Source organism: Rana temporaria, chromosome 4 (genome assembly GCF_905171775.1).
Source record: "Rana temporaria chromosome 4, aRanTem1.1, whole genome shotgun sequence".
NCBI lineage: Eukaryota > Metazoa > Chordata > Amphibia > Anura > Ranidae > Rana > Rana temporaria.
In genome coordinates, this window is record NC_053492.1 from 116,871,943 (window position 1) to 116,993,838 (window position 121,896).

Sequence of the window (121,896 nt, forward strand, 5' to 3'; positions counted from 1 at the left end):
GCCGCAGGCTCCGCTGTCGACCATTGCTTCAATAGTAATCTCTTCTTGATCCCACTGCAGGGTAAGAGGAATAAAGACATAACGGTTAGATGTGGTTCCAACTGAATTTAACTTACTAACGTGGGAAAAATTACCTTCAGAATTCCTCTTAAGAAGAGGACAGGTGGAAACGATGTGGTCTGGAGCTGAGCAGTAGAGACAGAGATTGTTGGCTCTGCGGCGTTGTTTCTCTGCTGAAGTCAAGGGTCCTTTAATAGCTCCAAGTTCCATTGGAGAATCTTTGGGAGGTGATTTGGACCTCCTATAGGAAATGACTGGGTAGGTAGTGGCACGTTCAGCTTTTCTCTCACGAAGACGCCGATCTATAGTCACTGAGAGGTGCATAAGATCTTCCAGGGAATTAGGGAGTTCCACACGGGCCAGCTCATCCTTCATGGCCTCCGACAGACCCAACCGGAACTGGTTTCTAAGAGCAATATCGGACCATTGAGTCTCTCTGCTCCAGCATTTGAATTCAGAAATGAAGTCTTCCACAGGCCTCTTCCCCTGTTTAAGATTCCTGATTGAATTCTCAGCTGTTAGCTGTTTGTTGGGGTCTTCATATAACAAAGACATCTCATCAAGAAAAGTGTCAAAATGTTGGCCAGGGCTCTGGCTAGCAGGTTGGCGAAATGTATACAAAAGGTGATTCACAGGGATCAGTCTGGATTTATTCCAACGAGGTCTACCTCACAGAATCTGCGCAGACTCTTCCTGAACTTACAAATCCCCCCAGATAATGTGGGTAACAGGGCGGTTCTATCGTTGGACGCCGCCAAGGCGTTCGACAGCGTAGAATGGCCCTATCTTTGGGAGGTCCTGGCTCGGTTTGGGGTGGGGCCCACATTTTTGAAATGGGTTCAGCTCCTGTATAGCTCCCCGACGGCGAGAATGCGCATCAATGGGGAAGTATCAGAACCCTTTCATCTCGCTAGGGGCACTCGGCAGGGGTGCCCTTTGTCGCCCCTGCTGTTTGCCCTGGCTCTCGAACCATTGGCCATACATATCAGGCACATGCAGGACATAGTGGGGTTTCAGAGAGGGCCTAGGAAAGATGTGGTTTCCCTCTACGCTGATGACACTCTGATATACCTGGGAGACACAGACAACTCTCTACAAAATGTCATGAACCTGATTGCTGGCTTCGGTCAGCTCTCGGGTTTCACTATCAATTGGAACAAATCTGTTCTTATGCCCTTAGATCCCCTGCCGGGTCCATTGCCTGAGTGCGCAAGGGACATCGCTGTGGTGGATGAATTTCGATATTTGGGCATACAGGTCACGCCATTCCCGCTTAACTACCTAGACAAAAACCTGTCACCATTGCTACAGAAACTCCGCCTAAAATGTTCAGCCTGGAGGAAGTTGCCACTATCTGTGACTGGTAGGGTCAACCTCATTAAGATGGTATGGGCGCCTCAGCTCCTATACATCTTTCACAATTCCCCAATCTGGATCACTCATAGATGGTTTACTCGGATAGACTCTCAGTTTAGGGAATTAATTTGGGGGGGTAAATCACCTCGTATTAGTCTACACTCACTGCAGCTCACAAAAGACCAGGGGGGTTTAGCAGTCCCACACTCTAGATTCTATTTTATAGCCTCGCAACTCCAACATCTTGGCAACTGGGGAGTGGTAGATAGCTCTGACCCGATTAGGTCACTGATGGTCCCGGTGGATTCGGCTCTCCCGGCTCTGGTGTATCTGGAGGCTGGTCTTACCCAGTTCCCTGATACTTTTCCCACAATAGGCCTGTTGAACAAACTATGGAAGTATGTGAGAAGTATTTTTAAACTTAAATCAATCTGCCAGTTCACTCCAATCTGGAGAAATAAATACCTGGGGGAACTCTTTATTCTGAAGGGCTTCGGCTCATGGGAAATTCTTGGGATACATTACGTCACCCAGTTGTTCTCTGGTAATATCTTTAAAACTTTTGCTGCCATGAAAGAGGACTTTGGCTTACATAACACTCAATTCTATCAATATCTACAGTTGAGACACGCAGTACAGTGCGAGAGTAGACTCTCCCCGTTAGTTGTGACAGCACACCCGTTGATGAGAGATGTGCTCTCCACGGAGGATAGAAATGGCATGATTTCACGGGTCTATGCAAGGCTACTTCAACATACACATGATGCCAGTAAACTTCCTTGTAGACGTGGGTGGGAGCGTGACTTGGGACCTATAGACGGGGAAACCTGGGAGTTGTGTCTGACATCTGCCCCCTTAGTCTCAGTCTCTGCTTCCCAGAGACTGTCCCACTTATATCTACTACACAGGGTGTACAGGACCCCGGCTAGGCTACACAAGTGGGGCTTTAGAGACACCCCCTTGTGCCCTAAATGCACCGCACAAAATGGAGATCTGCTGCATATGATGTGGAAGTGCCCCAAACTATTTCGGTATTGGAAATTTGTTCTGGATACTATAGCTCAGGTGTTTCAGATACCAGTTCTTACTGACCCAGTGGTCTGCCTCCTTGGTGCCTTGGAACTACCTGACCTGTCACCAAATGGCCATACTGCAGTGCTACGACTGCTTTATCTTGCCCGCAAGGAGATTGCTAAACTATGGATCACCCCTAGGGTACCAACGGGTGCGCAATGGGTGAAACAGGCTAACAGTATTTTAATACGTGAGAAACTAACATATCAACACCGGGGTGCCTTAAAAAAGTTTTACTCTATGTGGCAGCCATGGCTGGATGTACCGGGACTGGGTCCCTTGCAATTGGTGAGAGACAGATTGCTACAGGGATAGAGTATCTTACTTTAGTGAAAGGGAGTGTGATGGTGCTGCGGGTGGGGAGAGAGAGAGGAACATGCTACATCATTTATTGGAGAACCTAAAAAGGCACGGAGAATATGATAGAGGTCCACAGCTTTCTTTCTTTCTTTCTTTCTCTTTTTCTTTCTTTTTCTTTCTTTCTCTTTCTTTTTCTTTCCTCTTCTTCTCTTTTCTTTCCTCCTTCTCTCCTATTTACCCTCCTCCCTTTCCTTCCAACTTTAGTTTATTTCACTTTCTTTTACCTCCTGAGATTGCAGTCGGATGCATCTGCACACAGTCAGATTACGTTTCCCAGGGTGATGCTACATATGACATGCAGTACTGTAAAGTATAACATTTTCTCATGATTGTACTGTTTATGGATATGTTGGATATAGGATTATATCCTGATTCTTCCTTGTAAACTGCAAATAATGTTGATCTGTCTGTGTACAATTATATGATTGTATTCCTATCTGTATACAATAAACTTGCTTTTTGATTCAAAAAAAAAAGAAAAGTGTCAAAAGCTCCTAGGAGATCTCCATGTTCCTCCACATAGGTATCGGCCCATACTCTGGGTTCACCCCTGAGATAAGTAATTAACGAAAGGATTTTAATCCTATCAGAATAATAGGTACGTGGACGCAGTTCAAACATCAAGCGGCATGAACTAATAAATTGTCTGTAATTTTTTCTTTCACCAGAGAAAGGTTCTGGAGCACAGACCTTAGGTTCGGGTCTATCTCTGGCTTGTACAACATTTTGATTACGTAAAGCATCATTCTCCATACGCAACTCATTCATATTAGCTGTAAGATTATCCACCCTTTGGGAAAGTGCAACCACATGATTTGCGAGCTCCGCTGGATCCATTCTTTCTTTTTGGTTCAGATATTATGTTATGACCCTGTGAGAATATTCTGGGTTTAGTAAATATGGTTTTGGATCTCAACTGCGGAGGCTACAGAGGGGTCCCAATACACAGGTGGCGGCAGGCGTCCAACTGCAATATCTGAACACCCTGCCGCCGAACCTGGGGGTTTAAATAGCCCGGGCTCGTGAGAGGAGCCGGGCGCCGTACGCTGGAACGCAGTTCCGCGTTCCAGCGTGAACCGCAGACGTCCGCGCACCGGAAGTGACGCGGACGTCTTATTGAATAGAGCGCAGCTGTTAGGGAAAGATACAGCTGCGCTCGTACTCACTGAATTAACACTGATAGCGTTACAATCTACAACTATTTAAGAGTGTCCTGGCCCTAACCCTCTTTCCCCCAAAAAATAAATAAATAAATAATATATATTATATATATATATATATATATATATGACTGTCAAAAGAAATAAAACCTATTTTATATCCAAGAAGTGTCTGGTCTCCAATGACTGTCACCATCTTAGCTCCCACTATGCCTCACAACCCACCACATATTGAAGGGTGTCAGCTATCTTTGGCCTTGGAGGTTCTCATTAGACCAAAAGAGGTAAAAGACCTTGCTACATGTGTTTATATAATTGACTAATAGGGGTAATGGTACATATATAAGGCGGTTTGCTCATGAAGCCAATAATTAACAATCTAGTACAGTGGGGCTGCACCCACACTCCAAGGACTGACTGCTTATTTATGCCTAAAGGACTGACTGCTTATTTATGTCTAAGTCTAAAGGACTGTGAAAGTAGTGTCACTTAATTGATCCTCCTTCTCCTGCAGGATTGCACTGCTACACATTACTTGCAACCTCTTTGCTCCTGCGTGTCTAAGTTAGACACCCATAGTTAGCTCTTTAGACAGGTTTAAGTTTTGTTCTTGTGTTTAGTTTTGATACCTATTAAAGCGGAGCTCTACCCAAAGCGGAAGTTATGCTTTAAACACTCCTCTCCCCCGAATATGCCACATTTGGCATGTCATTTTTTTGGGGTGGGGGGGGGGGGAGATATCTAGTTTTGACAGTTCTCCTCTCTCTCCTTGCAATGTTCTGGGACATGTCACATGTCCCAGAAGATTGCCTGACCAAAGTGGTGGCACTGGGTAACTCGTGCATGTGCAATGCACACCCGGCTGTGTGCCCACACTTGCAATGTCGGTGCCACTAAGAGACGAGGAAGAGAAGCAAGGGTTCGGGCGGCCGCATCACTGGACCGTGGGACTTTTTGTAGCCGCTGACTTTTAATAAACACAAAAATGAGTGGAACTCTGCTTTAACCCCTTCCATACAGGGCATTTTCACCCCCTTCCTGCCCAGACCAATTTTTAGTTTTCAGCGCTGTTGCACTTTGAATGACAATTGCGTGGTCATGCAACACTGTACCCAAACTAAATATTTATGTTTTCTTTCCCCCCACAAATAGAGCTTTCATTTGGTGGTATTTGATCATCTCTACGGTTTTTATTTTTTGCGCTATAAACATAAGAAGAGCGAATTTTCTTTTAAAAAAAACATTTTATTTTTTTATTTAAATAAATATCAGTTTAAAAAAAAAAAAAAAAAAAATATTTCCTCAGTTTCCTCTACATATTTTTGGTAAAAAAAAAAAAAAAAAAATAGCAATAATCGTATATTGGATTGGTTTGCGCAAAAAAGAGATTTTTAATACAGCTTACCTGTAAAATCTTTTTCTTGGAGTACATCACGGGACACAGAGCGGCATTCATTACTATATGGGTTATATGGAGTACCTTCAGGTGTAGACACTGGCAATCTCAAACAGGAAATGCCCCTCCCTATATAACCCCCTCCCATAGGAGGAGTACCTCAGTTTTGTAGCAAGCAGTATGCCTCCCAAAATGGTCCTCAAAAAAGAGGGGTGGGAGCTCTGTGTCCCGTGATGTACTCCAAGAAAAAGATTTTACAGGTAAGCTGTATTAAAAATCTCTTTTTCTTTATCGTACATCACGGGACACAGAGCGGCATTCATTACTATATGGGATGTCCCAAAGCAATGCTTACAATGAGGGGAGGGAGAACATCTCCAAGACAAAAGGATTTAATTTAGAGATATACTCAAATCATAATAAATCCAACTTAGTTGAGAAAAATAAAATTTTTAAATTTAACTCGAACAAGAGGAGCCCCCGGAATCCGAGGGTCTCAAACTGCAGCCTGCAGCACTGCCTGCCCGAAGGCAGTATCAGTATTCCTTCTTACGTCCAACTTGTAGAATTTTGTAAACGTGTGGACAGAAGACCAGGTTGCCGCCTTGCAAACTTGAGCCATAGAGATCTGGTGGTGTGCTGCCCAGGAGGCGCCCATGGCTCTAGTAGAATGAGCCTTTAATGATACTGGAGGAGGCAACCCTTTCAAGCCGTAGGCCCGAGTGATTAATTGCTTAATCCACCTAGAAATGGTGGACTTTGCAGCTGCCTGCCCCTTCTTGGGCCCATCCGGTAGAATGAACAGCACATCTGTCTTCCGGATCTTCTTTGTAGCTTTAAGATAGGCCTTCATGGCCCTGACAATATCCAAGGTATGCAGCAACCCTTCCTTTCTGGAAGTAGGTTTAGGGAAGAAGGATGGTAATACCAAATCCTGGTTCAAATGAAAACTGGATATGACCTTCGGAAGGAAGGAAGGATGAGGGCGGAGAACGACCCTGTCCTTATGAAAAACAAGATATGGTTCCTTACAGGATAAGGCTGCCAGCTCCGAAACTCTTCTTGCGGAAACTATGGCAACCAAAAATACTAACTTCCTTGTCAGTAGAACCAAAGGAATATCAGCCAACGGCTCAAACGGTTGTTTCTGTAAACTTGACAGAACAAGATTTAAATCCCACGGACAAAGCGGGGATTTAACTGGAGGTCTAATACGTAAGACCCCTTGAAGGAAGGTCTTAACCAGCGAGTGGGTGGCCAGCGGCCGCTGAAACCACACTGACAGAGCAGAAATCTGTCCTTTGATTGTGCTTAATGCCAATCCTTTATCCACTCCTAGCTGGAGAAAACTTAATACTCTATCGATGGTAAATTTGCGAGAAAGCCATCGCTTGGACTCACACCAGCCTACATAGGCCTTCCAGACCCTGTAATAAATCACCCTAGAGACCGGTTTCCTGGCTCTGATTAGGGTAGAGATTACTTTCTGAGACAGACCTCTACCCCTGAGAATCAGGGATTCAGCTTCCAGGCCGTCAAATTTAGATGCCGTAAGGCAGGGTGGAGGATCGGACCTTGCGATAGCAGGTCTGGCCGTAGAGGAAGAGTCCAAGGGTCTCCCACTACCATCCTTAAGATTAGTGAGTACCATGCCCTTCTGGGCCATGCTGGAGCTACCAGGATGACTGGTATGTGCTCCACCCGGATCCTGCGCAGCAGGCGGGGTAGTAACTGGAGCGGGGGAAACGCATAAAGAAGTTTGAACTGATGCCAAGGGCAAACCAACGCATCGGTTCCGCAGGCCATCGGATCCCTTGAGCGGGACATGAACCTGTCTAGTTTCTTGTCGAGTCTCGATGCCATGATATCCACGTCCGGCACTCCCCATCTTTGGCAGAGTGCTTGAAAGACTAGTGGATGCAGAGACCATTCCCCCGGCCATAGAGTCTGGCGGCTTAAGAAGTCCGCCTGAAAGTTGTCCACTCCTGGAATGAATATTGCCGATATGCAGGGCACATGAGCCTCTGCCCATAGAAGAATCAAGCTCACCTCTCTCTGAGCGGCTTGACTCCTGGTTCCCCCTTGGTGATTTATGTATGCCACGGCCGTGGCATTGTCTGATTGAATTCTCACCGGGAACCCCTGCAATTTTGACGTCCAAGCCCTGAGGGCTAGTCGAGCAGCTCTGAGCTCCAAGATGTTGATGGGCAACTGCTTCTCTGGCTTTGCCCAAGTACCTTGGCGAGTGCAACCATCCAAAATTGCTCCCCAGCCCGTCAGGCTGGCGTCTGTGGTCACTATCTTCCAAGCCACTGGGCTGAAAGACCTCCCCTTCAGTAGATTCTGAGGGTCTAACCACCAACACAGACTTTGTCGGACTCTTGATGAGAGCGGCAACGGGATATCCAAGGCCTGTGGCCTTCTGCTCCATGCTGACAGGATGGCTGCCTGTAGGATGCGAGTGTGGCTCTGGGCGTATGGTACCGCCTCGAATGTGGCCACCATCTTGCCTAGTAACCTCATACATAGGCGAATAGTCGGTTCTTTCTTGCTTAGAACCAGTAGGATTAATTCCTTGATGGCTTTTACCTTCCTTAGAGGTAGGAACACTCCTTGTTGTTCTGTGTCTAATCTCATGCCGAGATATTCCAACTGCTTTGTGGGCTGGAAAGCTGACTTTTCTCGATTTAGGACCCAGCCGAACCTCTCGAGGTATTGGACCGTGAGGGCCACTGCTCGCTCCAAGCCGGGAGACGAGTGATCTATGACTAGGAGGTCGTCCAGGTATGCTAGGATCGTGACCCCTTGGATCCTTAGTTTGGCTAGGATTGGAGATAGGACCTTCGTGAACACCCGGGGGGCCGTAGCCAACCCGAAGGGAAGCGCCACGAATTGGAAGTGACGCGAAGCCACCATGAAGCGTAGATATCTTTGATGTGGCTGATAAATTGGAACATGAAGGTAGGCATCCTTTATGTCTATGGACGCCATGAAGTCGTCCTTCTGGAGTGTGGCAGCTGCTGACCGCACGGATTCCATCCGAAATGAGCGGATCTTTAGATATGCATTTACCATCTTTAGGTCCAAAATTGGCCTGACATCTCCATTGGATTTTGGGATGATGAATAGGTTGGAGTAGAAACCCAGCCCCTGTTCCAGGACTGGTACCTCTACTATTACTTCCTGGGAAAGTAGATGATCTAATGCCGATCTTAATGCGGCTCCCTTTTCCGGATCGTTTGGAATCCTCGACTTCTGGAAATGAGGAGGAGGAAACCTTAGGAAATCTAATTTGTAGCCTGTGGCCACGGAAGACCGTACCCACTCGTCGGGAATGCTGGCTTCCCAAATCTCTGAAAAGAGTCGCAGCCTTCCCCCCACCTTCGTGGGTGGGGGCGCCCCTTCATAAGGTTGGCTTGGGGGCTGGTTTTGCTGGTTTGCGAAACCACTGCCTTTTGCCTCTAACAGCCTGTCCTTGTGATCTGCTGTTGAAGCCGAAGTTTGCTTTTGCAGGAGGCCGTCGATACTGCTTGGCATTAGAGGGCCCCTGCCCAGGGGAATACTGTCGTTTAAACGCAGGTCCCTGAACCTTCTTCTTAGTTGGCAAGAGAGTACTCTTGCCGTTTGAAATGGTCTGAATGTATTTATCTAGGTCTTCTCCGAAGAGTCGTCCTCCATGGAAGGGGAACCCTACCAGGAGCTTCTTGCATGGGGGCTCAGCCTCCCAGCTTTTTAACCATAAGAGTCTTCTCATATGGATAAGGGATAACGATAAACGTGACGCTTGCTGGATAGAATCCTTGATTGCGTCTACCGTAAAACATATGGCCTTAGGGACATCCGAAAATTTTTCTGCCTGCTGGGCCGGAATAAGTTTAAGCATCTGCTTAAATTGATCCGATAATGCTTGAGCGACCCCAATCGCAGCCACAGCTGGCTGTACTACTGCCCCTGCAGTAGTGAAGGAGTTCTTAAGTAGTGCTTCCAAGCGCTTATCAACTGGATCCTTGAACACCTGTATGTTTTCTACAGGGCATGTTAACGATCTGTTAACACATGAGATGGCTGCGTCCACTGCAGGAGTAGCCCATCTTTTGGAAAATTTTTCTTCCATAGGATATAGGACAGAGAACCTTTTAGGTGGTAAGAAGATCTTATCTGGCTTGTTCCAATCTTGGAACAAAATTCCCTCTAATAGAGGATGGATCGGAAACACAGCATTGCTTTGAGGCGCCCTCAGTGAGCCCAAAGCTGAAACCGTCGATACCTGGAGATCTGGTACTGGCAAGTTGAATGCCCTATGGACCAAGTCCGACAATCCTTGAATCCACCAGCTCTCCCTCAGGGAGACTGCCCCAGACTCCTCTGTATCCGGGTCTTCGATCCCTGAACCTACTTGGTCCTTGTCCAAGAGGTCGTCCAATTCCCCTGAGGAAAGGACCTCCTCTTCTGAGGGTCCGCGCTCGGGCGACGGAGATCTATTCCGCTTACTGCCCCGCATAGCTGCGGCTATCATTTTTCCCATGCTTTTCTGCATCTCTTTTAAAGAGGTGAGTAATACCTCCTCCGTGACCATCTTAGGGTTGGACTGACCCGCGTCAGCTCCAGCCCCAGATCCCGATGGCCCCAAGGCTCCCTGTAGGGAAAACAGCGGCATACCATGGTACAATACCGAGGTACACCTGCTACCTATTGGTATTTGGAACTATAAAAGTTAATTGTCCAAACACCTGTTTGGGGGATAAAAAAATGCTTCCTCTCCCCTAGATGACTTTTTTTTTTTTTTTCGTTTTTGTTTCAAATCCAGGAAAGAAAAAACATTCTGTCCCCCTGAGTAGTATTGCAAAGAAAAACTATGAGATGGAAAAGAAACAGCCTATTTCTAGGCTTGAAAAAAACAGTCCTCTGAAGACTGCAATATCCTTTCTGGCCACTGTGTGTCCTCGGCGCCCCGTGCTGCCGCTCTGGTCTTTCTCCTCAGTTCCAAAGTATTGAATGGAACAAACAAGGAAGGGCCGCCCCTTCCTTTAAGCCACTGACCCGCCCTTCCCCCCCAGCCATCTCAAACAGGAAATGCCCCTCCCGACAGGGGGAGGGGGGGGGATTTTGGGAGGAAGGGACCTCTCTGTTCCAGCAAACTGCAGCCTGCAGCCTGGAACCATGAGGAGGTCAGCGTTTTGCCTGCTTGCAGGCTCTGAGGAGGAAGACTGAATGGAGCATCGCCTGGAGGCCTGCAGGTAAGCAAAGCTCTCTGACACACACATATATTTTTATATAACACAGGCCCCACTCAATGCTTTTCCAACACTACAAGGGAGGTCACATCTTATGGGGAATAATACATAGAGAGCCATCCTATCTTTATGATATGTGACTAGTTTGCCAGATGCAGTGCATAACTTTAGGCATGTCCCCTGTGACCCCCCAGAAAAAAACCTGCTAAGAACCAAGTTCCGCAAGTTTTCCCCTCACTTACCTGCTCCATGCCGCAGGACTTTGCCAAGCAAGAGGCCCAATCTTCCCCCATCTCCGTGGGGATGTCTAGACCTTCAGGCCCTGGGTTCCTATGAAGGATCCACTGTCCTGGGCCCATATAGCACCCTGGCAACAGAAAACTTTAGGTACGCAAAGGTTTCTAAGTTCTGGGCCCAGGGTCCAGCTCTCTAAAAAGAAAAGCATTATGGGCTATACCCCAAGGGTTTGGGGTCCGGTTACTGACCACTTTAGCGCTGAGGCTTTTTTGGACAGAACCGGTAGCTCACCTAATCCCAAGGATGCGGAGGCAAGCTAAACCATGACTAACACCTAAGACACTGGCGTAAAAACTGAGGTACTCCTCCTATGGGAGGGGGTTATATAGGGAGGGGCATTTCCTGTTTGAGATTGCCAGTGTCTACACCTGAAGGTACTCCATATAACCCATATAGTAATGAATGCCGCTCTGTGTCCCGTGATGTACGATAAAGAAAGTTATATAGCTAGATTCACATACCTGGCCGCAATTTTAAGGCGGCGTAGCTTAAGGCATTTAAGCTACGCCGCCGTAAGTTAGCGAGGCAAGTACATGATTCACAATGTACTTGCTTGCTAAGTTACGGCGGCGTAGCCTAAAGCGGGCGGGCGTAAAGGCGCCTAATTCAAATTTAGCTAAGGGGGCGTGTTTTATGCTAATGGGGCTTGACCTGACGTTTTTTATGTTTTTTTTAACTGCGCATGCGCCGTGCGCCTACATTTCCCAGTGTGCATTGCGGCTACGTCCGCCGCACGGGCCTATTGATTTCGACGTGGATGTAAGCGACGTAAATCCCTATTCACGGACGACTTACGCAAACGATCGGGACCCCCCCCCCCCCGTACATGCGGTGGTTCCTGTGGCTTCAGGAGCGATCCGGGATGAGGGCGCGGCAATTCGTTTCTAGCCGCCCCCTCGCGATCGCTCCCTGGAGCTGAAGAACGGGGAGAGACGTATGTAAACACGGCTTCCCCGTGCTTCACTGTGGCGGCTGCATCGATCGAGTGATCCCTTTTATAGGGAGACTCGATCGATGACGTCAGACCTACAGCCACACCCCCCTACAGTTGTAAACACACACACACTAGGTGAACCCTAACTCCTACAGCGCCCCCTGTGGTTAACTACCAAACTGCAACTGTCATTTTCACAATAAACAATGCAATTTAAATGCATTTTTTGCTGTGAAAATGACAATGGTCCCAAAAATGTGTCAAAATTGTCCGAAGTGTCTGCCATAATGTCGCAGTCACGAAAAAAAAAAAATCGCTGATCGCCGCCATTAGTAGTAAAAAAAAATAATAATAATAATAAAACTATCCCCTATTTTGCAAACGCTATAAAACCAATCGATAAACGCTTATTGCGATTTTTTTTTTACCAAAAATAGGTAGAAGAATACGTATCGGCCTAAACTGAGGGAAAAAAAAATGTTATAAATGTTTTTGGGGGATATTTATTATAGCAAAAATTGTCGCTTTATTTTTGTTTGTAGCGCAAAAAATAAAAACCGCAGAGGTGATCAAATACCACCAAAAGAAAGCTCTATTTGTGAGGAAAAGAGGACGCCAATTTTGTTTGGGAGCCACGTCGCACGACCGCGCAATTGTCTGTTAAAGCGACGCATTGCCGAATCGCAAAACCTGGCCTGGGCATTTAGCTGCAAAATGGTCCGGGGCTTAAGTGGTTAAAGGAGAGTTCAGAGTCCAGGACTACACCTAGAACCTTGGCATGCAGGGATGAGCTTATAGTTGTGCCATCGATTTTGACAGAGAGATCAGGGAAAGGGACACATGGGGGAGGAAGAATTATAAGTTTGGTTTTGGATAGATTGAGTTTGAGGAAGTGGTGTGACATCCAGACTGATATATCTGATAGTAAATTAGTGATACATGAGAAGACAGAGAGCGTGAGCTGAGGGGGTAGAGAAATATATTTGGGTGTCATCAGCATAGAGGTGGTCTTGGAGCCATGGGAGGCTATCAGCTGACCCAGGGAGGAGGTGTAGATTGAAAATAGGAGAGGTCCAAGAATAGAACCTTGGGGGACCCCAACAGAGAAAGGAAGAGGAGGAAGTAGAGTTGTAAGAAATGCTTAAGGTGCGGTTGGATAAGTAGGAAGAGAACCAGCGAAGAGTAGAGATTGAAGATGTGGGGTAGAGAGTGTAGAATAGAGCCAGAGGGTGAACGTAGCATTTGCGAGGGAACAGGATCCAGAGGGCAGGTGGTAAGGCAGAGATCAGCAAGTAGTTTAGCAACCTCGCCTATAGTGGTGGGGTCGAAAGAGGGAAGTAATGATTGTACCTGTGGTTATGAAGTGTGAAGTGTGGAGGGTGGAGGGTATCTGAACAGTAGAGATCTCCTCGCAAATTGTATCAATCTTCTGTTTGAACCGATTGGCGATCTCCTGGGCAGTGAGCGAAATGGTGGGTGGAGGACAAAGTAGAGAGTTGAAGGTAGAGAAAAGTTGACGAGGATGGGATGATAAGTGTCATGGATATGCAATAAAGTCTGGCAGCTTACCTGTGCTGTTCAACCGTGTTGTTAGCTTAAGTTCCTGTCTGTAGTGTGCTACGATTACCTTCCTGTGTACTGTTTTTGGCTCGTCCCTGACTTCTCCTGTTTGCCTGTGACCCTGACCTTTTGCCTGTCCCTTGGTTACCCTTGTCTGCCTGTTGCCCCGACCTCGGCTTACCCATCACTATCGATTGTCCTGCTTGCTGTTTCCCCTCTCTCCCTGCGGAGCGTAACCTAGGGGATCCCAGGGGTCGCGACCTGGATCCAGCTGCGGCGAAGGCCATCCTCACCACTAGAGGCTCTGGTGAACACAAAGCTGGGTCTTAGACTCCGCGCCCTGGGAAATCTTGGGTTCACACTTCCTCTCTGATAGCAGCAGTCGGCTATAGGGTTCACTACCCTGTGGTGCATCCCTGACCCCAAGGGGGTGCACTTTTCACCTGGCCACAGGTGACCTGACAAGTTGCTAATGAGAGTGATAAAATACGTCTGCTTGGCAGTGAGGAGGCTGGCATTGTATTTTTGGAGGGCAAATTTACACTGGTTGAAATCTGAGACTCAGTCTTACGCCACAGGCGCTCGTGAGCACGACTATGTTTTTTCAGACTTTTTTGTATCAAGTTTATTGGGGTTAGGCCTGTTTTTTTGGGAATATTTTTTACCAAAAAAATAAATAAAAGCTAAGGTTCAATGCATTTTGGGGTTAAAAAAAGGACCATTTACAGAAGAAAATGCTCTCATAGTGCGTTTTTGTACATGTGTTTAGGAATGTTTTGTTCCTGCCATAAAACGTCTTTTAAAAACATAAACCAGCATTTTCTGCCTCTAAATGCGGAGCTTTAAAAAAATAGTTACCAAGCTTACATGGCTTCTTCAAAGTGGAGTTTCCATCCCAATTTTTTTTTTCATTATTGTGCTCATTAGACCTAAAACAAAAACAAACAAAAAAAAAAAAAAACTCACCTGGAAATGCCTGTTGCTATGCGGTCTGCCTTTGGAATCACCTAGGATTCTGACCTCATCTCCCTCAGCACGCTAATGCTCCTGGGAAATGTGTGTCATTTCCCAGGATGCAGTGCGCTACCCCATTATAACTTCCCATCCAAGACTTCCAGGAAGTAAGTGCTTGTGGGCTTCACAATGCCCACAAGCAAAATTACAACGGTGTGGATCTTTTTTGAATAACTATGCAGAGCGGCGGATTGTAAAATAGTAAGTGACCAGATTTATATTATAAAAACGCATGATGAAGGGACATACATTTAAATGCTAATTGTGGTTGGAACCCCGCTTTAATTTCAAGTGTGAAAATTGCTTTTAGACAGGACTAAGAAAATTTGTAGGTATGCTTGATTATTTATTTTTGAGTAGGAATTACCAAGTTCTTACCTGTCCAGTTTTAACCTGCACAGTCTAGTTTCCAGGTTATTACTTGGGCTACAAGAAAAAGAAAGATACATGAGAATAAAGAAGCAAAAAGTATACTGTTGCCTAGCTGATCAGACATAAGTCTTCTGTGCAGCAGTATGTCACAGTGAAACTCAGCATTTTATTAGTTGTCCATTTCTTTACAAGGAGGCATATCTCTCAATGTAGGTTCTATTAAAAAAATAATAATAATTCCCCCCTGCAAGCTAATGTAATAATGTGCTAGTATCACATATTAGCACATTATGAAATACCATAAAACGAAGCCCTCCAGCTGTGCACTGTCACAATGGACTGCATGCTGTTTAAATGGAGTGTGGAGAGTAGATCTCAAATATGTCTAAATAAAGGTGATTTTATTGGATGTGCGGCCGATTTGATTCTTCTCTTCTACTGACAAGAATTAAAAGATACTTGGAGAGTTCAGTTATTTCATCAAGCTCTATATGACAAATTCATTTACAAAGGTCAAAATATTAACTGTGTAGGATGCTTAAAACTGGGTGAAGAACAGCCAAACTATGCTACTAAGGTGAGGTTGTGGAAGACAGTTTCATGTCTCAGGTCATACACCATGGCAATACTGAGCACAGCAACACAAGGTGGTTACACCGCATCAACAAGGTCTCTCCCAGGCAAAGATTTTAAAGCAGACTGGGATTTCAAGATGTGGTGTTTAAGGAGTTGTAAAGGAAAAATATTTTTTTGCTGAAATGACTGTTTACAGGGTATAGAGACATAATAGTTAACCGATTCCTTTTAAAATGATTAAAAATAGATAAAAATCAATCATATAATGTACCTACAGTTTCAATTTCATTTTTGCATGTTTCCTGCTTCTCTGCTGCACAGAGCCAATACAGGGCAGTGATGGTTTGGAAAACGAAACTGATTGGTGTTAAGGGGTTTTAGACACACAGTAATCACACCTCCTTGATTAGTGACCACAGAGAGAAAGCTCTCATGACTTTTTTCATCAGGAAACAGACAACCAGGAAGTGTTCAGAACAGAGAAGGATTAGAGCAAAAACGAACAATGAGGACATGAAACCAGGACTGCAGTAAGGTAAAGGAAGCCATTTAGCTAAAAAAATCCTTTAGTGACCCTTTAAGCTCTTTTATAGAAGCACAAAGAAACGGGCAATGTGGAGGACCACAGACGCAATGGTCGGGTGGTATAAAGAGGTCTTTAATTCTACACATTGCTCTGAGTAGACTGAGGAGGTCTGTAAAGTACAGTGCTCTGGACGGTGGTCTGAGGAGGCTTGTAATGCTACACAGTGCTCTAAGCAGTTTGAGGAAACCTGTAATGCACAGTGCTCTGGTCCTCTGGGTGGTCGGGACTCAGGAGGCCTGTAATGCACAGTGCTCTGGATGGTCGTCTGAGGAGGCCTGTACTGCTACAAAGTGCCAAGCATGAAACACCACTAAGCACATTATGGTCGCTACCTTGCTTACTGGGAGGGGAAGCACCCACGGGCTCTACAGGCAGAGCTCCAAGGAAAACAGAAGTTCCCTCCCTCACATTTTCATTCATTGACGAAAATAGAATTGACAGATTTTGTCACTGGAAATATACGGTTGATGAAAATTATGACAAAAATGTTTTTGTCTACAAAATTAACACTGGTGGTTGGCCAAGGAAGGCCACATTATGCTTACTTCCCTTCGACATCAAACGATTGAATCAGAATTAATGGTGTTCTCAATGCTGAAAAAAACAGGCAGAAACTTATCTATCATGCCATGCAATCAGGGACAGGCTTGGATTTACACCTCAGGAGCCTATAGGCAGAGAATTCTGAGCCCCCACCCCCGCCTTTTTTTTCTTGATAAATTACCGCAAATAGATACCAAACATGTTAAACCTTCAACTTGTGTGTTCCCGTGAAATGGGGACATACAATAGTACCCTATATTTTCTATAGGTGATGCTTCAAAGGCCCCCTACAGGCCATTAGTTTAGTGTTACGGTGGAGGTTTTGGGCTAGAATTATTGCTCTCACTCTGGAGCGCGCAATGATATGTAACAGGTGTATCGCAATCAACAGTTTATTGTGTAGGTGGCCCCGACACATGCATTTACGTTCCTATGTGCGTACCAGGTCCAGGCTCCATCAGGGGTGCCCGGGCAGCTTTGTAGTTATTTCTGCCAATATAAAAAAAAAAAAAAAATTCTAAACCATACCCTGCTCAACTTGCTTATCAGAGGGTAATTCAAATCCCCCCCATCAGATCAACAGAGGGGCCCAGGAGGTGGCAGCAGAGGTGGGTTTTCTTTTCCTTATTCGGGGCACAGGCAAATAAGCCCATGCGCTGCCCATGTCAAAGCTCAGGCCGCAGCCACCCGCAGTGATTGTGAACTTTCCACAAGTCGCCGGTCACTGTGCCGGGAGCACACAAGGCACATACTCTCGGCACAGCACTGTTGGTGCTATTGCACGCAAATATGCGGCTGCTCGGCACCTTAGCTCGCCTGCTGAGAGGCCGCATATTTGCAATATTATCAGCCTGTTTCTATTCAAACGGCTGACGCTGTCTGACATTTGGCCGTGTGTACTAGGCTTAAGGCTGGCTCTCTGGGTAGAGTTAGCCACTTTACTAGATGCATTAACGAGGCGTCTACTACAGAAGGTGTATTGCAGGGGTGTTCAAACTTTTTTCAAAGAGGGCCAGATTTGATTTAGTGAACATGCGTAAGGGCCGACCATATTGCCTGACATTCTTTGAACCATTACAATTTGGTCTAAGTGTGTTCGTTCGAGCACTAATACACTGCCCAACACAAATTATCTTGCCTTTGTGGCTGTGTGTGGTTAAGAAATGAGCGTGGGCGTGTTATTTGGATATACCGTATTTATCAGTGTATAACATACATCTTCACTTTAGGAGGGAAATTTCAGGGGAAAAAAATGTAAATAACAAACTGTGAGCAAAATAAGGGTCATTGCCCATCAATGCAGCCTAATCAGTGCCCATCTGCAGCCTCTCCATTGCCATAAATGCAGCCTCTCCATTGCCATAAATGCAGCCTCTCCATTGCCATAAATGCAGCCTGATCGATGTCCATCTGCAGCCTCGGAGAGAGGGGGGGGGGGGCGGGATGAGCACCAACAGATTACATACAGGAGAATCTCATGTTTACACAGCAGCCTCTTTAATACAATTTCTCCCGCCTCCTATGATAGACAGAGGAGTCGTCCAATGGCAGCCAAGGAGACAGGACTTCCTATTACAGATGTCACTGAGTAAACAGGAGATTCTCCTATATGTAATTTGACAGCACTTGTTCCCACTCTCCCTGTCCCCTCCGAGGCAGCGCTGATAAATACAGTATATATCCAAATTACCAGGGGGGCCACATTCAACTGGAACGGGGGCCGCAATTGGCCCCCGGGCAAGACTTTGGACATGCCTGGTGTATTGGGATGTTTAGTCTAATCCTCCTTGAGCACATACCACTTGGCTGGGTGGTTTTGTATGGAGAGATGTCTTCAAACTCCATTCTTTCTATATAAACTCGCATCACTTCCATAAAGGAGAACAAAACTGTAATCTGGGGAAGAAGGTGTATCCCTTTAAGGAGGACAGACAGTGTCTGGAGGACTAAAGCCTAGTACACACGGGAAAAATGTCAGGTGGCATCGGCCAGTTCAATAGAAACCGTCCGACATTTGGCCTGTGTGTACTGGAGCTGGTTCAACCAAAAAAAATCTGCCAATCATCTCCCGATCAGCGCTCTCAGCCAATGGCGGCGGCTGGCTTCCCGGTCCCCTGCTAAGCAACCAGCTATATACAGTGGTAATATAAAAAACACAAAACACATCAAAAATCGCATCACAAACGCACCACTTGTGTTTCTGGTGCAACTCCATTGAAACCCATTAGCCGAAAATTGTGTGAAAAAAGTCCCCGACCCTTTACAAAAAAACACAGTGGCCACAAAAGGCATAGATGTGAACTAGTACCGTAGTGCATTTCTGCAAACTGCAAAACGCACTAAAAAACGCATAGGTGTGAACGTAGGGTTAGTCTGCGAACAGAACACACATCTGCATTGCATTAAAATGCATTGTGCTACGGTGGTTTATATGCACCTAAAATGTATATGCACTATTGTTGTAACGCATCACACCACAATGCACAGTAGTGCATTACTGCACGTTGTGGTGTTTGCAACACATGTCCATTGACATGGTGTGTTGAGGCGCTATTAACCACTTAAGGACCCATTCACGCCGATATACGTCGGCAGAATGGCACGGCTGGGCACATCCACGTACATGTACGTGGCTCTTTAAGCCCAGCCGTGGGGTCGCGGGCGCATGCACGCGACCCGGTCTGAAGCTCCGTGGCCGCGGGACTCACGGACCCGATCACCGCTGGGGTCCCGCGATCGGTCCCCGGAGCTGAAGAACGGGGAGAGCTGTGTGTAAACACAGCTTCCCCGTTCTTCACTGTGGCGCTGTCATCGATCGTGTGTTCCCTTTTATAGGGAACCACAATCGATGACGTCACACCTACAGCCACACCCCCCTACAGTTAGAAACACAAATGAGGTCACACATAACCCCTTCAGCGCCCCCTTGTGGTTAACTCCCAAACTGCAACTGTCATTTTCACAGTAAACAATGCATTTTAAATGCATTTTTTGCTGTGAAAATGACAATGGTCCCAAAAATGTGTCAAAATTGTCCAAAGTGTCCGCCATAATGTCGCAGTCATGAAAAAAATTGCTGATCGCCGCCATTAGTAGTAAAAAATATAAAAAAAAATATTAAAATGCAATAAAACTATCCTCTTTTTTGTAAACGCTATAAATTTTGCGCAAACCAATCAATAAACGCTTATTGCGATTTTTTTTACCAAAAATAGGTAGAAGAATACGTATCGGCCTAAACTGAGGGAAAAAAATAATGTTTTATATATTTTTGGGGGATATTTATTATAGAAAAAAGAAAAAAAATTGCATTTTTTTCAAAATTGTCGCTGTTTATAACCCAAAAACTAAAAACCGCAGAGGTGATCAAATACCACCAAAAGAAAGCTCTATTGTGGGACGCCAATTTTGTTTGGGAGCCACATCACGCAATTGTCAGTTAAAGCGACGCAGTGCCGAATCGCAAAAACTGGCCGGGTCCTTTAGCTGCCTAAAGGTCCGGGTCTTAAGTGGTTAAACACATGGTATAATCCTCTTGCCGATCATACTGGAATTGACCATGTGATAAAAAGTTTGCTGCAATGACTTCTGTATGGTCACAGTAAACAAGACACAGTGCCTTGAAAAAGTATTCATACCCCTTGAAATGTTCCACATTTTGTCATGTTACAGCCAAAAACAAATATTTTATTGGGATTTTATGTGATAGACCAACACTAAGTAGCACATAATTGTGAAGTGAAAGGAAAATGATAAATGTTTTTCAAAATTATTTACAAATAAATATCTGAAAAGTGTGGCGTGCATTTGTATTCAGACCCCTTTCCCCATAACTAATATCTAGTGGAACCAATTGCCTTCAGAAGTCACCTAATTAGTAAATATAGTCCACCTGTGTGTATTTCAATCTCAGCGTAAATACAGCTGTTATGTGAAGCCCTCAGAGGTTTGTTAGAGACCCTTAGGCCCCTTTCACATTGAGGAGTTTTTCAGGCGGTACAGCGCTAAAAATAGCGCTGCTATCGCGCCTGAAAAACTCCTTCACTGCAGACTCAATGTGAAAGCCCGAGGGCTTTCACACTGAGGCGATGCGCTGGCGGGAGACAAAAAAATCTCCTGTCAGCAGCATCTTTGGAGCGGTGAGAGGAGCGGCATGTATACCGCTCCTTCCCATTGAAAACAATGGGAAACCGCAGCAATACCGCCCGCAATGCGCCTCTATAGAGGCGCATTGCGGGCGGTATTAACTCTTTATCGGCCGCTAGCGGGGGTTAATACCGCACCGCTAGCGGCTGATACCCGCGGCAATTCCAGCGGTATAGCGCCGCTATTTTTAGCGGCGTTATATCGCCACCGCAGCTCCCGCCCCAGTCTGAAAGGGGCCTTAGTGAAAAAACAGCATCATGAAGGCCAAAGAACACACCAAACAGGTCAGGGATAAAGTTGTGGAGAAGTTTAAAGCCGCTTAGGTTATAAAAAAATATCCCAAGCTTTGAACATCTCACAGAGCACTGTTCAATCCATCATCTGAAAATGGAAAGAGTATAGCACAACTGCAAACCTACCAAGACATGGCTGTCCACCTAAAGTGATAGCCAGGGCAAGGAGAGCATTAATCAGAGAAGCAGACAAGAGGCCCATGATAACTCTGGAGGAGCTGCAGAGTTCCACAGCTCAGTGGGAGAATCTGTCCACAGGACAACTATTAGGCTTCATTTCCACTGACGTTTTTACAGCTTAAAAACACCTGTCCATGTTATTCTATGGCATCATGCCCACATAGGCATTTTTGAGCTGCAAATGGCATAGGCGTTTTTGAGCTGTAAAAAAAACGCAGGACCAGGGCGTTCTGAAGCTCCAGAGTAGAGCTGTAAAAACGCCAGACGTTAAAAAATGCTCAAAAACGCTACCGTTGCGTTTTTGAGCTCCAGCTCAATAAATAAATAAATAAATAAATAAATAAATAAATAAATAAATAAATAAATAAAAACAGGCGTTTTTAAGCTGTAAAAAAGGCTAAAGAAAGTGGCTGTAAAAACGTCCATGGAAATGAAGCCTTAGTCATGCACTTCACCAATCTGGCCTTTATGGAAGAGTGGCAAGAAAAAAAGCCATTGTTGAAAGAAAGCCATAAGAAGTCCCGTTTGCTGTTTGAGAGAAGCCATGTGGGGGACACAGAAAACTTATAAAAAGGTGCTCTGGTCAGATGAGACCAAAATTGTATTATTTGGCCTAAAAGCAAAACGCTATTGCCGCGTATACATGATCAGACATTCCGACAACAAAACCCTGGATTTCTTTCCCGAAGGATGTTGGCTCAAACTTGTCTTGCATACACACGGTCACACAAATGTTGTTGGAAATTCCGAACGTCAAGAACGCAGTGACGTACAAGATTTACGATAAGCCGAGAAAAATTAGGTTTAATAGCCAGTGCGGCTCTTCTACTTGATTCCGAGCATGCATGGAATTTTGTGCGTCCGGAATTGCATACACACGATCAGAATTTCCGACAACAAGTTTTGTTGGTCGGAAAGTTTAAGAACCAGCTCTCAAATCTTTGTTGTCGGAAATTCCGACAGCAAATGTCCGAGGGAGCCTACACACGGTCGGAATTTGAACATTTGTTGTCGGAAATTCCAAGCGTGTGTGCGCGCCATAAGTGTGGCAGAAAACTAACACTGCACATCAACCAGAACACACCATCCCCACCATAAAACATGGTGGTGGCAGCATCATGTTGTGGGGGTGATTTTCTTCAGCAGGGACAGAAAAGCTGGTCAGAGTTGATGGGAAGATGGGTGGAGCCAAATACAAGGCAATCTTAGAAGAAAACCTGTAAGGCCTCATTCACACTATGGGCCCGTTCGGGTCCGTCTATCACGGACCTGAACGGCCGCTCCATGCATCGCTATGGAGCGTCGGATGTCAGCGGAGACATGTCCGCTGACATCCAATCCGCTAAAAACAGACGTATGGGGGCCACATCCCCATCCGTCCATGCGGATCGGATAAGATCGGATGAAAACGGACATGCTGTCCGTTTTCATCAGATCGCTCCATAGGACACAGCGGTGCCCGACAAGCCCCTCCCCGCTCAGTGAGCAGAGAGGAGCTTGTCATCCGTCGGCTCAGCGGAGATCTGCGGACAGATCTCCCGCTGAGCTGACGGGAGAATTGCATACAGACGATCGGAATTTCCAACAAGATCTTTTCCCGTCGGAAAATTTGAGAACCAGCTCTCAAATTTTTGCTCTCGGAAATTCTTACAGAAAAACGTTCGATGGGGCCTACACACGGTCTGAATTTCCAACCAAAGGCTCACATCAAACTTTTGTCGCAAATTTCAATTTATGCGGCATTTGAGACTGCAAAAGATTTGAGACTGGGTGGAGGTTCACCTTCCAGCAGGACAACAACCCTTAACATACAGCCAGAGCTATTAAGGAATGGCCCAGTCAAAGTCCAGACCTAAGTCCAATTAAAAATCTGTGGCAAGACTTGAAAATTGCTGTTCACAGACGCTCGCCATCCAATCTGACAGATCTTGAGCTATTTTGCAATGAAGAATGGGCAAAAATGTCACTCTCTAGATGTGCAAAGCTGGTAGAGACATCCCCAAAAAGACTAATTGCAAAGTATTGACTCAGGGGGGCTGAATACAAATGCACACCACACTTTTCACATTTTTCATTTTCCTTACACTTCACAATTATGTGCCACTTTTTATTGGCCAGTGCCCCTGACCCCATTTTCCCTACAAATTTGTAAAATATTATAAGTGTTCATAACTACAAACAGTGGCGGCCTGTCCATAGGGGGTGCACAGGCACAGCCCCCTCATCCATGTGTCCGGCCCCCTGATCTACATGTCAGGGCGCCGGACGCATGGATCCCAGAGGCTCCAATAGGCTTCAAAAATAGGTGGGTCTGGGGTACTGCACCCAAAGCCCACCCAGTTGTGTGACAATAGCAAATGAATATTCGCTATTGTCGCACTGATTCTGCCTCCTGGCCAATAAGGTAACAGGTCCTGAGACCCGGTTCCTGATTGGCCAAATGGAGAAGCTACCCTATTGGCCGAGGGAGGAGACGCATGGCGAGGACCATAGGCGTGAGCAAGGGGGGTGCCAGGTGTGCCTGAGCACACCCTTATCCTAGGGTTGGCAACCCATCAATGGCGATCTCCCCAGTGATCATGGGCAGGTGACAGGTAAACTGCAATCCTTCCTTGCTGACTCCCAGAACCTGGACAGAAGGTGGAATTTAGTGGAACCAATCTGTATTTTCCTCCTGCAGCAGCTGAAAATAGGCTTCTCCTACTCTCCCTTTCGCAGACATTCAGCTGCCACAAGAGGAAAATACCAATACCATACAAATATATGCCCCCCCCCGTCACATCCCGTCCCAGTTCTTTCTGCTGCCTGGGTCCCCCTGTGAGCTCCCTTGTTCCCCCCTCCTCTCATTGCTTCAGGATGGAGAGCTGGGAAGAGGCTGGTAAATGTACTGGCACTTTAAGGCTGGCCCCACCCAGCAGTGATGACAAGGGTCAAGGGGCATAGTAGCCATCTTAGAGAGACCACATGTAGGAAGCAGAGAGATATGTAATGTCCTGAGATGCATGTTGCAGTGTACAGCTGTACTGAATAAACATTCATTGTTCCAGCCCAGAGTCTTGTGTCCCTCACAACACAGAGGATATAACAGTGGCGACGAGGATGGGATTTACAAAGTGTCTATCAGTCTGAGAGAGAGACAAAGACATTGTGGATTGTCACCTGGATAAAAGCAATCACAGATCCCAGCAGGAAAATGTCATTAATCGGGACATTAAGTGAGTTTGATGGAGAACAGACATCCTGGAGTTCCTGGGTTGAGAGACTGGAACAGTATTTCAGTGCAAATGACATCCCAGACAACAGGCAAGTAGCAGTGTTTCTGACAGTGGTTGGGGCCAAGACATATGACACTCTGAGGGATCTGCTTTCCCCTGTAAAACCAGCAGCTAAGACATTCGCAGAGCTGCTGACACTGCTAGAGGATCACTTCCAGCCTAAACCATTAGAAATTGCAGAAAGATTTCGCTTCTATCAGAGGCAGCAGCAGACAGGTGAAGAGATTAAAGTTTATGTGCTCGCCCTTCGCAGACTAGCCTCTACCTGCTCTTTTGGGGACCACCTACCTACTGCACTGAGAGATAAGTTTGTCATGGGACTGAATTGTGAGTCAACACAAAAGAGACTGTTAACAGAGAAAGACCTTACCCTTACAAAGGCAATTGAGATAGCTTCAGTGATGGAAATGGCTGTGAAAGATACAGAGGAATTGAACCCCCAGAGCAGAAGGGAAGAGGTGAAGCAGGAAGTTTTCAGAACAGCAGTCAAGCCAACTGCTGCAAACTGGAAATACAGACCCCCACCAAGCCGGGAGTCAGCTTGCTATCGTTGTGGCAATACAGACCATGATCACAAAGTCTGCCGGTTTAAGGATCAGACCTGTCATAATTGCGGTAGGACCGGCCATCTGAAACGAGTTTGCCTTAGCAAGAAGGTGCGAGATAAACAACCTCTGAACCCCAAGACTAAGACATATATGGTGGGAAGATATACATCATCATCTGAGTCAGAGGATGAGGAAGTGCTCCACAGGTTAGACATACATCATATGCATTCAGCACCCTCCGCAATGACTGTAGATGTAACCATTGAGGGAAAGAAACTCAGGATGGATGTAGACACAGGAGCAGCAGTTTCAGTTATCACCCAGAAACAATGGAGACAACTTCAGACCCGAAAAACTGTCCGCCCAACACCAATCATACTGCAGACATACTCAAAGCAGATACTCCACCCACTGGGTTACGCAAAAGTAAAGGTATTGTACAAGGGTCAGACAAAGAGACTGCCATTATATATCCTAGAAAATGGGGGACCCCCTCTCTTCGGGAGAGACTGGATTGCTCACTTTGGTATGCCAGACATCGCCATAAGTCCCTGTAACACCGTTACCATTCCATTAGGAGATAATGAGGGATGGGTGGTGTCCCTGAAGCAGCGGTTCCCAAATATTTTTGATGACCAGTTGGGAAAAATAAAGCATGACTGTGTGAGACTCAAGCTGAAACCCAACGCTCAGCCTAAGTTCTTCAAAGCTCGGACAGTACCTTTCACACTCCGAGCAGGTGTGGAAGCAGAACTAAGTCGGCTGGAGGAACAAGGTGTCATCTCAAAGGTAGAGCACAGTGAGTGGGCATCACCAGTTGTACCGGTAAAGAAATCGAATGGGGACTTGCGCATTTGTGGCGATTTCCGCATGGCACTGAACTCTCAACTGGAAATAGACCAGTATCCCCTACCCAGAGTAGAGGACATTTTTGCCTCTCTTGCAGGAGGTCAAAAGTTCACCAAGCTTGATCTCAAACAAGCATATTTACAATTTGAGGTCCATCCTTCTTCCCGCAAGTTTCTGACCATCAACACCCACAAGGGACTGTATCAATATAATCGGATGGTGTTTGGGGTAGCCTCTGCCCCAGCCATTTGGCAACGAAAAATGGATGAGATTTTGGCGGACATTCCTTTCACTCAGTGCCTGCTAGATGACATGCTCATTACAGGACGGACCGACCAGGAACACAAGCAGAATGTGGAGCTTGTGTTGGCGAGACTCCAAGAACAGGGTCTGAAAGTGAACTTAGCAAAATGCCAATTCATGGTGCCTAAATTGGAGTTTTGTGGCCACCTTGTGGATGCAGAAGGTATACACACCACGGAAGCCAAGGTTGATGCTTTAGTCAAAGCTCCAGCCCCAACCAACGTCCAGCAGCTGCGATCATACCTTGGCTTGCTGAACTATTACCACAAATTCCTGCCAGATCTGGCACACACCTTGTTTCCGTTGAACAAGCTTTTGGAGAAACACTCCAGATGGGACTGGTCGGCTGCATGCCAACGTGCTTTTGAAGTTTCTAAGCGGAAGCTGTTGGCGTCACGCATGCTCGTGCACTATGACCTCCAGAAGCCTCTCACCTTGGCTTGTGATGCCTCACCCTATGGTCTGGGGCGGTACTATCTCACATCTTACCAGATGGGTCAGAAAAACCAGTGGCATTTGCCTCCAGGTCTTTGACAAAAGCAGAAAGCAATTACTCACACTAGGGTTGTCCCGATACCGATACCAGTATCGGTATCGGGACCGATACCGAGTATTTGCGCTAGTACTCGTACTCGTGCAAATACTCCCGATACCAAAATAGAATACTTTTTTTTTTTTTTTTTTTGTGACATCGAGCGGTGCATAGAGGCAGGGCCGGATTAACCGTGGGGCTGATGGAGCTGCAGCTCCAGGCCCCCATCATAATATAGGCCCAAACTTAATTCTCTCACCAGGGCCCGGCGGCCGGCCGACGACCGCTATATAAAAAATCCACACGTCCAGGCAGCTGCAGTGCCATTGGATGGCACTGATAGGTGGCACTGGCATTGATTGAATGGCACTCAAATGGATGGCACTGATAGGTGGCACTGGCATTGATTGGGTGGCACTGATGAGATGCACTAATAAGCTGCCTCCCTGCACTGATGCACTAATGGGCACTGATCTGCACTGATAGGTGGCACTGGCTAGTTGCACTTTTGGGCACTGGCACCGATGAGCTGCACTGATAGGTGGGGCACTGGCAGTGATCACTCCTTCAATGAGATGTAGTTTTCCAGTACCGTATGCTAAAAAACAGCCCCACACCATGATGTACCAGTTCTTCATAATTCTAAAGAAAATATCCTTAGTCTGTATTGTGGTTTGAAAACGGTCACATGACATTTAAAAAAAGTATCGGTATTCGGTATCGGCGACTACTTGAAAAAAAGTATCGGTACTTGTACTCGGTCCTAAAAAAGTGGTATCGGGACAACCCTAACTCACACATTGACAAAGAGGCTCTTGCGCTGATATGGGCAATTAAGAAGTTTCATCTTTACCTGTATGGTAGGGAATTCACCATACTGACGGACCATAAACCACTCCTTCAGATCTTTAGCCCTGACAAAGGCATCTCCCAGACTACTGCGGCCCGCCTCCAACGCTATGCCCTATTCTTGGGGGCATACAGCTACAAAATTCAGTATCGTGGTCATGATGCCAATGCTAATGCGGACGCTATGTCCCGACTGACAGGGAGGTCCATGGACTCTTCTCCACCGGTCAAGAGTTGTCGTTACACCAGCCTGTCCTTCTTGTCTTCTGGGGAGATAGCAGCCCATACAAACAAGGATACCTTTCTGAAAACAATACTCTCCTGGGTACGGTCCGGTTGGCCTGCAACTGTCACACAGGAGTATGAACCTTATTTCCATAGGCGTATGGAATTAACTGTGGCTGGCAACTGTGTTTTATGGGGAGACCGAGTGATCATTCCACAGACCCTCCGGAGACACATTCTTGACTTGCTACATACTGGTCATCCCGGGAGCACACGTATGAAACAAAAGGCCAGAGGCTATGTGTGGTGGCCAAACCTAGACTCAGATATCACAACATATGTGAATGCTTGTGCTGGATGTGCACAAACGGCAAGAGACCCTCCTCGAGGGTGCGTCCAGCCCTGGACTTGGCCCACGGTTCCTTGGTTTCGCCTACACTTGGACTTTGCAGGCCCGATCAGAGGACACACCTTCTTGATCATAGTGGACGCCCATTCAAAGTGGCCTGAGGTCATTCCTGTTACTCAGCCAACGACTAAGGCAACGGTTTCCATACTGTTACATCTCGCTGCTACGTTTGGATACCCCAGAGAAATTGTCACAGACAACGGTGCACAATTCACCAGTCAGGAGTTTCAGCGTTTCCTGACTGCCCACAACATCAAGCACAAGTTGACCGCACCTTACCACCCGGCTACAAATGGTCAAGCAGAGCGGTTTGTGCAGACTTTCAAACGCTATTTCAAAGCTACAGTGGCTGCAAGTAAACAACAGTCCCTGTCACCCCAGCAGCTGGACTCCTTCCTTTCTGCTTACAGAAACACACCACATGCAACCACTGGGAAAACTCCAGCAGAACTCCTTCTGGGGCGGCAGCCATGGACTGTTTTGGATATGCTCCGCCCTCAAACAGTCCAGGAACATGTACTGCAGTCCCAAGACAAGATGGTCAAACACAATGAGCTCCCCCGATTCACAGCCCAACAAAAGGTATGGGCCCGATCTTATGGGGCTTCCAACACCCGTTGGCTTCCTGCTGTCATTGCAGAGACCTTGGGACCCAAGATGTACAAGGTCCGCCTGGAAGATGGTTCCATTTGCAGACGTCATGCGGACCAACTGCATCCTCGTTCTCAACTGCCCGAATCCCTGATGCCAGCTGAACCACCAGTGTCTCAAGGATCTGCTCCCAGTGAATCAGGATGCACAGAGACTGATGATTGCGGGGACTCTGAACTTTTGAACTCAGCTCCAACAGAGCCCTCCAGCTCTGGTCCGGAGGTCTGTTTACCCTCTGAGCTGGGGGATCCCTTCTTGGCCCTGCCGGTACCCATTCCGGCCAGCCCTGTTTCCTCCGGTCCCGAATCGCTGGATGCCCGGCCTCAACGACACTGTCGCCCTCCTGACCGGTTTCAGTTGCAAGAGCGGTTACGAGACTTTCGACGGGGCCGACGGAAGTGATCAGATGACATATTAACCCCGCAACGGTTCCTGGAAGCTTGAAGTCCCATAATTCTCCTGTGTTTGGAGGACTGTTATTGGACAGTTATCAGTTAATGTTTTGTGCCTGCTATTGTTTTGTTGTGTTTTTTTTTTTTTTTTTTTTTTTTTTTTTTTTTTTTTAGGGATGGATGGAAGGTGTTATACCTGAAGGGTTCCACATGTACTGGCACTTTAAGGCTGGCCCCACCCAGCAGTGATGACAAGGGTCAAGGGGCATAGTAGCCATCTTAGAGAGACCACATGTAGGAAGCAGAGAGATATGTAATGTCCTGAGATGCATGTTGCAGTGTACAGCTGTACTGAATAAACATTCATTGTTCCAGCCCAGAGTCTTGTGTCCCTCACAACACAGAGGATATAACAGTAAATATCTCACACACGCATGTGTGTTGGAGCTTTGAGGTGCACGCCCTAATGCAATAGGCCGCGCACACCTATGGCGAGGACACCGCCATTGTGCCGAGGAGGAGACGCAGGGGAAGCCGCCCGGAGGGAAGCACTGCCCGGGGTAAGTGTTGCGGGTGACCGACTGATTTCAATGTTTGCCACCCACCCAAAAAAAAAAAAGATAGAATATATATATATATATATATATACCCCCACCGGCCATCACTGACTACAAGCATATAAAATCCATATTGGCCATAGGGGTATAAACAATCACAGGTAAGATGTTCAATCCGAATAGCTTACATACACTGTGTCAGTCGTGTTTGAAACAATGTGCATACATAATAACAGCACAGGGTAATATATGCAAGTCAAGTAGGCTCTGCGCATAATCATTAGTATTGCAGAAACACCAAATACTGAACTCTCTTTAATTCTCATCTAGAGAGGGTACAGTAACCTCCCAAGCCGCAGAACACAGAGGAGAATGGATAGCGCAAACAAAACATTTCCCAGCACATTACCAGCTAGCAGGCAATAAAAAAAATAAAAATGACACAGTCTGACAATTTGTGTTAACCACTTGCGTTTGAGCAGTTCTACCGTGATGATGCGTGTAGGCATTAATTATCCTGGTACTGTTTTTTTGGAGCTGGCGGTCAGCTCTTTTGCAAAAGCAATCCCAGCGGCTAGCTAGCCGTTGGATTTTTTTGCAAGCAGCGGGAGGGGATGCCCCCCCCCCCCCTCCAGTTGCTGTACTGGGATCTCTCGTCTTACTAGGAGTCCTGATCGAGTCAGATTTTCCAGATCTTGTGTGATCAAGTGCTTTTAACTGCAGAGGAGGGATTTGGGGTCCCCAGATCTCTCCATAAAGAGTACCTGTCACATGCCTATTGCTGTCACAAGTTTAAAGCCACAGTGTAAAATATATATATATATATATATATAAAAAAAATTAAGTGCCCCCACCTCCCCGTGCTTACGCACAAAACGGTGAACACATGCACCAGTCCTGCATGCATGAAAACAGCAACCGTCCTACATAAGTGAGGTATGACTGTAAACACCAGTCAGGTCCCGGCCAATGGATGATCATTGACAATGTCTGAACGGCAAGGAGGAAACTCCATCAATGTAAGCAATACAGAGCTCTGTCCTGACAGTAGGTATGTGCTGGTTGTTGTTTCCCAAAGCAGGGAATAAAAACTGGCACATGACTAATGCCGCTTACACACGACCATTTTTCATGACGGGAAAAATTCAATTTTTTAAATTGGTCATTAAAAACGTTTTTTCCATGACATGAAAAACGGTCGTGTGTGTACGCGGCATTAGTAAAAGCAGCTCACAGTACACACAAATAGGGATGAGCCGAACATACCCGGGTTCGGTTCGCATCAGAACGTTCGAACAGACCGCGGGTTCGCGCGAACATTTAGAACCCCATTGAAGTCTATGGGACTCGAACGTTCGAATTCAAAAACGATCATTTTAAAGACCAATATTCAATTTAATGTTGGTAAACGTCTTTCAGAACCCGGGTCTTGCCCCAGGGAACATGTATCAATCGAAAAAAATATTTTAAAAACGGACGTTTTTGCGGAGCAGCGATTTTAATGATGTTTAAAGTGAAAAAAAAAAAATGAAAAATTCCTTCAAATATCACACCTGCTGTGTGTCTCTAGTAGTGGCACATGTTTAGAAATGTCCCTGCACAACATTAAATTATTATAAGAACTAAGTAATTTAATACTGGTTGCGCACGTGCTGTGTGGGAACAATATCTCGATTATTTTAGGGGTGGTGGGGGGGTGGCATTATCTTTTTGGGAAAGCAAAATTGTAGAAAAAAGGGCACCCCTCAAACATACTGTAATTGTAGCGCAACAAAGAGCCACGTGCAAAGTATTGCATCAAAAATTGTTATTAGGCGCCCTTGTTACACAGGGGCATAAAAATGTGTCCGTAGGCGCAACATAACACTGCAACCCCTCCCAATATCTGTAATTGGAGCGCAACAAGGAGCCACGTGCAAAGTATTGCATCAAAAATTGTTATTAGGCGCCCTTGTTACACAGGGGCATAAAAATGTGTCCGTAGGCGCAACATAACACTGCAACCCCTCCCAATATCTGTAATTGGAGCGCAACAAGGAGCCACGTGCAAAGTATTGCATCAAAAATTGTTATTAGGTGCCCCTGTTACACAGGGGCATAAAAATGTGTCCATAGGCGCAACATAACACTGCAACCCCTCCCAATATCTGTAATTGGAGCGCAACAAGGAGCCACGTGCAAAGTATTGCATCAAAAATTGTTATTAGGTGCCCCTGTTACACAGGGGCATAAAAATGTGTCCATAGGCGCAACATAACACTGCAACCCCTCCCAATATCTGTAATTGGAGCGCAACAAGGAGCCACGTGCAAAGTATTGCATCAAAAATTGTTATTAGGTGCCCCTGTTACACAGGGGCACAAAAATTAGGCCTTAGGCCACGTGCAAAGTATTGCATCAAAAATTGTTATTAGGTGCCCCTGTTACACAGGGGCACAAAAATTAGGCCTTAGGCCACGTGCAAAGTATTGCATCAAAAATTGTTATTAGACGCCCCTGTTACACAGGGGCACAAAAATTAGGCCTTAGGCCACGTGCAAAGTATTGCATCAAAAATTGTTATTAGACGCCCCTGTTACACAGGGGCACAAAAATTAGGCCTTAGGCCACGTGCAAAGTATTGCATCAAAAATTGTTATTAGACGCCCCTGTTACACAGGGGCACAAAAATTAGGCCTTAGGCCACGTGCAAAGTATTGCATCAAAAATTGTTATTAGACGCCCCTGTTACACAGGGGCACAAAAATTAGGCCTTAGGCCACGTGCAAAGTATTGCATCAAAAATTGTTATTAGACGCCCCTGTTACACAGGGGCACAAAAATTAGGCCTTAGGCCACGTGCAAAGTATTGCATCAAAAATTGTTATTAGACGCCCCTGTTACACAGGGGCACAAAAATTAGGCCTTAGGCCACGTGCAAAGTATTGCATCAAAAATTGTTATTAGGCGCCCCTGTTAAACAGGGGCAGAAAAATTAGGCCTTAGGCACTGGTGGCGGAGCACAGAAAAACAAAATTTCTTACTAGCTAACAGCATGAAAAGTGAGGAGGAGAAGGATATTCCATCAGCAGCACAACAGGACAGTCACTCAGCATCAGCAGTCTCAAAGGGATCTGATATTTCAACACAAAATTCTTATTCAGTAACATCAGCATCAGGTGCTTGGTAGCCGGTGTTGATCCAAGCCTGATTCATTTTGATGAAGGTCAGTCGATCAACAGAGTCGGTGGAGAGGCGTACCCTGTGATCGGTCACAAAGCCTCCAGCAGCACTGAATGTACGTTCTGAAAGAACACTGGATGCAGGGCAAGCCAGTAGCTCAATTGCGTACTGTGCAAGCTCTGGCCAGTGATCCATCCTCAAGACCCAGTAAGCCAGAGGATTTTCCGTGGGGAAGGTGTCCAAGTCGGATCTTGCCGCTAGGTATTCCCGGACCATGTAAACCAGACGCTGGCGATGGTTGCTGGAACCGGTCAGACCTTGGGGCTGCGGATTAAAAAATTGTCTGAACGCATCGGTCAGACGGCCACCTTCTCCACCGCTCCTTCTCTGACTCACCGAAGCCTCAGCAAGACGTTGTCCAGGGCCAGGTTTTGGTAATCCCCCCGGTTCTGGGAACGCATTGCACAGACCCTTCTGCAAGGCCTCCCGCAGTAGTTTCATCTTCTGCTCCCTCTGCGATGGCAACATAAGATCCGTTACCTTACTCTTGTAACGTGGATCAAGGAGAGTTGCCAGCCAGTAATGATCCCTCTCCTTGATAGCACGTACACGAGGATCCTTACGCAGGCTTTGCAGAATCAGGGAGGCCATGCAGCGTAGGTTTGCAGAGGCATTCGGGGCACAGTCCTCTGGGTCACTGAGGACGACAGGATCCTCAGCCACCTCATCCCAGCCACGTAAAAGTCCACGTGTTCCTTGGGACTGTAAATGATCCCTTGAAGACTGCTGCTGTTGATGCTGAGTGCTAGGCTCCACCTCCATGCTGCTGATACAATCCTCCTCCTCCTCCTCTTCCTCATCCTCCTCTTCCTGTGTTCCAGGTGGGCAAGCAGGAACAGTGTCTGGATAAAGGGGGCCTTGAGAGGTAAGGAAGTCCTCCTCTTCCTCCCTCTGTTCTGCCTCAAGGGCCCTGTCCATTATTCCACGTAGGGTGTGCTCCAACATGTGAATAAGCGGGACAGTCTCACTGATGCATGCACTGTCACTGCTCACCATCCTCGTGGCCTCCTCAAATGGTGACAGGACAGTGCATGCATCCCTGATCAAGGCCCACTGGCGTGGTGAAAAAAACCCAAGCTCCCCTGAGCCAGTTCTGCTGCCATATTGGCACAGGTACTCATTGATGGCCCTCTGCTGCGTGTGCAGCCGCTGCAGCATGGCCAACGTAGAGTTCCATCTGGTGGGCATGTCACAGATTAGGCGGTTCTTGGGCAGGTTGTATTCCCTCTGGAGGTCTGTCAGCCGAGCAGTGGCATTATATGACCTCCGGAAATGCACACAGACTTTCCTGGCCTGCCTCAGGACATCCTGTAAGCCAGGGTACCTGCCCAAGAACCGCTGCACCACCAAATTGAGAACATGCGCAAAACAGGGCACATGGGTGAGTTTTCCACGTCGCAGGGCAGAGAGGAGGTTGGTGCCATTATCGCTGACCACCATTCCAGGCTTCAGCTGGCGTGGCGTCAACCACCTCTGAGCCTGCCCCTGCAGAGCTGAAAGAACCTCTTCCCCAGTGTGGCTCCTGTCTCCCAAGCACACCAGCTCTAGGACCGCATGGCATCTCTTGGCCTGCATTCCTGCGTAGCCCGTCGTACGCCTACGGAGCACGGCTGGTTCTGAGCCAACATCACCACAGGAAGAGGCCACAGAGGAAAAAGAAGAGGAGGGGGTGGAGGAGAGAGGTGTGTCACAAGCAGTTGTAGTGTTTTGGAGGCGTGGTGGTGGAACAACCTCCAAAACTACTGTGCCTTGACCTGCGCCCTTCCCAGCTGCCAGCAGAGTCACCCAATGGGCCGTAAAAGACAGGTAACGTCCCTGTCCATGCCTGCTGGACCATGAGTCAGCGGTAAGATGCACCTTACCACTGACCGCCCTGTCCAGCGAGGTATGGACATTGCCTTCCACATGCCGGTAGAGAGCCGGAATCGCCTTCCGTGAAAAAAAGTGGCGTTTGGGTACTTGCCACTGAGGTACTGCACATTCCACAAACTCACGGAAGGGGGCAGAATCTACCAACTGAAAAGGTAGCAGTTGAAGTGCTAGCAATTTTGCTAAGCTAGCATTCAACCGCTGGGCATGTGGATGGCTGGGAGCGTACTTCTTTCGGCGCTGCAGCAGCTGGGGCAGGGAAATTTGTCTGGTAATATCAGTAGATTGGCCGGATGTACTACCACTACTACGTTGTGACACACCTATTTCTACACCTTCGGTGCAGGCTGCAGAGAGGACTAGGGGTCTAGTGGGGTTTGAGGTCACAGAAGGGCAAGGGGAGGACCGCTTTGGTCTTTGGTGTGGGTCTTTCTGGTATGCCTGCCAACGAGCTGCATGGCAGGTCGACATATGTCTGGACAAGCATGTGGTGCCCAAGCGGGTGATGTTTTGGCCACGCGAGATACGCTTGAGACATATGTTGCAAACAGCAAAGGTAGCATCTGATGGACAGGTTTCAAAAAAGGCCCACACCAAAGAACTTTTGCTGTACCGTTGAGACACAGCAGCGCCACGTAATGCAGTTGGTGTACTGCCCTTAAGCTGACCCCTGGAGGGCTTCCTGCCTCTTTGAAGATGTGCCTGTGCCTCGTCCTCTTCCTCCTCCTCCTCTCTCCTACCAGGCACCCAGGTAGAGTCAATGACCTCATCATCCCCTCCCTCCTCATCATCATCACTGGCGACAACCTGGCAGTATGCTCCAGCTGGGGGAACATCACTCCCAGATTGTTGTCCCTCTCGGCCACCCCCTCTCCCTGGGCTCACATCAATGCCTTCCTCTATCAGTGTTCCGTCATCGGAGTCTTCAAAACGCTGTGCATCTTCAGCTAGCATGTACCCAACACTGTGTTGAAACAGTTCGGGGGACTCCTCAGGAGGACACGGTGGGACTAGGGAAGGATTGTGTGATCCCATTGTGCAGAGGGTAGAGGACGCCTTGGCAGCTGCTTTGCCAGACAAACTATAATCAGTCTGTGTGAGAGAGGATGAGGAGGATGAGGACGGCTTGGTCATCCACTCAACTAATTTCTCAGCATGTTGAGGCTCAACACGGCCAGCTCCCGAAAAGAAGGACGAGCGGCCACGGCCACGTGCTGAAGAGAAAACACCACATCCATCACCAGCGTTACCTCTAGATGCAGAGCCTGCTTGCCCTCGTGACTCTCTGCCTCTCTTTGTCCTTCCAGCCATAGTTATGCGTTCAGGTGTTATGTAACAAAATAGTCGCTGTCACACCAACTGCGTTCAGATGGTATTAAACAGCAACCACACAGTAAGAGCGACTTGGCTCAAGTGTAAAGTAACAAAGTAGTCGCTGTCACACCGACTGCGTTCAGATGGTATTAAACAGCAATCACACAGTAAGAGCGACTTGGCTCAAGTGTAAAGTAACAAAATAGCCGCAGTGACACCAACTGCCTTTAGTTGCTATTAAACAGCACGCACGCAGTAATAGCGACTGCGGTCAAATGCGATTTAACAGCACGCACGCAGTGACACCAACTGCCTTTAGTTGCTATTAAACAGCACGCACGCAGTAATAGCGACTGCGGTCAAATGCGATTTAACAGCACGCACGCAGTGACACCAACTGCCTTTAGTTGCTATTTAACAGCACGCACGCAGTAATAGCGACTGCGGTCAAATGCGATTTAACAGCACGCAGTGACACCAACTGCCTTTAGTTGCTATTAAACAGCACGCACGCAGTAATAGCGACTGCGGTCAAATGCGATTTAACAGCACGCACGCAGTGACACCAACTGCCTTTAGTTGCTATTAAACAGCACGCACGCAGTAATAGCGACTGCGGTCAAATGCGATTTAACAGCACGCACGCAGTGACACCAACTGCCTTTAGTTGCTATTAAACAGCACGCACGCAGTAATAGCGACTGCGGTCAAATGCGATTTAACAGCACGCACGCAGTGACACCAACTGCCTTTAGTTGCTATTAAACAGCACGCACGCAGTAATAGCGACTGCGGTCAAATGCGATTTAACAGCACGCACGCAGTGACATCAACTGCCTTTAGTTGCTATTAAACAGCACGCACGCAGTAATAGCGACTGCGGTCAAATGCGATTTAACAGCACGCACGCAGTGACACCAACTGCCTTTAGTTGCTATTAAACAGCACGCACGCAGTAATAGCGACTGCGGTCAAATGCGATTTAACAGCACGCACGCAGTGACACCAACTGCCTTTAGTTGCTATTAAACAGCACGCACGCAGTAATAGCGACTGCGGTCAAATGCGATTTAACAGCACGCACGCAGTGACACCAACTGCCTTTAGTTGCTATTAAACAGCACGCACGCAGTAATAGCGACTTCGGTCAAATGCGATTTAACAGCACGCACGCAGTGACACCAACTGCCTTTAGTTGCTATTAAACAGCACGCACGCAGTAATAGCGACTGCGGTCAAATGCGATTTAACAGCACGCACGCAGTGACACCAACTGCCTTTAGTTGCTATTAAACAGCACGCACGCAGTAATAGCGACTGCGGTCAAATGCGATTTAACAGCACGCACGCAGTGACACCAACTGCCTTTAGTTGCTATTAAACAGCACGCACGCAGTAATAGCGACTGCGGTCAAATGCGATTTAACAGCACGCACGCAGTGACACCAACTGCCTTTAGTTGCTATTAAACAGCACGCACGCAGTAATAGCGACTGCGGTCAAATGCGATTTAACAGCACGCACGCAGTGACACCAACTGCCTTTAGTTGCTATTAAACAGCACGCACGCAGTAATAGCGACTGCGGTCAAATGCGATTTAACAGCACGCACGCAGTGACACCAACTGCCTTTAGTTGCTATTAAACAGCACGCACGCAGTAATAGCGACTGCGGTCAAATGCGATTTAACAGCACGCACGCAGTGACACCAACTGCCTTTAGTTGCTATTAAACAGCACGCACGCAGTAATAGCGACTGCGGTCAAATGCGATTTAACAGCACGCACGCAGTGACACCAACTGCCTTTAGTTGCTATTAAACAGCACGCACGCAGTAATAGCGACTGCGGTCAAATGCGATTTAACAGCACGCACGCAGTGACACCAACTGCCTTTAGTTGCTATTAAACAGCACGCACGCAGTAATAGCGACTGCGGTCAAATGCGATTTAACAGCACGCACGCAGTGACACCAACTGCCTTTAGTTGCTATTAAACAGCACGCACGCAGTAATAGCGACTGCGGTCAAATGCGATTTAACAGCACGCACGCAGTGACACCAACTGCCTTTAGTTGCTATTAAACAGCACGCACGCAGTAATAGCGACTGCGGTCAAATGCGATTTAACAGCACGCACGCAGTGACACCAACTGCCTTTAGTTGCTATTAAACAGCACGCACGCAGTAATAGCGACTGCGGTCAAATGCGATTTAACAGCACGCACGCAGTGACACCAACTGCCTTTAGTTGCTATTAAACAGCACGCACGCAGTAATAGCGACTGCGGTCAAATGCGATTTAACAGCACGCACGCAGTGACACCAACTGCCTTTAGTTGCTATTAAACAGCATGCACGCAGTAATAGCGACTGCGGTCAAATGCGATTTAACAGCACGCACGCAGTGACACCAACTGCCTTTAGTTGCTATTAAACAGCACGCACGCAGTAATAGCGACTGCGGTCAAATGCGATTTAACAGCACGCACGCAGTGACACCAACTGCCTTTAGTTGCTATTAAACAGCACGCACGCAGTAATAGCGACTGCGGTCAAATGCGATTTAACAGCACGCACGCAGTGACACCAACTGCCTTTAGTTGCTATTAAACAGCACGCACGCAGTAATAGCGACTGCGGTCAAATGCGATTTAACAGCACGCACGCAGTGACACCAACTGCCTTTAGTTGCTATTAAACAGCACGCACGCAGTAATAGCGACTGCGGTCAAATGCGATTTAACAGCACGCACGCAGTGACACCAACTGCCTTTAGTTGCTATTAAACAGCACGCACGCAGTAATAGCGACTGCGTTTCTGTGCAATTCAATAGCCCAGTTGCATTAACAGCGACTGCGCTTCTGTGCAAATAAATTGCACACGTGCAGTAACAGGTAATGCGTCTGTGTGTGCAATTAACTAGCACACGTTAAATAACACAGAATAATTATATTTAAAGTAAATCCCTAATGCAGGCAATACAACACGTTAGAGCGCTGCATGTAGAACAATCTCCTGCCTGATAGATAAACTAGCTGAGCTGTACAGTTTATAAATATATTGACAACGCCTAAGGATGTGAATATATTCTCTACAAACTGTACTTTTAACTATACTGACTACACTTCCTACTCTATCTATCTATCTATCTGGTTAAGACACTGTGTCTCTATCTCTCTATCTCTCTCTGTCTGACTGACTGATCTTCTCTAGAACCGCCAACACACTACACTAGGCAGCCGTGCAGGCTGCCTTTTATAGTGGGGGGCGTGTACTAATCCCCCTGAGCCATAATTGGCCAAAGCTACCCTGGCTTTGGCCAATTATGGCTCTTCGTTTTTTGAGCGCTGTGATTGGCCAAGCATGCGGGACATACAGCATGCTTGGCCAATCATCAGCGCTCAACGCCCCAGTGAATTATGGGACGTTTTGCGTCACTCGAATTTGGCGCGAACGACCCGTTTTGTTCGAGTTTCGACGAACGATCGAACGACCGATGTTCGAGTCGAACATACGTTCGAATCGAACGCGGAGCTCATCCCTACACACAAATACTGGTTAGGCATACATTTAACCCTTTGATCACCCTAGATGTCTAACCCTTTCCCGGCCAGTGTCATTAGTACAGTGAGTCAGGGACAGTGTATATTTTTAGCACTGACCAGTGTATTTGTGTCACTGGTTTCCACAAAGTCTCAGTTAGTGTCAGATTTACTGCCATACTATTGCAGTCCCCCTATAAGTCACTGATCACTGTGTATAAGAACAATGAAATAAAAATTCCTGTATATATTCCACAGTTTGTAGATGTTATGGGGCAGATCCACATACACTACGCCGCCGCAACTTATCTTTTTTATTTTAAATCCACACAGAATCCGCGCCGTAAGTTACGGCAGCGTAGTGTATCTCTCGCGGCGTAAGGGCGCGGAATTCAAATGGCTGTGATGGGGGCGTGTTTTATGTTAATACATCATGACCCGACGTAAACAACGTTTTTTTTTAACTGCGCATGCGCCGTCCCTGGGGGTATCCCAGTGCGCATGCTCGAAATTAAACCGGAACCAGCCAATGCTCACGACGGTGACGTCATTCTACGCAAATTCCTATTCGCGAACGACTTACGTAAACGACGCAAAAAATTCAAAATTGTACGCAGGAAGGACGCCCATACTTAACATTGAGTACGCCTCATAATAGCAGCTTTAACTATACGCCGGAAAAAGCCGAACGGAAACGATGGAAAAAAATGCGCCGGCCGGACGTACGTTCGTGGATCGCCGTAAATAGCTAATTTGCATACTCAAAGCGGATTTCAACGGAAACGCCACCTAGCGGCCGCCGAAAAATTGCATCTAAGATCCGACGGCGTACGCCTCTCGGATCTAGCCGAGATGCCGTTGTATCTTGTTTTGAGGATTCAAAACAAAGATACGATGCAGGAATTTTGAAATTACGCCGGCGTATCAATAGATAAGCCGGCGTAATTTCTTTGTGCATCTGCCCCTATATCTTTAACGCAAACCCATCAATATATGCCTATTGTGATTTTTTTTTTAAACAAAAATATGTAGCAAAATATATATTGGCCTAAATTTATGAAGAAATTAGATTTTAAAAAAATTTTGTTATTGGATATGTTTTATAGCAGAATGTAAAAAAAAATTCTAAAAAAAAATATCGTCTTTTTTTCAATTATAGCGCAGAAATATAAAAACCCAGTAGTGACTAAAATACTACCAAAAGAAAGCTCCATTTGTGGGGGAAAAAATATATAACATTTCATTTGTGGACAGCATTGCATGACCGCACAATTGTCAGTTAAAGTAACGCACTGCCAAAAAGCAAAAAAAATGGCCTGGTCATGAAAGGGGGTAAAATCTTCTGGATCTCAAGTGATTAATTAACCACTTGCTGACCGCAATACGTATATATACATTGTAGTTTGCAAGTGGTTTACCGGGGTAATGGCTGAAGCTATCAGCCATAACCCAGGTATTTCAGTTGCCTGAAGCCAAACACCTATAGCTCAAAAAAGTTCTGGAGCTTTTTTTGTACCTTGAATCGGGCAGATTTGTGCATTTTTGAAGGGTTTTTGTTCCATAGAAATGTTTGAGACAAGCATTTTACTGCTCAAATACAATAATTAAATGATAATAAATATTAAAATACATAAATAATAAAATAAATAAATAATAAAATAAATAAAAAAACATAACCCTTAGAGCCCATTCACACCTAGGCAGACAAATTTGCGGCGTTTTGTCGCCGCAAATCGCGGTACAAATAGCGGCGTTTTGTACCGCGATTTGTGGCAAAAAAACGCCGGTATTGTCCGCCTAGATGTGCCCCAAGATCAGGGCCGGATTAACAATGGGGCTGATGGAGCTGCAGCTCCAGGCCCCTTTCTCAAGATAGGCCCATTTGCCCAAAAAAAAAAAAAAAAAAAAATTTTTTTTTTTTTTTTTTTTAAGATTTTTTTTTTCTAAGATCGAATTTGGGGGGTTGTAGCTCGATGACTAGAGGTCACAGAAACCCCACATTTGGGGACATTTGGGGGTAGGCATGGGAAGAGCTACCCCACAACTGGTTAAAATATGGGACGGCTATCATTTATGGTTCCGGAGATACGGGCCTGCTTGCACAGCCTGTCAGAAGCTACATTCAGAGCGGCCAATATAAATACAAGCTGACACACTACAGCAGACTGATAGGATCACAGTGCTTATAATAATTATTTGTATATTACTCATGGTGATTAACCCCTTGCCACCCAGGCCAATTCTGACACTTCTCTACTACATGTAAAAATCATCATTTGTTTTTTGCTAGAAAATTACTCTATGGTGGTCTTTGCACTTTTTATGTTGCACGGTATAGAGCTGCACGATTCTGGCTAAAATGAGAATTGCAATTTTTTTGCTTAGAAGATAGATCACAATTCTCTCACGATTCTTGCGGCGTAACATCATCTTTCACGTTAAAAAAAAAAAAAAATGGGCTAACTTCACTGTTTTGTTTTTATGGTTTTTATTATTCATTATTCAAGTGGGAAAATGCAGTGTGACATAACATATTTCAGCAATAGCCATTGTATTCCCGAGAGTCTCTGCTAAAATATATATAATGTTTGGCAGTTCCAAGTAATTTTCTAGCAAATAATATTGCTTTCTAACTTAAGAAACAAGTGTTGGACTTTAAGTGGTTAAATTTAGTTACAATGTTAGTTACAATGTTTTATTTTGTTTACAAACTTCGCAGACTGCCCAGATTTGTTCTTTACACACAGAAGTGTATCCCTTTGATCTAAGAAGGAAGTGTCAGTTACAATGTTTCCTGTTAAAAACTTGGCAGACTGCCCGGATATTTTCTTTTGACAGCTGAAAGTCTCTCCACTTGTTATATGAAAGAATCAGCAAACTCTGCATTGAAGATCGTCAGGGGGGTTGAATCGAGATCACGATTTTTTTAACGATTAATTGTGCAGTTCTAGCACGGTATTTGCGCAGCAATTTTTCAAACATGTTTTTTTGGAAAAAAATGTTTCATTCATTAAAAAAACAGTTAGTTAAGTTAGCACAATTTTTTTTTGGTATCCTAAGCGATGCTTTACATTTTTTTAGGTTACAATGATCGTGGCGTAACCTGTGTGTATCTGGCTCTGATACTACCAGTGCCTACCCAGCCACTGACTAGTATCTCTCCCCAGCCTGTCCCCACACACCCTCTCACCTGCTGACCTGTGGATGGGGGAATCACTCCTGCAGTGTTATTGTGTTCTGCCAGTGCGTACAATGATCAGTGTTGCTAACTTTAGCTGGCAGCACTGATTGTTTTAAGAAAAAAAAACAGGCTGGTTGTACTCAAGTTGATTAATAGATTGACTTGTGTAAAACCAGCTAGCCCATACATAGATTGACTATGGCTGGTCTCTGCATAATTGGCGTAATTTCAATCCATGTATGACCCGCTTAACCACTACTCAGTCCCTAAATATCCTTCCACTCCTGTACATAGTGCTCACTGTCATACTCTCCACACTCCTCTCCTGTACATAGTGCCCACTGTCATACTCTCCACACTTCTCTCCTATACATAGTACCCACTGTCATACCCTACACACTCCTCTCCTGTACATAGTGCCCACTGTCATACCCTCCACACTCCTCTCCTATACATAGCGCCCACTGTCATACCCTTCACACTCCTCTCCTGTACATAGTGCCTGCTGTCATACACTTCTCTCCTGTACTTAGTGCCCACTGTCGCACCCTCCACACTCCTCTCCTGTACATACTGCTCACTGTCATACCCTCCACACTCCTCTCCTATACATAGTGCCCACTGTCATACCCTCCACACTCCTCTCCTATACATAGTGTTCACTGTCATACCCTCCACACTCCTCTCCTATACATAGAGCCCACTATCATACCGTCTACATTCCTCTCCTGTACATACTGCCCACTGTCATACCCTCCACACTCCTCTCCTGTACATACTGCCCCATCATACCCTCCACACTTCTCTCTGGTACGTACTACCATCTGTCATACCCCCTCACTCTTCCTGTACATACTGCCCATTGTCATACCCTTCACACTCCTCTCCTGTACATAGTGCTTTTTTCCGTACCCTTTGTACTCCTCTCCTGTACATAGTGCCCACTGTTAGACCCTCCACATTCCTCTCCCTCACCTGCACATACTTCCCACTTATATACCGTCCATACTCCTCCCCTATGTCACTTACCCACAAAAACAGTTCTTTAAAATTATACTGAATATCCTCAATGTTACCAGCTCTAGAATGGACACACTTTTCTTAGTTCAACTAAAGGAAATCTCAGTTCTCATATTTGTTCTGCCCCATTATTAGTACTCCTTTAATTTTGTGATTACTACTATGATGTATAGAGGAACATCGGGGATCTCAGCTACTCTAAATATAGCACTTATATAAAAAAGTGGCCTTGAAAATATTTTTTTAATGTTGGCAACTGTGCACTTAGGCACTGCCCAAGGGCCACCGTCCACCGGGTCAGTAGGGGGCCCCATGAGAGGCTCCTGGGATCCTGTGATAATAAAGCGGTAGTAAACTTTCCTGACATTACTACTTTTTAGAGGCCCTGGGGTAGGTTATGCCACAACGTACAAGTATGCACAGCATATTAGCACATTAGTGTACACTTCAATTTTCAGACTGAGCCTTCCAGTGCTGCGATGAATCAGGCGGGGCCTGGACACTTCCATCTTCACCCGGTCTTCCTTCTGGGTTCTGTGCCTTTGGTCACTTGCCTTGGCTGGGCTGCGTTCATGTCATTCCCACGCATTTATTTATTATTTATTACACCCCATTCACACCTCCGCGACAAAACGCCCGACGCCGGCCGCTCGTGCCGCTGGAGGGGAGAATTCCCATTGCTGTCTATGAGATGGTTCACATCTCATAGACGCCGTACACCTGCGGCATGAAAAAAAGTCCCGGACCCTTTTTTTCAGGCGGCATTGGCGTTCGGCCATACAAAGCAATAGGAAGGATTTGTAAAAAAAAAGTTACACTATTCGCGGCAAAATACGCCGCGTACGCGGCGTTACTTGTCGCGGAGGTGTGAATGCAGCCTAAAAGGCCCCACCAAAATCCTCAGCACCAGGCCCATGATGTTCTTAATCTGGCCCTGCCCAAGATTACCCCCTCTATGGAGATGGTTCCCATCTCCTAGCCGAACGCCCAAAGCCGCCTGAAAAAAAGGTCCGGGACCTTTTTCAGGCGGCAGGCGTCCGGCGTGGAGATGTGAACCATCTCCGTAGTGGGAAATGTGTTTTCATCCCTCTGGCAGCAGCGGCGTCACACTACAGGCGACAAAACGCCTAGGTGTGAATGGGGGCTTAGAGCCCATTTACACTGGGGCGACTCGGCAAGGCATCCTGAAGACGACTTCAGAGGCGACTTGCAAAATGACTTCTGTATAGAAGTCAATGCAAGTCACCCCAAAGTCGTACAAGAACCTTTTTGTAAGTCGGAGAGACTTGCGTCGCTCCTATTAGAATGGTTCTATTGAATAGAACGGGACGCGACTTGTCAGGCGCTTGAGTCGCCCCAGTGTGAACCGGCTTTTATATTAACCCCTAACCTAACTAAATAAATACATTTTAAGAGGTAAAACAATAAATAAATTATCCACTTGCCTACTGGGCACCTTTGCCCCCTTTCTGTCCAGGACAATTTTCAGCGCTGTCACACTTTGAGGATGGGTTCACACCGCAGCACGCTCGGGCTCAGAGCAGGAGTCTGGTGCGTCTCCATTCACCATTTCAGCCCGAATTATGGGCTGAATTCAAACCTGAAACAGACCAAAAGACGCACAGGACTCCTTTGCAATTCGCACCGCAGCGGAGATCTGTGAACCGGCTCCAAAAAGAGACGGTCACAATCTCCTGCTATGCGAATTGAATGCAGGGAAAGCTACATCCAATTCGCACTAGTGTGAACCCAGACTGAATGACAATTGCGCAGTCATGCAACACTGTACCCATATTAAATACACACAAATAGAGCTTTCTTTTGGTGGTATTTAATCACCACGGGGGTTTTCCTCCCCTTCTAAACATATGGAATAATGCCAAAAGTTAAGAAAAATAAAGAAAAAAAACAAAAACATTTTTCTTAAGTTTCTGTTATACAATTTTCAAAACAAGTAATCTTCTCCTTTACTCATGTGCGCTCAGGCACCGATAGGCTACACCGATGAGGCTGCAACAATATGCTGCACTGATACGCTACACCGATGAGGTTGCACTAAAGCCCCGTACACACAGTCGGACTTTTTGACAACAAACTTCAAAATGAGCAAGTTTTCAAAAAAATCCTACCGTGTGTACGCTCCATCGGACAAACTTTTTCGGTTTTCATCGGACAAAAGTTCGCTCTGCAAACGGACAAACTTTTCGGCAACAAAAGTCCTACCGTGTGTACAGAAGTCCATCCATCGGACTTTTGTGCGAAGTACAAACATGTATGCTCAGAACCGATGTTAAAATCAACCAACAATAGAACAAGTTGACCAAAGGGTGGCGGTAAAGAGCAAAAAAGACACGTGATTTTGGGAAAGTTTGATGAAAAAGTCCTGCCGTGTGTATGGATACCAAGTTCATGGCCAACGCCCTTCAAACAAAAATCCACGGAAAAGTTTGTTTGAAGTCCGACCGTGTGTATGAGGCTTACTTTGCTGCACTGATAGGCTACAATGATGAGGCTGCACTAACAGACTACACTGATAAGCATATTAGTGCAACCTCATCGGTGTAGCCTATCAATGCAGCATATTAGTGCAGCTTCATCAGTGTAGCCTATCAGTTAAGCCTCATCGGTGTAGCCTATCAGTTAAGCATATTAGTGCAAATTCATCGGTGTAGCCTAACTGATAGGCTACACCGATGAGGCTGCACTAATAGGCTACACCGATGAGGCTGCACTAATATGCTGATCAGTGCCCTAATTATCAGTGTAGATGGCCCCTTTCACACTCACCGGCTCTGTCCTCTCCTCGCGCTGTCACAGGAATGTCAACAAAGGTGTGCGCAGCCTGTTGCATTAGGACGTGCACCTGAAAGCTTAAAAACACGGTACCGATCTCTCACTGTTCTCATTCAGAAAGGGAAGGGGCAGGTACATGACATTACCCCTTCCCCCACTCATCCTGAAATATCATCTATGTGTGCCCACTGCAGTAGCCAATGGGAGAGGAGGGAAGCCAGCCATGCTGTGGGAGGGGGCACCGAGCAGCAGGGGGAATCTGTACTGCAGGGAGTGATTAGGGTGTGCCTGGGCACACGCCTATGAATGTCGATAACCCGCAAGTGTGTTTACATTGTGATCACCTGTGAGTGGACACAGCTGATCACATGGTAAAGAGCCGCTGTGATTGGCTCTTTACCCTGATCTGTAAACAGCTGTGTCCAAAGGACACTGGGTGCATGCCGCAGCGGGCGCAGTTCTGGAAAGAAGTCAATAGACGCCCTCCTAAAAACGGACAACCGTGCTATAGCAGGGATTTGGCTTTAGCCAGACGGGAAGGTGTTAACCCTTAACCTTTCACCCCTTTAAAATTTAATGTGTATCAAAGCGGATGAAAAAAAAAAAAAAAAACATTACAAAAATGATGAAACAGATGATATTTTCTCTATTGGCTAATTTAAAAAACGCCAAAGCTCAAAAACACTTTAAAAATGCTCAAAAATGCAAAAAACCGCTCAAAAACCGCGCCGCTGTGGTGTGAACGCAGCCATGGACCCCAGAGTGTAGTGACGCCCTGTGATATAAAATACATCAGGTCTGCATTTTATTACAGCTCACTTCACTACAGCTCTGTTGTTTCCTGTGTGTCCTCCTAGGAATGAATGGTGTTCCAGTCAGTGCAGTATACACGGTCATTAATATGAACAGGCACTTAGGGCCCCTCACAGCTGAAGGGGGTGCGGTAGTAAAAGCGCATTTCCTGTCCACCAAGAATCCCCAAATAATAACCATCCCCCCACACATAGATACATATAGAGGACACGGAGCAGCCCCTCCTCTTACACATTCTTCCTGTCCTCCAGCTGTATCGCCGAACTCACGCCCCTCAGTACAGGCGGAGCAATCGCAGATAAGGGAGACAGTTAGAAGCTCGCTGATTGGCTGTACCATTCATATCAGTAGTAGACGGAGAATGACTTTGGATATCGCGTTTCTAATTGGTCGGGCTGTCTGCCTCTCTGACGCTGATTGGCCGCCGTAGGGCAGGGCTTCTCTGTGAAGTGAGTTTTGCTCGAAGTTGTGCAGATCACCGGAAACCAAGAGGAGCGGACACCGGGAGGAGATCGGTCAGTGTTGTGTTCTTATCTTGTGTCTGTGTACTGAGCGATGGATGTGATGTTAGGGCTGTGCCTAGGGAATCCACAAGTTTAATGAGCTGGCGAGGTTTGCTGGGACTTGTGGTTGCCCCAGCTACATAACGGATAAAAGTCGCTGTATTCGTCCTGTTTATGTTTTGGGGAAATTTTGAATGACTATTTATAAATAAATAGAGGTATGAAAACCTCTAAATCCCTGTTTTTCATTATGTTTGGCATCCTGGCTCACTGTATACAGTTTTCTTAACCCATTGATGTCCATGTAATGTATGTGTGATGGTAGAAGGGTGGGCTTCGATGCCCACAGACTGCGCATATGCGTTGCTGGGTGGGTGATGAGTGCACGCTCTGCGCGCAGCGTCCGATCATGTAACCGTCAATCTCAGTGGTCAAATGATTGCCGATTATTCTCTAGCCCCGCCCCAGCGGTCAGAACATTTTAAAGGAATGCTGATGTAGGTGGGAAGGGGTTAAGCAAAGTTTCTTAGCTGGAGATCAGGAGCGGTTGGTCCATAAGGGGTGCCGCCCCCCCTAAGTTTGCATGCGGGGCGCCGGACTAATGACTTTTTTAATTTATTTCTTCCCAAAGCCAAGTTTTTTTTGAGCCCGAGGCTCCTATTGGCTGGAAAAAGGTTGGGCTCGGGGCGCAGAACACTAAGCCCCGAACCCACCCACTTATGATTTTAGCGGAAAAAATATTCGCCATTGTCTTCCGGTTTCTCCTAGCGGCCAATCAGAATAGGAGGCGGATTGGGCTGGCCTGGGAGGAGAAGCCGCGACCGTAGATGGGTGAGTGCAGACCTTGTTTTTCGTAGTAGCGTTGTCTTTCTGCCTGTGCGTGCCATTATCCTGACTGTGATGGTGGCTGACAACACTGCCGATAAGCGATAGTGATGGGCTCGGGCGTGTTCAGATCAGACCCACCAGGGAGCCGTCACTGAACACCACCAATCGTAGGCGGTGAGGCATTTATCGACCGGTAGCTGCACATACACACACTGCCTATGATTGGCGGTATGCAGTGCCAGCTTCCAGGCGGGTTCGGTTCAAACGCGCCTAAGCCCATTCCTAATTTTTGAGTAGAGATGTGATGGGTTGTGTTGAGATTCTAGTCTGAAGCAGAACCCATGTGAGCAGGCCTGCCAGGAAACGGTCACCCAGACTGGACTATTCATACGTGGTCGAAGCATTTTCCACCCCACAGGCATACGTATAGATGCAGGGTGGAGAATGCCATGGCCACAGATGATAATGCCTTACAGGTGACAACTTTCTGGCAAGCTCACCCACATGGGTTTGGACTAGGATCTAAACACGCCCAAACTCATCCGGAAGGCTGCATTCACACCTACGCATTCTGAGAACATACGAAAATTGCGTCAAACATGAATTACACTTACGGTGCCATTAATTGTTAATGGCACCCCAAACGCAAAACTCAAAATGTTCTGGAACTTATTTTGGTGCGCATGTAGGACAGCCTATTCAAATGAATGGGCTGCGCTATGCTGTGCTGTTTGGGCAGTGGATTAGCGTTGTCGGCCTGCAAAATGAAGTGCGATTACTGGCAGGATCTCCAGGTAAGGAAGTCTGCACATGATGCCAAAAATACAAATCCATTTTTGGTTAATGCACACTTTAAGAGTCAAAAGAACCTTTTTTATTTTAGCTTAATAAGCGCACAGTCCACCGTGGCTTTCAGAGACTGTTGTGTGCATGCTAAGCCTAATTATAAAATCAGCTCAGCAGATTAATGGCAGCTATGTAAGACCCCTTTCACGCTGGGGGCGCGTTGGCGCTAAAGTGCCACTCGCTTAAGTGGCACTTTTCGAATCCTAGCGGGGCGCTTTAACCCCAAAGAAGGGGTTAAAAGTGCCCATGTTGCAACGCTTCTAAATCGCTTTTCAGGCGCTTTGGAAGCGCTGCCTATTCATTTCAATGGGCAGGGCATTTTGAGAGCGCTAAATACAGCGCTCCCAAACTGCCCCAAAGATGCTGCTTGCAGGACTTTTCCTAAGGTCAGGCAAGTGCACCGCCCCAGTGTAGAAAGTCACACTGAAACAAATAGGAGGTGGTTTTCAGGCGCTATTTGGAGCGCTAAAACGTCTGAAAACCGCCTCAGTGTGAAAGGGGTTTAATGCATGTAGCTTCCCAGAGGGGATTGTATTAGAGATGCAGTGTCATGTCCTCAAGCTATAGTAGAACTGATAGTTTCAGCATGCCCTGACATCCAGAGAGATGGTGCATTTCCCCCACCGCATAGTTATCACACTGTGTTCATGCTGTCAGTTAAAACTTCACACCCCAAAAGCCGCTCGCAAAATGCAGTGCGTTTGCCTATAACGTATGAGATAGTTATGAACACCCATTTGACCAGTTTTCACTATAGAAAAAAAAAGCTGCCCGCACCTTTTTCTTGCGTCTGTGGTGTGATTTGAGCCATTCAAAATGGGCTTAAATCGCACCACACAGAATCGCATTTGATTTGTGCAGGAATGCAGTGTGAACCGAGGCTCAGTCCTAGCTCAAATGCAACTCCGGTCTGTTTTTATTTGCGGTTTTGTTTGGCTTGGTTGCAGCCTTGATAAAGTAGGCACAATGAATTCCCTGCCATCTTGGTCAAAAATATCCTTTTAGTATTGGATATTTGGGGAAGGACATAAACAAGAAACTAGAGGAAGTCTTTTAAAAGTAAAGCCCCTTTCACACGGGGTGGATCAGTAATGATTTGCCCCGTGAACCTCCGCTTGCTCAGCGGGGATTGCTCCGTTGATTCCCCGCTGAGCCGGCGGATGACAGGGCGGTCACTGCGCAGGGACCGCCCTGTCTTTTCTCCACTTTCCCCAATGGGGGATCGGATGAACACGAACCGTCTGTCCGTGTTCACCCGATCTGCCAGACGGATGGAAAAGTAGGTTTTTCCTCCGTCACACTTTGGCGGGTCGGATGTCAGCGGGCATGTCACCGCTGACATCCCCGGCTCCATAGAGGAGCACGGAGCGCCCGTTCAGGTCCGCATAAAAAACTGGCAGGCGGATCTGAAAGAGCCTGTGTGAAAGAGCCCTAAGGCAGCCAATACATGAGTCACTTTTTTTTTTGTTTTATCCAACCAGCGGGTTGAGCAGAAGAAACCCAGAATCCTCCTGCTGAGCTTCTCTGCCGGCAGAATACACTGATGAGCGCTGTCGGCTATCGCCTGCAGTGCTCATAGAGCAGGGAAGACCCAACAAGGTGTACAGAAGTCAGTCGGCTGATAGACTTCTGTGCAAGCCGGTGCCCTTGCATGGATCAAAATTCGTCCAGTTCTTGCTAACCCAGGTGAATTTTGATCATGTATGACCAGTTTACGTAAAAACGTCTTCCTTAGGGGCCCGTTGACACCAGTCCCAGCACATGAACAAGGCAAATTGCCTTCTGTTCAGTTCATGGCTCTCCATTATGGTGGTGTGCACTGAAAAAAGGAGGACATGCAGTACTTTTTTTCACTGCGGCATTGCAATACGCTGCAGTAAATAAACACAAATGGAATGTCAGTTGGTGACATTCCAATAAAGTTGAAAAGAAAATAACCAGTGCAATGTGCTGTAATGATCTCATCGGGACTGTATACTTCACACCAGCAGCCACGTTCTAATGTGAGCCCCCCCCCCCCCCCCCCCTAATTGTCATTGGAAAGGGGGTTTCCATACTAAGATTTTTTCCTCATTTCCTGCCAGTGACAATTTTAGGAATTCCCTTCACTTTCTGTGTCGGTGACACTGGCCTATCAGGACAAATAGAGATGGCGAGGTCTAACCCTTGCCTACCATATTAAAAGCAAACACCTTGGGCTTCAGATATACTTTAACACTGGCTATACACGGTATAATCGCCTATAAGCTCGCTATGCAATCTGATTGTACAATTTCCTCTTGGATCTACCATCAAATATGTATTGCTTGGGCCTCTTTTTTTGATTTGAACCCATTGTCAAGGTGTGTTCTTATATTCCTAACGGAGATTAAAATGGTTGTAAAGGCTCAAGTGTTTGTTTGTTTTTTACCTTTGTGCTTTTTATGCACGAAGGTAAAAAGCATTTTGCGTGCAGCCCCCCCTAAAACTTACCTGAGCCCCATCTGGATCCAGCGATGTGCACGAGAGCAGTGCTTTTCTGGGTCTCTTCCTCCTCGTTGGCTGAGGCTCTGCCCCCTCTCTCTTCTCATTGGCTCACTGGCTGTGATTAGCCAATAGAGAGAGAGTCCCTGGAGAGCCGATGATCTTGTGCACGTCGCTGGATCAAGGGGGGCGCTCAGTTACGGTAAGTTATGGGGGTGGGGTGCTGCTGCACACAGGTTTGAAGGTAAAAAGCCTTTAGAACCACTTTTAAGGCTGGGTTCACACTGATGCGGCCACAGGTCACAGCAGGGGGTCTGGTGCGTCCCTGTTCACTGATTTCAGGTGAGATCAGGTCTGAATTTTGATTGAATTCGCACTTGATTCGGAGCCAAAGACGCACAGGGCTCTTTTCCAATGCAGACTGCGGCCACCCTAGACACGTGGGAACTTGCTCCATTGACAGCCGGTTACACTCTGCTGTCATGTGAATTGGATGCGGTGAAACCCACATCCCAATTCGCATCAATGTGAACCCAGCCTTAAGGAGGAATGTCTGGCTAATATACTAATCCATTCACTTCAGTCATTTGAGGCACCCGATCAAGTATGCAAATCATGGCGCTGTGAACAAGGCTCCTGCTGAAACGTGTTGGCCCTCACCGTTTTGTACATGGTCTTATTGGAATAAACATTATCAAGGCTTTTTCTCCAGAAGTGCCAGCTCCTTTATGCTTTGATTTCAAGCATGCAAATCAGTTCTGACTTCTCTAGAGTCTTTGTTCCAGATCAGTCACTTGGAACGTATTGAAACACTTTTACATCGAAGGCCCCTTTTACACTGATGCGCTTTTAATGCACTTTTCCAGAGCGACAAGAGCATGTGAAAACTATTCCCCATTAAATCCTATGCGACTATATTTGTAAAAGTGCTGAATGTTTGGTGCAGTTTTTCATAAGCGCACCCAAAAAGTCATCTTCCATTGTAAGTAAATGGGAACACATCAAAAGTGCATCAGTGTCAAAAGGGTCCATAAAAGCAGGTGGCTAGCACTTCAACCATTGCAGTCTACATATTTTTCTATGAGACGTATACATCTGAGCATAGCCTATTGCTATGTCTGAGGATATTTCCAATAGGGTAGTTCTGTGTCCTAACAGTTTAAAAAGTTAGAAGATATTGGGTATGAGTTGTATTGTATGTCGGAAGGCACGCTGGGCCCTCTGGTTCACCATGTTCTTACGAAAGCTGGCAATAGATGGATTAAAATTCATCCAGTTCAGCAAGGACTGGTTGATTTTCAATCCTCGTGTAGACATCCACGTTTCGACAGAAGTCGATCATTAGCTTGACATATATCGAATGGAAATAGGGAAATACTGTATTTATCGGCGTGTAACACACACTTTTTTCCCCCTGAAAATACAGGGCGATACCTGGCTGCCTCGGAGGGGAAGGAGGGGGTGAGCGCCGCTGAATTACACAGAGCTGGGTTCCCCTGTGTACTCGGCGCTCGCAGTTGCACACGTTTAGCCTCCTGGCCCAGCTCCAAGGATAGACGTTTCATGTCCTGGGATTGGACCAGTGTTTTATCTATCATAGGAGCCAGGTCAGGAGGTGGGACTGTGTGTGACTGCGAGCGCTCGGTACACAGGAGATCTTGGCTCTGTGTAATCTGTCACTGGCGAGGCTGCATTGATGGGCACTGATCAGGATGTAATGGTAAGGCTGCAGCTGGTCACTGATCAAGCTGCATTAATGGGCAATGGTGAGGCTGCATTGATGGGCACTGACTCTTATTTTGCTTCAAAGTTCTTTATTTAAAATTCTATTTTTTTTCCCCCTGAAACTTTTTTTTTTTAAATTAGGGTGCATGTTGTACGCCAATAAATATGGTAACTCCAGTACTTGGGGCCCATAATCATTAAAGCGGAGTTCCACCAAAAAATGGTATTTCCGCTTAATCCACTCCTTGCCCCCTTGCATGCCACATTTGGCATGTATTTTTTTTTTTTTTGGGGGGGTGGGGGCTTCAGGAGGAGTGGGACTTCCTGTCCCACTTCCTCCTTCAGCGGAGGGGCTGGTAAGGCGAATAGCTTAATCGCCTTATTGCTAGGGTTGCCACCTCATCCCTTTAAAAAGGAACACATCTGAATTACACAGGTTCTGAGGCTAATTTAATGCAGATAAGGCACCAAGTGAGTTTAATTACCTCCTTAATCAGCCACAGAACCTGTGTAATTCATATGTGTTCCTTTTTAAAGGGATGAGGTGGCAACCCTACTTATTGCAGCCCCTCCCTGTAGGCAAGCGCCTGTCCAATCGGACGGTGCATGCGCAGTGGGTGCCCGGCTGTGAAGCCGAAAGCTGTCACTGCCGGGTGCCCACACTAGGAATGAAGACGCCAGCCGGCGAGGGGGGGCGAGGAGCGGAGCCCCGGCTGGCGCGTCACTGGAACCATGGAGCATTTAAGTGTCTTTTTATTAAAAGCCAGCAGCTACACTTTTTGTAGCTGCTGACTTTTAATAAACTTAAAGTGGAGGTTCACCCAAAAAATCTATTTTTAACATTAGATTGGGCCTAATTACGGGAAGCAGAATCAGGTATTTTGATTAAAATCAATGCAGTACTTACCTTTTTAGAGATAGATGTTCTCCGCCGCTTCCGGGTATGGGCTGCGGGACTGGGCATTCCTATTTGATTGACAGCCTTCCGACCGTCGCATACAGCGCATCACCAGTTTCCGAAAGTAGCCGAACGTCGGTGCGCAGGCGCCGTATAGCGCCGCACCGACGTTCGGCAACTCGTGACGCGCTGTATGCGACCGTCGGAAGGCTGTCAATCAAATAGGAACACCCAGTCCTGCAGCCCATACCCGGAAGCGGCGGGAGAACATATATCTCTAAAACGGTAAGTACTGCATTGATTTTAATCAAAACACCCGATTCTGCTTTCCGTAATTAGGCCCAATCTAATGTTACATTTTTTTCGGGTGAACTCCCGCTTTAAAAACAGGCTGGAACACCTCTTTAAGGACCCATTCACACCAGATTCAACATCACAAATCTGCAGTGTTTGTTTTTTATTTTTTCTTCTGAGCAGTTATTGGCATGGAGGACAGGTCATCAAAGAAACCAAACTTGTTTTTTGTTTCCAGTCATGTTTATGCACATTGGCGCAAAAGTACAGCTTACTACACATTTCTTTGCTGCAATGCAGTGCAATAGTGTGAACTGTGCTCATTAGCTAACATTTGGTGTGAATAGGCCCCTAAACGAGCAAGAAAAAAAGTGACTGACTGCAAATGGCATCTTTGTTCCCTTGTGACTTGTGTGAGGGAGGGATACGACGAGTTCAGGGTGGTGTCCCTCCCTTTCCACATACCAGTCATTGAGGAATGACAGTCTAAGTTATACACTGAATTTTTTCCCACTCTCCTCATACAACAGAATGGCTTTTTGCACTGAAGTAAAGTAATATGTTTTAATCTTGTCATTAGTAACAGTTAAATATGTTTTAATTTTTTTTATTGTGTGTATACAGACTTGAGCTCCCCACATATACAATCTCCTCAGATCTACTAACAAATGTGTAGTACAAGGCCTTATCTGATTGTATAAATGATGTAGGTCTTCCTATAGCAGAGATTGTATGGCGAGATTGTAATTTGTATGTTGATCCTTGCGTGTAGTTTGTGTCAGGTGTTGTTGCTTTAATCTTATAGGGGTATTAAACCCCAAACCATTAAATGTCCTTGTGATACATTTGCCTATATGTCTCAGTGTACTGCTCCCTGCTAAGCCATGTCTGTAGAGGTAGAAAGGAATTTCATGTGTGATTCATTCCTCTGACAGGTTATTGACGTGCTAATGTCCCCTCACTATTCTAAAGGTTAATTGATCTATTGTGTTGTGTGAAGAAGATCTGTGTTTACCCTTAAAAGATGTGTATTGTATCATCAGGCTAAATGATTAGAGAAGTAGTATGTTAATTATTCTGATTGCTTCAGTGTATTAATTAACGCCACTGATGTCTTTATCTAAAGAAACGTGTCTGCATGGTCGGCTCCGACTTGTCTCCTATAATCTGTATGGGAAACCCCACTGTGTGAGGGGGGCGTTCCTAACAGGCTGTAACCACATATAAGCTGAGTTTTTGTGTCAATAAAGTGTCTTGGTTCCAGCATCCAGTCTTGACTCATGTGTGGGGAATCCTGTGATGTTCTTGTATGGAGAGGAGGGAATGCTTGACGGGGATATCATACCGATACCGTCACAATTGGTTGGTAGCAGCGGGATCTTCCCTTCTATTCCCCTTCACACCCGGATTCCAAGCAGACACTGGAAGAACTACTGGAAGTTCGTGGAAGGATTGCTAGCAACAAAACCAAGCGGGTCATCATAGCAGAATTAATGGAGCTAGACCAGGAGAACGGGATTGCAGCAACGCCAGCAGTACAAGAGATGGAGACACCAGTGATTCAGGAGGAGTCACCAACCAACAAGCTAATGAGAGAGAAGCTAGCGTGGTTCGGCCCGAACCCAACGCCGGATGTGGTTCTGAAAGTGATGGACCTGTTAGCGGAGGAGGCCAAACAAATAAGAGACGCAGAGCTACAGGAGGCTAAAGAAATAAGGGACGCAGAGCTACAGAAGGATAAACAAATAAGGGACGCAGAGCTACAGTTAAAACTGGCAGCAGTCCAACAAGCAGCCGCACCTTCTACGAACAGTGAGTACAGCACAGCAGACGCAAGGAAGATTCCGTTTAGCGCTTTTAAAGCTTTTGATGAAAAGGACTGTGAGATTGATAACTACCTGGCGGATTTTGAGCGACAATGTAACCTGCACCGAATAGCTAGAAGAGAGTGGGTTGCAATATTGTCAGGCAAACTGTCAGGCAAAGCTTCTGATGCTTTCCGGACCGTGCCAGATCAGGATATCCATAGCTACGCCAGGGTTAAAGAAGCGCTCCTGGCTCGTTATGCAGTAACCCCAGAGTCCCACCGACAGAAGTTCAGGGACTCACGCAAAACCACGAAAGACTCTTACGCAGAATGGGCATGCCAGCTGTCCCTGTCGGCCTCTAACTGGGTTAACAGCAGCCAGGCCACCACCGCAGAGGACATTTTGCAACTAATGCTCCTGGAGCAATTTTACAATCACATCCAGACGGACGTCAAGGACTGGGTGAGAGATCGCAGGCCCATGACTCTACCAGAGGCCGCGAAGTTGGCGGATGAATATGCGGATACTCGCAAGACAAACCAGGTCACACCACGGGTACAACCTCCACAATCAACGGCGCCCTCACACCCACCAGCCGCTAGATACCAACCGCCTAACAGACCGATGACATCTAGCCCTCGCTACCCACGCCAGGAGGACAACGAACAACGCTGCTTCCGGTGCAAACAGTTGGGTCACTTCAAGCAGAATTGCCCCATGAACGACAACACCAGGTCAAATTGGTCTCAACCGGGGTACCGCCCACCAGCAGCAGCCCATTGTGTAGACTCGGCTTGGGATCCCCAGGAGCTGGGTCAGGAAGAACCATTGGGCACCCCTTACGAAGCCCTCATGGTACAATCTGTTATTACGGACAACAGGGAACACCATTGTCAGCTGGTCATGGGCGACCGCCATGAGCCGGAGGGGCCTTGGAGGGAGCTGGGCAGAAAGAGGCACCGCCAGCTACCCTCCAAGAAGAAGAGGTCCTGGAAGTCATATAACCAGCGGACCTGGGAGGAGAAGAAGCGACTGGAGGAGATGGAATCGCAGCGGGCGCCCCAGATGCGGGCCGAGATGTTCGCCAAGGGCCCACCGGTGGCCCCTTACACCACCACCCAGTTCCTGATGATGAAGGACCACGTGGAGAGCCTGCAGGACATGAGCAAGCAGGATCTGATCCGTGAGTACATAGAGCTGGAGGAGTGCATAAGCCGCATGGAGGAGGAGAACAACCACCTGAGGTCACAGCGGGCTGACCCCCCCAGGCTCCATGAACTGGAGATGGAGCTGGAGAAGCTCAAAGAGGAGAACCGGCGGCTGCGGAGGGAGCAGGGGGTGGCTGACCTTATGGGGCTCTGAGTCCCCTCTCCCCCCCCCCCCCCCGGACTCTGAGCACCAGTGCTACAGCATTTCAACAAATATAACTTTTTCTTTTTATGAATCTCCTGTGATTGTCACTTCAGAGCCATAACCTGCCCCCTCCCATAGCGGGACACCTAGATGGCGGCGCACAGACCCATTCGCTGTCTTCACACTGACTTCTGGTGACTTTGCAGATCGCACAAAGACTTGGGGACTGACCGGCGTGTGATCTGACGACCCGGTGACATACCTGAGTCTGAAGCAGTTGCCAAGGGAGGTCAGTCACGCCAAACGGAGTTAACCTCGGACTAAAAGCTCTAAACCCGTCAACCCTACTGGACCAGGAAAGGTCCAACCGGATTTGCCGGAGCAGGGAGCAAAAGGGGGGCCATTGTGATACATTTGCCTATATGTCTCAGTGTACTGCTCCCTGCTAAGCCATGTCTGTAGAGGTAGAAAGGAATTTCATGTGTGATTCATTCCTCTGACAGGTTATTGACGTGCTAATGTCCCCTCACTATTCTAAAGGTTAATTGATCTATTGTGTTGTGTGAAGAAGATCTGTGTTTACCCTTAAAAGATGTGTATTGTATCATCAGGCTAAATGATTAGAGAAGTAGTATGTTAATTATTCTGATTGCTTCAGTGTATTAATTAACGCCACTGATGTCTTTATCTAAAGAAACGTGTCTGCATGGTCGGCTCCGACTTGTCTCCTATAATCTGTATGGGAAACCCCACTGTGTGAGGGGGGCGTTCCTAACAGGCTGTAACCACATATAAGCTGAGTTTTTGTGTCAATAAAGTGTCTTGGTTCCAGCATCCAGTCTTGACTCATGTGTGGGGAATCCTGTGATGTTCTTGTATGGAGAGGAGGGAATGCTTGACGGGGATATCATACCGATACCGTCACAGTCCTATATTGCAGCTTACTAATGATTAAATGTGGTGGCTGCATTCGCTGTTTGCCTTGAAAAAGTATTCATACCCCTTGGAATTTTCCACATTTTGGAATTTTGCAACCAAAAATGTAAATGTATATTATTGGGATTTTATGCGAGAGATCAACACAAAGTGCCACATAATTTTGAACTGGAAGGAAAATTATAAATGGTTTTTCAATTTTTTTACCAATAAAAATCTGAAAAGTGTGGTGTGTATTTGTCTTCAATACTTTGTAGAACCACCTTTCGCTGCAGCGGGACAGCGGCGCTGCCCATTGATTTCACACTGGAGTGAATGGAGCAGCTGTTTTTAGGGCGATTTGCAGGCTCTATTTTTAAACGATCTAGCGCCTGCAAAACGTGTGGAAGGGGTCTTATTGCTGCAAGTCTTTTTGGGGATGTCTCTACCAGCTTTGCGTATCTAGAGTGACATTTTGCCCATTCTTCTTTGCAAAATAGCTCAAGCTCTGTCAGATTGGATGGAGAGCGTCTGTACAGCAATTTTAAAATCTTGTCACGGATTCTCAAGTGGATTTGGGTCTGGACTTTGACTGGGCCATTCTAACACATGAATATGCTTTGATCTAAACCATTCCATTGTAGCTCTGGCTGTATGTTTGGGGTCATTGTCCTGCTGGAAGGTGAACCTCCGCCCCAGTCTCAAGTCTTTTGCAGACTAACAGGTTTTCTTCTAAGATTTCTCTGTATTTTTCTCCATCCATCTTCCTGTCAACTCTGACCTGCTACCCTGTCCTGACTGAAGAAAAGAATCCCCACATGATGCTGCCACCACCATGTTTCACAGTGGGAATGGTGTGTTCAGGGTGATGTGCAGTGTTTTTTCCGCTACACATGGTTTTTTATTTTTATTTTAATTTTTTTCAAAAATGTCTTTCTTCTTGCCACTCTTGCATAAAGGCCAGATTTGTGGAGTGCACGACTGATGGTTGTCCTGTAGACAGATTCTCCCACCTGAGCTGGGGATCTGCAGCTCCTCTAGAGTCACCATGGGCCTTTTGGCTGCTTCTCTGATTAATGCCCTCCTTGCCCGGACTGTCAATTTTAGGTGAATGGCCATGTTTTGGTAGGCTTGCAGTTGTGCCATATTCTTTCCATTTTTGGATGATTGATTGAACAGTGCTCTGTGAGATGTTAAAGATTTTTTCAGATGTTTGTAAAACATTTTGAAAACCATTTATCATTTTCATTTAACTTCACAAATATGTGACACTTTGTGTTGGTCTATCACATAAATTCCCAATAAAATACATTTGTTTTTGGTTGTAACATGACAAAACATTTTTTCCTGAGCCTTCGATCCTCCGGAAAACAGCATTTCCCCATGTCCTGCGGTGGACTGTTGTCCTCGCATTCAAAACTGGTCTATGGGCGTGATTTTGTTGGGGAACAGTCCACCACACAAGACCACAGGCGTTTTGAGGGCAGGGACTGGTCTTGCGCTTGAAGGATATGGTAAAAAAATCTCTGCTCACCTCTAGGCAAAAATGAGCAGTTGACACACCACAGCCCCACTGCATGGGGGGTGGGAGAAATCTTTAAGATGGCTTCAGATTGTTAAAGGGGTTATTAACCTTCCTGGGTTTTATTTTCACCTTAATGCATCCTATGCATTAAGGTGAAAAAACACCTTACTGTGTCCAGCTCCCCTGTTTTTACTTACCTGAGCCCTGAATTTCTGTGGGTGCGATCCCGCGTCACTTTCCCCATTGGCTCCCGCTGCTGTCAATCAAATTCTATAATGTGGCCGCTGGGGGGTGGGGCCGAGTCATGGACGCCGAGAGTATAACACGTTTGCGCGCCTGCAAGGTAACCTCCTCGGGAGAAAGCTTTCCAGAGGGGTTTATCCATTGCGGGGAGGAGCCGCGAGAGCCACCATGGGACGCCAGAAGAGGAGGATCGGGACCACTCTGTGCGAAACGAACTGCACAGTGGAGGCAAGTGTGACATGTTTGTTAATAAAACAAAAAACAAAAAACGGAACCTTAAAGCGGTGGTTCACCCTCCATAACAACTTTTTAGCATAAAATTCGGCATAGTAGCGCGAGCTACAGTATGCCTGTCTTTATTTTTTAATCCCCGTACTCACTGTGCACTCGTAGATACAAGATTACGACTCCCTGCGGGGAATGGGCGTTCCTATGGAGAGGGAAGGTGATTGACGGCCGGCTCTGGCACATCACGCTCCCCGAAGACAGCCGGAACAGGTCTCGGCTCTTTACGGCGCCTGCGCACAGACTATGCGCAGGCGCCGTGAAGCGCAAAGTCCTATTTCGGCTATTTCCGGAGAAGCGTGACGTCCCAGAGCCGGCCGTCAATCACCTTCTCTCTCCATAGAAACGCCCATTCCCCGCTGGGAGTTGTAATCTTGTATCTACGAGTGCACAGTGAGTACAGGGATAAAAAAAAGAAAGACAGGCATACTGTAGCTCGCGCTACTATGCCTCATTTTATGCTAGAGGGAAAAAAAATTTTTTTATTTTTTTTTTTTATTAATGGGGTGAACCCCCGCTTTAATATCACTTTAAGGGTGTGCTGAATCTTTTCCAATCTACATGTGTTTGATGGTATTTTGGAGTGTTTACAACATTACTTTATGGTTTACCAGGGCAGAAGTTGCAAATAGTTTCCACAGATGACTTTTTATTGTAGTGATTAGCAGTGTGTTTTTTTTTTTTCCTGAATGTAACTATGGTTGGCATTAATTTCATGCAGATGACAAGGGGCAGGGTAGATCCACCTAATGTTTCCAGCAGATGGGACATGCCAATGCTTTTATGTGTCACATCTCAGCCATGACTGTAACATACCACAGCATCCATTTCACCATCTGCTATAGTTGTCTTTGTCAAATTCTTATTGCTCTGTGGGGCTGAGTCATGAAATACCCTTTCATTGTGGGGATAACCAGACTGATTTGGCAATGGGGAATGTTGAGGTTTAAGCCTAGGCTAAGCCCTGGTTCACACTGATGCTACTTTGAAATCGTGCTACTTTACTTGAAGTAGCGCGATTTCAAAGTAGCAAGGTCAGCGCGATTTCAGGTGCTACTTGATAGACATTTGTGTGGCTTCATACAGAGATGTCTATAGAAAATCGCACCTGAAATCGGCAAAAGTAGTGCAGGAACTACTTTTGAAAATCGGTGCGGCGCCGCAAAATCGGTGTCGCACCGATTGGAACAGTGCCATTGCCGCCAATAGGCTGCGACTTGTCATGCGATTTGATCTCTCATGGATCCGGCCAGGATATCATTTATTTTTTATAATAAAGGGTGCACATAGCCCCCCTTGATATGAAAATGTCTGTGCCAAAATGTACTGGAATAGTAAGGTAATATACAGTGCCTTAAAAAAGCATGCATACCCCTTGAAATATTCCAAATTTTGTCATGTTGCAACCAAAAACTTAAATGTTTTTTATTGAGATTTTTATGTGATAGACCAACACAAAGTGGCACATAATTGTGAAGTGGAAGGGAGAAAAGTGATGTGTGCATTTGTATTCAGCCCCTTTCACACTGTGGCGGGAGGTGCGGTAGCGGTATAGCGCCGCTAAAAATAGTGGCGCTATACCGTCGGAATTGCTGCGGGATTCGGCCGCTAGCGGTGCGGTATTAACCCCCGCTAGCGGCCGATAAAGGGTTAATACCGCCCGCAATGCGCCTCTGCAGAGGCGCATTGCGGGCAGTATTACCGCGGTTTCCCATTGTTTTAAATGGGAAGGAGCGGTATTCATACCGCTCCAAAGATGCTGCTTGCAGGAGATTTTTTTTTCTCTCCTGCCAGCGCATCGCCTCAGTGTGAAAGCCCTCAGGCTTTCACATTGTGAAGGCTTTCGGGCTTTCACATTGTAAAAGGCTGGGCAGGGTGTTTTTCAGGCGGTATTTAGGCGCTATTTTTAGCGCTGTACCGCCTGAAAAACTCCTCAGTGTGAAAGGGGCCTTACTCCGATACCCATAACTAAAATCACACTGCTGCGAATTCAAAATCGCGGTAAAATGCGCGATTTTACCGCGATTTCGGCCGCAATTTAATGTAAATCGCGGCCCAAAATCGCAAAAAGTAGTACAGGAACTACTTTTTGAAATCGCAGATGCGGCGTCGCACTGATTAGGACAGTTCCATTGCCGACAATTGCCGCCGATTTGAGATGCGATTTGACATGTCAAATCGCTTCTCAAATCGTTCCAAATCGTACCCAGTGTGAACCAGGGCGGAAGCAATTGCCTTCAGAAGTCACCTAATTAGTAAATGGAGTCCACCTGTATGTGATTTTTAATTTCAGTATAAATACAGCTGTTTTTTGTGAAGTCCTCAGAGGTTTGTTAGAAAACCTTTTGGTGAACAAACAACAAATTAAGGCCAAGGAACACACCAGACAGGTCAGGGATAAAGTTGTGGAAAAGTTTAAAGCAGGGTTAGGATATAAAAATAAAAAATATCCCAAGCTTTGAACATCTTTCAGAGAACTGTTCAATTCATCATCAGAAAAAGGAAAGAATATGGCACAACTGCAAACCTACCAAGACATGGCCGTCCACCTAAAGTGACAGGCTGGACAAGGAGAGCATTAATCAGAGAAGCAGCCAAAAGGCCCATGGTAACTCTGGAGGAGCTGCAGAGATCCACAGCTCAGGTGGGAGAATCTGTCCACAGGACAACTATTAGTTGTGCACTCCACAAATCTGGCCTTTTATATAAGAGTGGCAAGAAGAAAGCCATTGTTGAAAGAAAGCCATAAGAAGTCCCGTTTGCAGTTTGTGAGAAGCCATGTGGGGACACAGCAAACATGTGGAAGAAGGTGCTCTGGTCAGATGAGACCAAACTTGAACTTTTTGGCCTAAAATCAAAACGCTACATGTGGTGGAAAACTAACACTGAACATTACCCTGAAAACACCATCCCCACTGTGAAACATGGTGGTGGCAGCATCATGTTGTGGGGATGCTTTTCTTCAGCAGGGACCGGGAAGCTGGTCAGAGTTGATGGGAAGATGGAGCCAAATACTGGGCAATCTTAGAAGAAAACCTGTTGGAATGTACGAAAGACATGAGACTGTGGCGGAGGTTTACCTACCAGCAGGACAATGACCCTAAACATACAGCCAGAGCTACAATGGAATGGTTTAGATCGAAGCATATTCATGTGTTAGAATGGCTCAGTCAAAGTCCAGACCTAAATCCAATTTAGAATCTGTGGCAAGACTTGAAAATTGTTGTTCAGAAGCTCTCAATCCAATCTGACAGATCTTGAGCTATTTTGCAAAGAAGAATGGGCAAAAAATGTTACTCTCTAGATGTGCAAAGCTGGTAGAGACGTACCTAAAAAAAAAAAAAAAAAAAAAACTTGCAGCTGTGATTGCAGTTTTTTTTTTTTTTTTTTTTTTTTTTTTTTTTTGTGTTTATATATAATATATGTGAGAGAGAGCCATGTTTATAATTTTTTTTCCACTTCACAATTATGTGCCACTTTGTGTTGGTCCATCACATAAAATCCCAATAAAATACCTTTTATGTTTTTGGCTGTAACATGACAAAATGTGGAAAATTTCAAGGGGTATGAATACTTTTTCAAGGCACTGTACACCTTTTACCTGTTAAGAATAAACGTCTGGGTACAGGAGGAGTGAGTAATGAATCTCAATTTACAGTCTGGGGAGTGCTGTGAGCAGGCAGGTATGTTTTACTGCTGAAGACATTGCATATCTCTTCTGAAATAAAATGCATGTTTGCTCACAATGTGTCATAGCAGAGTTTAAAATTTGCAGGCTTTTCTTCACGCAGTGATTCTACAAGTAATGCACTTCCTGTTGTAGGATAAGAACACTCGCTGGACTGATCTGTGGAGGAGAAACTTTCTGACCCCTGGACAAGACTACAGAACACCTCCCTTTCTTATTCTACCTAAAATAGGTGGTGTGTCCTATAGTTTTACATAGGTGAACTGGGCAGGGCACACAAAAGCTCACTGGGATTTTGGTAGGGTGTGTGTGTGTATATATATATATATATATGTGTGTGTGTGTGTGTGTGTGTGTGTGTGTGTATGTATATATATATATATATGTATATATATATATATATATATATATATATATATATATATATATATATATATATATATAATTTTTTTTTTGCACTTATCGGGCAGATATTAGACAACACTTCTAATTTAATAGACCAAGTGTGGGGTCCCTTGTTGTAGTTTACATACACTGACTACTGCAAGACATTGCTTTTAAAAATAATAAGATGGAATTGGTCTTTAAGCACTGGTTAACGCTGACAGCAGGAATAAAATCGTGTGATTTAAGCTGAATTTGCACAATTTCATTCCCGCATGTCAGCCCCAAATTCGATTTCAGAGACATCTGTGCGGCACAGATGTCAATGGAAATCGCACCCCTTAGTCACCAAAAGTAGTACAGAAACTACTTTTGGGAAACAATGCGGCGTCGCACTGATTCAGACGGTGCAATTGCCACCGATTTGACATGTCAAATCGCTCCAACGTGAATCAGGGCTTAAGATGCTATTGGCTTATTTTTTATGAGGCATTTTCCAGTTTACACAGTGAAAGCTCTTGCTTGGCCATTACTAAGCATTGTTTACGTGTCTGTAAGAATATTGTGTTGTCACAGATATAAAAGCATGCATCTATGACTGCGCTCCACCATTTTACTGAAAGTACTCAGTATTAAACATGTGCAACCAATCGTATGTTTTAAAGCCATCTGTAACAATGGCAGGACGGCGCCCACATCAGAAGGTCCGGAGAAGGATGTGTATATTTTGGTGACAGTTGCAGCATTTTGAGAACAGGAGGTATGTGTCAGTGTTGGTGAGGTTTGTGATACAGGAAACAGCCATTAGTCTGTCTGTGAGCGATCCCACACTCCTCGCACAGCTTCCTTCCTGTGTAGCTCTGTCTGATCACATTTCAGGGGGCCTCACTTCTACATCCAGATCCCACAATCCCAGCACGGATCTGCCAGCATCCTCACACCATCATGTATGTATGTTGTCTCTCTTTCTGGGGAGCTCTCGTTGTTGTTTCAGCTACAAATGTTCTCTGCTTATGTCTCTGCTTCTTGTGTTTTCCTGTCTTCTGCGAAATGTATGTAATTCAATAGGTGACGCAATATATTCCACCATTCGGCGGCATGTGAAATGTAAGCATGCTGTTTACAGTTTGGGTGGTTTCCAGGCCAGTTGAGCTACTTTTGATTCTGACACACGTTTCTACTTTTTGGTGACAACAAATCTACTTTCAATAGTGGAGTAACGCCAGTAGGACTGTAAAGCTGGGTACACGCTATGAGAAACGCGGAAGAACAATTCCGTGCGAGGCACAATTGTTCAATTTTTGCATAGTGTGTACACAACTTTTGACATCCGATTCGGACGTTCTAAATAAAAATTTTCAAAAGGGACAAACTCGCAAATTTTTTTGGACTTGAGGGATGGCAATTGGGAAATTGAGCAATTAAGTCAGGAAAGTTATCCACTTCAATACGGCTTTCTTTTGGTGTATGTGTTTATATATATATATATATATATATATATAAACATTTTTGTAAAAAAGCAATTTTTTTCCTTCACTGATGAGTGCTGATAGGTGGCATTAATGGGCACTGAAGGGCACAGATTGGCATCACTGGTGGCCACTGGCAGGCATCGCTGTTGGGGCTGCACTGATTATCAGTGCAGATCCTCCCTGTTGGGAAAGCTGCTTATCTGCTTTCCTCTCTTCACACGCTGTCAGAGTGCGATAACCGACACTTCCTTTTTACACTGTGATTGGACACAGTTGATCACATGGTAAAGAGCCTACGTCATAGCCTCTTAACCAAGATTGGAGATGTGGCATGTCTGAGGGACACACTGCACCACCGATCGCCGCTCTGGGTACTTCCAGGCGCCCGCACGAGTGGCCTGTTTTAAGGGACGTCATATGACGTCCATTAAGAATAATGAACCCCCCCCACCTGGCTGTCATTCTGCTATAGGCTGGGTGGGAAGTGGGTTAAAGTTCGGGTTTAGAAAAAAAAAAACACCCATACTCACCTGGGTGGAAGCAGCATTGATCCGATGCTGCATCTGTCCCCCGCCAGGTCTGCACTGAGAACTGAGCAATCGTACACCATTGATCGCTCAGCTCTCCCCTCCACTCTGAGTAGAGAGTAATTACTGTCAATCTCCAGCTCTATGATCTCCTCTCCAGCTCTCACTGGAGTGCCGGTGTAGTGTCAGATTCCGCTCCCCATCACAGATTGCTCCGGAAGTGACGTTTCCCCGCCGCCATCTTGCTACACCCCACACCGTTGCACAGTAATGATAGTGTGAAGGGGGCAAGCGGACATCTTGTTACACCATAGGAGTTTTAGATTTCAGTTATTTTCAACACAACGGAGCTTTTAATGCTTAAATACAGTGTTTGTAAATCCAACGGACTGTTTACATGTTAAATGTGAAAATCGGAGGTGTTGTGTCACAATAGCAACCATGTAAGGTCAGCATGTTTGCTGCTGCTTTAAAAATTTAACATGTAAACAGTCCGTTGGATTTCCAAACACTGTATTTAAAGGGGGTGGTTCCCCCTAAAACACATTTCTAACAATAGATTCGTAAGACCCGTTACACTGCGGGTAGGCTGGCTTTTTTTTTTTTTTTTTTTTTTTTTTTTTTTTTGTACATACCGAGATCTCGGCGTTTCGTCCCTTGTCGGTGGGCGTTCCTATTTGATTGACGTTCCTCGGACGGGCGCATACGTGACGTCACGACTTTCCGAAAGAAGCCGAACGTCGCTGCGCAGGTGCCGTATAGAGCCGACTCTATACGGCGCCTGCGCAATGACGTTCGGCTTCTGTCGGAAAGTCGTGACGTCACGTATGCGCCCGTCCGAGGAACGTCAATCAAATAGGAACGCCCACCGCCAAGGGACGAGACGCCGAGATCCCGGTATGTACGAAAAAAAAAAAAAAAAGCCAGCCTACCCGCAGTGTAACGGGTCTTACGAATCTATTGTTAGAAATGTGTTTTAGGGGGAACCACCGCTTTAAGCATATAAGCTCCGTTTTGTGTTGAAAATAACTGTGAAATCTAAAACTCCGGTGGGTGTAACAAGATGTCCGCTTGACCCCTTCTCACTCTATCATTACTGTGCAATGGTGTGGGGTGTAGCAAGATGGAGGCGACGGAACGTCACATCTGGAGCAATCTGTGACGGGGAGCCGAATGTGACAAGAGGGGCTGGCTGGCTCAGTCTCCCAGCAGCTCCAGGCCTCGGGGTGTATTCTGGCTGTAATGTTGGCATCGAGTTAAGTGCCTAGACCAGCTCTCTTATTAATCAAAGAAAATTCACAGATCCATGCTTTTTTTTTATTTTTATTTTTTTATTAATCGACTAATTTTGATTAATTATAACGCATATAAATTTTTCAGATCACCACCATATATAGTCCCCACTGTAATAGGATCAGCAGACATCTCCCCCACTGTATAGGAATATTAGTGCTTGCTTAGTCTTACCAGAGAAGCTGGCCGAACACGAGCAGTTGAGGCCAGGTGATGGATGACGTCAGCGCACCTCTCTAGGCGGCCCCAGGGTGGACCAAGATGGCCACCGCTCCGGGAGCTAGGCAGAAGCCGCGGCCTTTCCTATGGCGAGGCAACAGCGGAGCTTCGCGGATCATGTGGTGTGCCGATTTGCATATGGTGACCCGTTCTGATCACGGATCATTTACAATCCGTTGTACCGATCAAAAAAATGAACGATTAATTGAGGAATTGATCTTGAATTTCCACAGCCCTAAATATAATACCCACTGCCTGTTTGTCTGGTAAAAAGCCTAGGCTTATGTCCCTCTGCCTCTCTCCCTCTCTCCCAGGAAGGGAAAGGGGGGGGGGATGGGTTGAGTCATAAGAGTACCAATGAGAGTAAACGATGATTGCACCACACATGTAAGGAACCGGCATTAACGTCAGAACATTTATTCTAGTGCCTTAGCTCATGTTTTTAACTCTAAACTGATAACTTGAAAAGGATGTTAAAGCGTCGCCTGTGGGCAATGTTAAGGTACCGTAGTTTGTCAATTTTAAATCTTGACATGTTTGGTCTGTATTTACTGGGCACAACATCTTTTATAGTTGCCCAAAAATGGGTAATATATTGTGTTGTGTGCACTTAAATTATTTTGTGTATTTGTTCCTGAAAATTTGCATTTGATAAATGGCTGCACAATTACTGTGTGCCAAAATTTAAATGGCCGCCATTTTGTTCTCTAGGGCCTTTGCCTTAATAAAATGTATGTTTGAGGGTGCTAATAAAATGCTGATTATTTGTTTAACATGTATGTGAAAAATGTTGACAATGTCCTTGGTAGGTTAAGTTTGTATCCTTCGTTTTCCATTCAATAGATTCCTACTATTTTAACACACCAATAATGGGTATTGTTGACTGCAGGTCAAAACAAGCATATACTGTATTTATTGGCATATAACACTCACTTTTTTTACCCTTAAAATGGAGGGTAAACTGTGCCTGTGTGTTATACGCAGGGGGCCGTGGAAAGTTTTTCCCTGAAAATTCCCTCTTAAAGGGAGCGTGTTATACGCCGATAAATATGGTAATTATTAACTGTAAAGGTAATAGTATGAGGAGGCACAATTTCAGCATCTTAAAGTTACTATAGTCCATCTAATAAAGCAGAAGGCCATGCAGATATTCCCCAGACCAATAGAAGCCAGGTAAGCAGTCATCAGTTTATAGTACGTAACCCCGACTACAATATATACCAAGATTAATATAAAAATGGCGCAGGAAAAAGGAGTAGGAGATGAGAATGGAAGAGAAAGTTTGAGCACCTTTTGTGCTCTTAGAAATATTAAAATAATTCTCCTGTCTGCAAAGGCTTTTATTTTTTGTTTTTGTGACCGCTTTATAAACCAAATGGACACTTGCAAAGATTTTTTTTTTTTTTTTTTTTTTTTATTAAGGTACCGTATTTTCCGGCGTATAAGACCACTTTCTAACCCCTTAAAATCTTCTTAAAAGTCGGGGGTCGTCTTATACACCGGTAACCTAACATCTTACCTTACCAGAATCGCGGCCGTACGATTTTTCAAAAGCCGCGCCTCCGACGTCTTCTGTTCCGTGATAGGCGGAATCTGATTGTGGCTTTACTTGCCAAGCATTTGGTCCATCGAGTCCTGAGATACCCTGCACAACTAGCCTCTCTGCCCTGCTTACTTCACCTTTAGGTTAGGCAATGTTTTTTCATCATCCATCAGATACAATAGCTGGATACACACTATACTATTTTCTGTAGATTTTTTTTTTTTTTTTGTTATTCAATTTTTCCCCTTTTATATTTACCAACCGTATAATATGAGGTCAAACCTTAAGGCTTCATTTCCACTGACATTTTTACAGCCACTTTTCTGAGCGTTTTTTACAGCTTAAAAACGCCTGTCCATGTTATTCTATGGCATCATGCCCACATAGGCGTTTTTGAGCTGCAAATGGCATAGGCGTTTTTGAGCTGTAAAAAAAACGCAGGACCAGGGCGTTCTGAAGCTCCAGAGTAGAGCTGTAAAAACGCCAGATGTTAAACGCTCAAAAATGCGCAAAAACGCTCAAACGCTACCGCGGCATTTTTAAAGCTGCAGCTCACAAAAACATTTTTTTTTTTTTTTTTTTTACAAAATACACATGGACAGGCGTTTTTAAGCTGTAAAAAAGGCTAACAGTGGCTGTAAAAACGCCAGTGGAAATGAAGCCTTAGGGTTTTTATTTTTATGCAATCAGGCAGGCACTTGCGCTACATGGTTTTGGTAAATCTAAAGGAAATCGGACAACAAAAGTTGTATAGTGTGTATGAGGTCTTTGTCATTTTACTAAACCGCACTGGAAAAATTGCTGTTATAATCTGCTAACTACAGGGGCATCATGTCTATTTTTCACTATGTTCGGTGGTATCAAATTCTTCAAATGTCCTTGATGGCAGTCATCTTTGTCATTTTTATTATGTTAATTGTTCTTTTTTTTTTTTGTCTTGCAGCTTTCTTGCCATAACTGAAAATGTCCAAGGTAAGAATAGTGGTGATTTACAGTATGTGATCCGACGTATAAATATATGGGCCTTATCTCATTGTCGATTCTGCCTCTGGTGACAGCTCACTTGGCAAGCTTATGTAATTGCAGTTACTAGCCAAAATGCTGCAGAATCTTTGGTTAGTAGAGGCAGCAGCCAGGCATTCTAAGCAATTGAAATATTGCCCCAATGCATCAAATGGCCCGTAGCTGGGAGAAAAAGACTGGGATTAGGTTATAAAGATTCGTAGTTGACAATTATGTATAAGAAGTGTGGCCAAACCTTTTTTTTGGTCATACTTCTCTTTTGGGTCACATGAGTACACTTACTTTTGCTTACCTGTGATCTAGTGGTCTGAAGCCTGCTGTAAGCTGCCATGGCAGAGCCGCTCTAGGGGGAGCCCAAAACCTCTGAAGCACACAACCCTGTTAGAACCTTCAGGTGCAGGCTCTGCAACGAATTAGGAGAAAGAAGACCATTGAAGTCCTCTTTATTACATCTTGAATAGCAAATAAAATCACTTCATGTTAGGCAAAGACAGGGGATATGCAGCTGACGCGTTTCACACCATATATTGGTGCTTGGTCATAGCTAAAATATCATGGTCTGACTTTTTTTTTATAAATAAAAAAAAAAAAATTATATATATATATATATATATATATATATATATATATATATATATATATATATATATATATATATATATATATATATATATATATATATAATTATAATGTCTGTCTCGCCCTACACAATCAGACCTTGAAAAGGAAAAGCACCTGGAGGAGGGAGACAATGAGAAGTGTCAGTGTATATAAATTTATCTATCACATGTAATGCACACATGTGACTTCTCATTGCCATCTCAAAAAATCTCTCCTTCAAAGTGCTTCCAAAATGACCTTGTGCAAATGATACAAAATCGCAACATATCCTAGGTGATAAACAAAAAATCACCGATTTGCTGTACATGTTCTGAAAATAATTAATGTATAAAACATCACTAAATACAGATATGGACCAAGCCTGATTGTGTAGGCCAGGTCCTTTCAATACATTTTTACACTGATTGGCCATGTAATTTCATTGTGTGTGTGTGTGTGTGTGTGTGTATATATATATATATATATATATATATATATATAATACACATACAATGATATTTTAGCTATGACTAAACACCAATATATGGTGTGAAACGCGTCAACTGCTTATGCCTTTGCCTAACATGAAGTGATTGTATTGGATTTTATTTGCTATTCAAGATGTAATATAGTTCCCCTTAATGGTGTGCGGCCATCCAGGATTGTTGTTTTTCTCCTAGAGCCACTCTAGGCTCGGCAAGGATCCTGACTATATTGTCAGGACCCACCTAACTGCCTAATGGACAGCTGGCTCTGGCACTCGGCTAAAAGTCAAAGCCTGCTGCGCCCGTCCCCTCTCCAGCCCAGCACCCCAATGAGCAATGGAGGAGCAGATCAGAGAGCGGTGACCCGACAGTCGTCTGTTTCTGCCCAGGGCTGACCGATCGGCAGTCATGTGATTGCTTATTTCTCAGGCTTCGAGCCAGTGGGGAACAGCTGCAGCATCAGATCGAGGTTAGTATGGATGTTTTATGCAAACCTTTCTCCTTTTTTTTTTTTTTAAATCAGAAAAATGGTTTATTGTGCCAATACAATAAAATACAACAAACAGATCCACGTATTGCAAGTCTGAAAATAATAGGATTACACATACACAATCCATATAATGCCTTGGAGGCACCAAAATTGTACACAAGACATATATAATGACATGAACAAAGTTTAAACCGTGCTGAGCAGGCAGAGACAACCCCACCCTCCAACACCATCACTCATGAGGCCAACGGGCCTCAACTAAAACCTTGCATCCCACAGTCTGCCCACAAATTCAACACCCAGTCCCTCCATTGATCGAAGTACAGGGCTTAAAATCCAGTTATTACGTAGTACACAAATACAACAAAGCTCACATTAACCTCTAGATTGGAGATGTTTCTCACATCTGCAAAAGTCGAGACATAATTAGTCTCGGGGGTGCTAATCCCGGGGTCTCCATCCAGGGCTGCCAAATGGAATTAAATTTCCGAACTGCTTTTCTATGCTGATAGGTATAGTGCTCTCTTATAAGTATAAAATTAACTTGCTCAATCCATTGTTTCTTGGTCGGGGCATGTGGGGACAACCAAAATCTAGCTATGAGTTTTCTCGCTATGTACAGAAGCCTGATAACTGCAATATTGACTGGGTGAGGGTAAACCTCTTCATCCACTGCACCTAATACACATATTAGGGGGTCCAGCGGAACCCCAACTTGAAATGTGGAAGAGATAATCTCCGTGACATTACCCCAAAACCGGTGCAGCTTGGGACAACGCCACATCAGATGGATAAGTGAACCCTCCCCCCCACAGTTTCTAGGACACAAAGAAGAATCCCTTCTTCCCCATCGGAATAATTGAATCGGCGTGCGATATGCCCTATGGAGCAGGAATAGGTGAGAAAGCCTGTGAGACTGTGAGACTGATGTATGAGGTCCTGCTTGTAAACATATGTCCCATGTTTCCCCATCAATATCACCCAGGTCCTCCACCCATCCTTTCTCCTTTTTTAAAGTGCGTTTTCCATAACCGAAATTGTATTTATACACATCCTTCGAAATCCCTGGGGGCTGTGGTGATGCCTTCTTATGACATGGCATGGGAGACTTGTGACGTGCACAAAACGGCTGCCACACACACAGCTATTTGTGTGCCCAGTACGCATGTCCATTTCAGGAGGGGGGGATACATTCGTTCTCCATTACCCCACTGTATGTAGGAACGTAGATTCCCTTGCTTGCTTCTGAGATAAACTGATGTATAGTGTGAAAAGAGCATGACTGCAACTAAGTTGCACTGCTCATTCCAAACAAACAGAAGTGAGAGGGAAAATAAGATTCTCGGGAGCTCCATGGAGGATGCTGAAAGACACGGTAAGAAAAATAAACAATTTGATGAAAAATATATCGCCATTGAATGGTGAATGTGTATTGATTATATTTGGACAGTAAGGATATTATTCAGTGTCTCTTTAAGCTGGGTAAAATGGATTCTAACAGTAGGAGACCTTTCCCATTGAAGAATAGATGTGACCAAAGTCTGAATGCACTGGTGAATGTTGCATGCATTTTATAAATATGCTCAATGATTCCATCCACTGATTCCTGTGTCACTTACTACTATGTCCTGTAGTAATATAGGGGCCCATGAATGAAACCACAGAGCACAGCAGGGGACCAGGTATCTGATACACCAAGAAGTGTGTCGGATCCTGAACATTCTACATGTAGGGGACACTGTTTTTTCTTAAGTCATTTTAAGTCTAGTGGACGGTTTAAACTAAAGGATAAGCTCCCCAGTCAGCGACGGTCTGGGAAGCTCACCTAGGCCGCCGCCGGGTGTACCAAGATGGCCGCCGCTCCGGAGCTTTTCCTATGGACTCAATCCGCGGATCGAGTGGTGTGCCGATTCGCGGACATTGACACGTTCGGATCACGGATCAATGACGATCCATTGCACCCCTAATTTTCAACATAAACTGAATTTTTGAACGTTTGTATTGCTTACATATATACAAGCTTTTTAACCAGCAGTATAGATTTCTGTGTGAGAGAAGCCCTGTGTCATTGTTCATTTGCAGATCTTTGTGTGTAGAACTCATGAATTTCTCAGGTGTAGTTCTATAGCAGCTAAAGCCCTACCTCCCAATCTCAGCTGCAGCAGCACAGTAGGTACTTTGTAGAGCTTGCAGTAGTTTTATCTTCTCCATTGTATTCTGACCTTTTCAGGTTACTCCTGGAAACACAATGCCCCTGTTGTATAGTGAAAACCTCCCTGCACCTGTGTTCAGCTCAGTAGTATTAAAACATTGGAGAATATTTACTGTCTGGATAGATCAAAGTCTACTTGCAGAATGTAATGGGGTTCATATATTCCCATCAAAACCTTTTTTATTACTGTATGTATTTCTAGATTTTATCAGCTCTGCAAGAACAAAAATGTATCTTTATTTTATTTATTTTTTCATCCCACCAGCAGGCTCAGTTCACAAACCCAGAGACTCCAGGGTATGTTGGATTTGCAAATCTCCCGAATCAAGTTCATCGTAAGTCTGTAAGGAAGGGATTTGAGTTTACACTGATGGTTGTAGGTAAGTGTTCTACAGAATTTTGCAAGCCTAATGCCATTTAAAAATAAATAAATAAATAAAAAGATGGGTAAAGCAATTTTTCCCGGCAAGCCCCTAGGTCTGTTTCACATGGGCTTCAGCTTGTATAAGAGCAGTGTAAACGGCAAGCTTTCACAAAGCATTAAAGGGTTTGTAACCCTTCTAAAAACTGTCAGTGCCAGCCTCTTCCTTTTTTTTTTTTTTTTTTTTTTTTTTGTAAATATTTGTGTAAATGGAAGCCTCTAAATACCGTTTTTCAGATGTCTACAGGCCGGTCACGTGACTCCAAACTGCTATTTTACTCCGATGTACGGGCTAGAGCCTGTGAGGTTATGTGACCGCTCTGCTGGCTGCTTGGCCCTTTCCGCTGTATCCCTTGGATGGGGGAGCAGGTGTGGGCGGGAGTCATGTGACCGGCCTGAAGGGCTCTAAAAAATGATATTTAGAGGCTTTATTTTTCATAAATATTTACAGTGTTATGGCTACATAAATGCTGGACTGTCAGTGACAGCGTAGGCGGCTCACATACAGGGACTGACTGTCGGGGAGGGGGGAGAGGAGGACAGAGGAGAGACAGGAGAGCTGCCGATGACGAAGGCATGTAAACTGGCCACGGTGTCAGAGCTTAACAGCCATGATAAACCCTGGTCTGTTAAAAAGGTGGAGGGTATAGCCAGGCAGGATCAGCCAGGTATTTCAGGTGAAACAGGGGGCCAAATTACACAGCGCATGCACTGTGCTATATAACATGCTTTGAAGGAACAGGATCCACATTTAAATATTTTTATTTATTCTTGGGGTTGCAAATGCTTTAACAGAGCTTTTAGCAAATCTTTGTTGAAGCTTCTAAAGTACCATTCAGCTCCAGTTTGTAAATGTTTAACACGGATCCTAATGGGAATGTTGATTACCACTCTAAGCAACGCTTTCCGCAAGCTTCAAGAAGGACTGTAGCCTGCTAGCAGCTTGTTTAACCACTTACCAGGCACTTTCGCCCCTTCCTGCCCAGGCCAATTTTTAGCTTTCAGCGCTGTTGCACTTTGAATGACAATTGCGTGGTCATGCAAGGGCTTTCTTTTGGTGGTATTTGATCACTGCTGTAGAGCAACAAAAGATCGAAAATTTAGAAAACAAATAAGTGTTTCTTTTGTTTGTTATAAAATTTTGTAAATACGTTTTCTCCTTCACTGATAGGCAGCACTGATTGGTACTTATGGGTGACACTGATAGGTGACATGGATGGGCACTGATAGGTGGCACTGCTGGGCATCTCTGAGACATCTGGCAGACATTCGTAGTGGGCACTGACTGGCACCATTTCTGGGCACTGTGTGACATCCATGGGGGACATACCTGGTCATCCCATGTGTGCTGGTGGTTCTGGCAGAATCCTTGGTGGTCCAATGTAAGCATCTGCAGGGAGGCTGCGCTGATAAACATCCCCTCCCCCCGTCAGTGCTGCCTTTCGGCTCTCCTCTACTCGCGTCAGTCGATAAACTTCCTTTTTACACTGATCAGTCGTGATTGGATATAGCTGATCATGTGGTAATTTTTTTTAGTATTTTGGATAGAGTAGAGAAGGGGTACAACCCCGATCAGGTTTTTACTGCTGTGCCAGGCCTCCGCTGGAATGATTTGCCCTAATTTTCTTTTCTAGTTTTTAGTAGGTTAGGGAAAGTCCCTATTGTAAATTTTCTCTCGCTTAGTTTCCTGAATTGATTGAAAGCACAATAGGAAGTGAAGAGAAATCCCGAACTCTGAATAGCAGTACAAGGGTTCTAACCTGTGTAATGCTGTAAATCATGTAGTTCTCTTTTTGCTGCAGTATATGAATGGTTGTTGTCTCCAAAGACAAAATCTGTACAATTGATGGTGTTGCACAATTTTAGGGTGAATTGTGATGTGTACAGTAAGAATGAGAGCTTTGTTCTAAATTGAGAAGTTATACTCCCATAAACCTATGTGCAAATGTTTTATTTATTTCTTTTCTCATCTCCATATTTGTATTTTATTTTTTGACATGGTTTATGACCCATTTTAGATGTGCTGCAATTTATCTTCATTGGAGAAATATCCCTTCAAGACTGATTGTGAAAGGGATAAACGTGAATAAAAACTCTCAAGCAGGGACACGGGAATGGATAAAATAATATTTATTAAGAGTGGTGAAGTGTTGAACTCCTCATTACATTCTTTTGCGTTAACGGACTAGGAATTGGGAAAGAAATCTCTTCCAATGAGATCGATGGTACGGCTGAGTTTTAGACAGATCTAAAAGTGTCTGCGAAAAAGCAACACAAGAAGCCAAGCAGTTCATCTACTGACGAGAATCATGCTGATGGAAGTAAAAATCTGTGTGCCAGAGAGATGCGCTCATCATTGTGCTGCTTCTCTTTTCACTGTCCAGTAACAAGCTGTTGACCGATCCTGGAGGACCTGGGCTCAGAGAAAGCAGGTTGAATAATACTGGCCATCAGACTGAAGACATCTAGTTGCAGAAAAATAACTAGATGTCCCCTGTGAATTTGTTTGACTGTAGTGGTACTCTATATGTAGCTTACCTTTTTAAACGTACCAAATCATTAAAACCTTAAGTTATTTAAAAAGTTAAACAAAAAATCAGATTTTTAGATACGCCAGAAGTTCATTCATGATTTCATAAGGTTCCTAATAACTCTGCATTTATTATAAGCAGACAAGAGTATCCTATAGGTATATACAGGTATTTTATGGAAATAGACCCTTCTAAATGATGATTTCTCATAGATGGATTTGAATGGCTTAAGATGTCGGCAACTGACTGCGACTAATCTCAGTTTTGTAACGATATGAAGCCTGCAAAACACATGGATCATGGGGCATGCAAAATGTCTTGGTTAATTGTCACTATCTTGAGGCCCATTAAATAAGTGGTCTTGTTATCTGCAAAGATGGTCAGTTATAGTCGCTGCCAGCAATTCTCACATGTCCACCAATGAACTGCCTTTCATACCAGATTTTTGGAACTTATTTTTATGTATAATTGGTATTCTGTAAGCAACACTTTTTGCGATCATTAAATATGACACACATTTTAAAGTTGGCACGTTTTTTGTTTTCAGCGCAAAGACAACCATGGTAAAACTGGCATGGATAGGTAGATTGCTGTATATAGTTAACCCTTGCCTCCATCTTTCCCTATCCCCAATAAACCACAATACTTGGCTGAATGATTTTAGGAGTTCATTCTGTAATATGTCATGGTGTTTTTCTTCAGGTGAATCTGGTCTTGGGAAATCGACGCTTATTAACAGCCTCTTCTTAACTGACTTGTATCCTGAGCGTGTGGTGCCCGGTGCAGCAGGTGATTGAACTGTATTTTATTTCAGATATATGCAAAGCAACATTAATGGTCATATGTGGCAATGTGTCTGCAATTCAGAATAGTTTAAAGTGGATTGTAAAGGCTTGTTTTTCTTTTTGTTATACATTTTATAATACTTTATACTTTTCAGCTCTGTGCAGTTGGGTTTGCACAGGGCAGCGCCGATCCTCCTCTTCTCGGGTCCCACTTTGTTGCTCCTGGCCCCTCCCTCCTGTTAAGTGCCCCCACAGCAAGCAGCTTTGCGACGTGGGGAGCCGAGCTTCAGCTCCATGTGTCCATTCAGACACAGAGCTGCCGTTCGGTCCCGCCCCTCTCTCTCCTGATTGGCTAACTGACTTTGACAGCCACGGGAGCCAATGCCGCTGCTGCTGTGTCTCAGCCAATCAGGATGGACAGTCCCGGACGGCCGAGGGACTCGTGGACAGAGATGGACCTCGGGTAAGTATTGGTGGGTGCTGGGGAGGCTGCTGCATAGAAGATTTTTATCTTGATGCATAGAATGCATTTAGATTAAAAAAATTCTACCTTTTTACAACTCCTTTTTAAAATTATTTTCTAATTTGAGAGAAATGTATGAATCTATTTCACCCTATATGTAAAGTAAAGGGCTTGGATACATGTGAAATCTTTATACCTGGCCATGTGTAAAGAAATGGAATCAAACCCATTCTTTAGGCGCACTGCATGCATCAAACCATTAAGTGACTCTAATCCTCTCCCCTCCACGGCACCATAGCACAGCAAGGTATCGCTGGAATGTTTTGAGTCCATTTGGCTCTGCACCGTCCTGCTTATTTTTTCCCAACTTGGTGTTCCTCTATTAGCTGGTTGGTGTTCTTGCGAATTAAGCATTTGTCAACAAGAGGTTGCCAAGAGCGGCAAAACCAGTGGTTCACAAAATGTAGGAATCTTGTGTGTACTGCCACTGGTTAGAGCATAATAACGTTATGCATCAGAGAGAAGTGCATGGAGCCCATAGACGTAAACACAATATTGGTTAGAAAACTGTATTCCCTCTGCTACCTAATGGTTCTGTATATATGACTATAGGCTCATCCTATTGACAGTTTTTAGTTAACAGAATGTCAACAATAGTGCATTCTGGTGATCGTTTTCTGGACCCCTGTGTGTAGACTTGATGAATTTCTTTGTGGGCTGGTTGCCTAAAATAGGATTTGCATTAGAGACTTAAAACACATAAAAGGGGAACAGAGATTTTGGTGGCAGCCTTAATAAATACAGCAGGATAGATCTAGCAATATAAAAGTGACTTGTGGTGGTTGTAGCCTTCAGATATTCCAGTCCACGTTGTAGACTGAAACACTTGGTGGCAGTAGCCTCCAGACATTCCAGTCGAAGTTGTAGATTGCAACACTTGGACATTGCAAAAGTCCAGATGGGGGGGAACATTGCATAAAGCCTGGGATATTCTCTAAGATCACTAGTGGTAGTTGCTTTTTACTAAAACTATGTCTTTATAACAAATGTGTAATGCCTGTGGAGTAAACTTGTAATCTTAAACAATTACCATCTGGTTTTAACCCAGAGGAAAAGTATTTTTCCTTTCAGGCATCCTCTGACTTTTCAGTATCCCCATACTGTCTAAATGTTAAAAGAGAAGTATGGGAATTTTGCGTTTTTTTTTTTTTTTTAGAATCCCACTTCCCTAGGTGGATGCAGCATTGGCTGCCTGTCCAGGCATGTGGGCGGATCCCGACCATATGGTTGCGATCTTTCCCGAGCCTGGGACCGGCTCGGTGACGTCAGCAGAAGACCACTGTCTTCTGAAAACGATTTACAGGAGTGCAGAACAAACTGTGATCCACCAGAGAAGTACTTCTCCATTAAAATGCTCATCTAGAACTAAACAACCATTTTTAGTTGTTCCTCATAATAATTAAACCGTGTCCTTCCTTTTTTTTTTTTTTTTTTTTTTTTATGCTTTCAACACAAAACAGATTAATTGTTCTGTCAGAATTCCCTAAATAAACTTGGAAAGTAATGAACAACTTTACTGGTTGACGAAAACCCACAAAATCAAAAATCCTATACAATGTTTACAGATGATGTCACTGTACTTCATTTCATTATCTAAAGCAGAGCCGATCTAGCTGTCAATTGGTCACAATTATAAGTGATCTGCTGCTATAGAGCTGAATGTGGACCTGGTTCAGGTTTTTCCTAATCTAATCTAAGCTAATCTAGACCTCGCCTATAAAAAAAACTAAATTCATTTAAAAAAAAAAATACCTTTCCACATGAATGTTCATGTTCAAGCAATGACTTTGAATACTGTAGATGACATGCATTTACTGTGTAAGTGTCAAATATAATGCTATCCTTTTACTGTGCGGATGAATGTCATGCTTGTTTGTGTGCAGAATTCAATCTGTTTCTTTGTATATCTGCTGTTTATCTGTAATTTTAAGTACAAATTATGTTGTGTGGCCCATTGTAACTATAGGAAATGCACTTGTGGCCCTCTGTATTGTAAGTTGACGACCACTGCTGAGTAAGGGCCATGCTATTCTTGCCCCCGCCATTCTATCATCATTGACACTTGAAGCACAGGAAGGAACTTGCTCATGGCCTTGAGTTGTACCCAATTAAAAAATGCTGGGAAGGAGTGTGGTAGCCACACAGGTTCCCCCCCCCCCCCCCCCCCCCTTCCTTTTTTTTTAATTTTTTAAACAGATCAGTGGTTGTTGCAACTATGGGCTGAGTTAATTTTGGTCACAAAAATTCGTTTTTTTTTTTTTTTAAAGACATTGTAGCTTATACTAAGTGATTAGTTGCCTGCGAATATTGGTTGATGTAGCTCTTTATTTGACTTGCCAAGATGCGTTCTAAATCACATTATGCTGGGATTTCAGACTATGCAGATTTCTTGTTCTATGTTTGCTTGAAGCCTGACTGTCATCCATGCTCACATGCTCTCATCTCTGTGTGATAGATAAGATTGAACGTACAGTGGAGATTGAAGCGTCCACTGTGGAGATAGAGGAGAGAGGGGTAAAGCTTCGTCTTACAGTGGTTGACACTCCAGGCTATGGTGATGCTATGAATTGTGAAGACTGGTAAGTACAGGTTCCATGCTTCTTTAACCACTTGCCTACTGTGCACATACACCCCCTTCCTGCCCAGACACAATTTTAGCTTCCGGCACTGCGTCGCTTTAACTGACAATTGCGCGGTAACAGGGTATTACGCCCACCGTCATTTGACGGCGTGCGGATATAAGGTGGTTAAAGCACATGTTGAAGCAATGTTAGAATGGAAACAAAACACCACTGGGGGAGGGGGGGGGGGTAATTTTTTAATTTGTGGTGGGGTGAGATTTTTCAACATTTTATTATTAGTCACGTCACATAAACCAGCTTTTATTTCTTACCCCATCTTCGTTAGACAGCAGCCTTGGGCAATAGCTATAATCAAATGGTGAGGTGCAAATGCTGTAATGTTCAGGGAACATTGCAGTCATGTTTTATATTTGGAAAGTCATTGGTACCTTTTATCTGTATATAATATTTTGTAGACTGATTTCATTAGGTTTCTTGCACTGCTTGCTGAGCGGATCACATTCTTTCCTTGTTCTCACAGTTCTGCTCTGTACAGACGTCTTTTTCTGCTGAAAAGTCTACCTTTTAGCAGAAATGTATTTATTCAAATGTCACTTCATAATGAATTTATAAATATATATGTATTGTAGAGAAAATTAGCACATGTAGACATGATCTAGGATTTTATTGTGGAGAATAACTGTTAGGTGTTGCTTAGTATCGGACATATTTCATTGTTCACCTAGGAATACAATTCAAAGTAGAGCTGTAACCAAGCTGAGAACATTTTAATATGACATGTTCTTAAAGGAGAAGTATGGCCATTGGCCAAAGCTTTTTTGGCCATACTTCTCCTGTAGCTCACAGGCGTCTACTTAGTTCTGCACTCCTTTGACCCAGATTCACCTAACAGGGGGCTAAAGTCTTCTGTCGACTGATATCGGAGGCAATCTGGGCTCTGCAGGGACCCCGACAAAGTTGAGGTCAGCCCAGATGTCTGACCGGCAGCTAGCTCAGCCCCTCAGTGTGCCGGTGCTCCAGTGAGTGCTGGAGGGGCAGAGCAGACTCGAGAATTGGCAATGGAAATGCTTTCAGACCCGGCAGCAGACGAGAGCACTAACTACACTCTGCACTGACTACAGAAGATACAATAATGCTGTTATCTTGCACAGTGCGCCTGTATCTTTAGCAGGATGACGCAAGACTTAAATGGACCACCGTAGCTTGGCTCGGCTGCTATGCTACCAAAGTCGGTATACTTGTAGGAGGAGTTACACAGGCAGAATCAACTTTTTGGCCCCCCGATACTTACCTGAGCCTTATCTCGATGCAGCGATGTGCACGAGTGCCTAGGCCAGTGATGGTGACCCTTGGTACCCCAGATGTTTTGGAACTACATTTTCCATGATGTAAAAACGAGGGGTGCTGGGGCGCTTACTAATAACACCAAAATAAATAATAATCTAGCATAAACCTATAAACGTGATTAATAAGCATAAGACAGTAAAATATATACTGTAAATAAGTGCATAAAATATGTGAACCAAATATTGTGAACAAAAAAGTCTCTGTGAAAAATAGCAATCGGGGCTAAACTCCAAAAAACATGCAGCCCAAAGAAGGTAAATGTCCACAATTTTTTCCAAAAACAAGTCACGAAGTGCTCCACTCCAGGTGCCCTGTTTCCCCCAGCCTCTCACCTCCAGTTGGCCTACAACAAAGCCTTAATTACGTATATCATTGGCAGCAGTACATGTATCACCATACAAAGGTCTCTTTAACTGCCCCAGCAGTCACGTCTATGCGGCGTCTGAGAACCTCTCCCCCTTTTATCAATGGCTCCCCACAGGGTACCGACTCCTCTCCGCCCACTTTCCCTGCGTGATTTGAGGACGCAGGGAAAGTGGGCGGAGAGGTGTCGGTACCCTGTGGGGAGCCATTGATAAAAGGGGGAGAGGTTCTCAGACGCCGCATAGACGTGACTGCTGGGGAGTGTGTGAGCACTATTTTTATTGTGGCTGCTGCTAGTGATCATTAATTTTAGTTATTTCACGCATCAGTTCCCCCCATTTTTTTTTTAGCTATGGCTGCTGCATGATATGTTATTTATTTAGGTTTTAGTTTAGACCTCCTAGCTTAATCTGTGGCCAGTGTGGTTTGCGCATTAGTTCCCCCCCATTATTCATTTCCCATGATGGTCATGCACTCTGCAGTGTAGCTGAGCATCATGGGAAATGTAGTTCCAAAACATCTGGGGTGCCAAGGTTTGCCATCATTGGCCTAGGCTGTCCTGGACTCTCCCTCCTGATTGGCTGGGACACAGCAGTGGCACAATTGGCTTCCGCTACTGTCCATCAAAGTCAGTTAGCCAATGAGGAGAGAGGGGCAGGGCCAAACTGTGGCTCCATGTCTGAATGGAAAAACGGATCTAAACTCGGCTCGGGTGCCCCCAAAAACAGGCTACTTACTGTGGGGAAGAACATTGCAGGGATATAGTACCAAGCAACATGGGTACACTTGAAAAATATATCAATATTGCTAAAGTTTATTGCAAAAATCAATACAAAAAAGCAGACACCTCCATGACCACCATCTAAAAAGACACCCTTGTCTAATCTATTGAAGCATTCAGACACCATCCCCATGTACTCCACGCTTGCACATCACATTGGCAAACGGAAGGTATTAATGAAAAAGAAAAGGGGCAAGGGATGCACCGTCTATTGGAGATTCATGGATTTAGTAAATGATGTGGCTAAATGTGAACATTGTCAATGAAAACCAGTTCAGCAGCCGTAGGTCAGAGTCAAGATGATGGATGCAAATGGCATATGTGAAAAGTAACTGTATATACCACATTAGCCAATTGGATGAAAGAGTCGCCATACAAGCAGCAAGTGGAGGAGATCAGACACCAAGCTGGTGTTGGCTGACTGTAATCCGGCAGTGGATCAGTCAACAGACACCCTGTGCAGCCACCACTAGGGTGCAATTACCTGCAGATGTATATCGATCCTGTGGTGTAGAGGGTATAGTGCAAGAGCCTGCAGGTAGACATCAAGGCCGTAATATACAGTGTGTAGTACAATGGCCTGCAGGTAAATATCACACCCGCACCATCATGGAATAACAACAGCTGCAAACAGAGTATATTTACATGTCTGTGTCCAAGTCTTGGCTGATGGGCTCCATAAAGCGAGATGTCAGCTAATGGTGTCACCAGTCTCAACTTCTAACGGCTCCCGTTTGCACCTGTCAGCTCCCTTCGTAGTTATAATGTGGCTCCCCGCAGATCTCTTGTTCCAATCCAGGAATGTATGAGGGTGGTTATGCTGGGCTGGCCGCCCGGGACTAGGGGTCGCTGCTCGTTGCAGTCAGGCAAATGGTACCACGCTGCGATGGAGAAACGTGGAAGTATAGACCGGTGTCCGATGCACAGGGGCATGATGTCAACACGTTTCACTGGGTCTTTCCAGCTTCGTCCGGACTCCCAAGATATATATATCATTTTTTTTTTTTTTTTGTGTGCCTATGTTGCTTGGTGCTTTATCCCTGTGGTGCTTTTGAGCTATGTTTTTATTAGTTTAGTTCCATTGTCATAGGCTAATTTTTGCCACAGAGCCCCATTTGTTTACCTACAGTGAGTAGATGAGTACCTATGGTACTATCCTGTACCCATATAATAATTCCCAGTTATGTTATTTCTTACTGTGGGGGCACTTGACAGATGGGAGGGGCTGAAGTAGAGGATCCATACTGTTCTGTGCAAAAACACAGCACAGAACAGGTAAGTATATAACATGTTTATTATTTAAAAGGGGGGGGGGGTGAAAGACTTTAGTATCACTTTAAAGAAGTAGTGCAATGCTTTTTATTTTTTACTAACACTTTAATGCCTTGTATACACAACCTTCAGCCAGTGATGCAGATGCATCTTCTTCCGGATAGGGCTGCAACATTGTCGGAGGAAGTTGCTTTGAGAAATTGTACTTGGTTCTGGAGCTCATGAACTATGAGGCCTCCAGAGTCAGACTGTCAATAATATTAACCCTGTTTTGTCTGGTGTTCCTGGACTGCATGCATACGAAGGATGGAGCTTCTGAACACGACTTATAAACGTGTGGGAGACTTCCCACATAAATAGCATGCAGAGGAAAGGGGAAGTGGTTAACTGGGATGCTGTCGTAGGTCAATGACCTACATTATTTAAACATTGAAAAAGATTTAGGGAACTAATTTTGGTTCCTCCACTTTTTTTTTTCTTGCTGAGAATCTTTCTGTTCTATAAAGCCGTGATGATGTTGGTAATGTCGTTTATTGGTCCTTGAAAGCATCTGTCTGCAGCTGTTCATCTCTTTTGACTTGATAAGATTGTAAAATTCCAACTTTGATATTCACTTTTACAGATTAACGAAGGCTGCATGTTTCTTTCAATGTGTACAGCTGGCTCTGCACTTTATTTTTACCTAAATATGTGCCAAAACATGAGCTAGCAGAACAGCAAGAGTGTCAGCAGGTATATTGGTTAATATTGTCCCATACCAATATTAAACCAAACCATATCCAATTTCAAGTCCATAACCTATAGAGCTTTACAAACCGACTACTGGGGGATTTTTGTCATTGGAGCAATTTTTGAAAGTATACATCCACATTAAAGAAGTTGTAAAGGCAGACTTCTGTGGGCAACAGCCTCCCCAGCACCCCATAATACTTACCTGAGCCCCCTCTCTTTCCAGTGATGCCCTCGGCCATCTGAGACTTTCCCTTCTGATTGGCTTAGACATAGCCATTGGCTCCCATGGCTGTCAGGAGCGAGAGGGGGGTGGGGCCGAACAGCAGCTTCATGTCTGAATGGACGCACAGAGCTGCAGCTCAGCTTTGGTGCCCCCATAGCAAGCTGTGGGGGCACTCGACAGGAGGGACCTGGGAAAGGGGAGGCTCTGGTCTGCTCTCTGTGAAACCACTACACACAGGAGGTAGGTATAACATGTTTTGTTTATTAAAAAAAAAAAAAAAAAAACGCTTTACAATCCACTTCAGATTTTAAAGTGTAGTTCCACTTTTTATAAAAAGTATGCAACTCGTAATGAAATGCTAGAACGGTACAGACAGGGTTTACTATGATTAAAATTAAGCCTCCAGCCCCCTCTTAACCACTTTTAGACTGGTCTATAGCCAAAAGACTGCTACAGTGTGGTTGTCCAGTTCTGGGAAGGCGCCTACTGACGTCCTCCCAGTATCCCGCCCCTCAGGGCATGCTCTGTGATTGCTGTGTCCGACGGATACAGCTGATCGGATTGAGGTGAAGGACCAATTGCAACGGACCTTTACCATACGATCCACTGTCTCCAATTGCAGCTCATCACATGTAAACACATACTGTTTATTGGCATTTCCTTTTCTCAGCTGATAACCGGCTATTCTGTAAGTAGTAGAGAAATTGAATGGACAGCCGCACTCCAAAAAAACTTTGGTTGTCTTTATTGTAAGACGAATAAAAAAAATGGCACTACAAAACACAGCAAAAAGATGGGGATAGCAGCCTACGCGTTTCACATCAGTTGGTGATTAATCATGGCTAGCTATAGCCATGGTTCGGCACGAACTGATAACCATCAAAGGTTTTTTGGAGTGCGGCTGTCCATTCAATTTCTCTACTACTTGCTTTGCACATTTCCGGCACTCTTGGTCTTCTGAGAAGACATTGATTGCTAAGCATACCCACCTGGAGCGGTAACTCCCTTTCCCCAACCAGCTATTTCATTTGGGTACAATAATGCATGGCCGTGCAATTGTCATTCAAAGTGTGACAGCACTGAAAGCTGAAAATTAGCCTGGGCAGGAAGGGGGTGACAGTGCCCAGTAGGCAAGTGGTTAACCTTTCATAATGGGGGGGAAAATATCAATTTAGGATTTATTTTTAGAAAAGGACAGGTTAATTTATAAGAAACAAATTTAAATAAGATTTTTTTTTTTTTTAATGGAATCCTGTAACAATTTATTATAAATAAAGTAATTATCCCAGTTTGGTGGTAATACACTTAAAGATAAATTCCAGGTATGGCTATTTTATACAGATTTACATTGGACCAGCCTGGACCAATGTAACTATGCATATACCATACCTAGCCGTTTCCCCCTGTAAGCAGGAAATCACTGAAATGGGTTCTTCTTTAGCTTCCGGGTCCCCTGCCTAGTGGCTGCCCTGCCGCTTACTGAACACAAGAGTTCCCCTGATCAACATGGGTACCTTTCTCTAGGGAAGTGACATTAGGATCTCTACTTCGTTCATTCCGAAAAACTTTTAGCATTTGTTGAGAAAATACAAAGCACTCTCTGAATGGCGCCCGTGCCAAGCAGGTGTTCTTCTGTGTTCAGTAAGGAACAGGACAGCGGCTCTGCATAGGTCCCAGAAGCTAGTGGGGATCGCTGTAGTAGAGGTGCCCAATACAGTGTTTACCAGCTTTCAGGGGGATCGGCTCAGTATGGTATATGCATAGTTACATTTTTCCAAGGTACAGTGTAAAATTATTCATACCTGGAATTCATCTGAAAGTGGAGTTCCACCCGTTTTTATTTTTTATTTCCATTAAAAATCCTGAACTACAGCGAACGCATTCGCGGACTTCAACACTGACTTATACGACAAACCGGAAATACCACATAATCACCCCCCAACCCAACCTAGTGGACAGAATGACACAATATCTGGAGCGGGCGGGAATTCCCCGTTTGCCGGAGTCGGACCTATTTGCACTTAATGCCCCCATCACCGGAGAGGAACTTACAATTACAATAAAGGACCTTCCTACCCACAAATCCCCCAGACCGGACGGACTGCCTTATGAATACTATAAAACCTTTCTCCCCCTGCTGCTTCCATATATGACCAAACTCTATAATGCTTTTCTTCACCAGACCCCCAGACAAAGACCCTTCTTCATGCGCCAGCTATAGGCCCATAGCTCTATTAAACACAGACCCGAAAATTTTTAACCAAACTCCTCTCGATACGCCTGAATGCGATACTTCCCTCTCTGATCCATAAAGACCAGGTGGGCTTTGTCCCCCTCCAAAGCGATCAGATATTCGGGGTATCTCCGTTAGGGGTAAAGAATTTAAGATATCCCTATTTGCGGATGACATCATCCTTACCCTGACCCAACCCAGAATCTCATTGCCCAACCTGCACGCCGAACTCGATAAATACAGCGCACTCTCGGGCTATAAAACGAACACTTCAAAATCCATGGCCCTCCCGCTTAATGTCTCGGAGAATGAACTGCTCCACTTACGGTCGGAGTTCCCATACAATTGGAAGCGTAAGAGCCTGAAATATCTAGGGGTGAACCTCACATCCGTCCTTTGACTCCCTATACCAATCCAACTTCCCTCCCCTTTACAAATCCATTAGGGAACTACTACAAAAGTGGAAGACCCACCAAATCTCACTCTTAGGGCGCATTGCATCCGTAAAAATGGTCATCCTCCCTAAACTCTTATATGTATTCCAGACCCTACCTATCCCCATTCCCTATAGTCATCTACGTAAACTCCAGGCCGATCTACTGCGATATGTATGGAACTATGGGCGACACAGGGTTTCACGCTCGGTCATGATGGCGGCCCGCACGGACGGGGCCCTGTCGTTTCCTGACCTGGTCAGGTATTACCAGGCAGCCCAATTGCGAGTAATAGTCTCCTGGTTCCCCCAGAGGTCATACAACAGGTGGTCAGAGATGGGGTGTATGGGTGCTAACCAGATTTTCTCTAACAGTCTCCTCTGGAACGCAAATGTGAAATTAGAGCCCGGTCGACTGTTGGGGTCTATGTCCCATCTCCGACGGCTATGGCAAAAGCTTTCCTGTGAACACAAGCTAAAATCGGAATACACCCTGATGACCTCGTTCCTGTGCAACCCCGAAGTGCCGGCTAGTCTTACCCACCAAATGTCGTGGCCCTGGGCCTCGCGGAGCCTGTTTCATTTCGTACACCTGGTGGACCCCAGGTCCCGCTCGCTGCTCCCGCAGCTCCAATCCCAACATGACCTCCCTAGGCAAGTGTTTTACAGCTACCTGCAGATTTGCCACTATGCTCAAGCTATAGCCCCGCAGCTATAATTCTCTGCGCCTTCCCCATTTGAACGCATTATACTCGAAGGCCGCTCACGTAGAGGACTGATCTCCGACATATACCAGACCCTGAACGAGCACTCCATGCAGGTCCAGGGTAAATATCCCTATATGCTCCGTTGGGAGAAGGAGCTGGGAGGGGAGATCCCGGAGGGGGAGGGGAGATCCCGGAGGAGGCGTGGAGAGCAGTCTGGAGTCGGGCGGCTAAGGCCGCGTACACACGATCGGTCAAAACCGATCGTGTGTGGGCCCCATCGGTCAGTTAACCTTCGGTCAAAAAAATTAGAACTTGCTTTAAAACCAAACAGATGGATGCCTAACCGATAGGTCAAAACCGATCGTTGGTATGCAAAAGCATTGGTTAAAAACCCGCGCATGCTCAGAATCAAGTCGACGCATGCTTGGAAGCATTGAACTTCGTTTTTTTCAGCACATCATTGTGTTTTACTTCACTGCGTTCTGACACGATCGGTTATTTAACCTATGGTGTGTAGGCACATCAGACCATCAGTCAGCTTCATCGGTTAACCAATGACAACAGTGCTTCGGACTGTTCTCATCGGATGGACTGATCGTGTGTACGCGGCCTAAGAGTTCCATGTGTACCCTCTATAAGGAAAATTCCTACAAGATTCTCTCCTTTTGGTACCTGACTCCGGACGTACTCCATAAAGTCTATCCCTCCACTTCTGATCGCTGCTGGGGTTGCCAGCGAGCCAGAGGCACGCTCTTCCACATTTATTGGATGTGCCCCTTAATAGTCCCGTTCTGGACCTCAACGCAATAACTATTGACCCGACTCTTCGAGACACCCATACCCTGGAACCCAAAATTCTTCCTCTTAGGTCTCTCCCAGCCGAAGCTAGCTAAACCCTACAAAAAATTGCTTAGGCATGTTCTCACAGCGGTAAGGTGCTTGATAGCTCTCCGCTGGAAGAAGACTGCCCCCCCATTACAGGAAGCCCTTTATGCCAGGGGTAAAGACGTAGATAAAATGACGGCCAGACTGCGAGACAGGCTAGACGACCACAACAGTGTCTGGGAGCGGTGGCGTTCTCGGGAGGATCCGTTCTGAACCGGTGGTCGAAACTAAGTTGTATTTCTTCCCCTTACCTTATTGCTCATTTGGTCTTCCCCTTTCCCTTCTCTCTCTGTTCTCTTCTCCTTTCCCCCCTCTCTCTCATTCTCTTCCCCTCCCACTTTTGCGTGTGTATTCAAAGTGTGTTATGGAAAGTTAAATGAGGCATCAGTCTCAAGGTACTGTACGCTACATATCCTACTAGAGACGCTGTTACTACTGTTAGTCTATGTGATGCCATAGTTCACAGAAGGACCCTCCCTTCAGGGTTCTAACATTTGCTTGCTAGATGATGCTTTTTTACTTCTGCCAATGTCTGCTTGCCATATTTGTACCAATGTTCTGCTGTTTTATTTTTCTAAAGAACAATAAAAAAAACTATATATATATTCGCCTAAAAGGCCAATTCACAAAGCGCCGTGCGAGTCGCGCAGTAGGAAATGGGAAGCGAAGCCGTAAGGCTTCACTACCTGTTTCCCTTAGTAAGGATGGAGGCGCCAGGTCTGAGCGATCGCCGCCGGGGGACCGTCATCGCGGGCGACTAGGACAGGTAAGTGTCATTAAACGTCAGCAGCTACACTGTTATTTGCTGCTGACGTAAAAAATAAATAAAAAATCGCGGGTGGAATCCCGCTTTTAGATCTAGTGGTGGACTATTCCTCAGCATCCTCATGGCCAATGCAGGGCCCAGGAATTTAGACCCCAGGAGTATAGGGGAGAAGAGGCTGCAGGGACTGGTCTAGCAGCAGAGGAGCATACAGGCACTAAGGATCAGGTAAGTCAAATTACTTTTCAAAGTCCTCTAGATGGAATCAAATGGTTAACCCTTGCAACTAATTGGGACACAACAATAAAAACCTGTTGGAGACCTAGCTTTTTTGATATACGAAGAGAGGAAATGGATAGCCGCACTCCAATAACCAAAAAGGTTGTCTTTTTTTTATTCAAACGAACAGCAAATACATCACTTCACAAGGTCACAGCAAAGGAACAGGGGAACAGCCGATGCGTTTCGCACTGAGCTAGTGCTTAATCAGAGCCATGATTAAGCACTAGCTCAGTGCGAAATGCGTCGGCTGTTCCCCTGTTCCTTTGCTGTGACCTTGTGAAGTGATGTATTTGCTGTTCGTTTGAATAAAAAGACAACTTTATTGGAGTGCGGCTATCCATTTCCTCTCTTCGTATTTCATACATGGTCAATGCATTGCCAGCACCCACGGTATCCTGAGTCAGTCTACTCTACATAGCGACCCACCTGGAGCGGTGATCCTCTTTTTTTTTTTCTTTATTAGCTTTTTTGATACATTTCACAGCACATGACAGCCCCAAACAGTGTTCTCTGGGAACAAAGCTGTTGGGTTATCACTGGTGCCTTGTACTGTCTGTGCACAGTTCCCATTGCCTTCTGCGGTGCCCTGAACAAGAGTACAGTTTGTGCTGACTACTATTCTGAAAGGAGTAATGTGCCTTCTATGAGAAGAATAAGGATATCAGACAGCAGATATTGTGTATATAACCACTTAAGGACCAGCCCATGTACATATACGTCCACAATATGGCACGTACAGGCACATGGGCGTATGGGTACGTCCTCGCCTATTAGCGGGTGGGGGGTCCGATCGGGACCCCCCCCGCTACATGCGGCGGTCGGGTCCGCTCGGGGAGCGATCCGGGACCACGGCGCGGCTATTTGTTTATAGCCGCTCCGTCGCGATCGCTCCCCGGAGCTGAAGAACGAGGAGAGCCGTGTGTAAACACGGCTTCCCCGTCCTTCACTATGGCGGCGCATCGATCGCGTCATTCCCTTTATAGGGAAGACACGATCGATGACGTCATTCCTACAGCCACACCCCCAAACAGTTGTAAACACATACTAGGTGCACCCTAACTCCTACAGCGCCACCTGTGGTTAACTCCCAAACTGCAACTGTCATTTTCACAATAAAGAATGCAATTTAAATGCATTTTTTGCTGTGAAAATGACAATGGTCCCAAAAATGTGTCAAAATTGTCCGAAGTGTCCGCCATAATGTCGCAGTCACGAAAAAAATTGCTGATCGCCGCCATTAGTAGTAAAAAAAAAATAAAAAATAAAAATGCAATAAAACTATCCCCTATTTTGTAAACACTATAAATTTTGCGCAAACCAATCGATAAACGCTTATTGCGATTTTTTTTACTAAAAATAGGTAGAAGAATACGTATCGGCCTAAACTGAGGAAAAAAAATGTTTTTATATATGTTTTTGGGGGATATTTATTACAGCAAAAAGTAAAAAATATTGCTTTTTTTTCAAAATTGTCGCTCTATTTTTGTTTATAGCGCAAAAACTAAAAACCGCAGATGTGATCAAATACCACCAAAAGAAAGCTCTATTTGTGGGGAAAAAAGGACGCCAATTTTGTTTGGGAGCCACGTCGCACGACCGCGCAATTGTCTGTTAAAGCGACGCAGTCCCGAACTGTAAAAACACCTTGGGTCTTTAGGCTGCATATTGGTCCGGGGCTTAAGTGGATAAACAAAGCCTTTTCTCAATGTAGCTTTATATCATTTTGCATTTTTTTTCAGTTTCAGGCCCATTATTTTCTATGTGGATGACCAGTTTGAACGATATCTTCATGACGAAAGCGGTTTAAATCGGCGGCACATTGTGGATAATCGCGTCCACTGCTGCTTTTACTTCATCTCCCCCTTTGGCCACGGGTATGTAAAGGTCATATTTATTCATCTCTATTGTCGGGTCACCTTTATACAAATGAGTAGCTGTTGACGTCTCTGTTCAATTAGCAAAGTCTGTAAACACAAATCCATATGTCAATATGTGTATACATGATGTAAACAGGCACGCATAGAATTGATTGTGTTTAAACTGCAAATTCTCCTATACATATTTATTATAATATAGTTTCATCTGTCTTCAGCTTGAAGCCCCTTGATGTGGAGTTCATGAAGGCTTTGCACAACAGAGTGAACATTGTTCCTGTTATTGCCAAAGCAGATACATTGACTCTAAAGGAGCGGGAGAGGCTGAAGAGAAGGGTAAGGACTGCAAATTTACAGTTTGTGGGAATTAAAATGCAGTTTGCTTTTTGTGAAACAATTCTTAGTGACGTTCGCAAATTTGCATGTAATGGCATCCATACCGGCAAAGAAAAGCGACTCTGGACACTGTCAGCTCTGCATAGAAAATTTCTCTACCACCTAAAGGATAAGTTAATTTTTTGGGGGGCAAGTTTGTGGCCTTCCCCCTCCCAAGGCCACCTGCCCGTAACCCTGGGAATTTCCTTCTCCCCAGGAGGCTTATCAGAATCTGTAAGCCCACTTTACCAATAAGCAGAACCCTCCATTCCGGAAAAAAAATAAAGGGGGGGGGGGGGATGTCAAAAAGACAAACCAGTAGAATCTCTCCCCCCTATCTTTCTTTCCCCTGCTTTACCTTCCCCTTCTCTCTACTCTTCGTCCTTTTCTATGAGCTCAACGCCCTTTCCTATCTCCCCCCCCCCTTTTTCTTTCTCACGTTTACATATGGTTGGTAATTGAGAAATGTTTGCCGGCCTGTTGAGGGCTGTCGACTCGCATGGCTCTAAAGCCCACGGGACGGACCCCATGTTTCCGTGGGGAGCTGGTGTGCCCGTCTGGGCGTGTGTCATCACGCTTTGGTGGCCCTGGTGCGTGTTGGGGTACGGGGCGGCTAGATGGAGGCTGTTGGGGGGGGGGGGCCCCCGTCGCGGGCCAAGCTTCCTCCTTCTTTTGGAGGCAGGCCCTTCCCTCCCTCCCTCCTTTTTGTGTTTTTTCGCTGTTTTGTTTCTTTTCGTGGTGTTTCTTGTTATGTGTGTCCTTGCTCGACATGATCACTATTCAATAATCATTCTATGACCCTGCGCGGTCAATAGTCCTGTGCCTTATGTTTTGTCTGACATGTCTTGTCATTGGTTGTTGAACAATAAATACTGATTATACAAAAAGACAAACCAGTGAAGTAAATAAAAAATAAAATATATATATATATATATATATATATATATATATATATATATATATATATATATATATATATATATATATATATATATATATACACACACACACACAGTATTTGACAAGTCCTTTAATTAAAAAAAAATTATGTAGCTCCACTGTCAATCCAGTTGTCTAGCAATGCAGAGCTGCGTCATTTATGATGAACAATGCCCGCTAACCGCTGTCACATCTGATCTATCGCTTCACTGGCACCAAATGTCATCGCTTGTTCCCTGCTGTTAAAGTAAAACAAGGGAGAGGGGTCTCCCGGGTGACATCATTTACCAAAAAGAGATGTCTATATTCAATCAATGATCTGTATTGATTTAGACTTTCTAGTCCTAAGAGGAGGCCTACACCCCTTCATTAGTTCAGTTAAATCGCTCTTCTCTCCTAATAAGTAGTTTGCCTTTGTTGGATCCATACTGCTCTGCTATACAATGTAGCACAGCCTGATTGACTTAAAGAAGAATTATCCCTTTTTTCTGTCTCCTAAGATGTCCTGTAACTCTAGCTGCATTGTTGAACATAGTGCCCCCACTTGGCGCATGAATGTCCGACACCTCAGCTAGCAAGGAGATGGCTGCTTTTTTTGGCCTCTGCATTCTTTGGGTAAGTGTTGTGAGCCAGAGACGGGTACTAGCTGTGGTGTTGGGCAGCCATGTGTCAAAGGGGGGTGTTGGGGTTAACTCTGTCCAACGTCGCAGGTAGTGTTGCAGGGAACCATAGAGGAATGTTCGAAGTACAATATATTCTCCATTAACAGGCTTTCCCATTCTCTGTCTAAATGCTCCTTTGGTGGCCATTACAGGAGGCCAGCACAAAGACTCCCTGAGGTTCTATTTAAAATGCATACAAGTACATTTAAATCAATACATGACTGGATAAAATGGAAGTCTTTAATCTGCCATGACTTGCATGTTACCACTGTTTCATTACTTGCATCAATTATTTCCTTTTATGTTGTGCCATCTAGTGTCAATTTACAAGTATTACAATTAAAATTTTCATGTGTATTTATAATGGTAACAATACTATTATTCTTGTTGTTCTTATGTCATGTTCTACATATTTTTTAGTTTAATCAGTAAAAATGGTTATGCTTTAATACCATTTCAAGCTCAAAGACTTTGAACACATTAGCAACTATTTGTATGTCTGAATTAATGTCTCCACCCCTTCACTTCCTTACCTCCATAAGTACACAATTGTGAGTAGCAATTAGTTTACTTGACCGTTGCTGTTGAATGCTAGTGATGCGATGTTGCATTCTATGTAACCAGCAATGTTGCCATACCTCTCCTGTATTTGTAGATTCTGGATGAGATTGAGGAACGTGGAATTAAGATTTATCACCTTCCAGATGCAGAGTCTGATGAAGATGAAGACTTCAAGGAGCAGACAAGGCTTTTAAAGGTGTATAGCAACTTTCTTGGCTTCTGTATTCATAGACACGCACTACTAGTTGGAGTAATATAAGGCTTAGGTCAGCAAATGCTTAAAAACCCAACCCCCTTTATTTTTTTTCTGTAAGAGTAAGTAATAGTCGGAGCTTCTGTCAAGATTTCATTGCAGTCTGCCTTTTCATATACCCTGACCTTCTATCCTGGTATAAGCAGGAAAGGAATGAGAATGCAAGTGTTGCTAGGGCAGGAATTATTAAAAAAAAGATCAATTTTTTTTTTTTTTATAGAAAGAAGTTTTTTTTTTTCCTGTTCTGTAAGATAAATGTACTATTTTCCTGTCCACATAAAATAGGGATCCCAGTGTTTCCTGCTGCACAGGTAGTGAGGCACAAAAGCAGTAAAAACTAGAGCGGTTCTAGCCTTTCTCTGTTTAATACTAAAAATAAAGTTCTGATTAGGGTTTTGGTTTAAGTTTGACACTTTGCAAATGTAAAAATCCAGTTAAGAAGCTTCTCATTTATTTTCTCCCTCCTTACTTTTGAGTTTTTTTATTGGTTCTGACTTCTGTTTTATAATCAGTCAGTCAAACAGTATGTTTCTCAAACTTTAGCTGATCATATATCACGGTCACATGCATTGCATTAATAACGTAGCCCTTGTAGTGGGGTAATGTAGAATTTTTAACTAGTAACTTTAGTCCGAAAATGTAATTCCTGTGAGATCACTTTGACCTCTTTCACACTGGGGCGGAGGATTAGTTGGTGGTAAAGCACCTAGTTTTAGCTGCGCTTTTCGGCCGATAGCAGGGCGCTTTTAACCCCTGCTAGCAGGCGAAGAAAGGGTTAAAACCACCCGTGTTGCGTCGTTTTACAGGCACTTCCGAAGCGCTGCCTATTCATTCCAATGGGCAGGGGCAGTGTATATAGCACTCCTTCACTTCTCCAAAGATGCTGCTTGCAGGACTTGAACTCGGGCTTTCACACTGGGGGGGCATGAGAGGTGCTATTTTTAGCCCCAAAACACCTGAAAATTACCTCAGTGAGAAAGGTCTTTAGCCGGGTTAGGAAAACATTGAAATATAAGTGCCTATGCTGTTTAAAATCCAGTAATACACGGTCTCTTGCCCTGCACATGCTCAGTTGCTCTCTATTTTACAGCACTGTACTGAAAATTTAGAGACCGATCTGCTGACGGCCTAAAGATTTTAAGGCTGATCAGGGGCTCTGGGCTTCAGCAAAATGGCAGCCTCCAGCAAGAAGAATAGCCAACAGCTGGAGGCTGTTATGGATAAAGTTCAGCATGGAATCTTTCAGCTGTACCTGCTGGCTTTGCCTCTTGAACTACCAGACCGTTTCTCCTTCCTAAGCCATGCTCACTAGTCTGACAGTAAATTCAAAATAATTTAAACGGTTTCTCAATTCATCAGGTTTATGCTTAATGATTTAAATCATGATTGTTGCTGGTAACTGTCACGCGTAATACAATTCAGTTTCCCCGTGAAAAAAATAAGGTCAGCCGCTATAAATGCTGTAATGCTGACTTGTTTACTATTGGGGCATTTACCTGTTAAGAGTTCCGACAATGTTGGCACCCCAGCTGATTTTCAGACTGGCTTTCGGGTGCTGCTGCCACCATTCATGCTAAGGGAAACCGGCAGTGAAGACTATCAACTTCACAGCCGGTTCCCTACTGCGCTTGCGTGAATCCCCCCCCCCCCCCCCCCCCCCCCCCCCCCCCCCCCCCCCCCCGAAAGGTGCCAAATGTGGAAGGAGGAGGCAGTTAAGCAGAGGTTCCAGTTTTGAGTGGAGCTCTGCTTTAAACCTGTTTTTTTTTTTTTTTTTTTTTCTTTCACCATGGTGTTCAGCTGTCAGGAGTAATGAAGAAGCTCTGTTGTCGCAACTTGGATACACTGAATACTTTCCCCACTGCCACGAGACAGTCTTATCACTTTAGAAGTAGTGAACTGTGTGACATACACAGTCAGTTGTGTATATTTCATTTATCTCCTCCCTTAGCTTATGGTGAATGATGTTAGTTGATGCTTGATAGTGGAAGTTTTATTTACCAATATATAACAGATCCAAAGTAGCAGCCATCAGGAGCATTGTTAAAGAGCTACCCTATTTTAGGCCTCTCAAATGCTGTTGTGATCTAGGACTCTTGGTAATGACGTTGTACTTTGTTTTATTCTTTGTAGGCCAGTATTCCCTTCTCTGTTGTTGGCTCTAACCAACTTATTGAGGCAAAAGGTAAAAAGGTCAGAGGTCGCCTGTATCCATGGGGTGTGGTGGAAGTGGAAAACCCAGAACACAATGACTTCCTTAAACTAAGGACAATGCTAATGTAAGTGTAACTGAGTCATTTTCGCACTTGCTGTGTTCTGTTTGAGTGTATAAATATTGGCCAAGTCTACTTTCACACTTGGACTGCCCAAGCATTATCGGTAAAGCGCTGCTAGGTTTAGTGCTGCTTTACTGGCTTTGTACGGGTGGGAGCGGAGTGCTTTTAACCCCAAAGGATTTAAAAGCGCTGCTGCCAAATCGCTTTGCAGGCGCTTCAGCAGCACTGCCCATTGATTTCAGTGGGCAGGGCGGTGGGGCTACGGTGTATATATCTGTCCCACCGCCCCAAAGATGCTGCTTGTGGGACTTTGCAGACTGTCCCGCAAGGCTAAATGAAAAATATAGTTAAAAATCCAATTTTTGCTGGACTGTAGTGAAACCCTACTGCTGACTTCTTCTAATATCGTTTGAAGACTTAAAGAAGTTCTCCAGCTTTACGTCCCCAAAATGGATACATTGTGCATGTAAATGAATCACAACTATATTGTCAGTTTGTGTGTAACTTTCCTACTTTTAGCTGTATACAGCATGTTTCTGTGTCTGTGATGTCACATCTCCTCCTGGCTGAATTTCAACTTTCTCTGACTTCCTGTTCCTTCATTTTCTAGTCCTGATACTACATGCCCCATGATCCTTTGAGCCTCTGTAGCTTCAGGGCTATGATAGTTGCTTGTACTAATTCTAGGAGTTGATGTGGGTGGGTTCTAGGATAACTGGGTGTTTCTGGGCCTTAATGTGGGTGGCAGCATGACGAGGAATGATGGCCTACTGCAAGACAACACAAGGGCTATGGGAGATAATTATGAAGGGTTTTCTTTGATATGTAAATGAATCGCTTCACAAAGAGCAGGGCCTTGGGAATTGGTTCTGAGGGGTGAGACTTTCCCTGTTCACACTGGTCGGCATATTTAACTGGGCGGGACTGAATTCTAATTGTGATCCATTCAATCCTGCCCAACAGCAGCACAGCTAGCTTTTTAGAACAGGCTGTATGAAGGGGTTTCCTTCTTGAATAATGCTGAGATTTGTGAGGTGCGACTTGGGAAGGTTGAACTCTTCCTGTAGGTGTGACTAGGTGGGGTTGAATGCAAAATAGGATGTTTTTAATCCCATCCACCATCAGGTGTGAAGGAAGTTTCATCATTTGCAGAGCCTGAAAGACTACAAAGAGGAGTGTTACAGGCTCTGGCTCAGGGGTAGGCAACCTTAAAGAGGTGGAGTTCTACCTCCAATAGGGGAGAAGGTAACTGGGCAGTGTCACTTCCTCACACCAGTTTTAAACCTGTAATTGCTGTACTACAGTGTCTCAAACATGTGCATTGCACAGCAATCATGGGTTTAAATCAAGTGGTAAAGAGGCAACATTCCTCCTCCACCACCTGTCAAATGCACTCAGATCGCTTTTTAGAGGCGCAGCAGCAGCACTTGTAAATGAGCCCTTGGTTGCATTCGGCAGCAGCACTCTTAGGGCTCATTCACACGTAAAAACCCTGCTGTTGAGTTGCAGTTTTACTGCCCCAGTCCCTACCCCCTTTAGCTGCTGAGGCAGTAGCCAAAGGTGTACACATGCTGCAGCATGAATTTACCCACTTGTTGACTTTGATGCATGCTACCGCCTGCCAATCACGACCCATTCAAGTAAATGGGGCCACTCCGCATGCGTCTGGAGCCAGCACTACAGAGGAGGCATCGGCTTATGCGGCTCTTGCTCTCTACTACAGCTGCAACTTTACAAGTAGTCCTTCTGCATTGCACTCTGTTTTGATACTTTGGGGTGGCAGGTCAGCAAGCTCAGACTGCAATCTACCAGTCACTTGTTTGTGATCTACTGGTTGTTGACCCCCGCTCTAGCTGCTGCAGGAAGTGGCTGTGGAAGGGACAGAGTCTATCAGCAGGATATACAGAGTGTCACATTATACAAAGCCACAACTAAACCCTGGAATATCAGGGGATCTGCAGACAACCGAGCAACATGGTACAGAGGTATGATCTATCCTGGGATTGATCATTCCATTCTGTCCTAGTGAAAAGGAGTTAAGCTTGATCTACCAAGTCTTCACCACAGAAGATTGTCTCTTTGTTCACCCCTTTAAAGTTGTAACAAAGCCTTCGCTCTGTTGCATCTGCGAATACAGAAGAGTAATTTTTTGGTGGTACCTATTAGTTTGCCAGTAGGATTTTAGGTTATATGGAAAATTAAAATACTTCAAGGACATGTACATTTCACAAGGTGTTACTTTAGCAGCATCAAACTCGGGGACCCTAGAGCGCAAACAATTAATACAAACCACTTAGCCACTGTGTTTCCTCTTACAGTTGACCTATGATTTGTCCAGACATGCTTAGGCACTTGCTGTTATGGGGTGACAAGGCTTTGCGTTTGTTTCCCAATTGTTATGCTTATTGTTGCTCTGCACATGCGCTTTCACTAAAGCCTGTAAGCAACTAGGCCTACATAGTTTTACACAGGCATGTTCCCAGTGCCGATTCTGACCTCCCTGGGGCCCTAAGCACAAAATAAAATGACATGTCACATTAAAGTTGAGGGTGTTCTGCTGTTGGAAATGACATCTTACATTAAAGTGAGAAGCAAGGGTGCTGACTTCTTACCTCTTCTCCCATGCAGCCAGTGAGTTGAGAAGCGTGGTGAGGGACCCGAAAATTACTTCTCACCAGGCGGGTCCTCTAGTAATTTGGGGGGCCCTCCACAGCTTTGCGGGGCCCTAAGCGGCTTGCATAGTGAGCCTATAGGGCGGATTGGCCCTGCATGTTCCACTGTTTTCATCAGCAGAAAGTCCTCCTTGAGAAATGTCATACAGCTGATGCCTGAGCATATGTGCTTGTAAACAGAAAGTGGCTGCAAAGAGGCAGAATGAGTTCAGCACTCCGATGCAAAAAATGATTAAAAGTGTTTAAATATGTCAATTGTTGATGGTACACAGCGCTTTAGTAAACTAGATGTCATCCAGTTAGAGTTTACAACTATTTTTAATATTGACCTTTCCTTCTGCATATCTGTAATAGGATGACTGAAAAACTTTTTTAAACGCCATTTGGTATAATAGGTACTTTTCTTTATCGTACATCACGGGACACAGAGCAGCATAGCCATTACATATGGGTTATATAGTGTACCTTCAGGTGATGGACACTGGCACTCTCCGACAGGAAGTTCCCTCCCTATATAACCCCCACCCATAGTGGGAGTACCTCAGTTTTTTCGCCAGTGTCTTAGGTGTTGGTGCACGTTGAAGGTTGTGCCTGCAGTTTGTCCTTGGGACCAGGGCCAGCCGACCGGATCCGTCCAAGGTGCTTCATAGCCAAAGTGGACGGTACCCGGGCCCCAATTCGTGGATGGGGTTTTGCCTATAATGCCTCTCCTTGGAGGGCTGGACTCTGGGTTCCAGGACTGGGTTTTTTAACCTATGAATACCTGCTGCCAGTAGTGCTGTATAGGTCCAGGTGTGTGGTGTTCCTGACTTGGACCCCGGTCCCTGAAGGTCTATGACCATACCCACGGTGAAGGGGGAAGATTGGGCCTCTTGCATGAGCAATACCCTGCGGCGTGGAAAGGTAAGCGGGGGGCCTACGGAACTTGGTTTGTCAGTGGGCTCCCCACAGGGGACTCTGGGGAAAAGCCTTTTTTATGCCTCTGTGCATGGGCTAAAAGAGAAACCACAAAGTCTGCATGACTGGATGGCTCAAACACCCAGGTATACTGTTCCTCTGGCTGGGCTAATAGACTGCTGCTGCTGCTACAAGGTGTTTTGCTCCATGAAATGTAAAAGGGAGCATGTCAGGTTTAAATTACTTACTTCCTGATGTCTGTGTGTCTCCAGCAGCTCCCGGGCTCCTCTCCCCACATGGATTCTGCTTCCTGCTTCCTGAAAGCGGCGTCGGGAGCGCGCGCGCGCACACTGTTATAGGCACCGACGCTGCGTGGAGGGGCGGGGGACGCCCAGGGAGTTCCCTCCCCTCTGTACATCAGAGGGAAAAACTCTATTTAGCCTGTCAGTTTGCTGAAGGCTGTGAAGGGACACGGAGCAGCGATGCTGAGCTGAGCAGGATAGGTTTGCCTATGTTATGCTGACACAGTGACACCTAGTGGCCGTTTTTTTGTACACACCTTGCTAAAGAGCTGTTTAAGCTCATATTTTCTCTGAAAAGCCGGTGTACTAAGTAGCAGTCAGAGTACTTAGTATTTGGTACTCTCTTAGCCCAGCATTAAGGGAAGCAATATTAGGACAGGCCAAGCAGGCCCTAAAGGACCTCCCGGCTCAACAGGCTCAGGACTTAGCCGATCTACCTAGAGCCTTATGTTTCGCGGTAGACGCTATCAAGGATTCAATCCAACAGGCGTCCCGCCTATCCCTGTATTTGGTCCACATGAGAAGATTACTTTGGTTAAAGAACTGGTCTGCAGAAACCCCCTGCAAAAAACTCCTTACAGGATTCTCCTTTCAAGGAGAGAGATTGTTTGGAGAAGATCTTGACAAATATATTCAAAAGATCTCTAGTGGTAAGAGCACCCTTTTACCGGTTAAGAAAAGGTTCCGAGGTCCCTCTTTTAAGCGCCCAACCTCTCCAGTTCCAGGGCCCTCATTCTCTAGGCAGTATCGACGGCCTCCTGGACGCGCAGCTGCAAACAGGCCCCAGGGGCAAGCTGCAGGGAACAAGAGACCGTGGAACCGTAAGCCGGTTAAGGCTGCCCCTAAGGCAGCCTTGTGAAGGGGCGCCCCCACTCTCTCGAGTGGGGGGAAGACTCCGGTTGTTCTCGGAGTTGTGGGGGGCCCAAGTTACCGACCAATGGGTTCTGTCCTCAGTAACTCAGGGGTACAAGCTGGAGTTTCGGGAGTTCCCCCCTCCTCACTTTCAAATGTCAAGACTTCCAGGCGACCCTCAGAGACAGGCATCGCTTCTGTCCGCCCTAGAGCGACTCCTATCTCAAGGAGTGATTATGGAAGTACCAGCAGGGGAGCAAGGACAAGGGTTTTACTCAAACCTCTTGGTTGTCCCGAAGCCAAACGGCGACGTCAGGCCTATTCTGGACCTAAAGTTATTAAACCGCTTTTTAAGAGTCCGGTCTTTTCGAATGGAGTCCATTCGTTCGGTGGTGGCCGCCCTCCAAGGAAAGGAGTTCTTGGCCTCCATCGATATAAAGGACGCATACCTGCACGTTCCGATTTTCCCAGGCCATTACAGGTATCTGCGTTTTGCCCTAAACTATCGGCATTATCAGTTCGTGGCTCTTCCGTTCGGACTAGCCACGGCCCCTCGGGTTTTTACGAAGATCCTGGCCCCCGTATTAGCCATCCTAAGGGAACAGGGCATTCTGATCATGGCCTACCTAGACGATCTTCTGGTAGTCGACCACTCAGCGGCCGGTCTAAATCGGGCAGTGTTGCTAGCAGTAAACTGCCTAGAGTCCCTGGGTTGGGTTCTAAACCGGGACAAATCGGCTTTACAGCCCACAAGAAGGTTGGAGTATCTAGGTCTGATTTTAGATACAAGACAACAACGGATCTTCCTGCCCCAGTCCAGAGTGGACTCGATAAGGGAGTTAATCCACATAGTCCTAAGCAGCACAAGGCCATCTATACGCCTCTGCATGCGCCTGTTGGGAAAGCTAGTGGCCACCTTCGAGGCAGTGCCCTATGCCCAGATCCATTCTCGGAGGCTACAGAGAGCAATTCTCGCGGCCTGGGACAAAAGACTCCAGGCCTTGGATCTTCCCATTTCCCTTCCCTATGCGGTAAGGCAGAGCCTGTGTTGGTGGCTAGTCACAAAAAATCTTCTGAAAGGAAGATCGTTCAATCCCCCCTCATGGAGGATAGTAACCACGGACGCCAGCCTATCAGGTTGGGGTGCAGTCCTAGACGATTTAACCCTACAGGGGAAATGGTCAAGGGCAGAATCAGCCCTACCCATAAATGTCTTAGAGATCCGAGCAGCTCGGTTGGCTCTTTTGGGCTGGACGGAGGTTCTGCAGGGCTCCCCAGTAAGGGTACAATCCGACAATGCCACTGCCGTAGCTTATATAAACCACCAGGGTGGCACCAGGAGTCAGGCAGCCCAAAGGGAGGTAGATCGGATCTTTTCATGGGCAGAAGCCCATGTCCCCTGCATCTCAGCTATCTTTATCCCCGGGGTGGACAATTGGCAAGCGGACTTCCTCAGCCGCCAACAGATGTCCCCAGGGGAGTGGTCCCTCCATCCCGAAGTGTTCCAGGTCATTTGCCGGAAGTGGGGTACTCCGGAGGTGGACATTATGGCGTCCAGATTCAATGCCAAAGTAGCAAACTTTGTCTCTCGAACGAGGGATCCATTGGCCTGCGGGACAGATGCCTTGGTGTGTCCTTGGCATCAGTTTGCGCTAATCTATGCCTTCCCTCCAATACGGATGCTACCCCGTCTTCTTCACAGAATTCAAAGGGAACGCAAGCCAGCGATTCTAGTGGCCCCAGCGTGGCCCCGAAGACCTTGGTACTCCTTGATAAAAAGGATGACCGTAGAGGAGCCTTGGGTCCTCCCTCTACGTCCGGACCTCCTCTCACAAGGGCCATTCTACCACCCTGCCTTACAGGCCCTAAATTTAACGGCCTGGCGGCTGAGTCCCTGATTCTCAGAAACAGAGGCCTTTCAGGGCAGGTCGTTTCTACCCTTATAAACGCAAGAAAACCAGTTTCCAGGTTAATATACTATAGGGTGTGGAAGGCCTATATTACCTGGTGTGAAACCAGGAAATGGGATCCCCGCAAATATACTATTGGGAGAATCCTGGAGTTTTTACAGTTGGGAGTGGAAAAAGGTTTGGCGGTCGGCACAATCAAGGGGCAGGTGTCTGCCTTGTCGGTCTTCTTCCAGAGATCGTTGGCTGCCCATTCCTTAATGAAATCCTTTTTACAAGGTGTTATTCGGGTGAATCCCCCGATTAAAGCTCCCCTGTATCCTTGGGATCTAAATTTGGTTCTATCGGCCTTGCAAAGGCAGCCCTTTGAGCCCTTGTCCGTGATTCCTTTGGTCCTTTTGACTAGGAAACTAGTGTTTCTGGTGGCCATGGCATCCGCCAGAAGGGTGTCGGAGTTGGCAGCCTTGTCATGTAAGGCACCTTATTTATTATTGCATAAGGACAGGGTCGTTTTGCGGCCGCTTCCGTCCTTCCTGCCTAAGGTGGTATCAAATTTTCACCTTAATCAAGATGTGATTCTTCCATCATTTTTTCCAAAGCCTTCTTCTAAGGAAGAGAGGTTACTACATTCCTTGGATGTAGTTAGAGCTGTAAAGATTTACTTGGAAGCTACAGCCCAGATTCGTAAGACGGACGTCTTATTCATTCTGCCGGAAGGGCCCAAGAAGGGCCAGGCAGCGCCTAAGGCCACTATTGCTAAGTGGATTAGGCAGACGATTATTCAGGCCTATGGCCTGAAGGGGAAGAGTCCACCCTTATCGGTTAAGGCTCATTCCACTAGAGCTATAAGTGCCTCTTGGGCAGCGTATCACCAGGTCCCTATGGCTCAGGTCTGCAGGGCAGCAACCTGGTCATCTGTCCACACATTTGCAAAATTTTATCAAATGGACGTTAGGAGGAACGCTGATTCAGCCTTTGGGCAGGCGGTACTGCGGGCCGCAGTTTAATCTCCTCTTGTCCGGTGGCACCTCTTGTTTGGTTTTTTCTGGTTGTCTCCCTCCCCTCATGGAGCATTGCTTGGGGACATCCCATATGTAATGGCTATGCTGCTCTGTGTCCCGTGATGTACGATAAAGAAAAAGGGATTTTTATTAACAGCTTACCTGTAAAATCCTTTTCTTGTAGTACATCACGGGACACAGAGCTCCCACCCCTCTTATGGGGAATTTTGGGATGCATATTGCTTGCTACAAAACTGAGGTACTCCCACTATGGGTGGGGGTTATATAGGGAGGGAACTTCCTGTCAGAGTGCCAGTGTCCATCACCTGAAGGTACACTATATAACCCATATGTAATGGCTATGCTGCTCTGTGTCCCGTGATGTACTACAAGAAAAGGATTTTACAGGTAAGCTGTTAATAAAAATCCCTTTTTTTGTAATGATTCAGTTAGAAGCTTTGCAACGAGATATTTTTGTTGCATACGTTTTGTGACCAAATTTATGCTCCCTCTCTGTTCTATAGTATAGCGCTAAATGTGTGCACCTTTTGCCAATTACTGATGTATTGTGGCATTTTTCAGGCTTAAATATTTATAAAAACCAATTGGTAAATCCTGCATAATGCCTTTATAAAAAAAGGAGGTAGGTGTCGAGCCGGTTCACACTGGGGCGACTCGTCAGGCGACTCAGCTGCCTGACAAGTCTCGTCCCATTCTATTCAATAGAACCGTTCTAATAGGAGCGACGCAAGAAAAAGGTTCTTGTTCGACTTTGGGGGCGACTTGCATTGACTTCTATACAGAAGTCATTTTGCAAGTCGCCTTCAGGATGCCTTGACGAGTCGCCCCCCGAAGTCGTGCCGCCCCAGTGTGAACCGGCTCTCATTGTTTCAATGACCTGACTGACAAAGTGATTTTAGATTTGTGGACGAATTATGGAAAATATAGTAAAAAGTGATGATCGAAGTCTGAAACGCCTGTCATTTAAAGAAAAAAGCTCTTCTGCTGAATAAAAACCTTTTGTGACTTTCTGGCTTTAACGTGCAATGTATTTTTTTTTTTTTCAGTACACACATGCAGGATCTTCAAGAGGTCACTCAGGATTTGCATTATGAAAACTTTCGCTCTGAGCGCCTCAAAAAAGGTGGTGGCAGGTACGGTATTGGCACACTTATTATATCAAATGGGTGTAAAAATTGGCTATGTGGTATGCTGATTCTTTTCCTGTTAAATGTGTCTGGCCATAATTTTCTGTTACCCTTCTTTACGGCAATATTAGGAGTGTTTAATTTGCAAAGTAAGCTTTAAAAAAGTATTTCTACAGTATTTGTACATGGAACAAACGGAGCAGCCACATAGACTTGTATTAGATTATAAGCTGTCAAAACCCTTCTGGAAATTGGCATACATTCCCAATTGCCAGTCAGTTAAAGCGTAATACATGCTGCATGGGAAAGTATGATCTAATGGCATACAAACGCTGCATTTTGAATATACAGTATAAAACTGTCTGTCTTGAAGAAAAATTGGCATGGCTGGAAAAAAATCATATTTTTTAATGAGGTGTGTGTGTGTGTGTGTGTGTGTGTGTGTGTGTGTGTGTGTGTGTGTGTGTGAATCCATCCTACATTGTGTAAGTGAAGTGTTGATGTAAACTGATGCCTCTAAATATGTTATCTCCGGTCTTTTATGGTCCGGCTCCCCTAAAGTCTGAAGGTCAATAAACTGGCCCTTTGTTCAGAAAGTTTGGAGACGCCTGAGATAGAATATAGAAGTTGTTAATATTTAGAGCTCTACCTTTTTAAAAAAAATTTTTTTTTTTTTTATCAGTATGGAGAACGTGGAGGTGTCCAAGGACCAGATACTGCTGGAAAAAGAAGCTGAGGTGAGAAATTCTCAAATTATTGCATTCTTAGTAACCTTGTTAAATTTAAAGTGGATGTAAACCCTCACATAGACCCAGTGAAGTGAACAGCTTCAGATAATACACAGGGATGAACCAAATCTCCCTACATAGGTTTTACACGTATATCTGCTGTCTTAAGCTTGCTAAATTCTTCATAAAGTGCACATCGTGTTACAATTTTTTCTTCCTGTTCAGCACTGGGAGTGAAGTCTTGGCATACATTTGTGTGACTGCTGATTGGAGGAAAGGCACAACCCCCGCCCCTCCACATAGGCAAGGGAAGGAATGTGCAGAGCTGTGAATAGACAAGATCTCTGCTAATCTATTTAAAGGGCCCACTCCGACACAAATCTCAGGCTGGTTTTATCTCCTGTGTCGGTGAACTTGTCAGAAGTTATGCTGATAACAGCAGACCCGAGCAGCAGAAAAACAGGGGACCCAGGGCTTTGGACAGAGATGAGTAAACACTACATATATATATGTGCTTGGTCAAATTTCATGAATCGCGTTTACATTCACTTTAAGCCTTGTACGCACTACTCCGTTTTTTTCCGTTCAACTTGGCAGGTTGACCTAAAACTGACAGCTCAGGTCATGGCTGCTGTACTAATATTCTGATGTTCTATTGTGTTCTGACAACTCTGCCCTGTAGTATGCCCTGACACAAGCACTACTAAATTTTGCTTTAAAAAAGTCAAGCTGCATATGCCCAGCAATAATTTAACCAGTGTGACCAGTTTTTACATTTCTACAAGAAAATGCATAGCTATAGTATTTTTTAGGGTTGTCCCGATACCACTTTTTTAGGACCGAGTACAAGTACCGATACTTTTTTGCATGTACTCGCCGATACCGAATACCGATCCTTTTTTTTAAATGAAGCCTTGTGTCCCCAAATGCAGCCATGTCCCTAAATTCAGCCATGTCCCTTAATTCTGGAGGAACACAACCGCTGTCATTTTCATTTGAATAGCTGTTGTGTTCCCCCGCCGCGCCATCATGTATAGCCCTTGCCCAGAAATATCAATGGCATTAGGCTTTTAAATAGCTAAAACGAAAAAAAAAAATAAACTTTTGTAGATAAGTCTCTATAATATTAGAGACAAGGTGGACACTGGGTCTCATTATCATAAGGATTTATATTGGTAAATTAATCTGTGCAAATTGTTTAAACAGAGTAAAGACAAGGTGGGGAAATGTATATCGGTAAATGCTATATTAGATGCACAGATAGAAGGGCAAGGCAATTTCAGCTGGAATATAAAGAAAAATGCACTGTACATTCGGATGTGGCAGTGATGCTCACCGCAAAGACTGCCGTATACCATCACATTGGCAACCCCCTGCTCTGTGCTCTCAGCACAGTATACACCGCAAAAGCAGCGTCCTACATCACGCCCGCTGTCTGACGTCACCGGGAGCCGAGCGGGCCAATCGGTGCAAGCCCACACAGACCAACAGGTGCCCAAACTACAGGATCCATGAGGCATAGCGTCGGGAAGGCGGGGAGGTGCGAAGCCATGCACCAACATAGTCGGTGACTATGGCAACGCACGTCCCATACGCAACGCTTCAATCACACGAAGGAGGCGGGCTCTCCTCTCCCCCATATGAGGACTGCTCTGCTCTCCGCCCCCTCTCCACCCGCACTCGAAAAAAAAAAAAAAATATTCTATTTAGGCATCGGAGTATTTGCGCGAGTACAAGTACTCCCGCAAATACTCGGTATCTGTCCCGATACTAGTATCGGTATCGGGACAACCCTAGTATTTTTGATGACCTTTTGTTTTATTCTGTCTTATAGCTTCGTCGTATGCAGGAAATGATTACAAGAATGCAAGCTCAGATGCAGATTCAGAGACAAGATGGTGATGCACACGTGTAATGGTAAGGATACATTTTCTGCTGTATATTTTGGATGCATGCAATTCTTTCTTTTTACTTTTTAAAAAAATTTGAACGATTCAGTCGTCAGAGAACTATTGACTAACTCGGTACCTCTACTGGAGGTCTGTTCCAAGCATCAATTACATATGCTGTGTGTTCAAGAACCCTGTCCTATTCCATCCTCAACTATAACCTTGCCTATGCAGCAAATCTTGTTTAATTATAGATTTAATAAAAGGTTGTCTTGGCCTTCTGATGGAACATGACTAAAAGGAATGTTCTTGTCTATGTCAAGATGTTTCCTTACTGCACTACAGACACGAGAGCCACTGATTGCTTTGGACAGAAATAGTTATTCATTCATACTCCAATAATCATGAGGTCTACTGACATCTGTGATCACCATCAATCCTTTATTCCCGTTAATATAATATTAACAGAAAATGTGTTGTGTTGTATGCTGTTGGTTCCTATGTTCACATTTGCACCTCAATAATGAGTGCAGTCATGAGGTTTGCCTGACAAGTGGTCATAAACGTCCTTCTGATAGACACTTAATCTGCAATCTATTTCACCTTTTATATTAAGAATGTATTTAATTGGGTTCTAAGAATTTTCTTCGGTTGAGATGTTATGTTGGTACTGCTTTTTTATAGGCTCTCTCCTGAGGCTAGCTAAACGCAACTGCTTATGATCGGTAGATCCTAAGAGAAAACATGATTGCTTGGATCACTCATGGCAACCACAAAAAAAAAGTCTTATACATTTCCATAATTCTGTTTTTATCTGGCTAACTGAGACATTAAAATAGAAAACGCACCAATTAGCCATACCTTTATGACCACTGACAGGTTAAGTAAATATTGATTATCTTGTTACAGTGGCATCTTCTGAGAGAATGGGATGTATTAAGCAGCAAGTAAACATGTTGCCCCTGAAGTTGATGTGTTGAAAGCTGAAAAAAATGGGCAATCAGTTTGTGTAGAAGGCTATGTAGCTACAGACTAGTCTAGCTGCTCATTCTGACTGGTGTCCACAGCCAAAAGCGCCTACAATGGGCACATGAGCTTCAGAACTGGACCATGGAGCAATGGAAGGTGGTGGCCTGGTCTGATGAATTGCATATTTTACATCCTGTGGATGGCTGGGTGTGCATGTCGCTTACCTGGGAAAGATGGTACTAGGTTGCAGTATGGCAAGAAAGCAAGCTGGTGGAGGCAGTGTGATGCTTTGGGCAATTTACGGCATTTGTACATTGAAATCAAATCCCCTCTCGAGCATCTCCTCTCCAGAGAGAACCCAAGTTCAGTGCTCATAACCTTTCCTCATAACTAAGGTCCTTCAGTCCCTTTATTAGTTTGTTGCCCTTTTTTGGACTCTCCCCAGTTCCAGCACATCCTGAGGACTGGTGCCCAGAACTGGACAGCATACTCCAGGTGCCAGACGTTATCGTTTTATCTCTGTCGTTAATCCCCTTTTTAATGCATGACAATATTCTGTTTGCTTTGCTTGCAGCAGCTTGGCATTGCATGCCATTGCCGAGTCTGTCCTCTGCTAGGACACCCAGGTCCTTTCCCATCCTAGATTCCCCCAGAGGTTCTCCCCCCCCCCCCCCCCCCCCTAGTGAGTGGATTGCATTCATATTTTTGCCACCCAAATGCATTTTTACATTTTTCTACATTAAACCTCATTTGCCATGCAGTTGCCCACCCCATTAATTTGTTCAGATCTACTTGCAAGGTTCCAGATCCTGCACAGAAGTTATTGCCCTGCTTATCTTGGTATCGTCCGCAAATACAGAGATTCAGTTGTTTATCCCCTCCTCCAGGTCGTTTATGAATACATTTTGAATGGGATTGGTCCCAGCACAGCACACTGCGGGACCCCACTACCCATCCCTGACCATTCCGATTACTCCTTATTTATCACCACCCTTTGAACTTGCCTCTGTAGCCAGTTTTCAATCCATGTACTCGCCCTATGGTCCATGCCAATCTGAGACCTTGTATCACGAACGAGTCACCGGGGAGGGAAAATGGCTAATTGGGCCCAATTTTGACATTTTCACTTAGGGGTGTACTCACTTTTGTTGCCAGCAGTTTAGAGATTAATGGCTGTGTGTTGTTTTGAGGGGACCGAAAATTTACACTGTTATACAAGCTGTACACTCACTACTTTACATTGTAGCAAAGTGTCATTTCTTCAGTGTTCTTGCATGAAAATATATAAAAAAAATATGACAAAAATGTGGGGAGGTGTACTCACGTGTGTGTGTGTGTGTGTGTGTGTGTGTGTGTATGTATGTATATATATATATATATATATATATATATATATATATATATATATATATATATATATATATATATATATATATATTATACGCACACGCATATATAAATATTTTATACATATGTATGCCCGCCCAAGCATATGACTTTCTTCACTGCTATAGGCTCTGGCCCCAGATATTTTGTAGACCTAGCAACGCCCGTGCTTCCTTTTTTTGTGTTTTTTTTTTTTTTTAATGATCCAACATGATAGAATCACATAGGCTGCTGTAATTGAACATGCTAGCTGCTTGCTTTTCGGTGTCGATATTTTGATTGACCCAGCACGAGTATGTGTAAATGAAGACTTCATCTGCGTACTGCTGCCAGGCCACTCTCAGAAGGTAAAGAAGTCACTAGATCAGCACAACAGCTGCACAAATACTCTCAGCAAGGGCAGCCCCTGTATTTCTCTGACGGGTTTATTTTAATGCATAGACTTGTTTACATCCTGCTTCTCTGTTTTACTATGTGTTAATGCACTGTTTATTTTTATTTTTTCTTTCAGGCCTGGATTGACAATTCACAACACGAGCTGCAGTCTGTTAGCGATCTGTTCTCTTTGGCCTGTTGTAATGTTAAGATGCTGACACTTTTAGATTTGCTAGCTTCACAAAGCTGGACTTGTCAGAGGCATAGATTTATGCCGTGCACACGCTGTATAGAAGTACACTTTTTTTTTTTTTTTCATATGTAAATCTTTTAAGAAACTATGCTCTGTTACACCATAGTCTACTTACTGTTACACAACATACACACAAATTGGCACAGATATATAAACATGGAAATGCATGTAATACTTCATTCAAAATATCACAAGTAGAAACCTCAATTTTACTTAACGTGCATTTTTTTCCCCCCCAAAGGGTCATTGTACCCCTGTTAATGAGCAGTTGTCACTAGTGGACCAGTCTGCAAAAGTTGACCTGTTAAAATACACCCTTCATTTAAATCAAATAGGCACATGTCAGCATTCCTGAATTGTGTGTGTTTTTTTTTGTTTTGTTTTTTATGTTGTTTTTTAAGAAAAATCTTTTGCTTGCTGTGAAAATAGGCTCTTCCTGAGCTTTTAGCTTGGGCAGCCTAAATCACATAGTCCTACCTAGTGAACACAAATGGTTGCTTACATGTATGGATGTCTAGCTACCAACCATACTAAGGTTTTAATTACTTGAGCATGCATTAATACAACTGTTTACATTAAGTGAATCGCTTTTATGTGTTGGGGGAGGGGGGAAAGCCTCGAAAAAGCTTTTTATGCTGTCAGAGGCAGGCATCATTCAAGACAAGGCGGGCAAGAAACGGGACCATTCCAAAATTTTATTTTTTATCTTTGCAAGAATCAATTCCAAAAATGCCTTCCACATCCTTTTCTCTTACAACAGTACTAGCTGATAAACTGATCTGTTCATTTACTGCAGTTGAATAAGCAAATTTGTATGTTTACAATTAAATTAAAAGTGCCTTTTGTACCATTTTTTTTTTTTTTTTTTTACCATCATATTGTACTGCAGTTACTGAAAAGAAACCTCCTAAGATCTGTAGGATGACATTGTTGACTTAAAATTGGTATGCAGGCTACACACTAAGTGTGTTTTTTTTTTTTTTTTTTTTTTTTTTTTTTTTTTTTTTCCCCGTTCAACAAGCTGAATGAAAAATCATACAGATCGTTGTACTAACACAAGCAATGTTGGTACACTGAACCCCACTAAAACACACTAATCGGCACTCGAGTGTGGCTCGGCTGCTGGTTTTTCAGCATGCTCGTTTTTACAGATGCCATCAGGGGGCTGTACACACGGGCCAAAAGTCAGCTGATTACCGCCGAACTGTCCGTCAATTGCGCCTCAGTATGAAGTTTTCTTAACCAACAATGTTTTGTGAATCCGTTGCAAATTGTTTTACCTGGGAATCGCCAGTAACAACACTTACGACAGTGCAATGCCACTGCCTTGCTATTACCAGCAGTGTTGCCTAGCTTGCAGGTTCTTTCAGTTAGCCATTGGACTGTCTATCTGATGTACCTGATAGACAGCCAAATGGCCAACTGATGAAGCACACAAAGCAGGCTGACAATGCTGCTGCTGATTGTGTTGCAGTGGTGCAGTAGCTTAACACTGCCAGCCTTGTAAGGGGCAGTGCTGTTAAAGGCAGGATCTTCAGGTAGGAACCTCCTAAGAGTCGCAATAAAAATGTTGTTCTAAGAACTGTATAAAGTGAGATATGGTGCCAAATATAAAATAAAAATGGATTTTAGGTTTACATACACTTAAAAAGTTTATTGGTTTTAAAGCTAAACTGTAATTTTGACTATTTAAGTGGCTTGGGGAAGATGAGATTGAAGCAGCTACCCCATACCCAGGCAACCCTAATGTTTTCTTTGCACATAGTGACCACCGCTCTTTTGGTCCCACCTCTGTTTGCTCCTCTCTGCTCATGGATGTATAGTGTAATATACGGCCTTGCTGAGCACTAATGAGCAAAGTGGTGGTCAGCAGCACAGAGAGCTGGCGTTGCCGTTTGCAGGATACAGCCCTCTGATTTCTTATTGTCCTGGGTTGATGTGGAAATGAATCAAGTGTTCCTGTTTTTAGCTTTCAGTATCATTTAAGTTAATGTCAGAAGACATTGATGCATCTAAAAAGAAAATGCCACTTTAAAATCCTTTTAAAATAATAACCTATGAATGCAAAATATAGTTTAAGGTCTTCTAAGATATTAGCATTGTTGTAATGCATAAACACGGTTAAACACAATTCTTAATTGAATGGTATTTGGATATTGACTGTTTATGGTGGGAAACCTTATATGTTTTCTGTGCCATGAGTAAAGATGAGCTCCGGCGTGTTTGCACACCCCACGTGCAGAGCCCACCAGGAAGTCGGTGCTGCACTAATCGCAGGCAGTGAGACATTTCCTGATCTCTGCAGCCGTGCATCAGGACAATGTCTCCCTGCCTGTGATTAGCGCTGCGCCGTGCAGACTTCCTGGCGGGCTCTGCACGTGGGCTGTGCGAATACACCGGAGCTCATCCTTAGCCATGAGTGCCATTACTGATTCATATTCCAAATGGTGTTAATGCCATCAGTATAGCGCTCATGTTCTAAATAAGGTCCACAACATTTCATATCTGGGTTACTGTTTAGCTACCGATTTACTAAAATTGGAGAGCGCAAAATCTGGTGCAGCTGTGCATTGTAGCCAATCTGCTTCTAACTTCAGCTTGTTCAATTAAGCTTTGACAAAACAAAAACCCGGTAGCTGATTGGTTTCTATGCAGAGCTGCATCACATTTTGCACTCTTCAGGTTTAGTAAATCAACCCTAATGGTAACTATTAGCTTCCGTATTGGAACTACACTCCTGAGCTTAAGTGAAATGGCGGGTTAAAAATGTGCCAGATATGGTGACACAAATGACCCCCTTCTCCCCTTCTCCTCCTCTCTGGCCAGATGCTGTCTCGCTGCTAGAGTCATGTGGAGAAAGTGTGTTGACTGTCACCCTACTAACAGGAGGCATAAACAATGATCTTTGTACCCATAGATGTTAATATGTTGCCTGTGCATCAGCTGAAAATGTACAGACAGACTAAAAAACTTTAGTAACTCGTTCAACTGAAATTTCCACTTTTTGAAGCATATCCCTAGGCTAGGGCATGTGAGATCATACTTAACGGTTACAAATTTAAAAAGAAATTCTCTCTCTCTCTCAAGCATTAGGTCATATTCTTTATTATACAGTTTATTGGCCAGGGCTCCCTATCTAAACACGGCTCGACATATGTGAATTGTTTGTCTATTATTAGATGAACTGTGATCTTCTAGTACATGGAAACTACAACATCTGCTGTTCATTCCAGATTTGTGTTTCAAGCAGGGGTTTTTATTCTTTCCCTGCCATCTAGGAATTCGCCCTTTTTTTTTTTTTTTTCTATTTTAGTTTCTACTGGCTGAACATTAGATTAACCGTTATTAAAATTCACACTGGTCTTTAATACCATGGGGATGGTTTACATAGCCCAATAATAACTCAATGGGCCTAATACACATGTATATCTGTCTGAAAGAGTGGTCTGTGTTGTCCAATAACAACTAGTCAGAAAAATGTATTTTTGTTGATCCCCATGAGCACGCTTGGTTGCTTCAAATCCAGGGTTTTTAAACTAGCAATTTTCTGGTTTAATCCTGAGAATGCCCACTCCTCCGATGCCGTTTACCCCTTTCTCCTGTGTCATCCCTGTGATTGGCTAGTTGAATGGTGCTGGAGAGGTCAAACAAGCCAAAGACAACCAGTAAGCGACTGCCTGTGTGCCCCAGGATATGGGGCACACAGGTGGCTCATGGCAGTATCTTAATGTATCCTGCTTTTAAGGTTTACAGGCTAAAGCAGATATTAAAAGTGACTGGTAACATTTTACAAAAAATGCCTTTGTATCTCTTAAAAATTTTCAGAGCAGTCAGGTTGTGGCATTTTTAATCCAGATGAGATTCAAAAACAGGCACCTGCTACATCATTCCTTAGTGATGGCGCTTCAGCTGTTGCGGAACTACAAGTCCCATGAGGCATTGCATGGTTGACCATTAGAAGCATGACTTCCAAAGGCAGAGGCATGATGGGACTTGTAGTTATGCAACAGCTGTAGGGCCACAGGTTTGAGCACCCATGATATTGGTCAAAGTTTACCAGAAAACAAAGAGAAATTGTTTTACAGATATTTAACAGACAGTTTGTGAACCTTAGTTTGTATGGTGGCTAGTTGTTGTTCCTTCTGAGTCTCCATATTTTAATGTGTTGGGTGTCCTAATGACCCATAGAAAGTCTCAAGAGGTGAGACGGCCTAAGGCCAAAGCTCCACCTGTACAAATATAGATTTTGATTGGATGGATTTTTCCCACAATGACGGTTCTTTTTGACGGTTAGTAGCTGGACAATGCAGTTGCTGAAAACAATGCACATATTAAACAAAAAGGTGCATTTTATGGCCAATGATTAAGTAGTAGCATCCTACAATATTTTTTATTTTATTTTTTAAACTGACCAAGCATTCATTTTGATGGCAATTGTTATTCTCTGCATACAGAACATAAAAAGTTGGTTACACAACCTAATGGGTTGCTCATCTACCATTTACTGAATAAGAAATCTATATTTCCGCTGAAAACAGTCTGTCTTCTGCATGATCAGAGGTCCCTTACATTGGGGCTAAAGTATGTGCCTTTGTATTGTGCTCATACAGAAGTTTGAGTGTGTGTGTGTTTTGTTATTTTTCATTTCTTTACATTGCTGATTGTATCAGTAAAGACTAACCACTAGTCTGCATATTGTAAGTGCTTATATTGCACAATGTGAATTAAAATGCCTTGTATCCACTTGGTTCTCTTTTATGTAGTTGATAAGCTGCAGTATTATTTGAATCAATGCCATACTGTATGTTACAGGTTATGTACCACTCCGACTTTACACAATTTCCCCCCAAAGTACAAATTTTCTAATGATTTTTTGTATTCTGTTTTCTACATGGTGGCAGCTTTTTGGTATTTGACTTTTTTTTTTTGTATTGCAACATTTTAAATGAATAAACTTTTGTGTTGAAAGTTGTCTTGGCACTATTCCATAATTCTTTCTTTTTATTACAACAACTTTAATAATATTAATATAAAGCATATCGGTAACCGTCAGTGCAGCCTCATTATTGGCCATCAGTGCTGCCTTATCAGTTCTGCCTCTTCAGTGCAGTCTATCCTTGCCCATCAGTGCAGCCTCATCGGTAATTATCAGTGCCCATAAATGCAGCTGCGAGGATCTGATGGCTGGATCACAGAGCAGGGCTCTCCCGCTGAGACACAGCTTGTATATGAATAGCTGACAGCTGTCAAAGTCCCACCTCCTGGACCGGCATTAGACCAGTGTGCTGTCTATTATAGTAGCTGGTCCAGGAGACAAGACTTTGACAGCGGCCGGCATTTCATATAAAAGCTGTGTTTCACCCCACTCTGTGTGATCCGCCTGCCAGATCCTCCTGACAGTTTTCTGGCAGAAGCGGTGGAGCCTTTTTTTACAGGACATTAAAGCGGCCCGGGGGGCAGGGTGCCCCTCCTGGGCCGCTCTGATGGCTGCATGACTTCTGCCAGAAGTGATCGGCCAGGAAACTGTTAGCCCAGTCCTCCCCTGCTACACACGCACCCTTCACTAATTTATACTCGCCAAATGCGAGTGGAAATTTTAAGGGCTGGTATATACTATGCACAAAAGAATGCTAAATAGTTCATGTATTTTGTATGGGGACAAAAGTGCTACTGATCAATTGAAAAGACCTTATCTTCCGTGGGTTCTCCCATACTCTAAAAAGTTATTCTCGGTTCACATCATGCCTAGCTAATTCAATGTTGGGCCCCTTTTACACATGCGGACTATTTGTCTGGTTTTCATCCATCTGTTGACAGATGAAAAACGGATATGACATCAACCTGATGGTGTGAACCGGGCACATAACTGATGCACATGAAAACTAATGTCAACATGCATAAAAACCTCACTGAAATGCGCATGGAAACCGATGTAGACTCTGCAAGTGAAATATGCTTGGTTTTCTCATCCGTTTTCATGCATGTATGGTGTCAACGAGCCCTCAAGGCATGCTGTGAATGATGGCTGTCACAAGTGCTTTTCCTATCAACTGAACTGACAAGACATTAAATTGCTTGTGTCATAACTGATCGCAGGTGCAGCTACAGATCAAATGGAGGCGAAGATGGCAGCTTTCTTGGCTGTAAAGGGGAGGAGGCTTTAGTTCTACTTTTATATGGCAAATGCTGAGGAAAAGACCTGTAATATTGTGCCCCAAATTCACGTTATATAGAATTGTGGGACTATGTTTAATAAATTTTGCACTTGAATTTGAAGGTGGTTGCGACTATTGCTCTTGACTTGCTTAAACGATTCCCGTCCACCTTTTTGTCAAATGACGGCTGAGGGCGGGACTGCTGTAGTTCTGGGAGGATGTCCTATGATGCCCTCCAATTCTTGCCACGCATGCACGCAAGGCTTTTGGTGGTTAGCTGTGTCCTTAGGACACGGCGTATCACCGATCAGGGCAAAACGTAAATGACAGCAGATCTTTACCCCTTGATCGGCTGTGTCCAATCACAGCCGATCGTAGTGTAAATACTTGCTGGTTTTCAATCTTCCTTTCCTTGCGCTGTCACAGCATAAGGAGAGAGAGCTGGTAACCAGCTAGTGTGAAAGGGGTCATGTCCTGATGATCAGTGCCGTCCATGCCCATTGGTGCAGCACCCTTGGCAAAATCAGTAAAGGAGAAACATTACCTGTTTGCAACATTAAGAAAAACGTGTTTTTGGTTTTTTTTTCAATATATTTGGTATTTTTTCATTTGTTTAGCAAAAAAAAAAACCCCAGTGGTGATTAACTACCATCAAAATAAAGCTCTATTTTATAACCGCTCCAGCGCTGACCCTCCCCCTATTGTTATCGGAGATTAGTAAGTATGGTAAATTACAGAAAATCAGAAGCAATGTGGGTGGAGATGAGTATAGTTACATAGTTATATAGTTAGTCAGGTTGAAAAAAGACACAAGTCCATCCAGTTCAACCACAAAAAATAAAAAAACAAAAATTAAAAAACACAGTAAAATCCTATACACCCAACTCCATTCCCACAGTTGATCCAGAGGAAGGCAAAAAACCCCAGCAGAGCATGATCCAATTTGCTACAGCAGGGGAAAAAATTCCTTCCTGATCCCCCGAGAGGCAATCGGATTTACCCTGGATCAACTTTACCTACAAATCTTAGTACTCAGTTATATTCTGTACATTTAGGAAAGAATCCAGGCCTTTCTTAAAGCAATCTACTGAGCTGGCCAGAACCACCTCTGGAGGGAGTCTGTTCCACATTTTCACAGCTCTTACTGTGAAAAAACCTTTCCGTATTTGGAGGTGAAATCTCTTTTCCTCTAGACGTAAAGAGTGCCCCCTTGTCCTCAGTGTTGACCGTAAAGTGAATAACTCAACACCAAGTTCACTGTATGGACCTCTTATATATTTGTACATGTTGATCATATCCCCCCTTATTCTCCTCTTCTCAAGAGTGAATAAATTCAGTTCCTCTAATCTTTCCTCATAGCTGAGCTCCTCCATGCCTCTTATCAGGAGTATAGCCCAGCAACAACCACTAACAACTTTCTTTGCATTTAGATGGACAGACTCGCATATAGGATACCTGGGGACTAAAATACCAAAGAAATTGAATACAATTTTTGAACTGAACTTTGCGCCGTTAGTAAGACAAATTAAGTTAGACCTGCAGAGGTGGGACAAGGAAGTTTTCACGTGGTTCGGCAGAATTAACATTATAAAAATGAATGCAATGCCGAGATTATTATATCTGTTACAGATGCTTCCGATTAAGATTCCTCAAGGAGGACTAATTTCTGACATTTACCAAATCCTGAACAAGCACTCTATGCAGGTCCAGGGTAAGCACCCCTATATGCTCCGCTGGGAGAGGGAATTGGGAGGGGAGATCCCGGAGGAGGCGTGGAGGGTGGTCTGGATTTAGGAGGCTAAGAGTTCCATGTGTACCCTATAAGGAAAATTCCTACAAGATTCTCTTCTTCTGGTACCTGACTCCGGACGTACTCCACAAAATCTATCCCTCCACTTCTGATCGCTGCTGGCGGTGAGAGCGAGCCAAAGGCACGCTCTTCCACATCTATTGGATGTGTCCCTTAATAGTCCTGTTCTGGACGTCAACGCAGCAACTATTGACCCGACTCTTCGAGACACCCATACCCTGGACCCCGAAATTCTTCCTCTTGGGTCTCTCTCAGCCAAAGCTAGCCAAGCCCTATAAAAAATTACTTAGGCATGTTCTCACAGCGGCAAGGTGCTTGGTGGCCCTCCACTGGAAGAGGACTGCACCCCCATCACAGGAAGCCCTTTATGCCAGGATTAAGGACGTTGAGATGTGACGGTATCGGTATGATATCCCCGTCAACGTTCCCTTCTTCCCATAACGAAAATCACCCCAATATTCCACGAGGAGGGATATCCCTGGAATCGCCCAGAAAGCCACACATGAGACCAGCTTACTGCTTGAACAACACAGACTTTAATGTTATAACACACACAGCTTATATGTCATTTCCAAAACTGTTACAATGACAAATCTCCGCCCCCCTCACACTGGGGCTTCCATACAGATGACTAGGTAGAC

At 44.9% G+C, this 121,896-nt stretch overlaps 1 protein-coding gene across 2 annotated transcripts; it reads left to right on the plus strand.

Annotated features, from left to right (window-relative positions):
- The first annotated feature begins 47,888 nt into the window (after positions 1 to 47,888).
- On the plus strand, positions 47,889 to 114,142 carry SEPTIN2 (septin 2). Of its 2 annotated transcripts, none has more exons than XM_040348876.1 (13): positions 47,889 to 48,004; positions 71,245 to 71,273; positions 75,377 to 75,491; positions 78,766 to 78,852; positions 81,827 to 81,950; positions 93,714 to 93,848; positions 94,067 to 94,184; positions 96,480 to 96,581; positions 98,769 to 98,914; positions 107,610 to 107,696; positions 108,373 to 108,427; positions 110,253 to 110,335; positions 113,174 to 114,142. In XM_040348876.1, the coding sequence occupies exons 2-12, from the start codon at positions 71,265 to 71,267 to the stop codon at positions 110,331 to 110,333; spliced, it is 1,059 nt and encodes a 352-aa protein (XP_040204810.1). In that variant the 5' UTR covers positions 47,889 to 48,004; positions 71,245 to 71,264; the 3' UTR covers positions 110,334 to 110,335; positions 113,174 to 114,142. The 2 variants fall into 2 exon arrangements, with proteins under 2 accessions (XP_040204810.1, XP_040204811.1); XM_040348877.1 differs by lacking the exon at positions 47,889 to 48,004 and adding an exon at positions 66,121 to 66,194.
- Positions 114,143 to 121,896: the final 7,754 nt, after the last annotated feature.

Bases quoted from the DNA above. Each gene is read 5' to 3' on its own strand.
- SEPTIN2 (XM_040348876.1), top strand. The intron at 75,492-78,765 runs GTAAGTGTTCTA...GTTTTTCTTCAG, and splicing joins GTTTACACTGATGGTTGTAG to GTGAATCTGGTCTTGGGAAA. The intron at 81,951-93,713 runs GTAAGTACAGGT...ATTTTTTTTCAG, and splicing joins GCTATGAATTGTGAAGACTG to TTTCAGGCCCATTATTTTCT.